General features: G+C 45.4%; 1 protein-coding gene across 2 annotated transcripts; it reads left to right on the top strand.

Moving 5' to 3' along the window:
- The first annotated feature begins 12,245 nt into the window (after positions 1-12,245).
- LOC115391807 (pleckstrin homology domain-containing family A member 7-like) lies at positions 12,246-95,097 on the top strand. Of its 2 annotated transcripts, XM_030096161.1 has the most exons (27): positions 12,246-12,438; positions 39,307-39,390; positions 53,000-53,117; positions 57,615-57,719; positions 59,299-59,371; positions 63,824-63,924; positions 71,597-71,781; positions 73,752-74,270; positions 75,315-75,870; positions 77,734-77,817; positions 78,457-78,693; positions 80,791-80,844; positions 81,113-81,196; positions 82,139-82,204; positions 83,717-83,797; positions 84,092-84,241; positions 84,319-84,420; positions 85,574-85,685; positions 85,983-86,116; positions 86,213-86,407; positions 86,728-86,830; positions 87,369-87,451; positions 88,027-88,278; positions 91,414-91,593; positions 93,265-93,398; positions 94,452-94,585; positions 94,668-95,097. In XM_030096161.1, exons 1-27 carry the CDS (start codon positions 12,368-12,370, stop codon positions 94,688-94,690), a joined length of 4,020 nt encoding a protein of 1,339 aa, XP_029952021.1. In that variant the 5' UTR covers positions 12,246-12,367; the 3' UTR covers positions 94,691-95,097. The 2 variants fall into 2 exon arrangements, with proteins under 2 accessions (XP_029952021.1, XP_029952022.1); XM_030096162.1 differs by lacking the exon at positions 78,457-78,693 and having other exon boundaries at positions 12,248-12,438.
- Positions 95,098-116,502: the final 21,405 nt, after the last annotated feature.

The following is a 116,502-nucleotide window of genomic DNA, read 5'->3' as shown; positions in this document are numbered from 1 at the left end:
GATGGGACTGAATCAGGTTTCCTGTTAAGAAAAAAAAAAAAAAAAAAAGACCACACACAAAAAGCCCCCAGTCCATTAGGAGAGAGGTTGCTTTTGTTCTGTCTCCTGTGGTATTGTAAGGAAAAGCACACTGTAACAAAAGGAAAAACTCACTCATCCTCTCTCTCTCTCTGCTGGATTCACCACAGAACCAGCCGTCACTCTCTTCCTCATGAGGGAAACTATTTCCAGCAGTAATGAGTGTTAAAAAACTTGTGCGTCTGGTGTTTTTGTTCCTTCGGCCCGAGCCGTCCTCACCCAGCATCTCTTCCCCCCCCCCTGCTTTTTGTGTTTTTCCTGGATGTAATGGATGTGACGTGATGTTGTTATGAAGTGTCGCACTGAATCTGAAAGTGTGCGAGTCTATATTTGTCCGGATCGGGCCGAGGCGTGACTCAGAGAACAGCGGCGAAGCAGCAGCTAATAGCTATCCTGAGCGCCGTGTCGCAGCTGCAGCCTCCGCTCTCTCTCCCCGGACGTCGCTGACCTCTGACCCCGCCCTCAGGAGGCACGCCGCACCGGTCTGAAATCCACAGACCGCAACAACACACTTAGCAACATTTAGCAAGGTTTTTTTTTTTGGAGGAGTGGTGATCCTTCCCAGCTGTGGGTGACCTCCAAAAACCAAAGAGCAACGGGAGGAATCGTCCATGAGGTCTCAGAAAAACATCCAACGAAAAACAGTCGTCTCTCACCCCCAGAAAGGTCAAGGTTCATCAGTGTCTGGGAGAAAACGGCGTGCAGGAGAAGCAGCGGAGCAAAACCAGAAGGGTTTCCTACGTCACACCGCGACGACCCCCAGACTGAGGGTGAAGGTGGAGGTCCAGGGAGACTCTGGCTGTGATATTGTTGTGACTTTATCTCAACTGTGAAAATCTGCAGTTCCCAGTGTTGTTTTTAACACTTCAAGTGAAAACGTATCATTTCGTGTTTAAGTTTGCTTTGTTTTCTCCCTTCAATATATTTTAATATTTTTACAACAGATCATTAAAGCAGTGAATAAGTCACGATTAAATTAATAAACTCAGAAAGGAAAAGTTTTGAATTTACTAAGTAAATGATTACAATCATATTGTCAAAATGGAACAGATGAAATAAAACTTGATCGAAGTACATGAAACTAAATACAGTGTCTGTTACACAGAAAGACATTTTAAGATATTTTCCTAGAAACCTTTCTTTTTTTAGAATAGAATAGACTTTATTAACCTCACAGCGGATACATTTACAGGTGCAAGAGGCTCGTAGTACACAGGGGGTGCAAAGGTGCAAATAAAGACTAATTAGTAGTGCAAATCATAGTCAGGATAATAACAGAAAACTGAAAAAAGGAAGATCTAAGTGTATATACAACATAAATCTTAAAATATAACAGGAACTATAATATGTACAAATACGTTTTTAGTGCTGCAGAGTAAATTATATTTTCATAAACAATGAAATAATGACCTTTTTTTTTCATTTAAACATTTAAACCAGGTAACTAATATATGATGGACTCTCATACTAGAGTAGGTTTTTAATTTATTGTTTTTCTGTGTTTTTAAATGAGCTTCATTCCTCATCTGTATCTTCCTGCATGTCTATTCTTCAGGTGTTTAGCTGATCGATTGGAGTCCAAGACATTTTCACTGCAACCAGGAAGCTTTGGGCCCACATGTGGCGTTTAAAGAAAAACACAGATGTCTTTCTCTGTGCGCTCCTGGTCTTCATTGGAGACATTTAGAGCAACGAACCACAACCTCTCCGCTCTCCGATTTAATTTCCCTGCCATTAAAAGTCAACTTTTGACCTTCATTGTGTGCTCATGTGACATTTCCAAACCATGACTGAAAATGAAGGGCTTAGCTTTGCTAAATGCTTCTTAACACACCCTTTATCCTTTACTGCCCAATAATTCTTTTCCAGCGTTCCGTTTTTGAATGCCTCATTGCGACGGCCAGCAAAGCAGTGACTGGAGCTACAGCTGGAGCTGCTTTTAATTATGTTGTTTAAGCTTTTTATTCACTTTTCATGGTCTTCATTTCATGTAGTGCAGCAGTATATATTAAGACATCTATAATAATATATGTTCATGTAAGAAGATCCCATTTGGAAAGGTAATGACTTAAAATTCACTTTTCCCTGATTTAAGGTGCAGTGAATAACTTTAGCCACAACAAATGTAATATTCATGATAGAAACCTCGTCTTGGACTTAAATTGAAGCGCATAACCTTGATAGATTTTCATATGCAAATGGGACAGTGACATGTTCGATGAAGTGCTTGAAAAGAATCACTTTTCATGAGAACCTGTCAGGCGGACAGAGACTTTTTGAGTTTTTTTTTTTTTTTTGTAGGTGTTCAGGGTGATATTTGAAAATTAAAAATCAGCAAGTCCAAAAATCTTATTTTTCTAGTTTACACTGTGTGACAGGCTACTTCATGCAAAACTTGTACCTGTATCTGTACAGTTGCACTATCGTAATATTTGAATTCATATCATTTTGGCAGAAATCTTTGGCAAAATGAGGGTTCTATGGCCAGTTGTTAGTATCGTCTTGTAATGGTTTAAGTATAGGAGACGTAATAGTGATAAAAAGGTAGAAAAAACCACCCTGAACCTGGCTCCCAGCCTAAAAGTTGTAGCTTTTGTTTCACCGCCGTGCCAGAGCCGCCTCCATACATCAGCCGGGCTCTGACCTCTTCACTGACGTCTTTTCACACTTTAGCAGAAACACTAAAGCGTAACCTTGAATTTCCTTTGGCGTCGCCGGTGATGGAGTGACAGCCAGCGCTTCCTCTCCTCCTGGCGGAAACTGTCGAGGCTTTGAAGGCGAACTGAAAAGGGTCACTTTCAGGTGGCGGCGTTATCGCCCTGAGACGGAGGAGGGGGGGCAGAAGACGGGTCATTACCATCACAATCAGAAGTCCAACTGGGTCCAGTTCACAAGCCGTCACGCAGGAGATGCAGACGGTATAACGCTGCGCGGTGTGCGACCTTTCGCTTCAGTTTAAAATGATCTTATCTGAAACAGATCACAAACACTGCGGGGCATCATTTTCACTTTCAGCCGCAGAGTCAATAAGCATCCAGAGAGCAAATGAATCTTTCTGTTCTTTTCCCTTCATCAGCCTGCCGAGACAATACCCAGGATGTAATCAATGTTTCCAGGAGCCACAGCAGTGTTACTAATTTACAAATCTTTATTCAAATGTCTGCCTCTCATTACTGGTAATAAAAAGAAAAGTCACTTTTTAGAGGCAATTCACTTCAGTTTAATATAAGTCCTATCACCGGAATTAGAAGTTGTAGACCTGGATTGCCCCAGCGGTGTGACTGGAATTATTATGCGAGCCTGATGTTTGAAAAATAATTTGCAGAATATAGCCTCTGTGATACTGTGTGTGGTGCGACGGGTTTCTCCCTTCGGGGTAAGATCAAATTAGAGGTAATAGAGGAGTGAAATGAGAGGAATCAAATGACTGAGGCAGCAGTGGATGATGTGAGATGCTCCAGAAAGTGACTGAACCGTGTTGGCTGATAGAAAGCCAGGCTGTTGGAAAGTAGAGTCCAAAGAATACTGTAGTGGTGTAGGATTGTTGGGGGTTTATGTCATGATGGGCTGCTGATCTGCCACTGAAAAGATCCAAAACCCTAATAAAGACCTCAAAATTTATGTTTGGGTTTTTTCTTTCTATAAACCATATGATTAAATGAAACAGTTGGGGTGTCTCAGGTTTTTTGCAAACCATCTTGAGTAAACTTATTTATAGTGTGTGTGTGTGTGTGTGTGTAGGATTCGAGGATGTCAGACTCTGGCACATGCCGGTGGTGATACTTGGCAGACGAGCCAGCCCTGCAAGGAGGGATGAGCTGTTCCCGTTTTATTCAAACATTTGGCGTCTGACTGGAAAGTGATGCATGCAGAAACGGAGTCTCGGGGCGGAGGGGCGCTGCCGTTGGTTTCTGCTGTGTCACCGTCCCAGAAAACGCTGCGTACGGGGACACGAGCGTGTGTGGCACTGTCAGTGCTCTCCTTTCTGCTGCTGTGAGTGTGACTGGATGGTGGGTGGAGTATTTTCGCTGCAGGCCTTCTCCCACAGAGCCCAGAGCTTTGTGCTGCCCAGGTTGTGACCTGAGCTCTCAAACTCTGAGAGGCAGGCAGGTCTCAGCTGATTCCGGTTCAAGGCATTTAATAAACTCGCTGTCTTTTTATACCCTGTAGTACTCAAGAGTATTCAAACAAACCCCAAAAGCAAATCTTTTTTTTTTTTTTATTGGCCCTCAGCCTCTGCACAGAGCAGGAATACGCTTTGGTTCATAGAGAAGTCTGCTTCTGTCCTTTGTCATGAATCCTCAATGAATAAATAGAAGTGGGATTTTTTTTTTTATGTGAAACACTGTATTTTTTGTAGAAATGGATAAATACGATGCGCTTTAGCCTGCCCATTGTGCTGCCAGCTTATGATGCTCCTTCCCTAATTAACACTGTTTCAAGTGGCGGCGCACACATTCCTACATTTGTCATGGCCGTAGCACAATACCCGCTGTATCCAGTCAGGATGATATGCCTCTGTTTGTATTCTGTTTCGCTTTTGTGTCTCATTACCGTCTGCCGCTGCCACGGCCCCGTCTTCTTGACTGGATCATTACGGTTTCATTGTGCTTTTTGTGGGTTATGCATGCCGTGAATACCAACATGTGTGTTTGAGAGGAGAGCCTGCAGTTCAGTCCGCCATTCGTAATTTACATGGCCCCCAGATTGGGCTGATGGGTGTAATCAAGCTCAACATCTGATGATGGGGCAGTTTTGTCTCCATCTGGTGTCGTCCGTAGGTCCTCTGTCTGTTTCTGTCCGTCGGCACAAGTTGATCCAAACATCTTAAGGAATTTGTTCAAACTGGAACCCTGATATGAGAGTCAAATGATAAAGCGTTTAGAGGGCAAAGGTCAAAGTCACTGAACTCCGACATTCTTGTGAATGTTTGAACGTTTTGATTAAGCTGAAGACCTCGGATTATGGTTACATGTTTGCTCAGTGATGACCTTTGTGAGGATAGCAACAAACTACACACTGGAAAGAAAAAAGCATTTTGGTCTTTTTTAAGAGAAAGATTACACTGAAAGTACACAGAGAGTAAATGACTCCAACACAATGGAGACTTCTTAAATGATGATTATGACAATAATAAAACCCTAATAAGGATATTTATTAAGGTGCATACCCCCAAAAAATATAGAATGCAATGGACATAATCAGCATTTTCAAACGAAAATGGAAAACTTTCAGTGTGTTTTGTGGGTCTGTTTACTGTGAACTGTGAGCCTGTGTGAACTGTGAACCAGGGTTTCTCCTCCCACGTCACCATCTCACCCTCAAGTCCATGTGAGGAGGGGGTAATTCCAGCAACGTAGTGTATTTTATCTGTATGCTGTATATCTGCTTTTTTATTCTTAATAATCTTTTAATGACTGTAGAGTAAAAGGATGTTGGCGTGTGATGATAGTGATATTGCTTTAGAAATCATAAATCTTGACACTTCTGTCTGTACTTTCCACTCACTTTAGTCTCGTAAATGACATTTTGTATTCGCAACAGTTCTCTCATTTATCTTTAATATTGTTCAACTCTGTGATTTAATTCTGCAAAGACATGCCTCCGGTCCTCAGAGTCTCTGTTTGACTGCTGTTGTTCAGCACAGAAAGCCTGCCACACTAATCAGATACACACAGGAGGATAAATCCCCGTAAATCCAATTCTTTGAAGAAGCTCTCACTGTTTTTATTCTTTTTTTTTTTTTTTTTTGCCTTAACTCTGGATCATATCCAGCATATAGAAGATTTCTCCTAATTGTGGCGTCAGATTCGGGCTCCCGAGGCGTGATGAGAGGGAAGTGTATTAAAAGTAGGACTGTGTGGCTAAAGATTGAAGAATCTGGATCAAAAGATCCCCAGGGAGATTGACTCACACACACACACACACACACACACACACACACACACACACACACACACACACACACGCATACATTATTACGTCATCTAAGCTGCTAAAGCTCGTCCCCAGGCAGTTGAGCACGTTCTTGATTTATATGAACCAGATAATAGTATATCCACAAACAGATTATGCAGTGAGCAGCGTACATCGCCGTAAGATTCCCCTCCCCCTCTGTTTGGTCGCCCCCTGAAAAAGTTTTCTTCACACGTTTCTATCTGGAGACGAGAGAGAGCTTCCAGTTGAAGATCGACTGTATGATTGATCAGTTCTTTCTGAGCAGACTAATACGGAGCCCCACGAGATAGCGAGGTGGAGGAAATGAGAAAAAGAATAAGATGTATTGCGAATTCAGCATGATGGGATGTTTGTGTTTGGGAGCAAAAAAAAAAAAAAAAGAAGCTACAACAAAGTTGCATTCTGCCAGTTTTTTAAAGTGACAGAGAGACTAATTGTGCATTTTTTTTTACAAATATGATGATAAAGGAGATGACGTGGAAAGATGCAGGGGTTGCTTTGACACTCGAGGTGTAAGTAGTCAGTACTGTGATTCCCAGCATTTTTTTGATTTCAGTAATCATAAAACAAGCTGCTACAGAATCCACTCTGGATTTAAATTATTAAAAGCTTTTTGCATTGTTGTTGCTCTTCTCTTATTTTTATTCTTTGACGGGGGAAGTTTATCGCTTTCTATCCACAATTGCCATAGTTTATTCTGTCCATCCTTTATTTGATATGTCATTTAATTCAGATTATACGTATATGTACCACATGTTGAAGTTCAATAAAATTTGAATATTTATTTTCCACATCCAGTACTTTCAGTTGTACAGTAATAAAGTTCAATTTAACTGCAGCAGAAAGGATTTTTGGGTATTTCATCCCTCTCTTTAATGCTGCTTGCAATAGCCTTGTCTCCATTTTTGCTTGTAAATATGTTTATTTTGCTGATTTAGTGAGTTTTATGCTCAAAGTGTCAGATTTGAAGTCAGATCACAAGTGTCCTACATCGCATGTTCAGGTTCGTGTTAAAGTAATCCGGTAAGCCGAGTAAACTCAGATCCCATTTTCACAAAAAAACAGAAAACATCCCGTTACATGACATCGGTGCTCAATCCAACAATGCCAGGTTGTCGCCTGGCATGCTAACGTTTTTTTTCCTGTCTGCCACTTCCATTGAAATCAGCATCGTTTTCAAAGCGTTGGCGTGTCATTGCAAAACCTTTCTGAAATGAAAATGCAAAATCAATGCTTTTTCATGTGAAACACTGATTAAACATTAATTCATTAAGCTCTCAGTGGAGAAGCCGATCAGCTGAGCTTCACCCTTCCGGAGGAGCAACGTCAGCAGAGGGATTCTTCAACATGTACGCTGATAAAACTACGTAGAAACTGTTCACTAGTTTTTGATCTTACTGTGTAACTATTGAAGTTATAAAACCATGGCTATATGGCTTTTCCATTTTCAGCGGTCGTGGAGCATTTCCCAAAACAAAAAGGTTTTGCCAGACACCTTCACCTCTGATTTACACCATTTGTAGACACTCCTCTTCGCTCGATGTTTTCCAACCAAAGCAGCTGTCTGCTTTTGATCACACCAGACAGAAACAACACAGTAGGTTCGTTAATTTGACACGTCGTGCTTCATTTCATTATGGTGGCATCATGTTGTAGGTCAAAGGGACAACAGCAAAGTTTCACTGTGGTTATATTTTAGTCGACACAGTGAATGTTCGTGTCGGTAACAACACAAAGTTCTGCGTTCTTGTATTGACCTGATACAGTACTCTTATCAGTATCTGAGTATTGGTACTTGTTCTATTGAAAAGTGGAATCTCTACTGAAAAGAGTGATCTTTAAACCAGAAATCTCAGGTTTTTCCAAAAAATCTGTGGTATTGATCAATAACTCTTATTGTGTTTGTGCCGTTGGGCAGTTTGTGCTGTGAAGGAGATAAAACGAATACAGTAAAGTGTTGCTGTGTGTGTGTGTGTGTTTTTTTTAAGGATTTCTGGAAATATGGGCTCAGCTGTGACCTTGACAGGAGTGAGGATGAGGAGGCGGAGGTGTGTGCAGAGATTGTGTGTTTTCTTTAAAGCGAGTGGTGGCAGAGCGGTTTCAGCTGGAAACGCCAGATAAGCCAAACCGCGGGCCCAATCTCGCTGCTGCCATCTCACCCACTGACATAATGATTCAACACAGCTGTCAAACGCCAGCGTCCCGGGTGTGTGTGTGTGTGTATGTGTGCTCCCGTGCGAATGTGCCACGCTGTGCGTGCGTTTATGTGCACATGCATATTTGCATGAATATGTAAACTGACATGTTTATAGCCTCCCCATCTGTGCACGAGCGAGGCCGTGCAGCACCTCGGCTGGTTCGTGGAGGAAGGTGGAGTCGATCCACCTGCTTCTTCAAACGCAGAGCGTGAAAATGGAGTCGGAGGGACGAGAACAGGAAGCAGCGGAGTCCCCTGTGATTTCCTACCCTGATTCGATCGTGCTGGAATTAAATTTTACAACAAAAAACAAAGAGCAGGAGCAAAACAAAAGACGGGCAGCGCACGCCTCCCCCCTCCCTCCCCCTCTGCTGCTCCTCCCTTTACTCTCTCTTGTCTCCTCCTTTTTCCTCCCTGTGTGCAAACAGACATGATGTAACTCGCCAATTACGCCACAAATGACGACGTTCCCTCGGGCCATGTGAATCAATTTAAGCACGAATGTAGCAGAGGTCATATGGTGGAGATATTCGGCTCTTTGCAACTTATTTTTAGCTCTTTCACATTCACCTGAATTATATATCCACAGCAAGTATCTACCGTATACCGCCATGTGATGTGAGACGATTAGCACTGTGGTCTTAAATTTTGATGGTCAAAAAAGCTTTGTTAAACTCACAGCAAATGCAGCAAAAGCAACAAGTGATGAGCTGAAGGGAAATTGAGTAATTGTTTGAGTGAGATCTCCTGAGAACAGGCTGTTTCTGTGTCTGGACCTTTAAATGATAATAACCTTTGTCCGTCCACGCCTGCTTCACACACACGCCCCTCTCAGGAAGAGGATGCAGCTTCAGCATGTTGATGCAGCGAACAGCAGAGTAACTGCTGTTGGCTTTGCTAATGCATTAGCTGTTCTGTTTTCCAGTACTGTTGCGAAGACACAAACATGGCTTCCACTTGTATCTCTAGAGGGCAGAGCTCTTCTACCTGTGCAAAGGGAGTATCCACTACCAGAGGGAGTGGCTATTTCCCTGCATGACAGTATGAAGGCAAACTTTCTGATTCACCTGTTTGAGAAAAAATTCACTAAAAAGTGGAGCCAGCAGGGAAATGACGGACTTTCTTCACTTCTGGGACCTCACACACAGACTATGGACACATATATTTCTGTTAGAAAACCATTATAAAGTGAAGATTGCTTAATATGAGACTTTTAAAGTTTAAAGTTGAAGATTATTACAGCACTATTTTACCATTCTGGTCCAGTCGGGATGAAATTGGGCTGGTTATGCCCTCTGAACTAAAATGTCTTTGACACTCCAGAACTATGTCTATAGAGTGCTATTTTTTTTAATCTTTGCACTGACTGAAACATGAAAACCTCTTAAAATTTGCTGTGAAAAGGCTTTGACATTGGTTACATGAGTCATAAAAACACTAATAAAAACATGATGAGACTGGGATTAGTGGTACAGACGAACACATTTCTTTTGTGCTAATGACGTTTTGACTCGGATGACTGGTGACGTTAAGAAGGACATGAACATGTCACTGTTCCCTCTGGTGCTTCTGCTTGATTTCACTTCCTGTGAAATATCTCGAGCAAAACGCTCCAAATGCATCATGAGTCAATCTGTTTTTATTGGTTGGAATGAGATGAGTTGGTGCCGGGAAGCTTGTCAGGCGTTTGATAGCGGGGAGAATGTCTTTAGCGTTCCAACGCAGGCGTTCTGACACATTCTGCCTGCAAACGTGACTCTGAAAGGAGCCATTAGGCCGAGGGATTTCCACTCCACACAGGACAGTGATGCAAGGCGATAGTAAGAGTGTCAACGCAGGGTGAAAGATTAGAGGAGTGAATGAGCTTGCGTGCAGTAAAGGGAAAACAACTCGTCATCTGAAGTGAGAACTCCTCCAGTGAAGTTTCGAGTCAATCCGGTGTCACGTTTCAAACCGCCTCGTGTTTTTTTTTCTTGGTCTCAGATTACACAGGTGGACTTCGACCCAGAGCTGTCACTTCGCCGGCTCCGTCGCCGGCTTTTCCCCAGGTGCAGCCGAGCCGTCCTTGCGGGCAGGGTCACGCCGGCGCTCTGTTTAGTAGGGCACTGGAGTAGTCCAGCTCTCCGGGGAGACGGCACATCTCTGTTTAGCTCCACAGCGGTGACCTCTCACCTGCAGGCCTCATGTGCTGACGGCGAGGTCTGAGCCCAGGCTACGAGCTGCCGTGAATAAGCCGCTGCAGGCTAAAAACAGACCGTCTGCATCCGCTTTTAGCTCTCTCCCTGACTCTCTCTCTCTCTCTCTCTCTCTGCCTCCTTTCACTTCTACTCTCAGCTTTTTCTCTCTGCGTTTGCATGCAACTGAGACTTTGCCTTAATAATTGAACAACATAATTATTTCCCGCATATATATTCTTAGCATGTGGCAAATAGTGATTATCTTGCTTATAAAAAATGCACAGAATTTTCCCCACAGTTGCAAGTATCCATGCTGGATTTACAGTCATCACACATCCACCAATAGGATGTAATTTCCATCCGGAGTGCATTATTTAGGATTATGAAGGATGAATTGGAGCGTCTTCAGGGACTGTTGAGTTTGTGGTTCTCGATTGGTCTTCTGGTTAAAGCTTTTTTCTCCAGCGAAGTGTTCCTCCACCTATTTTTTATGCGCATCTGTTTAGTCGTTCCACCTCTACTTGCAGAGAAGCAGTGTAAGGGACCATCGCGCTCAATCATTTCACATTTTCTGACAGTTACACAGCCATGAAATCACGGAGGAGAGAGATGGGGGGGGTTTCACAGAAAAATGCCAGCACTTATGGCTTGAAATTCAGCTTATCTGCATTTCAAGACACTGTCTCCTCACACTCTTTGCTGTTTTTGGTGAGCGGCGTGGGTTCATTATAAACACAGCTCTCTGGCGAAGGCACAGCCAGGTGTTTACATGGGTGTGTGCAGGTTTCCATTCGCTTCTTAAATTACATGGGAAATTGCACTGATTGTGTGCATGTAAACAGAGTCGCGGTTGCTCTCACTTCCTCTCAGCGGCGTCTGTCCTGCCAGATGAGAGTGAGGCGGGAAAAGGAATGCCGCTCCGCTCTGTTTACCTCTTCCTCGTTTTCTCTCGCTTTCGCTCCTGATTTACACTCCACTCTCTCTCTCTCTCTCTCTCTCTCTCTCCCGCTCGCTCGCTCTCTCTCACTGCCGTCCACATCCCGCCTCTCTCTCCCTCTCTCTCAGTATGCTCAGTCATTCAGCTCCGTGCACTGCTGTTGTTTCGTGAAGCTGGAAAACCGGTGGGGAGCCTGTGATTGGGGTGGAATCAGCACTTGTGTCTGCGCCTGCCACCTCAGAGGGCGAACTGGCTCCGGTGTGGAGGAGACGGGGGGACTGTGGATTTTTATAGTCCTCCGCTATCAGGAAGAGATGGATTTGTGGCAGCTGTGAACTTTGGAGAGGCTGCTCTACACATGCAGGCGACTCACGCTGCTCGTATTTACATCGGATGCTGCCGGAAAAATGGAGATCTCATAAATCTGCTGCCTGTCTTGAGCGCTGTCTGATGTGGATCTGCACCCCGGGGGTCGGAAACTCCTCGCGGTGCGCGCCAAATGATGGAGGTGTGAGGTTGTGACACATGATTTTGCAAGTGAGAGATACAGCTCAGCGAGGTTATAGCGTCAAAGACATCTGTTACACCTGATTACACACACCTGAGACACCGGGGGGAGACGGCCGGCTCTCGGCAGGATTAAAGGCGCGACCTGCGATGGTAGACTTTCCTGGGGCTCTGGGCTCTCACTGGATCAGACTGCCATTCCAGGTGTGTGAGCCACGCCAGACCTGACTCACCTGACCATCATTCTGTCTCTGCGTTGCACTGAAACGCCCCCCCCCCCCTTCCGACGTCTGGGTTACCTCAGCTCCCAGACCCCCCACCACAACAAGAGCTGCTCCCGTCCCTCCGACACCCCCCGATGGAGACGCCCAGAAGACGAGCGGAAAGAGACACTGATTAATGTGGCTCCCAGCAGCTGGAGTCTGACTCCAAGGCACCAGAAATAGAAGGCGGGAGGGGAAACAGCCGCAGCGGCACTTGCAAAGTATCTTCAAGTGGACGAAGAGACGCACCATGTGGAACCAGTCGGGATACTGCAATCACATTCCTCACCCTGGATATCCCTTCTACCATGCGCCCTGCAGGTACGGTATCACCACCCTCCTCCGCTCTTACATTGCTGTGGAATGAAAACCAGGCTAGAGTTTCACTGTTTCTGCCTTCAGAGAAAATTGAGTGTTTACCACACTCGGCGTCCCTCAGGGATCGTACCTGGGACCGCTGTTTCATTCCTTTATCGCCATCAGGAGGAGTTGTTGTGATTGGAATTGCTTCATTCATCACTGTTTGTTGAGCGTAGATCTTAAGTGTTTTTTTTTTGTGAGTGTGTGTGTGTGTTGTCCAAAGCCATTCGTAGCTGTACCGGTTTCTCTGGAATGCTTCACCTGAGACACAAAGCTGGTTTTTCAGCTGCACCATCACTGCAGGGAGAGTGGCGAGGTCGGAGTTCACAGCCGTACGCTGAGGTCAACGTTCTGAGGTTATTGGGACAAACGACTGTTACGGTTTAGGCGTCTTTATTTGGGAGAGACTGATTGCATAAGATTTCACACTCCTCTGCCTTTCACAGCTGGGGTGGCATCATTACATTTATCTCTGGCTTTCAGATGCGACCGACTCTCAAATGAACACCATCAATCCTCGTTCCCTGAGGGGAGAGCAGACCCCTGCCTACACCTCTTCTTTTTTTCCTGCCGGATACAGTAATAGTCTGTAACCTCTAAAAGCTGTTGAAGCACAACCACCAGAATACTGATTCACTCTTGGGTTATTTATAAAAATCCCTGTGTGGATGAGCGTAATGAGACCATGCATTAAAACTGAATACAGTGACAAATTAGCGCTATAAATGTAACATGAATTGTTCATGCTTTCTACAGTGTTGCATGTTTTGCTCTGTTCATGCATTATGCTAAATAATGCATATCTGCTTGTCCTCATGCGGACTTGTTTTTGCAGAGAATTGATGTGGGTTTGCTGGTGTTGTAACAGCAGCAGGAGTGATCGGGGTGGTCTGCAGCGGGGAGGGGGGGTTACTGATGAGTGAGTCATACCTCAGACCACTGGGCAGGTCAATGACCTGTCAGATCATCCTGCTCATGGCAACAGAAAAAAGAGGAGGGAGGGGGGAGGTAGTGGGAGGGGGGGCACAGGAATCCAGGAAATGGCCCTGAGCGTCAAAAAAACAAACCAACCATCGGTTGTTCACTCCCACTCGAGTCCGCTGTGGTCAAGTACTCTGATTCACACTGCGAGTTTTCCACCTGTGGCGTTATCGCCTCGCGGATTAAAGTTAAATTTGACATTGCGCTGAACAGATGCATTGCGTGGGATGATTTACAGTGAGGTGGGTCACTGCAGGAGATTAACGGCTCTCACTTTTCATTGCCAATTTTGGAAAACAAGTTAGGATCTTTTTTTTGTTATTTTTAAATGTTGTTTTTATTTAGTCCACTGGGGGATTTGAGGTTTGTTTGAAGTCCAGTTAACGTGACAGTGTTCAGACGTGAAAAATGAAAACTTTTGTTGCAGAGGTCCATTTACACTTGCTTGGGAGCCTCTGAAAATGCAACTTTTTGAAAACACTCAGACTCGATGTCCATGGAGAATGCAACATTTCGGAACACTGTCGCCACACATATGCACTGCGGCTGCAGGAAACACTTCTTCTGCACATGCTCAGTAGATGGACAATAACAACAATGATGAAAAGTTACCAGTGATAACATGAGGCTGGTGTCAAATTACAAGCAGGCACTTCAGTAAAATGAACTCAGTGATTACATGACCCAACGCTGAATATGCCTGAAACCGCATCCCCATCAACGGAGCCACATCACGTCCCATTTGAAGTTCGGAACGAGCAGTTAATATTCCGTTCTCTCCAGAGTGACACACCTCCGCTCACACGCTCCACATTTTGATTCATAATTGCCGAACGCGTCGCATTAATATCACATGAGTCGAGTGGAAGCACTGGCGTCTCCCTAAAGTTTGCTCCATGAAGTAAAAGTTGAGCAACCTCCCGCTGAGGCCGCTCTAGTTAATCATTCCCTCAGCTGTCAACAGCAGCGTCACTGACGCCGCCGGTCTCCGCCCGCTCCGCTCCGTTGCTTAATCCACTGTGTTTACATTCAAACGATGAGACGTTCGCTCGCTGTTTGACAAAGTCCTTAACCGGACTCCGCTGTTAGGTTTGTTAATCCATCGTAAGCCCGCAGCGCCGCTCTGCCATGGCGGCTTGAGGTGAGTGTGAAAGCTTAATGAGGTCCCTTGTGTTTGTGTCCGTCTGAGTGCGTTAACGCGGCGCATTGATTCATGTTTTGTGTTTTTTCGAGTGGGTCGATCTGCGGCGTTTGACCTACCGATGACGGGCGTCAATAGGCTGGCATTTTCCGCACAGATTTGAACAGTGTGTGTGAGAGGCGGAAAAGTTGGAGGGGGACTGTTTTGGGGAAACGTTTCTGTAGAGAAAGGATCGGCGCGTCGAGGCAGACGAGCTGGGTGTGACGGGTAACAAAGGTCGTGACACATCTTAACCAGGCGCAGGACGTTTGAACTTGTGTTGGCGCCTCACGTGTGTGTGTGCGCGCCTCACAACGGCTCAGACATAAATGGATTTGGACTGCCGGCCCAGCAGGGGGTGAATGGAGCAGATTGTCTGGAAGCCGCAGTCCTACTCGCTTTACGCTCGTCCCCGTCCTCGCCGTCTTGCTTGCTCCTACACCTGTACGTCCTCGTTCTGGCATTTCATAAAACAACTCGTAATTGACTCGGGTTTAATCTAGCAGTGACCCTTGACCTCTTTCAAATATTCAACGGGCTGAGTGTGCGCGGCTCGTCTCCAGACGTGGAATGAATAATGTGTGTCACAAATGAAGCCCGGCAAGGAGGCAATTTATTCCAGCACTGCCCCTTTCATTTTCACTTTAGCTCGCTAAATATTTTTGTGTAAAAAGGATTTTTCGCTGATGAAGGAATAAGAATGAGCTCCCGGTAATAATATTCAAAAGAGCAACAGTGTGTGAGGAGAGTGTGATAAGTAAAGGGAGAGTACACCGTAATCGTCTGCAAGGTTGTAAGGTGGCCGGCTATTGAAAGCTGTGTAGATAAGGAAACAGGAAAAAAGTACAAAAATGGCCTTGACAATGAATAAAATATCTTTCTAAAAATTAAATTAATGCGCCTGACATTTGGGTTTTCAGCCTCCTTTGTGTTTTTGGTCCATCGAACACCAGACATAATAAAGCTCTCTCTAACAGGACTAGAGAGATGATATAATGTAATGTACATTAAAGTAACACGTATTGTAACACAGAAGGAACTTCATGACCCACTTTTTTTTCTTTTAAAAAAAGTCCCACCACGCTTTGCAGATCCGATCGTGAACCAAGAATCTCATTAACGGTGCCCAGATGCTGGACAACGGAGCACTTCTCGTGTATTTTCCTGTAACTTTGAAGAAAATGGCGGAGCAAGCTCGTGACAGTCCAGCAGGATGTGTCAGTCGCTCTGCTCCGCCCTCGCCTCCCGAGTCCTGACATGCTGCCGCAGCACCGGTGACACTCTGTGACATGAGGCTGACGGAGACTTGTGGGGGAATTCATTTTGTCAGAGTGTTGACAGTGTCTCAGCGGTCCACTCATGGGATAGAGGGCCGTCAGCCGTCTGCGGTCCGGTCCGTCCACACTTCAGTGCTGTGGCAGGAATCATATAGAAATCCTACATCACAAGTTAGCCAACAAAGTATAGGACAATAATCCACATTTCTAATGTGTGATGGGAGCAAATCTCGCTTGAGAATTTAACAGGTTGAGATAAAACATGTCTTCTGTTTTTAGTTTTTCTATCTGCATCTTGAGGATAAGAACCTACTGCCTTTAGAAAACATACCAGCTGCTGTTCTGCTGAAGTTATGTATCAATTTATTACTTCTTGACTTCCTGACTTTACTCATGGCACTTAAGCATATATTTCATATAGAAAATTAAATATCAAGCTATCTAAAACAGTACATATTCCAGTTAAGTGTGTTTCGCCATGTTATGAATTCAGTGGTGAGCTGTTCATCTGCTTTAGTGCAACAATAAGATTATCGTTTTACTGCATTTTTCCCAATTATGAGCAGCAGCTGAAATAGTCACAGAGGCTTGAGATCAAAACAGGCTGTACTGCACCAACTTTTTTTTTTATCTCTACACACTGTGGCTTCACATAGATAGGATTTAATTAATTCACATTAATTTAAGCCATAATATTATGAGTTCATATTGTATACAAGCACATGTTTGTTCTCCATTTATAACAAACTGATACAGTGTTCTGAAATTGATCAAAATTAACAAAAGTCTCACATGAGACATGATCCGATCCCTGACTCACTGCTTCACCGTAACTTCAACCACCACGAGAATTTTAGTGATACTCTCACTCCAACACGGTTATCTCTGATCAAACTTACAGAAATCTTGACACTTTGTGCTTCTAACACAGGACAAAACATTCCCCTGTTGTTCAGTAGACCAGGTAACAGGGGTCATGATGACGAGATAGTCAGTTGTCCTCTTTACCTCTCAGTGCTCATGACAGGATTAATTGGTGGCGTGCAATTCCCTTTAGAACAAAACTAAGATGTTCTAAGATGATAACTAATCAGTTACGTTAAATTATTGAGCAAACTGAGCTCCCAAAAGGAACAATCACTAAAATGGAAAAAAAAAACCTAGAAACCAGTAGAAATAGGAAAATGGCTAAAACAGCTTGAACAAATGGAAAATGACAATAAATGAAGCTTAAAAATGAAGAAAAAAAAGTTGTTTTCAAAATGTTGACATGTGAATGCAAAACCTTTCTGAAAAGAAAAGATGCATTTTTACTTGAGCCATCGCATACAGAGGGCCTCATAGCCCCCCTCCCTCTCCCACCTGCAGAAAATCTCCATTCTGACTGAACGGAGTTAAATGACCTGTTTGATTTCTGCAGAGAACTGACACTTCATATTCCAAAGACCTTTTCTCTCATTTATTCTTTCAGTGTACAGAAAGTGATCGCTCCTTGTCTAATGAAGACGCACTTCACACTGAGATGAGGCCATGTGTGTGTGTGTGCATGTGCGTGTGCACGTGCGTGTGCGTCAGACACTTTAATGAAAGAGCGGCTGAATTACCCGGTCGGCTGTGAGCGTCAGTGTTTTTGACAGGATGCAGTTTGGGCTGACTCGGATGACTCAGACACGTGGAGACGGAGAGAGGGCTTGGTTCCAGCTGTTCGCTGGAGATTGAAGTGTGACAGACGGCCTTGAAGATTTCACGTTGTCTGGCGGCGTCATTTACTGAACGCCGCTGTTTTGATCGCAACGGGTTTCTAAAGATATCAAAACCGAATCTGTGCGTCCATCAGTCCTGACAAACGTGTTGATTTGAGCTTCGTGGTCAGTCCAAACCCGACAGATCTGTCTGCTGCAAACCCCAAATCCAGATTCAATTAGTAATCGCATAGCTGTAATTTCCCTGCTGTCAGCTCATTATCCGCGTTAGCTCAGTTTACCTGCAGTGTTTCAGCGACGACCGCAGGAGGAGGAAGAAATTAGCGTGATGCTCAAACCTGCAGCCTAATTTCATCGTCTCAGACCGGTCGCTGTTTTCAAATGTCAGCCTCCCTTTAATAATTACCCAGTGTCCTTGTTTTAACCTCTCTTATTCATGAGAGGCGAAAGTAAATTAAAGCAGGCAAAGTAGTTTTTGTTATGTAGCGGGAGCACAAAGGGTTCACCGAAGGTTCGGTGGCTCAGTCTGTCGCAGAAAGCTGCTGCCGGTGACAGTAATCTGGGTTTTTGGACACTGGATCCTTTCAGACTTCCAAAAAAAAAATCAGTGACTGAGGCAGGAGAGAAAAGAATCAGGGTTGAGAGGATAAACAGCAGCATGAGAGATGAAGACATTCCCCGCTATCCAACGAAATTGCACCTGAAATCTGGGCGAATGATCATTAGAGTGGACTGGTAGTGTGCTGATGGGTGGACTGTAGCCTGGAGCACCTCTCACAGGCCTCGCACTTCAAAGGCTGCTCCTGCCTGAACCGGAGCCCGGATGCCGGGGACTTGTTCCGGGAAGAAAGACTTTCTGTTGGGGTCTTGGCCTAAAATGAGAGAGACTGAAAGCCAGGGATGTTACATCGAGCAGCGCTGCAGTTTGTTTGGATGGAGATGTTCAGTATGTGGTGCATCGCTTTGTGAGGATAAAGCGCTCGTTTCCACAGCGATTTCAGATGAAAACACGACTCGGTAGTTTTAGAGTTGGCAGTCACCATAATAAAAATCCAGCTTGGTGTTCTGTCCATACCAATGTCCACGTTCTCCCATTGATAAAGTCTGAGTCTATAATTACACCATTAGATGTCCTGAGTGACATGGAGTCAGAATGACCGCTGTTTTTTTCTGGGTTAAATTGTAAAAAACCTCTGACACATCCACTCAGTTTAATTCATACATGTACTCAGCAGGTTGTCAGTGTTGTGGTTTTTAACTGACACTGAAGTATAGCTTATGATTCAGCTTTTTCAGAACAGCTGTTGTGCAAAAGGCCTCAGATTTGACTTTTCTTGACATTACGTTGACTCGATGTGTTTCCTGCTCTGAAGTTGTCAAAATTAGATTTGCACATGTCAAAGAAAACACGAATAAGACAGTTTCTGTAATCTAGAGCAGACCTGGGAATTTGGCTCCACCGTTTGCTGTGTGTTGTTATGCATGTTCCATATGTTTAGTTAGGTAATAAACCATAAATAGCTGTGTCAAACAGCCATCTACAGGTTTCCAGTAGCAGTTTTTATCAGCCGTATGGGCTGAGAGTGAGAAGCAGCCTTCTTTTTACAGCCTGAATGTGTAGGATCGTGATAACCAACCTGCTTGGCGCTCTCCATCTGTGTGCCGCTGAAACCCTTTTGAGCTCGCCAGTCTCTCAGGTCTCACATTACGTCCCAGCTGGCTGTGTCCATGTGGGCAGCAGCGCTCTAATCCCCCCGTCTAATCTGAGACGGCTTTGTATGTAATCAAAGAATCCACTGTACAGGCATGAAGCGGCAGAGCCGTGCATGGAGGAACATGCTAACAGGTTTACAGGCTGGATGGAGCCCACTGAAACACAACCAGCCCGAGCTGCTGCTGGTATTTATAGTTTACCTTCACATGAATTCAGCTTTTATAATACCAGCTTCACTCTCACCACTACAGGCTTGTAAAGAGAAGAACTGCTTTTCATATCTCTTTGTATTCATGCATGCATAATCTTTTAATCACAATAAATACAAGCAATATAGAATTTCTTAGAATGATGCTACATGACTGTGCGAGTAGTTATTTTAAATATATATGTATATATATATATATATATATATAATATGTAGCTAAATATATCCAAACTCAAAATGTGTCCTCATCCATGCTATAGATTGCCGTCTGTGTATAAACTTTGTGCTAACCTTAAGTTATCTTTATTTCAACCGCTGAGGGTTATCACTTCCTTTTGACCCTTGTAAATAAGTCTTCGATCAAGATGAACCTTGACTCCCTCTGATTAGATAAAAACAATAAAAACTCAAAGCTATAATCCAAGTACACGCTTCATGTTTACAGGTTTAAAGATGCGTAAAGTTTATTTATATTTCAGCCTCAGAGGATTATTCCGTCTTTCTTTAATTCACTGGTAAACAACCATCTTACCTCAAGGTGACCTTTTGCTTTCTTGTGAAATTATGAGAAAGGAATGTTCATACATAGAAGTGATCAGTTAATAATAACCTAAAATCCGGTTTGCCAAACACATTTCAGTTCAGGGGCCAGTCTCATCCTGAGCGGGTCGGACTGGTTAAATAGTGTCATGATGACCTTCAACGTTAAACTGTAAAATTTATATTTGTTGTGACACAAAGTATTCACGTTGAAAAGGTAATCAATTAACTACTACCAAAAAATGACCACAGCCTCAGCATAAAGTAAATTTTAATGAAACCTTCTGGTGCAAAATACAGTGAAATGTCCAAAAAAACCTTCCATAGCTGTTGCATTATGGGTGTTTTTACAAAACTCCCCCTGACAGCGTGGCTTTGAGGCTAATGCTAGTCAGCTAGCTTTCATGGCTCAGCTGTGGTCTTGTTGTTTCTACTACTTTGAAGAAAGTTGTTTGAAAAAAAAAACAATATAAACTATTTTCTTGATATTGTTTCTTGTACATTAATGTTATTTTCCTCTTAAATATGCTCGATCTGCATGGTTCCCAAATAATTACATTTTAACTCCACTGTTCCCCAGCTCCCCTTTTATTTCGGTGTACTTTCTTTTTTATTTTTTGGCATCTGGAAACCTAATTATGTGTAAACTGCTTGCCTGGAGACACAGGCGACTGACTTTTATCACCTTTGTCCCGGTCCTCATTTCTTTTGGTCTTGATGGTGTTGAACGCTGAGAGGTTTTTGAGTGCAGTGGAGGAAAAGTTAAGTAGGACAAATCCGACATCTCCCACCACATTTCACTTCCCACACTGGCAAATCCAAACAAGAAGAAAGTGTGTCTGGCGACAGTCTCAGCGGACTCGGTGGAGGAAGCGTGGGCGGCCGGCAGCAGAGCTGGAGTGATTCTCGCCATTGTCAGTGGGTACACTAGATTCTGCTCTGCGCCTCCTAATGAGGCGTAAAGTGCGGTTGTATACCTGTGTTCGCTCTCACACTGGTGATATTTCGAGGGCTGCGAGATTCAGGCTGAGGATGGACATCCTTTTTATCGCTTGAATTTCAGTCACATCTGCTTCATTGGTATTAATAAAAGTTGCAGCACTTTTTTTTTTTTAGCACTTATTTTTTTGCGGTCAGGTTGCAGTGAAGTGATAAAGTGAGCAACCGCTGCAAATGCACATTCAGCACAGAGGAATGTACGACTGTCGCTGCGGTTCGTGTCTAACTTTGCTTTTGGGTTGTTGCTCAAGCTGCAGGTCCGAAGCAGCTGAAGCAGCAGAAATTTGTCCCGTTTGCGAGGTTGAAACGAGGCTAAGCCCGTGTAGCGTCTGCCTGGTTCCAGCTGCTGGAGCAGGAGCCCGGGCGCCTCCTCCAGCCTCTGATTGTAAAGTCTCTTAAAGGGATTGGGATTTATTATCATTGCTCTGCTGTGAGGAGCGGCTGCCTCCGAGCACACTCATTATCTCCGTCCACCTGACGGTTCTCTCTCGGTGTTGGAGTGATACACTGAAACACTCAGCTGGAGCTCCGCCGGCTCGGTAAATGCACAGTGTTGTTTGATGAGTTCCTGCTCCGGGATGAGGGGTTACCGCTTGTAATCACCTGGATTAACACAGTGTATCAGCTAAATTAAACAGCGGTTTGAGTCGGTCCTGCTAAATGTCAGCCGGCCCGGCGGTGTGGGATCAGGGAGCAGTTAGGTATTACTGCCTGGCATTTAGAGCCACTCATTCCTCCGCACCAATAAAAATTTGCCAGTCGGCCCGGAGCGCCTCCGTCTGCGCCGGGGTGTTTTCATCCCGCTTCTCCGTCACTCACTATCAGAGTACGTGATGCTGTGCAATCAAGGCGTCGCTCTGTTGGGCAGCTGCTTGTCTGATGCTTCACAGGGAATCAGGTGAAACTGAATCCAACACGGTCTCTGATGAGTCTGTCTCCACTCAGACTCACTGTGATTACAGCCCGAAGGCATGTTGGAGGTTCTGGATAAATAGTTTTACCACTGTTTCCATGAGTTTTGAGTTTTGGTTTTCTTGAATGTTGTTCTTCCACGCCCTGTTTTGGTTCGGCAGTGATAACGCTGTAGAGGCCGCCATGTTTGTTATTGTCCGTCCACTCGCACATGAGCAGAAGAAGTATTTGCAAAAGGATCCCAAGCTTTCGTGAAAGGTTCCACCTTTGAGAGTTTTCAAAAAGTTGCGTTTTCAATTCCTCTGAGCACCACTATCGTGCAAACAGACCATCAAAATGCAAGCGAAGTTTTGTGCCGTCTCTTGAACTCAGTGTGTTTTCCATTTCTCATGTTCAGCTTAAAGTTCACTCTGTCATTAAAGGGTAATCTAATAGTTTGTAGATGACTGAACGGACCCGAAAATCAATAAACACAGAGACACTTTTATATTCTCTGCTTTAACAGCTGTTCTTTGTGAGGACATGATCTTTTCCCCCCAAAGAGAATTTTTAAAATCGTACACAGTAGTATAGTTTTTTCAGATTAAAGCTTATATTTTTTCTTCTTTGAGTAAAAAGTGGGGAAATATATTTCAGTTTTATGAGTTAAGTATATTTTATATTTCCTATAAAGTCGATCTGCTTATAATTATCAGAATTGCTCAGCCCGACCTGTTTATCTGTTTATTAGACATTAGAGTTTTATAAACTGACTCTGCAGTATGTTAAACCAGCAGGGGATAAAAAAATGTCCTGAACAAAAAAAAAAAAAAAAAAAAAAAGTATAAATAAAAACTGAGCTGAAAGAATTTTGAAAGGGAAATGAACTCAGAGGAGTGAAAACATCCTGGCTGTCTCAGCTGGGCTGTTGTGTAAACCTCAGCATTTTTTCTCAATATTCTCATAACTGTGTCTGTTTCTACAGTCAGTCTTTTCCTCTTGCCTCATATTTACAGCATTTCATGTCTTCAATTAAGGAGTTGATTATTTAAATCGTTGTTTTTTTTCCTTCCGTCTGGTTCTGATTCAGTCCCCTCGTGATTATCTCACACACACACACACACACACACACACACACACACACACACACACACACCCTTCCTCTCCGCGACGGGCCCGCCAGGAAGCTGTGAAGTGTTTTGAATGTGAATGCAGTGCAGACTTTCCATCCATTAGCATGCCAGGCTGTCAGTCTCCATGTCGACTCGCTCTCTGTCCAGCTAAAAACTGCTCTCCTGCATCCACACACACACGCACAATATCAGTGGAGGTGTTTCCTTGCTAACAAACACTCTAATCTCCCTGTTTTGCAAAATCCCACTGCTATTTGGCGATATTTATTGCGGTGGACGAGAGCGGGGGGCTTATTTAAAGCCAAATGTGGCTTCGTCTCGGGGTTGCCATAGCAACTAAATGTCCCGAATCAGTCTCCTGAGTGCCGGGGGGGGGCGGGTGGGTGGGCGGTTGCCTTTGCCTTTGCCTTGTGGCATCGCCAGTAGCAACAGAGGTGGACGCCGCTCCGCCGGCCTGCGTCTGATTGGCTGTGATGGATGTCTCCATTACGCTGCCCTCCACCATCCCCGGCGCCTAAGTGCAGCCACAATCAGGATGAAACGGCTCATCAGACCTGAAGAATCCCGGCCCCGATACTTGATGGTCGCAATTAACTGTCAGGGTCGTTTTAAAAGCCGCGCGTCGGTTGCGATGTGACATGAGCCGAGTCGAGTGGAAATCCAGCCAAGGTGAAACGAGGGGCATCGCTTTGGTCAACATGCATTTTTAAAACCTTTTATGATTCGAGCAGAAAGAGGCTTGGTTAGATGAGGCACAAAGTTAGATTTGAATTGTGAGAGGTCAGAGACTTGTGTAGCGCGGCCGGCCGTGCCAACCGCTCGCTCTATAAATAGTGGCTCGCATGTACGTTGAGGGGCACAAAGGTTAATTTTCAGAGAATCGATGAAAATATGATCGCCTCGCAGTGAAGGGCGGCAGCAGGACTCACGTTTGGCACCGGATATTGAATTAATGCAGTTATAGTGGAAACCGTCCTTGCGCCGTCGATCAGACCCGGAACCATCTGAACTCCACGAGTTTCAGACGTTTCATCTGCAGTATGAAGGGATTGCAAAAATGTAAAAAATGACATGAAATCTGATCCCACGGTTGAAGCTGATTTTGAAATAAGTCTTACGGGCCTTTTGCAGGAGGGCGGTGCGTCTTCACTGCTTCACTGACAGACAAGAAGTGTATTTACAACAGTAAATACTGAAATGACAATCAGTACAGCCCAGTGCACTTCATTAGAGAAAATATTTAAAATTGTATCAGAAATGTCTAGACATTTAAACTGTGAACTATGGATGCATCAATGCCACTTTATTTTATCTTAAAGGAAGCTGGAGTCTAATTCCTCCTAATTAAGTATATTGTGTTTTGGAGAAGGACAGGTGAATTCATTTATGCAACTGTTTTTTGTCATTTTTAAAGATTTTTTTTTTAATACTGGGATTGAGAACTGAAAATCCAAAGTTTGAAGTTGTGGTTTAGCTGTAGTGCTGTGAAAATCCTTACTGCAGACACGCAGCTGTATTATCTTCGGGCTCATTCGTTACACCCTCAGCAGCGCATGTTTCTGGCACACTGGGGGAGTTTTCTCACTGACGTGAGTCGTTTGTTCGTTTCTGTGAGTTATAAGTTCCAAAAATTCTTCTCATTTATTGTATTAAATGCAAATTAAAAAAATGAATATTTCATATGTTTACCAGTTTGCCAAAGTGGCAGTCCTAGTTTATCTACAAGTGTTTTATTTCTTGGTTAAATTATTGATACATTTGCTGTTAATTCTTCTTGGTCTTTGGATTGTTACCCAGCTCTCTGAAGCAGGCGCTGCTTTTTCCATTCATCAGACTCCGTCAGTCTGTGTTTTTCACATTTCAAGTTTCCGATGCGCGCACGCTGTTTGGACACGAGAAGAGATGCTGTCGAGCATCTGCTCCCCGCCACTCCACTGATGGCCCCTCTGCTCTTTAATGAGTGATCAGTCATCGAAAATCACTCTTCACTTTCACTTCTTCTCTGTGCCAGAAATCAGAATTCTCCTCTAAAGGGATTCTAGTTTTAGCGTCCATGTTGGTAGTGATTCGCTGCATTCAGTCACGTCCCACATGTTTTTAACCCTCCTCACAAGCGGCAGCTCCTCTTTCTCCACCCCGTCTCGATGCTGATCTGCTCCCAAAACGCTGAAGAGACAGCAATTTGATGCGTTTCCATGCTGATTATGCAAACTTGAGCTGTTAATGCTCCTTTCCAATCCTCTCCCACTGATGACTGTATTGTCCCACAGAACGGCTCGTGCAGGAGTTTAATTTGTCATATAAATTCCATAACAAGAGTTTTGTGTCAAATTTTGTGCCCCATTACTAACCCTCCTAAATCCTCTCTCAAGCAGCGTCACGGTGCCCCTTATTTGCTGTCCAGCACAAAACTGCACGGCTAAAGGCTAATTTGTAGTTTGTGTAGGCACTTTCGTAATGAGCCGAAGCATTGTTCTCCCAAATGGCACGGCTCCATTCCACTGCCATTCCCGTTTATGCTAATGCAAGAAATATTTTCATTATCTGTGCAGTAAGACATTTAATAGGCACTCTGCCGTTCGGCGCAGTGAGGAGTGGCTATAATTAGAGCCGGTCGGAGCGAGTCGGGAGGGGGAGCCAGGATGTTACAGCTGATTTGAATGTGGACAAGTGTCCGCTGAGCAGAGATCTGATTTGCCTGGAGCTGAAAGTAAACGCTTCTCCAAGAGACTCGGGGAAATTATACCAGGCTCAAAGTGGAATGAATGTAGAGGATTGAGCCGTCTTGACCGTGGCGCATGCAGACCAGCAGCATGATGAGAGATGCATCGAATTGCCAAACTCCACCTTGGGACGGAATGAAGAGCATCTTTTATGCAGCAGGTGTGCAAAAGCAACACCGGCTTCCTCAGTATTAACACCGTGTCCTTGAGAGGCTGCATTTCCAGGATGCTGTGTCAGCCCTTCCTGTGGGAAGCGTTTGATTTCAGAAGCATCAAGGACCTTGGGAAACAAAGACACCAATGAGCCTCTCATTCAGAGAAACTCCAGTGATGCATCAGGTGTATCCGCAGCATCCTGGAAGCACCTCACGTCCTCACAACGCAGTAATTGTTTTACAACAAACTAAACATTTCATTGCTTTGATCGCAAATTGCTCAAATCTGATCTGTTTCCTTTAACCAGTCGTCTCTTTGAACCTAATCCTCACTCCTATGGTTCATGCCAATAGAGGTGTTTTTTTTTCTCACATGGAAACAAACCACATTTGAAAATCATACATGTTTCACTTGCGGGCCACGAGGCGGCGTCTCGCTAAAAAGAGGCTTTCCTTCAACACAGAGCAAGAGTCTTTCTCATGTATTTGTGATACCAGCAGTATCTCTCCAGGCTGCATTCTTCTTCACTCTACGTCTATAATTAGCCAGAAGCATTATATAAAACCAGGCGAGCTGTAATCAGTTTCTCTTCCATAGAGAACAACTCCTGTTGACCTTTGTTCTTCAGCTCTCCAGCCGGCACCTGATTGGACAAACGTGTCGACTTGAGGGCCGTCTGCTCCAGGAGTTCACACCGGACCAACATGATGGCTCGGTCACAAACCTTCTATTTTATCCATGAAAAAGTTCAGTGAACTGATCCTGATCTGCTTTGATTGAACCTGTGCTTGGCTGGAAACTAATCCTGGGAATGAGAAAATCTAGAATCACATACGAAGATGTGCACACTCAGTTTTTTTTTTTTTTTTCCCTCGATGGTAGGAAAGAATGTTTTCCTTATGTTTTAGGAAACTGTCTTGGATGGATCCAGTCTTATTGTACAATGACTGCTCGAGCAACACCGGAGTTAATAAGATTCATCCTCCTGAACCCTGAATCGGGTACTAAATGTCAGTCTGCTGAGATATTCCAGTCTGCACCAGTGCTTTGGCTGAACCAGCGTTCACTGCCTTCACACTGACAGAAAGACAATGATTTAGTGCAGAGACACACAGGAAGCCGCATCTGTTAGGCTAGAAAATCTGCATGATTAAATACAGTTTGAGGAATAGGATTCAGTGGGAGCAAAAAGTCACATTTATGCAGAAAGTGAACCTAGACGTTAACAGATGTTGGGAACAGAGAGTTGCAGTAAATAAACCAAATGACAAGCAATGGAAGAATAACAAAAATCTGATTGTTTTTCTTTTAATTGCACGTTGATGTGGTTAAAATTTGAAGCGTTTTATTAGCATTTGTCATTGAAATAAATCTTTGTCACAGGTTGGATTGTTTTCCATTGTAAATGTTGATAATGTCGGAGATTTAGAAGAAACTGAATCATTTGGCAATTTGCTGTTTTAGTACTGAGGATGCAAAAATTTGTAAACTTGTAAAAAGTGTACAGTTTCTGTTTTTTAGTGTCATTATTGTTCAGATTTTGGGGAGACTTCTTGGCTTTGGCCGCTCAAAATCTGGTTTATTTTGGCTGCATGAGCACCAGTAAAGCCTGACAGTGGATGATTTGTTGTTGTTGTGCTACTTGATGAGAGGTCCAGCAAGATTTATAGCGACGCTGTGAAGATTTTAGCATATGTGGGCAGAAATTGACGCGTTGGCAAACGGCTCCGTGCTCTGAGAAGTGCTACGGCTGCACCGTGGGTGAGAGCCGCTCGGTGCAGGATGAGTGGTTTTCCGTCACTTTCTGCCAAGTTCGAACGGCGCGGGGAGAAGTAATGATTTCTGACAGCATTGTGTTATCACTGTGTGAAGGAATGCCATCATCTAACATTGAGCGTAAGATTGAGCTCTTCCAGCTGAACTCATGATCATGTATAATCTGTTTCGGGCAGCAGCTTCCTCAAATAGCATCGTGTCACTGTGTGACAATATATGGAATTGAACTAATGGCTTCGATGTGATTAGATGCACATGATGCAGTTTGTACTACATGCGGTTAAATGGATTTAGTATCAGTCTTTACACTCAATGTTTTAGTGGAAATATCCTTGCTTCTTACTAATAGAGGCCTCTGGAGTCTGTAGTGAATTAATTTAGTCCAAATTAAATGAGCGCAGTTAAACAGTTAAGTCTTCTGATATGGCGTTAATCCCGTCCTCATATTATCAGCGCAGAAGGTCGTGTTGAAGGCGTAGTGGGCATGTGGAGTTTATGTCTCGTCTGGACGGTGCCAGCAGGTCGTCGGTGCCAGTAATGCCTCCGATGCCACCGATGCTCGTGTCGGCCTCAGTTATTACTGGCACCGGGATGGCTTCCGTCTGCCAGCGCTGCCGAGCGTCTCCCCTCGTCCCGACGCGTCCCCTCCGCGCCGCCGGGGATGCTCCCTCTTTTACTGGGTCACGCTGAAACCAGAGACGGGGCCGTGCTGTTGGCGGGGGGAGGCGGGAGGAGAGGGAGAGGCTGCCCGGCAACATGAAAGCGCTCTGATGCAGCGAGCAGAACGATTCTCGGTGCATCAGCTGCCGGGGTCTGGAGGTCGCACGCCGGCTTCTGGCAGCCTGCCTGTCCTCTCTGTCTGAAGAATAAGCAGCGAGTGTGGCGGAGAGGGCTCGGTGAAAGGGAACGAGGTGAGGGCTGAGTCAGAGGTGAACTGCGGGAGAAACTACACCGTGCAAGCTCAGATTCAGCTCCCATCCAATAGAAACGCGGAAACGTCTCTGTACAGAGGAGAAAAATAAAATCCAATTCGACCTGTCGCAGTTTCCAGTTCCAGCAACCTTCCAGCCTCAAAGCAATCCAGCATCTGTTCAACATTTCTCCACCACAGCAGCAGAGCTTCAGATGTGTTTTTAATACGTCTTGTTCATCAGCCGGACGAGCTGACATGAAATAAGTGATGTTTGATAACCCTCATTACGGCCATTTTCATGTCAGCAGGCACGCTGGGAGCTCTCGGCTCGCACTATTACTCCACAGTCATGTCTGGTTCCACTGCTCCGTCTAACAAGCCTCCGCGGACTTACATTTACCTTCATTTAATCAAACAAGGGGGATAATTCTGGATGCTTTTCGGCCTGAGTGGGCGTGAGGAATGGAGTGTAAGGGGAAAGAGAGAGAGACGGATGGTGAGAAAATCAAATGAAAGGCTGTTTGTGTGGGTGTGTGGGTGGGTGGGTAGGTGGTAGTGGATGGTTGTGAAACCTGAACGGGGGTGGGGGGGTGGGGGTGGGCTGCGCGGTAGCAGCATGAAACCGAACCCAAATGTGTCAATGCCTCCCGCTCACCAGGGCCGAGGAAGGAATTCACTTGGCAGCAGCGATGGCCTGCTAAGAATTCAGAGAGTGTGTCTGTGTGTGTTTGTGTGTCTGCGGCGGCCAGATTGTGTTCCGTCTCCTTGCCCCCTCGCTGGCACGCCCTCCTCCGCCTTGTTCCACACGGGAACCGTGTGCGGCGCATGCAGCAGCCCCATACGTGGCTCCGAGGGGGACAAAAAGTAATGACGCCCAAGCAGTGACCTCCTGGAAAAAACAAAAACGGAGAGAAGAAAAGCAGTGTGAGTGCTTTTATTTGCTCTTCATTGTGCTGAGGGAGCGTCCTGCATCTTTTCATAGTTCAGATTTTTTGCAGTGCCAGCAGTGGGGCAAGGTGGACGTGGGCTCTGATGTTACAGCGGCGGCGGCGGGCGGCTGGCAGGGCGGCTCGGTCTGTGCTGCCAGCCGCCCGCAGCGCCGCAAAAAGCGTCTGGCAGATGTTGCCCGGGCTGTTTTCAGAAGGCGTCGGTTGGTCCTGGTGAACGAGCGAGTGGTTCCTTTGCCTCGTTAGGGTGCGTTCAAGTGAAAACAGTCCACATTTCAGTCTTGAAGATTTCTCTCGTCTGTGAAACAAAAAGTTTTGAACACGGATTATGAGTCGAGTCGCCCACTTTGTGTGTGCCTGTCCAGGTGATGCCAGTTGAAGCGGTGGAATCCTCTCTGTGCTCCGCCGGCTCGGTGTTTCTCAGCTTCCCAGCTTTGCGTGGCAGTGCCTGCGGTTCTTCCACACACCAGGATGCATTGAGCTGAAGTTTCGGATGCCTCCTGCTGCATTCGTTCAGCTGGGAACCAGTTGTTGGTTGTGTTTCTTGGGGCCCGTTTAAATGGCCTCAATCTGTTATTGTCACATGAACAAACAGGCAGCATGGCCGCCTCCAGTAATCTGGCTTTATTGATGCTGCCAGAGTCCTGAAAAGAGACAAACTTGCTCATAATTACAAACCGGCAAACTACATGCATTCTTCATTCCTGCAGCCTTCACACTCTGTGTCTGTTTTTATTCTGTGTGCACATCTGCTTTATTTTCAGCCATAAACATATCTTATGAAGCTATATAGTCACAAATGGAAGGTTTATGTCTCTAAAGTGGCGAGAGGGAGTGCTGTAATTTATTCATAACAAAAATTACATGAAAACCCTGATTTGTGCTCCGATGGAGGGCATTTCTGGGGTGAGACCATCCTCTGTTTCCGAGAGCTCTCTGAAACCTGCGCTTCCCCCACTGAGGGTAACCTCACCAGCCTCCCAGTTACACATTGTTCCTGAACTCCGCGCTCACCTTCCTTTTTATAGCAACTACTTGAAAACCTAAAGCATCCATAGATCAACTGGCAGGTGCAGCGGCGGATATCAGAGCACGTACTGCTGTAGCTGCTGAAAACATTCAGAAAGAAGGGACTCTCTCAGTTTTCCCTTTCGTCTGTTCAAAACGAATTAATAGACTGTACTGACAATGTTTTATTCCCTTTCTGCTGTCAGCCATGTTGACAGATACACACTGAGGGGCACGGAGCTGTCGCGCACGGTGCTCGCCCTCCACCACCTGAGCCACAGCTGTCACACTTCATCTTCACTATATGCGGCAGACGTCTGTCCGAGAGAATGGAAACCTCTGCTCATCGTCACGCACATGCAACAAGCCACTTACATGACAAAGACATTGCATCCATCTCTTCACATTCAGACAGAAATCCAGTTATAGAGCATCATCAGTACTATAATCACCTGACCAATAAGGAGAAACTTTGGGCTGAAATCAAAGTCACAGATTCCTGAAAGAAAAAATGCATACATTTTGCGTAATATACTTCATGTGTAAAGAGTTAAGCTTCTGCACACTCCCTGTCAACAAGTCAAGCCGTGTGCTTTTGGGTCCCTGTCTTGCTGAAAGGCCCATGAGCTTGGCTTGAACATTTTCTTACAAATTTAGTTCTAAAATCTCTTGATGATTCTCTGGTTTCATGACTCCTGTGTGTCAGCTCCTCCAGTACCAGATGCTTCAAAGCAGCCCCACATCATGATGCTACCTCCACCGTGCTCTTCTTTTCCCCGCAGTCTTCGTTGGACCTTCTGTAAACAAACTGTTGGTGTGCATTATCAAAAAGCTCTTTTTTTGTTTCATCTGTCTACAAAACATTTTCCCTGAAGGACTGCAGCTTGTCCAGGTACAGAGATCAGTCATTCCTTTGTATGTCTTTTTGTTTTCCTCGGCTTCTGCTGAGCTCTGGGCTGTCAGGACTGTGTGTGCTCGACAAGGATGGTGAGGATGGAGCTGGAAAGAGGGTATTAGAAGAAGATGATCTGCTGAAAGGTCAATATTAAAATGTCACCATTCCAAAACTCCATAGCAGCCTGTGTTTAGACGTTATTGAGTGGATTTGTTCGTCTTTATCTTCACTGTGATGTTATGTTCAGGGATTAGACTGGGGGCCTGCAGCCTTTCTCAGGGTCAGTCTTAAGGGAAAAAAAACAGAGCCGTAGAACATTTAAGGACAATAATTCGGTACTTTGAATTTAATCAGGACTCAATGAAGTCAAGGCTAATCAGACAGACGTGGTTTACTTTCTAAGAGCTGCAATATTTCCCTTAGAATAGCTTAATGTGTGCACCAAGTGTTGAATAGCTTGATTAATTCTGCACTGAACTGGGGAGAAAAAAACAAACAATTTCACGTATTTGGAGCTGTAATTTACCAACATATTATGCTGAAAAATGATTTCAATCATCAAAAGTGCCGTTGATGGTTTTTTTCTCTCTTTTGTTAACAAATCAGTTAATGGATCCAATTTTTGCTTTGTGAGTCTCTCACTTGTTTCGGTAAACTAATTTCCACCTCAGTCTGGTTGGTGGGAGCGGGACCACCGTTATGTGTGTGTGTGCGTGTGTGTGGACCCTTCACTTGTTTTCACATAACCCTGAGCAGTGGTGCCAGCGACCCACTCCGAAAAATCAATGCTGATAACTTTTTAACCGACTTCTGCACTGTAGCCAAATTGGGAGCCGTGTGCAGCTGCAGCGTTGTGCAACTCAATTATGTGCAGTTTATTCAGACATTAGGCCACAGACCAAAGTGTCATTTAGTGCCTGGCAGCACCTCTGGGTGTGAATGTTTTCAACTTAGTGGAAGGAAGAGAGTGGCATTAGTCTTTCAGATAGATGGACTTAGACGGATTGGAAAACAAATTCCTTCCACAGAGCTTATTCTCTGCCTGCTGGCTTCCGGCCCGTCGGAGTGCAGTCTGCTCAGTATTCTACAAATCCAGAGTTTTAATGCAGAGATTGGGTCAATTAGTCATAAAGGGGATCGTAATTTTTACTTTACAGAAAACTGTAATCTTGCTGTTGTTCTTTGATCCAGGAAAAGGAAAAAGGTCACGCAGACACACTCTTCTTAAGCAAAAGAAAGGGAACGTGCTCTCTGAGTGGATTATAGATGAGCTGATTAAACCCTGTTATGTTTTTGAGCTTTGCGCGGTTATGAAGACCATAATTGCTAATACACATACACACACACACACGTTGCTTTGGGATCTTATGTAACACACACACACACCTTCACCCACACAATGCCTGTAGATGTGTTGTGGCGTTCTCTGGTACAATGGAGCGTGCACGGTGGCTCTGGATGGGACTGACCTTGCTGTGTTTCCCCCACTCGGCACCGGCAGCGCTCCTCCCAAGCCTCCCTCGCTCGCCGCACTTCAAACACATTTCATCTGGAAAATCCCTTTAAATAGACGTGACCTTTGACTGCCAGAACGCCCACTCGCCACATCTCCTCTCTGAAACGCTCGTCTGCAGCACATCTGTTAAAACCGCGGTGCCGCCGGTTGATAGGTGCTGTTTGTCGCAGATACGAGGCGGCAGCTCTGGGTTTCTGAATATTGGGTTGAAATGTGGCTGACTGGTGATGGGACACGTTGGTGAAGCTCTCCTCACCTCTCACACAGCTCATGCACCAATGTTAATAAGTTCATGCATTTTGTTTCACTTCGTGTCAAGATGACTCTCTTTGGAAGCGGGGGAAAACGCAGCTTTTCTGGAACTGTGCCTGCACGAGGCAGTTCTGTATCCCCACAGCCCCTGTCAGCTGACGGCTGAGGCTCCACTTGAAAGCTATTCTGGAGCTGTCAGTCGACCGCATGCTGGGCTGCGTCGTGTTTCGGCCACAAGGGTGAGCCGGAGCAGGGCGAGAGGCATTTCTGAGGGTCGGGGTGAAACACCCCCCCCTTCCGAGCCGAGCCGAGTCACAGAGCAGGTGCAGCGCGACTCGGACAGTGAAGGAGATCATGTGTGTTTGCACAACGCCGCACACCCCTCACGCGATGAAGCCGATGTTTGCGTAACCTCCGGAGGTTTACCAGCCGTCCTCCCTCAAAGCCATGTGGACTCCCCAGAGGGGCGAAAGAGTCAAAGACGGCGGCGTCGCAGTTCAGTGGTTCAGATTGTCTTTTAAGATGAAGCTTTGTTTCTAATCTCTAATGTTAAGCTTCGGTTTTGCTGAGAAACGAAGCTGCAGGGGTCTGCTCTGATGATAAGTGGGGCCGTATAGAGCTTCAATTTCTTAAGTGGAAGTAATGAGCTTTTGTCTGAACAGCTTGTTTGGTCAGAAATTACATGTAGAATATCGGTTTTGTTATTTTTTTTTTTGTTATTTTTTCAATCTCTGAAACAGAACAGATGCCAGCCGGTTCATGTCAGGAAGCTCAGCGACGAGCCACTTTGTGTAAATTGTCTGTCTGGTTCTGTCACTCTGCATTTTCCCCTCCAACACGACCTCGAGTCTGAGAAACAGGAGATCCTTTTTTTTTTTTCTCCAGGCGGCGCACAGGATTGACGATTCTGATGGCTTCTGCTGAGATACGTGCTCCTCGCTGGGATCATTACTGTATATTTGCATTAAATGAGCTTGACGGATCACGTTCTTGGTTGTTTGTAAGACAAACGGTGCAGGAGCAGATATGAGAAACTTAACTTTGCTCCAGCTCCTGTACCCTACACGTCGCAGGCAGTTCAGGAGACATGATTAATGCCAACATGCTTCACGGCATTGATCCTGACAGCGTTTTATGAATGAGAGTCGATACATGTGCGTGCAACAACTGACAGACAGCGCTCAGAGAGAAACATGAGTAGAGGCTGCTTGTAAATCACACTCAACCTCCAAGCACTGAGTGCTGCTCTGCTCATGAGTGACTTTAGCCTGAACACGGTCACGGCTGGGATTTCAACATGTTTGTCTGAGGAAACAGGATACTCTTCTGGTCGTTTACATGGAAACGATTTCAAATGAATGGTGTTTTCTGAGGGTGTGTGTGTGTGATTTAATTACAAAACAAACAGCACACACTGGTGGCCGACATGTAAACACGGTTAAACGGACATCGTTTCCAAAATGTTCTCGCGCAAACGCAGAACCTTTCTGAGCCACACCTGTGAAAATGTGTTTCACTTGGGGTCCAACAAGCTATTGGTATTACTTACTTTATCCTTTTTTTAAGCTTAACTCTGTGTTATGGGGTGTTTTTTCTAACTGTAGCCGGCGGCGTAATGTTTTGGCATATCCATCCGTCGGTGTCGTGTTTGTCGTTGATGTGAGATCTCAGCAATGCTCTGGGGGATTGTCTGCAGATTTGGCTCAAATGTGACTCAGAGATCAACTGGTGAGGCCTCGGCCGCTAAAGGTCAATACAGCCTCAGGATTTTTTAGGTTTTTTTTCTTTCCCTTTTCGGTCAGTATGATGTCTTAGAAACGTCTATGACAACTAGCACAGATCTCACTTAGTGATTGTAATGTTTGGGTAAAGGTCGCAGAGGAATAGAGGAAAAAAGGCTTTCATTGCCAGTGTTCAGAGTATTATTGAAAGCTTTTAGCAGTGGTTTCAACCTTTCTTTTTTTTCCTTTACAGTCCAGATCAGCACTCTGAAATGAGACCATCACATCTCTTATATCATGCACTATTTTGAACCTCTCTGCAGAATTGAAGGCCGAGCCGCTGATAAACAGTCTCTGAGGACACTCACATGCCGTTCCCGTTCGTGTTCTATGAGCAATCTGACATGGCTTTACCAGTTTACCAGCGGAGGTGCCTCACATATCAGCTCCCAAATAAACAGGCCTTTGTTTGAATGCGCGCGATCAATATCCGAATTTACTGCCGGGCTCAGCGAGAGGATTTGAAGTGAGCTCAATCCCAGTGATTCATAAACACATTGTTACCCTTTAACGCTCGCCAACGAGACAGGCTTATTAAGTTTAACAGATTGCATTTCATTTTGTGCAATCGCTATGAATTCTGCAAGCAGCTATCAGATGTGACACATCTGTGCGAATGAGAGCAGCTCTCCCGGTTGTCATCGCCGCAGAGCGACTGCGCTCTGCAAGTCCTGTGTGATATGATGATTTACGACTCTGTAAAATGTTTTCTGAGAAGCATCTCCGACCCTGCCTCACTTCACACCTTCACACTCGCTAATCGGCTACTTATCCTGCTATCATAACGTACGCTGGAGATGTTCCTGGAAATTAGATTTTTCTTAAAACATATCGTTTCAGAATAGTTTGCTTTTACACGGCAACATTTTGAAAACTATGCCCGATGTCGCGCATTCCCTCCGTTTCCAGGGAGAAGGAATCGAAGCGTTTTCAAAAAGTTCCACCTTTGGAACCATCAAAAAGTTGCATTTTCAGTGATGTTTACAGTGTCATTTGTATAAAAGGGGTTTTCTCCTGCACCCACCCACCTGTTTCTGATGGATGTGGTCAAAATGTTTATTACTCAGAAGTGATTGGAGGAGGCGGTTCAGACAGAAGTCAGGACTGTTTCTGGGTGATGTCTGCATGAGCTGTGTGTACGCTCATCAAGCAGATGAGACCTTGGTCGTGGTATTTTTAGCAATTACAGCGCTGCTCAGACAATAGTGAGCTTTCAGAGGAGAGAACAGGCGGCAGAACGTTAGGACGCCATGTCTCCGACAGGAGGAACTTGAAGTGCTGTGTTGAAGGGTCAAGATGAGCATCAATCAGAAATACCTAAAAAAAATGGATGCTTTTTTGGCAGTTTGGCAGCAGGGCCAGGAGAGCGTCTCCATCACAGTCCGTGGCTCGGACGCCTCTCAGGACGATCCGATTCTCTTTTCACGCCACGGCCGATCGATTATAATTACATCCTGTGCAGATAATCACTGCTCCTCGGACCGCCTCCCCCGCTGGGTTTGGCTGCTGGTTGTTAGAGCGAATCAGGGAGAATATACCCTGGAGAAGTGGAGAGGTGCTACTGTTCGGAGCACTGGATGTTTCTGTCCCGTAAGGCAGAGTCCTCCGGCAGCGTGACGAACTCCATCTCCAGCGGTGTGCTGCCTTCCTCCTCTGTGGATTAGGAGCAAAGGGTTTTCATGCTCCTCGGCGCCCTGTTTTGCATTTCACTCTGCGGAGACTTTTTACGGCCAGCTGTCAGACATGCATGCATAAATGTCAGCGTGGTGCCGTGTCGGCCGCAGTCGCCGCTTCAGAGAGGCATGAGGAATACACTCAGTCATTTTTATTGAGTTCCCGACTCCCAGAAAGTACAGATCTCCTCCAGCTACAGCGATGGAGAAAAGCAAAATCAAATGGAAAACCATGTGGTCATAATGAACTGTGGCCCATCCTAAAAATGAATGAATTAGGATTCTTTTGACATGTTGAACTCCCGAGATTCAGAGCAGAATCTCGTCACTTGGCATACAATGAAGAAATTAATTTAATGATCAAGGCTCCAAAGTTTAAACAGAGAATAACATTCAGCAGAGAGCAGGAAAATAATTAATGCTAATAATTAGCAGGTTGGATCGGTGCTTGGTAACCAATATGTTAATTAGCTAAAGGCTAACGACTGGGGACACGAAGACAAGGAGCTGGAAAACTCCAGTGGTCGCCGGGTTGTTTTCTTATTGTCCATCTGCTGACACGTGCAGAATAACTCTTCACTGTGGCCGTGATGTTCATGTGCAGCAGCAGTGTTTGTGAAAGGCTGCCTTTCCCTTCGATTCCATGGAGATGGGGTCAGAACATTGTAAAAATGTTCCACCTCAGGAGCCTTGAAAATTAAAATCAGACTACTGTGCATGTGATCTGGTTGGGTCTCATGCCGAGAGCTAATGACGGCGTTGTGAGCCGACTGCTGCCATGTCACCCCGGCGTCCAGGGGAACTTCGCGCTCTTCTCGGATCGGATCTTCTGCCTGTTGAAGCAGGAATGTGTGCAGCATGAGTCATGTCATCTGCTGCTGAATGGGCAACAGTTACTACATATTGATCACATTCAAGGGCCAGACGGCGCTCTGAAGCCAAACATACGTGGGTTTGGTGAGCGAGTGAAATCATTCTCGCTGCTCTTAGTGACTGCTAAGCAGCTCCACTGGAGCGCGGAAACTTTTCTCAAAGTTTGTTTTGTGTCGCATTTCTTCTCAGTTGTACCGAAGGCAGACTCTGCTGTGCCTGCATGTAAATTCTAGACTCTGTAAGTTCAGGCTTTTCCGTTGCATATTTTAATAACTGCTACAACAAAACCACAGAAAGAGAAAGTAAAATGGAAAGATTTCCATACTTGCTTGCGAGATAATGTCTTCAGATTAGATATTTTATTCACAATACATAACGAGGATTATTCAACAATTATTGAAGATGCTCACAATTGAGTTCTTTTTGTTTTAAAAGAATTTGCCTGGGCAAGACACTTCACCCACCTTGCCTAAGTATGAAAGTAGTGTGAGAGTGAATGGTTGGTGGTGGTCGGAGGGGCCGATGGCGCAGACTGGCAGCCTCGCCTCCGTCAGTCTACCCCAGGGCAGCTGTGGCTACAACAGAAGCTTACCACCACCTAGTTTGGAGTGAATGAATAATGCAATGTAAAGCGTCTTTCAGTGTCCAGAAAAGCGCTATAAAACCAATGCATTATTATTATTAACAGTCACTGAATTATCAATAATCTGACTTCTGGGATAGGTACTGCCTATTTGTTCAACAGCCAGAAGACAGTGGTTCGAATGATATTCTGTCAAATATACAGATATCGGTGTTGTGAATAGATAAAGAGCTCTGTCTATCTAAGCTGCGGTTTCCCTTCATACACATCTGATCTCATGAAGGGAAGACGGAGATCTAAAAGTTTTCTTTTCTTATTGATCAAGTTTTCCTTTCTGTCTTCATCAAACTCAAGGTCATGTAAGCCCCCCCCCCCCCCCCCCCCCCCCCCCCCCCCCCCCCCCCCCGCCAGCTGGGACATTGTTTCAGTATCATTCAAAAGTCTCTCGATGCAGTGAAGTAGGCAGAAATGATCTTTTTCCCCTCTATCATATCCACACATTAGCCCTGACTTTTACCCAAATATGATTTTGTCTGAAAACCACATCTTAATCCTCAAATTCTTCTCCGTTAAGGTTTTTCGGACTGTGCACGTGCAGCACGCTCTCAGTTTGGGGCCCCATTAGGACAGATGTATGCACGCTGTGCTGCCATCCTGCCACCCTGTGTTGTTTACCCAGTCTAATGCGTCTACACTGTGTGTGAGGCTGAGTGTGTGTGTGTGTGTGTGTGTGTGTGTGTGTGTGTGTGTGTGTGTGTGTGTGTGTGTGTGTGTGTGTGTGTGTGTGTGATGGAGGCCCAGGCCTGCCCTGCCCAGTGAATTGTGCTGAGGCTGACAGTTTGGTCCTGTATGGGTGGGGGAGTGGCTGGCTGGCTGGCTGGGTGATCGGGGGTCCCGCAGTCAGCCCTCAGATTCTACACGGGGCTGGGAAAGTCAGGGACGACGGGCCTTCAGGGTGGAGAGGTCGCTCGGAGCTCCGGCGCTCCTCCAGGGAATGATCGGCTGGTGTGAACACGGCGAGGGTGAAAATCCAGAGTGATGCCTTCAGTGTTTACAGTCCGGTCCCAGTGGCTAATTCTGTCTCCTCTCTGCTTCTCCTCCCCTCAGTCATAACCAGAGGGCCACGGCGTTCTGTCATCCTGTCACCGGACAGATCTCCCCGGAGAACGTGGACTTCATCCTGCACGACCAGTGAGTGTTTCCGCTTTCCGAACACGCAGCCGCGCAAGCGTCGAAATGAGAGAAACATTATTTTATATGACATACTTTGGGAAAACATTTTCGAGTCAACACTCAAATTGGCTCGGATGTTTTTTTTTCTCCTGTTTGTAATTTCAGTGGCGGGCCGAGAGCCTCCCTGTGAGCGGCCTGCTTTATCACTTTCTTCAAAATGATGAAATGACTCTGAAAGTGAGGACAATCCAAAAGGGTTTAAAGAAAACTCCTCTTGCTTTCTTGGAGTCTAATATGTAGCTGTGTTAGTGTTCTTCACAGCTGGCTGACCTTCCGCTTGACAGTGACTTTCAAACTACCTCAGCCCAGCGTCAGACTCTTCAGGTGTATTGTTTTTTTATTTTTTGAGTTAAGCAGGGTATACTTTTCGAGTGGGTAGGTGGCAAAGACGGCATTATTTTTGTCTTCGTTCTAGCTGTTTGTTTCATTTCACTGGGGAGTTTTTTTTTTTTTCAAGTAAAGGAATGAAAGAGAGAAAGCGGTAGCGTGTGCGTCAAGGACGTACGTAGCTTTAGGAGTGTTCTCTCTGTCTGCTGCTGATATTGCAGGAATTATTATTTATCATGATTACTGCTCTCAGGTGGAGTTTTTCAGGCTTTTTCTTTTTCTTTGTTTTTGAAATATAGACAATGTCTCATGTCTTAACTCTACTAAGAACTAAGGTTTAATGAAATTAGTGTGAATGTCGTTTGTGTTAATCGGTCATTATTGCTGTTGCAATAAGCACCTCTGTCTGTGTTTCCACTAAGATAATCACCTCTAAATACCCGTATTCCACTGCTCAGGACACCGATGTTTACTTTTATTCGACTCTCAGCGATGCTCCATCACTCTAATAGACCTGATGAGTGCAGGTCTCCCAGGAATAAACAAGACAAAGTGCTTACTCACAGCTCTTTAGGAAGCAGCCTGCATTGCTCTCTTAAGTGCTTCGTTTGGGCAAACTTTCCCTGCCGGCGACTCAACCCGACACCCAACTTTCCCCACGGCGGAGGAAACCCGCCTCGTCTCGGTTACAACACACAGGATGTGCTTTCATTCTGTCCCCGTTTGTAATGTGGGACAATTAGACACGTGAAATCAGGACGAACACACGCTCTGCCTTGAAGTGATCCAAACTCACTGCTCTGCTCTCTGAAGGAGAGAAGCGTGGAGCAGTGTGTTGCTTCACTTGGAGAGCCTTCAGGGAAATCGAGCTCATACCTTCATCAGTCCGGGGAGAGATTCAACTCCATATCTTGCTCCTGGCAATTTTCTCTGAACCAAGTTGGGTTTCAGTGAAATACAACTCCGACCGTACATTTGTTAGACAGTGTTCCCATGCCTTCTTCTTCTTCTTCTTCTTCTTTTTTTTTTTTCTATTTCAGTCCACTGCCAGGCAGCAGCTCTGTGCGCTTTGCTTCGTCCTCTGTTGCTCTCAGCTGCTCGCATCCACCTTCACCACACACCCCTGGGAGGCGGAGCTTCAGTTTAAATGCCAGCTCGCAGGAAACGCATCGTGAAAGAATTCAAATAAAGCTTACGTCTGAAATAATTGTTACTATTCAGTTTGTGAATGTCATCAGGAATGAGCGGGGGTCAGAAACAGATGGCAGAGTGTCTCAGTCCAAGGCTGGAAAGCTTACCCATCACCATGAAAATCCTTTCACAGTGACTTTTTAAACCGATGCGTCTTCGGTAGACACCAGCCTGTCGCTGATGTCTTCAAGTCACACACAAACACTGGATAATTAGCTCCACAGGGACTGCTTTTGGGACCCCTAATATTCATGTCCGTTTTTATTGGACTCTACCAAGTTTTTATGAGCTTCCAGGCAGAATGCCTAAGTAATTAAAAACAAAATGCTTTTTTTATGTGCAAAGTTTCCTGCTTCAAATTCTCTTTTCTTGGATTATTCAGCCTTCACTCAAGTTTTCTGCCTCCAACAGACAAAGCATGTGCAGCTCTGCGATGCCGCTAACTGCACACTTCCTTTGAGGTGACTTTGTGAATGATACACGCTACAGACTGACATCTATGTCACAAAGACCATATTCCTTATTCAAAGGTTGATTTTCCTTCAAAGCTTTCATTAGATGCAGCTGAGGATTATTTTCCTTCAGACCATCATCCACTGAAGAGCAAATAATCAAGCTGTTGTGTCTCATGGAGGAGCACATTGTAATGGAACGATGGTTCACTGCAAAGGCACAATTTCAATTAATCTTTCATTTCTCTCCCCGTTTCCCCTGTTTTGTCACCATATCTCCTGTACTTTCAGTTCCTGTCTGGATCATTCAATCACTTTCTGACACGTTTCTTTCTCACCGTTCTTTAGTTTTCTGCCGCGGCTCTTTCATACTCTCCTTTCTTTCTCCTTCCATCTTTTCAATACAATTGTGAAGCCTTGAAGTTGTCAGACCATTAAAATGCTGTTTTAATTAAGGTATCTGTGGTTCATTATGTAATATTCACGCAACAAAAGATTGGTTTTCTTGGCAACTTTCTTTCCAGTGCTGTGCTGGAGCTTGTGACTTGTCAGATTCAACAAAAACCCTGAAGATAACTGAATAAATGCATGTTCTTGGACTGTGAGAGGAAACCACAGCAGAGGGATTAAACCTGTACACACTCACACGAAAACTCCTCAAGCGAGAGCGCTAACCACTGGGTCTCCGTGACCAAATGTAAACCGAGTCAGTTTGCGACATGATGCAGCAGCATCAGAAACACAGTGGATGAAATGTCAGCGGCGTGAGATGACTTCCATGTGGAAAGTTCAAAAATGAAAGTCGAGTAACATTCAAAGTACGTGACAACAGACGCGATGATTTAAAGCAAGAAGCGAGCGCTGTGCAGACTCCTGGAGCTCCGAGGCGGGCCTCATGTCACTGCTCCGCCGCGCTGGATCTAAGGAAAGATTAGATAAAGTGTTTCCTCTCCTGCACAATGCAAAAGTGTGTTTAAAATGCTCTCATGGTGTTTCTAGACATCCCGTTAGTTTGTTATCCTGAATGCAGTCGTACCCATCATTCCCTCTAAGTAACGGTGAAGGAGTGTGGCCGGTGGTGGGGATCTGGCCACACACACTCTCCTCCTCGCTTCAGCGTCGTTCTCCTCCCTAATGTGCTTTTTTTTCTGTCTCATTAGTTTTCCTTCCACCCCTGTTCTGTACCTCTGCGTGGCTTTGTTTCCTCCTCACCTCTCCTTCCCCTTCTCTTTCACACATTCACGCTCGCCATCTCTTTCTGCATCTCTTTTGCTTTTCTGTTCCCCGCGCCGGGTGACAAAGACCCAGGTAACACGTTTCCCCGCTCTGTTCTGATGCTTCAGTCTTATTAGCAGCTGCGTGGGCGTGAAGCGGACCACACACACGCACACACACACACACACACAGATGCGCACACACTGTCAAAATCAATGATCCATTTTACACAGATTTCTGACAGAAAGTGAAAGTGAATGTCCACTTAAGCAGAGAGTCGTTTAGGTGGTTTTTGTTTTTTTTTTTGCGGTTGTGTGCCTTATTCTGTCCATGTAATGATGTTTTCACTGTGAATGTGTGAGGTAAAGTTGAGTGCCATCAACTGAAGGACCACTCTCATGACGACTATAATGAAAGTCCTTGAAGGTCACACATGAATGCTGTCTGAGGAGGTTTCCTTAAGGCACACGGAGAATCGCCCGATTGTCAAAGATCTCCATTTATCACAGTCAATCTGCTTACTGATCGTTTCTCCGGCTTGGGTTTAAAAGCAGAAGGTGATAAATGAGGATGATGCAGGTCAACAACCGAGCAGCTCAGTTCACCAGTCTGAGTCAGAATTATGTTTTATCAGTGTCGTTCACGAGCTTCAGTGCGGTCAGAGAGGGGTTTTCAACAAGTTGGGTTTTCAGTGGCTTCTGAGCACCGTTGTTGTGTAAACAGACGAAACTTTTCCGTTTCCAAAGACCCGGAATCGTGTTCTTGGATTCAGGTAGTCTGTCCAACGGCCTGGGAAATCTGTGGACTCCACACAGAAAGGCTGTGGATGTTCTCACCGACAGCTGAACCAAAGTGCGGCCTGTTGATATAAAGTTCTTCTTTCAGAAGAAAAACAAACATTGGAGATTGTTTCTATTGTGTCTAGAGCTTGTTTCTGTGGAGGTTTTTCCTCAATGCATGTTTTGATAATTGGAAGATGTGAGTTGGTCGCGGACGAGGCCGCTGCAAATGTCATGGTGGCATTGTGATGAAACTATGGCAACGGGCTGCGGTGGGAGACTGGGCTCACACACTGCGAGACCTTCAGCCGGTCCGTGGCGGGGGTCTGCAGCCTGCGGCTCAGGAGACACATCTGGCTCTGTGTCCATTCAGAGCAGCTTCCTGAAGCTCTCCTCAAACCAGGTTTAGATAAAGGTTGCTTTTTTTTTTTTTTTTTTTTTTTTTTTAAGCCTGCATATCAAAAGAACTTGTATCTCCAAAACTTAAAATAACTGAAATGGCTTATATAGCTACAAACTGGAAAAAAAGGTGGGAAAGCTAATACATCTAAACAGCCAAAATGTCCAGAAGACTCAAAACGAGTTTAAGAGCTAATTCAGAAATACTAAAAATGTTTCAGAGTCAAAATGGCTTCAACAGCTGAAATAAAATCACTGAAATTCCCCAAAACTGCAAAAACAATGAAACAGATGAAGCTCAAAGGTCAAAGGCCAAAACAAAGAAATGGCAATCATGGCTCAAGTAGCTAAAAGACTAAATCCATGAAAATAACTAAAACATGGAAAAATGTTCAGAACTGTCGTTCTGAACAGTTTATAAGCTCTGTTAGCTCATATGAAAGGCTCGATAAGTTTTGCGACTCCAGATGAATTTTATTTGGTGGATCGTTGAAAACAAAACATTTGTTTTCGTCATAAAGGATGCAGATGTCTGGTCCATGGTCAAGCTGCCGCCGTTCAATTCCTAGACAGGCCCAAAGGAACTGTGTGCAGAGGAAGGGGAACTTGGTTTGTGTGTCGACGGGTCGGTCGTACACATTTGAGCTCCTCACTTAAACAGTTGGATGCGTCCTGGATATATCAGATCTTTGCTCTTTCAGCCTCTAATTGCAGCTTTTGATCAGTCCGATATGATTTTGATGTCTGAGGGCACTTCTTTCAAACACAGCATATTAATAACAATCACCGCTCAGTTCATTGACTTTTTGTTATTGGTGTCAGACTTGAGCTTATTATGTCTTTAATTGCCCCCCACACAACATAAATCTAAGTCCTCATCTCCGCACCGTTCCATTTCTTATCCTCCATAATTATGTTGGTATGTGGGTTGTTTGGTAGCAGATGCTCATGAAAGTCCTCCCGTCTAATGACGGCGTACCATTCCAAACAGGCTAATTACCATTAGAGTGTATTGGAAACAGATTATCGAGCCTACCTTCTGTTGTGTGTGAGCCCTCATTATCCTATTGTCACTTCACAACTGGAAGCGCAGCGAGAGGAGCCATTCTGACTCCCACCGCCGTCCGAGAGAGCCGCCGTGCTGACGAAAGCCACAAGCACGGCTCTGAGAATTTATTTCCATTCCAGCGAGCCTCTCCGGTCTCAGTGGAGCTAACCTTTAGGTCTCTGCCGCCCCGCCGATGCCTCACGCCGGCGCACCGGCAGCAGATTTCACCGGAGCTCGTCTTCCTCTGTACGTTCGTCACCCTCGGCTCTGCCTGCGCCGGCCAGACTCCGTCTTTCATAAACGCAGGAGTTTGATGTCAGCGTCAGCTTTGATGAAGGCATAGGCTCACAGGCCATCAAAGCAGAGCTGCAGCCCCGTCTGGGAGCGTCGGTAGCATACTGTGTGTGTGTGTGTGTGTGTGCGCAGAGGTGGGCGCCAGCAAGCCCAGGCACTGGGGGTTATCGTGGATTAAAGTGGCTAAAGTGCCAGGACTTTACAGCTTCTAGGAGTCCCTTATCAGCTCTCGATTTGGCAGCTGGAGACGGGATCAAGTCGTGGTGCTGCGGCCGTCTGGGTCTCGCTGTGTGAAGTGTGTCTCGGTCGCCTGGCTGTCTGTCTTCACGTCAGCCGCTCTGCGGGGTCGGGCCGTGTCGAAGAAATGCTCGTTTTAGTCTTTTTGCTTTTGTTTATTGTTAAAGCTCCTGTTTTGTATCGATTTCAAGGCCAGTTTCAGGTCACTGCAGACCTCTGATTTGATTTACAGCGACTTGCTTGTCGCTGAATATTAAAGCGCCTTTTAAATGCTTCTTTTATTGCACAAACAGTTTTAATGAAAGGGAGAATTGATGGCAGGCTAAACAGAAATCTTCCCCTCTGCAGATGGCGATGGACCAAATTCCTGGCTGCCACTTGGCGAGCCTTTCCATTTATCACATTTCCTTTCTGCTAACTCTTCCCCTATTATTATGTTTTCTCAGCGTCTGTCTGAGGCCTCCTGAGGCTTCTTCCTCTCCTCTCCCTCCCTCCTCATACATGAGTTCTTCTGTTGTCCACCCTCCCCCTGTGAATGGATATTGGACATGGAGACTTCAGCGAAGCCACGCCGGCCAAGTGTTGAACACACACGCCGGTGCTGCTGCGGCGTTTCAGTGTTTCCATAGCAGCAGCGATCGGTCGAAACGGGGATATAGTCAGAGATGAAATGTGATGGAAAACAGTATCTCTCCTCAGAGCTCAGCGAGGGGGCCTCTCTCCTCCCCAACACTACAGGTGCAGCTGAATATCAGAAAGAAAACGTGAAAAACTTAGTTGTATTTGATGGGACATTTAATCAAAGCGCGCGGTTTGTGTGTACCCCTGGAATTCATCATTTACGCTGCACGTCTTGATTCGCTGGCTGAATCTGATTTTTAACCATGCGGTTACACTCATATTGCCAAGTGACCCATATCTGTTTCATCTGATTACATTTGCCTACAACATCAGAAACATTGTGCGTTTTTACCGTACACAGTAAAACATACAAACTTCAGGCTGTTTCTGAACCAAGCTGTGATTGTGCCTGAGACGTTCTCCAAGCACTGCCAGGATTTTTGTTATTAAATAAGAGCAGTAATCCCTGTAAAAGTTGCATATTTACAAACGGGCTTCCTTATTTAACCACAGCGGAGTTAAATTTCTGGGGAGTGTAAATATTTCCAGTGTCAGCGTGGAGGGAAACTTGCAGATGTATTAGTTTACATATGTCAAACTTGAAAGTTAGAAATGGAAATTTGACTCATGTCGCAGCATCTGCAGTAACAGTAAATAACAATTTCAATGTGACTGCTGATCAACGTAAAGAAACCTCCCAATTTTCCTGTCCTGCAGTGTGGTAACCTTTTTTTTTAAGGGTATTTATTCCAAATAACTGCAATTGAGGTCTATATTGATTCTTCTATGGAAAGTGAAGTTGTTTGTTTTCTTGCAACTTGGCAGGAGGAAGTTACTTCATTCCAAAGGACAAGAAAGCACATCAGTAACTTTGTGATGCTGGAAATATGAACGATTCAGTCATTATAGAGGGACTGTACATCTAGAATATTTGTAGAATTCCCTTGGTTTAAATCTGGAGTTTCCTTTTTCATCCAGCTGTATTTATGGTAGCAGAGCTGAATGAGCATTAATGCATACTGATGATTGCACTGAGTCCTCTGTGGGATGTAAAATAGATGCACTGCGTTGCGATTAACATTATGACTCAAGTCTTTAAAACATTCAGTGCTAACGGCTAAATTAAGAGCAGCACAAATGAACAGACATTTCTACACTGATGTTTCTCTGGAAATATGAAAATCTACTTTAATAAATGTCCCTCTGACATGATTTTACATCAGCTGTAACGTACATAAAAAAAAAACTTTTCAAACTTTGAAAAGGTATGTGTTTAGTTTTAAACCAAGTGTAAAAAATAAAAAACAAAAGCTTGCTGTTGAGCACAAGTCAATTTATCCCCATCAGCATCAGAGGAGAAGATCCCACTGATCCGTTCAGACAGACGCGTCAGGAAATCCGCATTTAACGTGCAAGCTGGGAATCCGGTGGGCGAACGTCTCTTATCAGGAACGCCGGCTGTCCTCAAACAGGCTTGATGTTCTTTTTCCACTGTTCCTCATGTAAAACTCTTTGGGGGAATTTGGAGTTTAACGACGTAGCGGCGCTGAAATAATGATCTCTGCTGTTTGTTTGGAGAGTGAATGAGGCGGTGGCATTTTTTTTCCCCCCCTTCACACGTAATTTATTGTAACATTTCTGAGAGCTTTAGTCTCCAGAAAACCCGCTGAAGGATGGGAATCTGACTGTATTTAAATGTCAGCTGTGTGGGCTGCCGGAGCTGTTGATTTTCAACATATTTAGTTTCCTGCTGTGTGAGTGTTTTTGTGTGGCCGGCGCTGTGGGAGTGTGAAGTGCGTTAAGTGACTTTTTCCCCTCTTTTTCGTTTTCTTGTGAGCGGTGTCATTAAGATACAGGAAATGTCTCGTGCTAAAATGTCAGAATCTTTATAACAATTCTTTTTTTTTTTTTCCCCCGCTATGCAATTAAATCTACACGGCTTCTCTGTTCATTTCATTCTTTTTCTCTCAGTTTTTCTAAGTGGGGTCAAACTGCGTGTCTGATGAGCGGATAATAAAAGCCCTGCAGCCCATCGTGGAGGTTCACTGCTGACTTGTGGCTCGTATTGCAGAGTGAGATTAATATGCATCACTCCATGATATGTTGGTTCCTGGGAGAGTCTGTGAATGAGGGGTGCATGATATGAGCACATGGGTATCTGCTGATAAACTTGGGTCACTTCCTGGTTCTGGTCCATGTAACACTTGGGTACCTTCGGTGGTGTCTCCAACGTCTTAGACAAGAAGTGTGAAAACAAGCATCTCTGCTTTTTAACAGTGTGAAAGAGATGCTCATTTTCATACAGAAAAATCAGCCTCTCTTCATGGAATTGAAGGATTGTCCTTTTTTTTTTTAATCTTGGAATTCTTGAAAGGAAGTTGTACTCTGGACTCTTATTGAGTTTATTTGCCCATCATCAGCATGTCGGTCTCTGGGTCTAGCTCAACGTAACTATATCCGATATCCTGCATCTCTGTTTTGATTGTTTCCATCTCTTTTTCTGATGTTCATGATTATATCACGTGTTTCCATCAAAGCCATGAATCTGCATTCACTGGAAGATTCCCCCGAACACCGAGTGCCTGTTTGACTCATCATTAGAGATGTCTGCTAACATGTCCGAGTATTTCTTTTGATGATAGCTTTGTGAGGAGGAGCTTTACACTCTATTTTCAGGCTTTCGGCTTTTGAAGTTACTTCAAAGAATAGTTTTTGGGTTGGGTCGTTAGTTGCTGCTCCCTCGCATCCCGGCTCTGCATCTGTTTAAATATCCAGAAGTCAGGAACGCCACTGTGACTTTATCACATTGTGACCAGGACTCAGAAGATGTTTGTTTTCGAGATGGATTGAAGTGAAAACAAGAGGAGAGGCCACCTGGTGTCTATTTCCAACACAGGTCAGGATCCAAGAGCAGACGCAACACAAAGGAAGCTAATTTAAAAGATGAGATGTGAGGAGCTGACAGGAGGCTCTCAGGACAACACCGCAGTGTTTTCAGAATTATAAATCTCTCGCAGCTCCAACTTGCCGTCGTCCTCCTGAGGAGGAACACTTCAACTTGAAAGCAATGACTCCTGCTTCACTGCTCGCATTCAGTCTCCGCCAAGCAGAGGAGGCGTCCAAGCTCCCAGACTTCATTCACAGCCACTGATGTGCATGATTGCTTTATTTTTATTATGCCTTTCTCTTCTTACATCTTTAATTGTGCTGCCTTTCATTGTGCCGTCGATTCATATTCACCGTAACGACTGACACCGCACAATGTCTGATGTGCAAATTTAGTATTAATATGTGGTCCAACGTGTGTGGTTTGTTTTCATAACCTGAAGAAGCGCCTTCGATCAAAGCGCTGCGCACTGAGCGACTCTTCACTGCTTAACAGAAAGCTAATGAACTGTTGCTGGAAAAAAAAAATGCTGCTCCAGGTCTGGATCATTCTGGTGTGGGCTCAGGAAAATATAGATCCTGATTCAGATCTTTTCAGACCTAGAACTAGAAAATCCAGACCCTGATCTCAGGTTTTGCGCTGCCATAAATCAATCGTGACATGAACTCTTTCTCGTCCATTTTCTTATTAAAAGCAGTGCTTGGATCGTCTCACACAGACTCTGAACTGATTTAAAGGAGTGTGACAGAGTCTCTTCAGGTTCATCTTTTCCTCACATAGTTCAGTCAGAGAGCTGTCGTCACTACAGAAGACTCAATGATTTCCCTTCTAGTTTCTTTACTCTTTGTGGCAGGTGTTTCTCTCTCTCTCTCTCTCTCTCTCTCGTCCTTCTGTTTCGCAGCCCCTCTTTATTTTACCACCAGTCTCTCTTGTTTTCAATCCACCTTTATCTCCCCGTTGGCCGTGAAGAGGTAAACAGAATACCAGCGTGACCTCGTCTTCTCAAAAGCCTTTCAAGTGAATAAGTAGCCAGTGTGGCCCTGGACCTGCGGGAGCCGTGCCACGTATCGATTAATTCACAGAAAAGAGAGGTCGACACCTTGTCGCTGCAGGCTGAGGTTCGGTAGCGCCTCCCTCTGATCGCCGCCCTCTTCTTCTTCAAGGAAGCTGAACTCCTGCAGAACATCGGGTTGCAGACGTCGGGCAGAATTAGTTTTAGGCAGGTAGGAGAAATGCGCAGGGAAATAGTGGCCTCATTTTGCCTTTGTTGTAAATAAAAGCTTTTTTTTTCTTTTTAATCAACAAATGACAAACTCTGTTTTCTTTGTTTCATAGCTTTTTTTATTCTCTCTGCAGATCTTTGCCTCAGCAAAAGGGTCAGAAACACTCTTTTATGCCCCAGGAGGTTTTTCTTTCTGAACACTGACATATCAAAAGGCTGAATAAATTGCAAATATTTGACAAAAAGCTGCACTTAAGTCTTTGTCTTGATCAGGAAATTACAGCGTGACAAAGAAAGCCCGTTGAAAATATAAAAATTTAGCTTTTATTGCACTTGAGCCAAGTTTGTGTTCACGTTCTTATCACTGGAGAACTGAGATTATGTCCAATTTAAGCTTTCAATTAAAGAACAATGACTTCCCCCAATACCAGAGTTATTTAAAAAAAAAAAAATCACTCCGATTCAAGATTTGGAATTCATTATTTTTTACTCTCTCTTTGAAGAAAATGCATCGAACTGGCATGTTTGAGTTCTTGACCTGAAAAAGTTTGCATGAAATTCTCTTGACGGCCAAATGAGAGCTAATGTCTATCTGGCTCTTTCAAGCCTCCCACACCACAGCGAACGGATTGAAAGCAAGCATCTGCAGATGGGAGCTGCTGATGTACTGAGTGTGCCGGAGTGACGGAGGGCACAGCGGAGAGTGCCGCCATCTGAATCACAGAGGATGGAGACAAAAACTGAAGACTCACGCATCTCCGAGTTGTCTCACTAATTTTTTTTTTTCCCCGTGACGGGAAACCTCTTTGACATGCAAATGTGTGTAGAGGTTTAAAGTTTGTGGTTTATTTAGAGAGTGTGTGTCAGAGAGAAATGTGGGACTCGGTAATTATCTTGGATGAAGGGATACATTACACTCTGTGTCGGTGTCGGGCCGTCGACAGTTAAAGGGAAAAAGAAGAGTCTCATCTGTCTGGCTGATGCTGGGACGGCAGCAATAAGGGAGCCGTCTTCATGCAAAAGCGGACTCAGACTGCAGACGGCTGAGTCGCATTTCATCAAGACTCAACTTCAACTGGTCGTTTCTCGACCGGATTTCTCACATTGGAGCCTCTTGTGGGCCGTTTCCCGGCCCACGGGCCTCATGCTTGACTCCGCCCGTCTATATAAAGCGATATAAAAAGATGGATGGACGTATTGTGGTTCAGGCTGTGCCTGTTCTGAGAGGAAAACAGATTTTTTCTGGAGTTGAAATATAATCTGGGAACTCAGCAAAGGTGTCTGCAACTTTCCGTTAGTTTACCCAAAAAAAATGTATTTCGTAGTGTTTCGCACTTGCCAGAACACACTGCACCTTCGGTGATGTACAATGAAGATAGAATTACTAAAACCGTGTAGAGTTGAAGAAAACAAAAACAACAACAACAAAAAAAAAAAAACCCTTTTGGATTAACGATTGGCACTGAGCTGCGTTTGAAGCTGTGCAGCTGTATAATGAATGGAGACCTCAAGCTGTACTTGTATCCTTAGCAACTGAAAATCATCCACAACTTGCAGCCCGTCTGAAAAATAAATAAGAACATCATATCCAGTACTTTGGCTCTGTTTGAAATTTGCAGCATAACAGAGGAAAATTACCAGGGGGGCAAAAAAAAAAAAAAAAAGAAGAGCTGATGATATTTTATTAACAGCTCTTGTCTGCAGCCGTGGCTTCATGAAGTCTGGTAAATTTTACTCTGAGCTTTCTAAATAAATGAATATACCACTGGGAGAAGCTCAAGCGGCTGGAGCCTGAACTGTCTCTGCTTCTTTCATTGTTAGCGGTGTCCTTCACTCAGAGAAATGACTCATTAAACCTCTTACTGCATATTTAAAGAAGCCGAAGTCGCTTTGTGGAAACGGGCTCAAACACGGAGTCGTGCAGAAACTCGGCTGTTCGCGGTTCTTTTCTCCGTGGCCGATGCAGCTCTGTTTGTACGGCCGTGTCTGACTTCAACCTGCTTCCGGTGTCGTCTGTACGGAGACAGATTCAGCACGTTTTTAAAAAGTTTGTTTTAGACATTTGACTCCAGTCTTTACATCACATTTGGATAAAAGTTGTAAAAACATCTCGGTCTGCAGTATTCTGTGTTTTCTTTCCGGCGTGCATCTCGTCTTAGGTCTATTTTATCTGCCCCGTGCTGTGAAACTCCGTGTAAGGCAGTAGATCTTTGCCAGCCTGAGGGGACAAAAGAATAAAATAAAGGTTTTGTGGGTGCCCCGGAGCACCCGGTGGAAGGATTTTCATTCACTGCCCTTCGAGGTGTGACTGCAGGCAGAGAATTGAAGACTTCCTGTCTCGGGGTCATTCAACTCTCGGCTTCACTCAGTAAATCTGGCGTCCTCACAGCATTATATGTGTCCCCCCCCTTTGAATTAAACACAAACTCAGACACTAATAAATTGGAATACAATGTGTCAGATGTCAATAGAGCACCTCGTGTGTGTTCTACTCATTTTAAAATCACAAGTCGCTGCTTCAAACTTCAACTTCTTAAGATGTCAGACTGACATTGTGGCCGTGTGAAAGATTGGGGAAACTGGAACCAAACCAAACTTCCCTTCATTCTCCTCTGATACGTGACTTTGCTGTAAAGGTCACAGTGGCTGAAGTGAACCCCGCCCTGTGTGGTGTCGCTCTGAGCCCCACTGCTGAACAACAGCAGCAGAGAGCGGCTCTCTGAGTGAGACGTCCTGCTTCATGTCTGAGGAGCAGCAAGCAGGGAAAAGTCAAAGAAGGTCAAGACTAAACTCACTCTGCAGGATTTCCCCCCAGCTCCCAAAAAGACCAAACCTCGAAACTGCTCCTTATATTAACTCTGCTGTGTATGTGTGTGTGTTTGTGTGTGTCTGTAGGCCACAGGGCGCTCGCATGATGTCCAAACCGTTGGGTGAGCAGCTCTCCAGCACCACTGTCAGCGAAGCCTCCACTGCCATCACCTCCTCCACTGTGGACACCACTTCTGCCTCCAAGGTTGGATTTCCCTTTTTCATTAAGAGAAGTTGTCTAATTGATGTTGGAAGGTCAAAACGCAGCGAGATCAGGGGATGTCAGTAGCTTTACCTTCTCAGAATCTGTTGAAACTTTGTAGGAATGCTCTTTGGCATCTGAAAGTAACATCTGCCATTTTTTTTTTTTTTGTGAAAACATTCTTTTACTCATATTCTTATAGATTTCTTTTGTCAAAAAATGACAATTTCATTGTGCTAATTTTCATTATTGAATGTAAGTTTTAAAATGTTTTCTCTTCTTGCGCTCCACTCTGGATGCAGTCAGACCTGCAGTACCTTGACCAGCCACTAGGGGAGAATTGATAACAAAGCTTACAATGCAAATTAGCATAAAACAAACAAAACAAGACAACATAAAGAGTTAAAATGGGAGTTTTTAGGATAAAACATGAAGGAAGATTCTGTATTTTGTCAAGTTACTAAACGGTTAGTTAGAGAACTTTCTCTTACTGAACACCAGATCACCACATCAACAAACGCACTGAGGTCGTCCTCGTCGCTGGCTCTCTGTGCTGACCTTTAGGCAGGTGACCTGTACAGAGCCCTGATTGATTAGGACCCATTATGCTGCTGACGGCGGCGTGTTTATTACTGTCCCCGCTGTACGGTATTCTCAACACTCGGCTGTGGATGTGCACTATTTAAATCGTGAGGAGCGTTTTCGCATTCAAGACCTCGATGCTGAATTTCTGCAGCACATCCCACACGAATATTCATATCTGTGATAGGCGCCATAAAACAGGGCGTAATTATGCATGTTGCAGAGCCTTCACTTCTCTTTCCGCTCCCTCTGTTTGACCTTCAAGCTGTCATTGGCTCAGGCGTTTTCCTGCCAAAAGTCTGCTCGAGCAGCTCGGCACGGGAAAGCCTGATGAATTTCAATATGAGGTCCCGAATACCAATCTCCTGTCGGCTGCTCGCTGTGGTTCCAGGCAACATAAAGATGTCGCCGCTGCTTTTTTTTCCCCCTCCATATTTCTGTCTCTCTCCCACTCACTTGCACACCTGCGCGCACACTGCGCCACCGCGGCGTGAAACCCCGTCCTGCCCCATCAACAGGTGAGGCGGGGCCCAGACGGAGCGTGTGCCGTCGGGTGCGTGGCGGGGATGACAGGGTATCCATCACGACGCCTCTGCGCTCCCTCTCCCCGGCCCGCAGCCCTCCCAGGTGCCGGGGCTCATCACCTCCTGCCATCAAACAGCAGGAAAATTGCGCAGAAAGCCAACTCTGACAAGAAGAGCTCCTGACAAAAAGCAGGGCGTCTCAGAGGAAGCATGAGTCACGCGGATCCCCCGCCTCCCATACCACAACACTGTCATGAAATGAATCACATTTTCAGTGAGTAACATCCATTCTGCTTCTGACGACACATCAGAAGGAGCACCGGGACACAAATCGTCTTATTCTCCCCACGAGTCATATCATAATTCCCCGATAAGCGTCTGTGTTGTGGTGGTGCAGTGTACATTACCAGCCTACACAGCTTCTCCGGGATTTATCATGGTTTCATTGTGGAGATGCTGCTGGGTCCCAGTTTCTGCTTTTTCAATTTAGTGTGCAAGATGACAGGTTTGGTCTGCCTGAAGCGAACCCTGGTGCCGGTGGAGGCGTGAGCGCTTCAAGTCATCAAGAGTCCTTCTGAAACACAGGTCTTGGTTTGCTGCAGATGTACAATTGTAATTTAAGTGGAGTGTGATCGAAGTCTAAATGCAGCACAGAGGGGACGGACTCCCTGCAGCTGTAACTGAGGCGCATGACGGAAGAGCTCCTGCAGCTGTTTGGACATCTCCGAGTTCTCAGCAGGGAAAAACCAACATGCGTTCTGTCTCACTGAGTTCAGCTGAAGCATTGTGGGAGCCGGTTGTGTCTTTAGTAGAGTACCTCCTGAATCCAAGTCTTCATGGGCAGCTGTAGGATATGTGAAAACACACCCTTTCTTTGTTTATGTTTGAGGAAAGTGTTGCGTTTACGCACACGTTTTGAAACAGAGTCCCAGGAGAATGTGGACTGGGAGTCAAACTGCTTCTGCCTCCGTCTACATGCAGACGGAGTCGCAGGGTTTTCTGAAAGTTCCACCTTTCAGTGACGCCGAACACCATTTTTGTGTAGACGGACATACAAAACACAAACAAATACAGTTTTCCGCTGCTTGTAGCAGCTGATCAGACTCTCAGTAACAGCCTGTCTATTCGTTCTGGAGTGTTGGTGCATCTCAGCTGGCGTGAAGGAGGCTCTACTGTTGTTTAATTACCGGCCCCTGTCAGATAGATGGTGTCTGTCTTGGGATTTGAAGCTGCAGCTTCCAGGCCTGAAAAAAAAGGCTTCTCCCGTCTCTCAGGTCGTGTAATCGCCTTCCGCTCGCATAACAAAACGCTGCTTTGACTCAAAGTCACTCACCTACAAGACAGAGTGCCACTGTGCTGCTGGGACCTCGGCTCCTCTCACAAAATTACCCCCGGCCTATAAATAGACCGCCGCATCTCATCTCGCACACAAACACACGCTACATGCAGAGACGTCCACGCCGTGTGTGTTTACAGACGAGGGACTCGGTGGTGACAGTCGCTCTGCGTCTTTGCGTCACGCTTGGCCGGCCAGCTTCCTGCTAATTAGCCCGTGTGTTTGCCATTTTCCTGCTGCGGAAGCCTCCCGGGGCTCCTGCCAGTCCACACACACCCTGACGGAGCCGTCACACCACATATTTGATCATAGCAGAGAGGGAGGTGGCTGTGAGTGTGAGTGTGTGTGTGTGTGTGTGTGTGTGTGTGTATGTGTGTGTGCGCGTGCGGCGCCTCGGGGAGCAGATTTCCTTCTGCGGCTTCACAATAGAGAGCGCTGTAATGAGATTTCATGAATATGTGCGGAGTTTATAAGTGTGAATGCCGGCGCATGCGGCAGGCAGACACAAACGCAGCAGTGATACAGGGATGTCACGGTTTGTTGACATGGTGGCGCCGGCGCCCATCTCTTTCTTGTGTGTGTAATGAGCGACAAATTGACATGAGCGTCTCAGATGTATATTTATACAGTTGGCAGGATTCCAGCTCATTTGGCTGGAACATTATGAATTACTACCAAAGTGTTAAACGCTGCTCGGCCTGTCAGGATGCTTGTTTTCTTTCTGTCATCTGTCAGAGTTGCTCCCCTTTGAATCCTGTCGTGTTCAGTAATTACTCTGAAGGCTCTGGTATCAGCACAGTTTAGCATTTCGCCATACTGTAATTACTTACACTAAGATCGTTGTTCTTTCAGAAGTTGCATATGTGGCTTCAGCACTTGAGTTTTGCATGAGCAGAGAAACATTGATTGTTTCAGGAGTCAGTGTAATGCGAAGTGTTCTTTCCTCTGCTACACACTCAGACATTTTTGTTGTTATTTTATTGACCCAACTGAGATCAAATTGTGCTTTATTGTACTGAAATGAATTTGACAATGAACGGGAAGACTCGCAGATGTGGCTCCTGAGATTTTTTTGAAATGACATTTTTCTCTGTGCCTGGTTCAGGTTCTCTTAGAGCAGCTCATTTGTGTTGTTTTGATAGGTCAAGTAAAGCCAGAGTTATGAGAAATAATAAATGCATTTTTCTTTTTTTCCCTTAACGTTGTTGCATTTGGGGAGAAATATATAATTAATGAATCAATAGAAATAATTATATAATCATAGTAATTAATAAAACTAATAGAAATATATTGTACTATTTGGATTTGGATTTGGATAAGTTTTTTAATCACTGAAACCTGAACTGAAATATTGTGGCTGTATTACAGGCGATTCTCGAGGTCACCTTAAAATGAGTGAGGCTGCAGATTCAGTGTTTCCCACTTGAACCTTTCAGACTATTTTTGGACGGAGTGTTTGTCCAGCGCAGTGCATTCGGCTCCCAGGTTTAGACACGAGCGCGGCGCTGCTGACAGTGAAGCATTCGCGGAGTTACCGCCTGGCTCCCTTTGATGGCCGCCGTTCAGGTCCAGTAGCCGGTGTTTCCAGGCAGGTGTGTGTCTGGCTGACCCGGAGGTCGCGGGCCCCCTGCCACCCCACTCCAAAGACGCTTTGTCAATGGCCGACAACCGTCACAGCTGCAGAGGCCATCAGCGGCTCGGAGAGCCACTGGAAAATTGTTCTCAAATAATGGCTGTAATTATGTAACAACTGGGGCAGAAAAGGAGAGGTGCCCGAGAGGAGATAATGGGTGGGGGTGAAGGTCCGTCCGCTGGTGTTGTAAGTAAGATTGAATGGTCTGATGAAGCACAGACAACCTATTTCCAAATATAGGCTCACAAAAGAGACGCCTCGCAGTTTGTCAAAGCTGATGCAACCACAGTTTCCTTGCAGGATTAGTTTTCTCTCTCAGAAGGTAAAAGATAACCTTCAGAGCTTTGACTCAGGTTCAAACCTGTCCCACTGGTTTAATCAGCTGATTATTGATTAGTAATAACACCTTTGTTTATGTGTTGCAGGGTTCGCGCTCCAGTGGGAAGGTGCACAGCTTCGGGAAGAGGGAGCAGTCCATCAAGAGGAACCCCAACGTCCCCGTGGTGGTGCGAGGATGGCTGTACAAACAGGTCAGGAGGCTCACGCACGTTCTGCCACATCTGGCCATAAACGTCCCGGTGCTGCCGCCGCCGACAGCTCATCCAGCTCTGCTCTCCTGGAACACACCTCGCCAGTGAAGTCTGCTGCTTTACAATTCACTGTCATTACTGGATCATTTAATACAAACAGCCTCGGGCTGAACTCCAAACTAATCCGTGAAATGTTTTCAATGCAGTCACGAACACTGAGCCAGCTGAGTCACTTCCAGCCGCCCGTCGTCCTCCCTCAGCTTCAGGTTAAACCACCTGGTCTGAGTCCGGGTGTGTGCTCCTCTAAACACCGAGAGGAGAGAAAGTAAGGCCTTACTGCTGGAGGCGGAGGGATATCAAGCCTGTTCGCATCAGTACAGCCGCAGGTCTGCAGATCCAGACGCGATGTTGACTTGCTCTGCTGTGTGAGAGTGCTCACCACAGTTCACCATCAGTTATTTCAGCAGGAATGTCATGAGATGCTCTGAGTCACAGTGCAGAGTAGAAAAGACGTCTGCCTGACAACTGCTAACAAAATGTGAAAAAAGCCCGTTACTCTCTCTCTGATCTTACAGTTTCCATCTCACTCCCCCTCATACAAACATTCATGTCTATCTTCTTGGGATGTCCCAGTCCGATTTATAAAATTTATACTCTCTGATCTGTGATATTTAAAATCCTGATGTGTTTGTTGACCCATGATTAGGAGCTGGTTTGTGAGTTTTCCTCCCATCAAGTCACTGGATCCTTGAAGAAGCAGGTTCTGCAGCTTGAACTGATGAACCGTCCTGCTGCCTCGATGATTTGTTGCTCCTGTAACATTTCCTTCGGCGACCTGCTTTTATCATCTGTTGATTTATTTATCTTGGCAATAAGAAGCACCTGCTGTTAATCACAGACACACTTTTTTGTTTACGTGAAGTTGTACTTAAAATATCCCCGGTTGCTGGCGCCGTCCCATCGGAAGGCCTCTGAGCAAGACGAACAGCGAGTGACGCTTCTGCACAGCAATTACACTTTAATGGCCACCTGAAGAGGCTCACACACACACACACACACACACACACACACACACACACACACACACACACACACACACACACACACACACAGAAGTGTGCTTACAAGCTGCAGTTACATACAGGTTCATACATCTTCAGGCCAGGAGCGAGCGAGCGAGCGTGTCCCTCTGTTTGAGGTGGATTCATCTTTTCCTCTCCTCCTCTAAACGGTCGTATTTCCAGCCAGTGAGCGTGAGAAGACGGAGCGGCCGGCGAAGCGGCCGTGGCAGGCGGAGCACGTCTGACAACGAGGAAAAACGACGGCTCCTGGCCTCGCTCTCTGTTCCTGTTCAGCCTCTGTATCCGCTCCCGTCCAGCTCACTTTCCCTCTCATTTCCCCGCCGCCCCCTGCCGCCCCCACCTCGGCCTCTTCCTTCATCTTTCTCATTACCTCCCTCTCTCTTTCTATTTCAGTTCGCTCTCTCGTCCTTCTCGTTATCTCCTCCGGTTTGTGCTACTTTCCATCTCATTATTCATCTGTGCTTAACTTCAGGCCTCACACCTCTTTCTCCCTGCAGGACAGCTCTGGGATGCGTCTCTGGAAGAGGAAGTGGTTCGTCCTGGCTGATTTCTGTCTCTTCTACTACAAAGGTCAGCGTTTGTGTGATGAGATTCGGAGCTTCCATGAAGTGCAGCTTTAGTGTTTCCCTGTGTTCTTTTCATATTCAGCCAGTCAGACTGGAAGGAGAACAACAAACAGTAAAAGTCATAATGAGAACGCCGCCTTCTGTGACAGATGTTAGATTCCTACAGGTGTCTCACTGAAGTATTGACGGTCCCATTCCTCCACTTGTGTGAATATTTATACAGATGTTTCATAGCGCTGCTGCACAGTCCTCTTTCTTGAAGGCATTCCGTACATTTTCCTCTCTGCTTTTACATTTTTAAGTCTCATTTAAGCTCTGTGCGCAAACATGGATACATTTGGTAAAATTTGTTGGAAAAAAAAAAGTAAGGCATCAATAACAAGTCGTTCCATCCATTACAGTAGGCATCAGTTAGCTGACACACTATAGTCCCACACTGCCTAGCATGTAGTCTTATAGGCTAACTTAACTGCTGAGCTTATTTCACTGGGAAAGAAGAAAAAGGACACACACACACACACACACACACACACACTCCACAAGTCGAACAAGAAGAGAGCCTGAACGTTTGTATGAGCACACAACTAGAGCTGCTTCACTGCTGCCCTCTGAATGTCTTCATCTCCGATCTCTAAACCTGTTGGGACGCTCGACTCGTCGCTCACCTCCACACCAGGGTGAAATCAGTTCCGTCTCTCATTTGTTTTCTTCCTTCGCTTCGACTTTGCTCCTCTGAGCAGCTGATCCACTACAGCAACGTGTATCTCCTCCCTTCATCTTTTATTATTACAAACAGCCAAACGTTTTTTTTTTTTTTTCTGACATTATGACTTTATTAGTCTGAGTTTCTGTCGGGCCTGCAGAGCTTGTTTCTTTACAAATGAAAATGTGATCATATGGCAGCGATATTGTTGTCAGCAGGCGAGACTGACTTGAACAATCAGACACAGGTCTGATTAATCTGTGAGTTGATTCACAGAAAATCAATCAGCAGCATTTGGTTTCATCATCTTTCAAACAAAACAATCTCTACAATGGCTTATCAAATGATAAAGAGTGATTTTCCGTGTCGATCAGCAGCCTGATGTTTACAGAAAACGAGATGGTACATCCAGATTATCATCCACTGATTAGCGAGAATGAAAACGAAGCAACTGAATCTCTGGAATAACCTGAAGTTAAACTGATTAGATCCCCCGGCATCATTTATTAAGAACATGGGAGGAAGAATCTCTAAATTTGTGCATAAAAACTGGCAGCGCCCAGAAGAAAACTGTTATTTGTTATGTGAACACAGGCACAGCTGTGCGACACAACAGCCATTCCCTAATTCCATTTAAACCAACCGCGCAGTTATCTGGAAACTCTTTGCTCTGCGAACATCACTTATTTTCATTTTGAGAGCGTGGGGCAGCTGTTTGGACAACCCCGTGTCTGCCGGTAGCTGGGAACGGGGTTTGAGACGTATTTATACCGCCGGCCTTTCCTCGTAATGACTGTAAACAAGTCGTGGCCCCGCCGAGCTAATTAAAGCTGTGCCCGAACAGACAGCGCAGCCCCAAAACAGTTCAGGAAAGTGGAAAAGCACCTCGTCATCGCCCATTTAAACCAACACGGAGAGGAAATGAGGCTGCAAATGTCACATTCGGCGCACTGCATGTTTATTTATTTATTTATTTATTTATTTATTTATTTTTAAGCGCGGCTGAACATGTAGGTGATATTCAGGAGCATGTTTGCTCTTGTCGGCTCCGACTTGATGAAAACAAGCTCCGGTCCCGCTGATCCCCTTCAGATATGGAGGTTTAAAAACTGTTGCGTCGACACATTCGAGCAGCAGACGGAGACGGACTGAAACGCCGGTCTGAACTAGTTTCATGATCTGAACGCAGCCACAGACCGCTGCATCGTGGGAAACCAGTGGGTTCCGGCCCAGATCGGGCCTTTGTTTCCTTTCTTTTAAGTCCACAAAACTATTTCAGATTCTGAAATAAATTTGGTTTCACAGCTGATGAGTTGAGGAAAGTCATTTTACTCATTTTGACCCATGTGGCATTCATGATTACAAATATTACAGAAAAAATATAGATTGCACTTGTATTAAAGAGAGAGACGAGGTAGGGTCTTCTTATTAGTCTCATACAATTCTACCATTTGAGTGGTGAAGATCTGTCTGTAGACTTGATCTGAAATAAACCCGGCCTCTATATTAATCCCACAGGTGTCAAATTCCCTTCACCCTTCCTCACAGCATCGCTGTGGAGGTTATATTGCATCTTCCATCATAGCAGCTGTGCGGCATCCACTATGTCTGCGGTAAATTAAGCCTTTAACTGTTTTGAACTCCAGCGTAAATCTCAGTTTGAAGGATTTTAGGCGAGCAGTCAGCCAGACGCTGCGCTTACTCGGCCCGGCGGAGCAGGAAACAAGGAGCGGTGCGCCGGGGGGGTCCAACAGTCGCTCCACAAACAATCCACTAATGTCTTTAATCTCTCTCTCAAAGGGGTAAAAAGTCGAGCCGTTGATGTATATTGAAATTCAAAGCAGAGCTAACAGCTCTCGTGTATGGCAAGGTGAACTTGGTTGATGATGGAATTCCTAAATAATTTTAAAATCCAGCATTTTGATGTTAACGTGCAAATATATATTACCTTTTACACTTGTGACTGTTGACTTTATATTATTTTATAATGCAATTTTGTCCAAAAAAAAGTTCTGTAAAACAATCAGAATTAATCAGAATGATTAACAATCATTCGTTTGTCGTCTTTTTAACATGAGAAAACAGACTTAAGAAGAGAATATATATGCGCTCAATTCATGAATTAATGAATAACTAAACATTCATCCACATTAATGTCACCCTGCTGAGCTACACAGCTGCTGAGATAGACTAACTTGTTAACGGTGTTCATGTGGTATTTTAAGCTGGAAGTGCTTCAGTGAAAAGAGATCTACTTGGACAAACTGCCTGAAACGTGTTGCCAGAGACATTTCAGGGCTTTTCAGTCATTCCGCGCAGCAGATGGGTTAATTGCATTAAAGTTTTTAATCATGTTAATCATGATGATGATTAATCTATGTTAAAGCATCAGTTTTGACAGCCCGAATAAAAATGTGCATTTTAATTAAATTAAATTGATTAAATTCATAGTTTTTTTATCTTGATTTTTAGTGAAATATGACACGGGGGAGGGGAAATAAGTAGATACACACAACCACTGCACCTCTCTTAAAGCAAGTAGAGGCAGAATTTGTCACATATAAAACAAACAAATGACTGAAATTAGTTTAATCCAGAGGGGTAAAACAATGAGCGTCATTATGAAATGCAAACTCTCATGCAGATGCACGAACACAACCACGTCGAGACACTTCAAACCTTTCTGGGATCTCAAAACTTCACACACTCGGTGTGGGAAGTTGGCTTGCTGTTGATCTGCTTTCTCAAAGTCAGAAGTTCACTCCACTGTGTCCCTCATGAGTTCACTTTCTGCTCCTAGAAGTTTCCTGACTTTTTTCTTCCCACCACTATACGACGCAGTTTAAACACAGACCTGGCTGATAGATGGAGCTTCTCTCTCCCCAAACCCCAAACTAAATGCTATTAGGTGGGGAAAAAATAGAGCTTGTCCCGTTGTTGTGCTGTTTGTGTGTGATTTCAGTCCATTTGTCACACTCCGCTGCACTCGCTGTGTGTGTGTGTGTGTGTGTGTGTGAGTGATAAAACAGACCTCTCTGCTGTCTCGCCCACCATTTAGGGAATGTCTCCTCCAAAGGTCCTTGAATTATTTTTAACCAATTACCCCCGTAATCCACTACACCGCCTTATCACCTCTCTGCACATGCAAAAACACGCAGGCAGGTGCTGCACGCCAGCGTTTCCCTCCCATTACTGAGCTTTATGATGTGGTAATTGTTGAACACACACACACACACACACATACTACATACCATGCAAGCACTCGGCAAGTCTGTTTTTGGAATGAGATCCTGGACCCCGTGTCTGGTCGTCAGGTTAAAGAAGTAGTTCTGTCTACAAATAAGTCTGCAGGAAATTAATGTCAGTGGATGAAAAGCTGCCCGAGGGCAGAAAAACACCGACTACATCCGCAAGTGTGTGTGTGCTGGAGTGTGTGTTCAGTCTGATGGCAGCATGTGAGCGACACTGAGGGAAGGTGGCAGGCTGCCAGCTGTGTGTGTGTGTGTGTGTAATGATACCAGTGGCAGGCATTGATGAAATTAGTGGGTGATGAGTGATATTTATTCCCCCGCTCCGTCCTTACCTCCATATCTTATCTCACCCCATCCTCACTCAAACTTCTTTCTCTCTCTCTCTCTCTCTCTCTCTCTCTCTCTCTCTCTCTCTCTCTCTCTCTCTCTCTCTCTCTCTCTCTCGCTCTTGTCTTTCTCCCTGCGTCATCTCACTCTCCCGTCTCCCTCTCCCCCCCCCCAGACAGCAGAGAGGAAGCGGTCCTCGGCAGTATTCCGCTGCCCAGCTATGTCATTTCACTCGTGGGAGCCGAGGATCACATCAGCCGCAAGTATGCCTTCAAGGTACGCTGCTCTTCATTTACATCTTGTTTTAATGTCTCTGCTAATGTCATTAGGATTCTTCTTTTTAAATGATTTCCTTTTTGGAGACTGCAGCCAGCCACCTGTTACACCTGCTTTTAGGTTTGTACCTGAAATAAATGAAAAAAACAACTCAGATTTTTTTTCCCTCAATCTTTATACTTGAGTACAGCCGTCACTCTCAAGTTCATGTCATTCACTCAAATCAAACAAAGAGGTTAAACATATAAGTTGAAATTCAAGCTGTTAGTACTGGGTTAATGTTCCCCTGACTGAATGAAGTATGCCTCGTGTTTGAAATATCTGAACTGCGGCAGACAGATAATGGACTTTATTCCCGCCGGGACCACTTGAGATAAAATGTATACACCTCCTGCTATTTTAAGCTGGGTAAGTTTCCATCGTTGCCGACTTTGGGAATAAGCTTTGCGGCGCTGTCGTACCTGAAAAAGCTGCTGTACTGCAGCAGATCCCTGCAGCACCTGTCAGATGTCAACCAGCAGGTTTGCTAGCATGCAACACATTCCCAAGATGATTTATTTATGGCTTAAACGCTCACAAATGTGGTTTCGCCTCTTCGACACGAAAAGTCTGTTTTCACTTTCTGTGAAATTACTGTTATGGCCAATCAGATTTGCTATAACTGAAGGTTAAAATTGACCAGGCTGCACCTGTTGCAGACATGTTTCCCGCTGGGCGTCCGTCAGCCTCTGTATTGAGCCATACATCGCCTCTGGAATGGCACGAAGCTCCTCCGCTCCCGGAGGCAACAGCTTGTTTTAAAGTTTGAGCCTGACGTGTGTGAAGTTAAGAGGTGGGCTTAATGTAAGCGCGAGTCCCTGAACTCTAGGCTTCGACTTGTTTTCAAAAAGGTTTTGTTGTTTAATTAGACATGTTGGTGAGTAAACTCTACGATTGTTCTTTTAAATCCAAAGTTTCAGAAGTTTTCGTTCACCTTTTTGATTTTTTTTCCCTCCTCGGGGTCCCAGAAAGAGTCTCGCCTTTAAAAGACAGATTCAGCTCTGCAGGATTTAGATTCGCTTTAGTTTTTTTTTCTTCTTTTTTTTTATCAGAGCTGAGGGCAAACAACATCTGCCGGTGACCGACATTTTCCCTCCTGCCGTTTCAGAAAAACATGACTGCTTCTTTCTGATACAGGATTTACGCTTTGTTTCCACTCGCAGCAGCCCCTGGTTTTTGATAGCAAGCAGAGTCACTTTTCATGAGTAACAAGATGGTTTGTTTTTCCTTTTCTCCGATTCAACACGCCTCACAGCCTTGCAGTGGTGATCATTTTAATCCTCTTGTTCATCAAAGCTTTAGACAAAATGACAGTTTCTGTCACAATCATGCTCTTTTTAAATTAACCAAATATTTATTTAAGCAACAAACTTTACACCAAAATATCGATGAAAACCTTTTTTTTTCATTTCATTTGAGAAACAAAGTGATTGATGCACAACTGAATTATTAATAGCCGTGACATGAACACTTTAGCTGTTGTACTACAAATTTAGCATGACTAATACAATTTAAACCTGATCAGTTTTCTAAATTTAATGTAGGAGATGCCTGAATTTTTTTTGGGTGAAATTAAGAAAACATTGGAATTCCCCCTGTTGCAGTACGCAGTAAACTCCAATATAAACTGATATTCAGATTTATTTCTATCGTGTCGAATACAGTACAGTCAATTGAAGACACTGTTATTGTGAGAAATCAAGCTATTCGTCTTGAGCAGGAGTGTAAGACTGATTTTAGTTCAGGAGCTACAAAAAGCACAATTTGACATGTCTTTGTTTTCGTGCAGCAAAATGTTAATTTATCATCAAAAACTTTGCATTTGATAAACAATCCTTTTACAACACATGACAAACCTAAAATTTGAATGAAAGAACTATAGCTTAACAATATCTTGCCTCAGTTCACCGTGTGCTTTATAACTTACAGATCGGAGTGGATTTTTATTAAACTGTTCAAAGGCTTTAAAGAATAGATCGCATGCAGCTGGACCTCAAATATATAGTGGGCTCGCTCAAATTATGGTGAGAATAACATTTCAAATTCTAGAAATTAACTTTAATTTTGACACATTTCTACATCAGTGTAGAAGCAACAGAAAGAAACCTGCAAAGCCTCAGGGGAGGATCAGCTGGTCTTCTGTGTGGAGGATGAGTCTTGAACCCTGCTCAGCTAATGTTACAGTCAAACCGACTGCAGTGGATTTGTAACATCAGCCCAGCTATAGCGGACGGCGGGAGTTTGAACACTGTACCAAATCGGCCCCCGCGCAGCGTCCCGCCCCTATTCACCAGATCCTCTTCCCTCTCTTGTTCCCATTGGCCGGCCGAATGACCGGGACCTCCCTCCCTCCCTGTGAGTGTGTGGCGCCGTCCAGCGCCAACCCTCCCATAAATAGGTACTCTCGCTTTGCCACATGTCCACCTCCTTTATCCTCCTCGTCTGCCGTCGGTGTGGCTTTTTGGTTCCAGCGTGAGCGAATATACAGCAGCCTTGTATATTCTTTTTGGTTTTTTGATGCATGTCATGAGAATAACTTTTGGCTGAAGTGGTTGTGTTGTTTTCTCTGTCAGTGTTCCCTCTCCTGTTTTTTTTGTTTTCTTCTTTTTTTTAATTTTCCCTTTCCCTTCCTTATTGCATTATGAATCTTTGTATTTGCATTATCTGGTTTTGGGCTTATCGTTCATCTATGTGCCCCCCCCTTTGCCGTCTCCCTCCTGCTGTCATATCCACTGTTCCAGCATGCCGTTTTCTTTTTCTTTCTTTTCATTTGATGGTGTCTAGGAAAACCTTGAAGTTTGGAAGATTGCATTTCTGTTTTCAGGAATCCCTACTGTCTCCGAATGTTGATATTCTGTGCAACACGATTTTCATTCAACAGAGTAGAGACACTCCATTTTCCCTTTAAAGGTTGAAAACTGAGACACAGGCATGTGTGGCCTCCATTTGGATGTTTGTCAACGTAAATTGAATTTGTACAGTGGGGAGTTTGGAAGAACGCACCTTATCTGGAGTGTTTTGGTGCTCTGGCTGCCGAGGCTTATCTTTATGAGCACAATGACTCCCTAAAATAGCGCCGGGGCAAAGAGAGAGCCTGTTTGTAAGGATCCGTCCACTGCGCCCATTGTGAGCTCCCGTGAATGCGAGCAGCCAGTATTTTCAGGGTGAAGCAGAGGGAACGCAGGAGAGGAAGGAAGTGATTCAGACTGGAAAATAAAGGGCCGATAAAGAGAGGAAGGGACGGGAGGAGAGATGGAGAGGGAGGAAGCCATGGCAGCCAGTCGCTGACAGAACGAGGGGGTTTTCTTTATTTTTCATATTGGCTGAGCATCAGAATGGAGGAAACAAATAATAAAAAAAAAATAGATAAAAAAAACAGCCTTTTTTTTTTTTTTTTAAAAGGCCACCGACTCCCACACAGACACAAACAACAGAGAGGGAAAAAGAGGCTTGGCTGTGCACGGATGCAGTGTGTGGGAGTGTCGGTCACGCTCTCAGAGCTGAATGAGCCACTCAGCATTCCTGTTGAACAGAAGCGCAGACTGGCCGGGTTGTGTTTTGCTGCTGTGGGCTTCATGTGTGGAGCTGTGTGACTGAAAGTGACCGGAGTCGCTCGTTTTTCACTCGTTCCTCACTGCGCCATGACGGTGGGCTGGTGGATCAGGTTTAGGCCAGGTGACCTGACACCTGCAGCTCCGGAGCAACATGTGGCTCCACAGCTCCTCTGTAGCGGCGCCACCAAGCTTTCAGAAGATATCATGGAAATTAACGTTTGTTTTCTTGCTTGTTTAATTTGGGTTGTGTGAGCGGGGACTGTCCAGGCGTGTGTCGGTGTGTGTGGACTCCAGTTCCGGTTCATGTGCCGGAGCATCGGACGGGCAGCGGAGCGCTCTGTCTCTCGTCAAGCGGTCCATCCGTCAGCGAGCGAGCAGGCGTGTTGGAACAGCTGCTTCCTGACAACGCTGCCTCACTTTCAGCAGATATTCACAGTGTTTGGACTCGTCTAGCTTTCACTGTTAAACATCAGTAGTTCCTAACTAGAGTTCGTGTCCAGGTTTTAACAGACTTTCACAGACAGCCTTCCCGGTGAAGAGATTACAATTAAACCTCTTCTGAATGACTTATAAAAGCCTCTGCTATGGCTGCTGAACTAATGTTTTATGTAGTGTTTTGCTTTGGCTTGGAGCTTCTATAGACCAGTTTTCCAGATATAATTTCATCAACATCATGAAAGAAAGATTTTTTTTTTTTTTCATTTAGGGTGAAACAGCCGTTTCTGAATATGGATGATCATGTGAACAATGTTGCTGAGTCAGTCTTGAAAAAGGAAATTAACAGACACATTGAAGAGCTCCAGCAGAGAAAAAAGGATTAAAAAACTGCAATATGGTCGACCATGTGTACGGAAACACAGCAAAAGCAACAGAAGGAATTAAGACAAAGTTGGCAAGACTTTAGAAAAAGAAAAAAAAACTACTGAGAAAATGTCTTATAAAAAAACAAGCTCCGACAAATAAAACTGGTGGGAGGCGGTTTAAAAAATACATCTCAGCTTACTAACATCATGTCTGCTGAAAGCCGAGCAGATCTGAAGCCTCCTTTCACTCCATCAAAACGCCGTTACTCTGATGAAAGTCGCAAACAATCCACATTTATATAAAACCTTTCTAACAATAAAGTGACTGATAAAACCTGAAGGAAAAAAAAGAGTTAATAGATATCCACAGCCATCGAGTTAAAGAGGAAGACAGTACCAACATAAACAACTTAGTTCGATGAAAAAAAAAAAAAAAAAAGTCCGATGAAAGAAACAAAACGTCCAATCACAAGGTCCTGCTGATCAATATTTAGTCGTCCCCTCGGTGTCATGATATCAAAACGTGAACAGCGTGATGAGGAAGACTGTTTAAATAGCAGATCTGACTGAACCAGGACATTTATTGGTCTCTTAATGGATCAAACACCTGCTGCTGTGCTAAAAGTTAATGAAAAATTGAAGAGTTGGACTTTCTCAAGTTTAGAAAAGGTCACATAAGTTCACCTGCTAAAGGTCAGAAAGCATTTTGGGTTCATCCTGAAAGTTTTACCAGAAAACCAAATATCCTGAACCTATGAGTGTGTAGTAAGAACTGGAAAAACATCAACAAATATCAAGCAAAGCAAAAGAGCAGAGCCCAAGAGAAGCAAAATATACCACTGAACATTAATTGAAATGTGGGAGGAAGGTCTCCAGAGTAAGACTGGATCATATAGACACTTAGACAGACAATATAAAGATAATTAAAACTTCCTCCATGGAGTTCAGCTTTATGTTTAAAGATGTTGATATTCTCAGCTTGTCTCAGATCTCCTTGAAGGTTGTTTTAGTTTCTTGTATATTTTAGATAATCTCTGACCGTTTACTCCTCCCGGTAGTTTGAACGTTCTGCTAGAAACACCCATCGATGCATATTTATTCATGGAAATGTGGATGATGATTTTCTCATCTGTCAGAACAAATTATTAGATCAGCTCCCACGTGTGTGTGCGTGTGTGTAATATCTTCAAATTTAGTAAATCATTGAGGGTTTCCTCTGAGCAGTTCTATCTTGATCATCTCGCTGAATCAGAGTCTGAGAAAGTTGAAGATTAGATTCTGGCTTGTTGTCCCAGATGGCTCCGTAATGTTCCGGCGTCCGGGTCGTGCAGCTGGTTCTCTGTCAGGAAATGAAGTTCTCAGTCAGATCGTCAGCGGCTGAGCGATTGACAGGAGCTCGACAGGAGTGCGCCTGCGTCTGAGTGTGTATCATAAAGTTTACGGTCACAGGCGGCGAGCAGCAGGGGAGACGGTCTGTTTAATTCATGAGTGTGTTTGGTGTGTGTGTTAAACTCGCCTGAGTGGGTGGCATGTTGTGTTCCCGACTGACACCCGGGGGGGGGGGGGGGGGGTGGGGGGTGGGGGGGGGGGGGGGGGGGAGACGACGGGCTGTTGACGAGTCGCATTCATCTCGTCTCATCACCGAACCAAGAAGAGAAATCAGCCGCCACCGCCGCCGCCACGACGCTCCACGCACACTCACTACGCCGCATTCATTATTAGATGAGAGGAGATTTAGTGTCTAATTACTTTTCAGTTACACACATTTGTTGCTGAGTGGATGCTGTCATCTGTCTTCCAGTCGTGACTCCTGGAGCAGTGGAGGGAGGGAGGAAGGAGACGTGAAGCGTAGGACATGCATCGAGCCTTGAACGGCCCTCTGATGACCCTCCCACACACCCACAACAACTTTATTAGGGAGACGAACCACTGGGACGCTATTAGGTTCATATAAAAGCTGTTCCTCCGACGTCAGGCCGGTTGACAGTCTGCCAAATCCCGCTCCTCTGACACCAAACGGAACAATCTGTTATGAAACTCGTCAGTATGAATCTGTGGAGGTTTCCCTCTGGACTCCACGACGTTTGAGGCTCTGATCTGTGCGAGGAGAAGCAGAGATCAGGTCTTCCTCTGTGTTCGCTGCAGTCTGCAGTGGGCCAGACACTGAACAGCTGAAAACACGTTGAAACTCCTCTCCAGCAGTTCGTAAATTTAATACGGTCTCCTCTAACAGCTACTTTTTAAATGCTGCTCATCCTCGTATATTCCCTGAGATGCAGAGGAGAACTCCGGAAAATGTCTGTACAGGGTGAAAAAAAGTCGTATTGAGCTGCATTAAAATACTTTGTGGTGCTGTGGAAGAAGCTTTTAACACGACTCTGTGGGACTTTCCCACTTTGCTGTTTGGCTTTTGAGACCAAATCTACACTTCAAGTCTCACATTTGCTGCCTAAATCCCAGTTTCAGACCCTGCAGTTACACACATTTTTATCAGATGACCCATATCTGATGGTTACGCTTGCCTACAACATCTGAAACATCGTTCATGTGTACTTGTAGTGTTTACAGACTTCAGGGTAGTGAAGGTAACGTGGCCAACATTACACTGACAGTGTAAATGTGGCCTAAAAATCTGCTCTTCTGTTGATGAACATTATTTCTCTTTGCGGTCCTGCAAAGAAGTAAAGGTGCATTAATGGTACATTCTGCAAAATCTGTTAAGAACAAAGTGAAGTGTTCTATGAACTATAAGGGGAGGGGACTAAAATCCAGGCTGCATGATGTCTGCTGCCTTCAACCTCATCTGAGGCAAATCGATAAGTGTACTAAATAAAGATTCAGGTGGCATATTGTCACCATGCATTGAGAGAAATATGCAGTTTGACATCATGTAACTGAAGAGGTTCTCATCAATGTGCCACTGTGGTTCAGTTTGTCCAGAAGGAGGAGACTCTCCTCCGGACTTCACTGTTCTGTGTTGGTGAACTGTTTCCCTGGCGCAGAAGGAAGCATGTTTGTGAGGAAAGTGTGTGTCGGGGCTTCTTCTTCCTATTTTCCATCACACCAAGTTTCCCGGTCGTGGCTGTGTGGGTCGTACCTGGCTGGTGGTGTTGTGTGTCCGCCCTCTCTGTACCGGTCGGTGCTTCGTGTGGCCGTCAGTGTCGTTTCTCTCGTCGGACAGCATGACGCCTTCTAAACCGGCTCATCTAACACCCATCTTTTAGTGCCTCGTCTGAGAAGAGCCTGACCCCTGTGCCCCTCTCTGTCCTCCTCCAGGCCAGCCACACGGGTATGCGCTCGTACATTTACAAGCAGAGCTCTGTGATTGGCTCGCAGGCGGAGCACACTGGGATGCGAACCTACTACTTCAGCGCCGACACTCAGGAGGACATGAACACGTGGCTGAAGGCCATGAGCCAGGCCACCCTGATGCAGAACCACAGTGACGCCACGATGCTCAGGTGGGACCGCACACACATGCACACACACACACACACACGCACACACACACGCACACGCACACACGTTGCCTTGTCCGTCTCATCTTTGCGGTTAGTTTGGAGGTGAATGTCGTGATTTTTGGTGTTTTTGAACCAGCCTGCATGTGTTATCATTCAAACACGCCCCGTCGTGTTTGGCGGCAGTGTGGGAGCCCCCGCCGCTCGCACCACTTTATGCTCATTATTGTGGGTTTGGAGGCATAAATCTCACCAGCATACGCAAACTCTCTGTAAAAGACGGGGAGAAAACAGCTGAACACAGCTTCCTGAAATCTCTCTCATACAGGTTTTCTTGTGGGTTTTCTCTGTCTTGAGAAGCTGGAATGTTTCCTCTGTTGATGTGTGTGACCACTTGCACTGTTCTTAGTGTGTAGCATTTATTTTTAGTGCAATTTGCTTGAATTTTCTGAACTCAAGCACATTTAACTAGCAAAGCGTATGATTTAAAGAATTCTTTTGAATAAATTCAGTATCTTTCATACTGATTCATTTGAGTTTTTTTCCTGATAGATATGTTGAAAGTTGAGAAGAATTGAGTTTTCACACCATTATAATTTCATGAACCTTCTCATTGTCTGATTCCTTATTTTAGAAAAGATACAAACCCATCACAGCCACTTCTTCTTGCTACTCTCTGAACATATTCTTACTCAAGTTAAGGTCTCATTCTACCAACCCAGAGACCTCCACCTGGCCTCCCACTGAGCTCTGAGCTGAAACATGTCGCGTATCGTCATAATTTATTGCTTTTTTAAGTCCATAGATTCTGAAAATGTCAGTGAAGGTGACAATTTCTTATTTTGTTTGAAACAAAGTTCATGATAAGCACTTACTCATATTCATTTGACTGTTTGTTTACATCAGAAACTTTCCTATGCATTGAAAAATTTCCCACTGATGTTTTTTTTTTTTTTAATTAAATAACAAAGCATAACACTGCTGCTGTAATCTTCCCATGTACTAACACACATGCTGTTTTTTGCCCCTTTGCCTTAGAAATGCAAATTTTAACACACTCAAACACAATCACGGCTCCTATAAAACGAGCCACGATTGGGAGACACGTTTATCAATCTGTCACATGATCACACTGTGGGACAAATGAAATCAATGTGTCAACAGGATTGAGGAATACATTTAAACTCATTTCAGAGCTGTGTACCATAAAATATAAGCAATTTACTGAGTTTTGCACATTTCTTCACAGATTTAGGAGTAATAGAAGATATTGCAGTTTTAATCTTTCATATTTGTGGCATAAAATAAACCAGCTTTATAAATGTGTAGTTTTTTTTATTATTTATGTATTTTAGTGAGTGCACTCATTATTCAAACTATTTTTGACACATTGATCTAACTGCTGTGTATCTCAGGTTCACAGAGAGCTGACACTTTTCCCAGATCCCAGATCAGCTCCACATATAATATGCATAGATAGACTGTATTTAACCTGGCTTCCCGTCTGAAACAGAGACTCGCGCTCATTACTATGGACAGCCGCTTATCCTCAAATGAATGCCTTTGGACTACGAGAGGAGACCAGATTCCCAGTGGCGTCGCCGTGCTTTTTCACACAATCAAATGGAAAGAATGAGAAGTATTGAGATTTTTTTCCATGGGAGTAAACCTGAGTTGGTGTTTCCTCCAGGCTGTCAGTGCTGAATATTCAGCGGCTCGTCACTCATCGTGCTTTGCAGTTTGCTCTGCGGTGTCTTCAGCGCTGCCCTCACAGAGCGACATGAAAATTATGATGTAGTTCAAATTCAGTTCAGCACAGCTGAACCGGCTAAGACCCCAAAAAATGACGGCGCGCAGCGTCCATGGGAAATCAGTGATCAGATGAACCGAGCTGAAGCTGAAATCCTCAGAGGAGTCAGAGAGTCGAAGGCCGACGCTCATCCAGGGTTTGGATTTTCATCTGCTCTCCACAGACCAGCTGATAATTTAGAGAAGCTGTTGCAGCAGGCCGTCCCGCAGACCAACCACGTGAACCAGCACCGGGCCAAGGCCCCGGACGCCGACGCCTCGCGGCCCGTCGTCCACGAGGTGCTGCTGGAGCCCGTCCACCGCGACGCCGACGAGCGCTGCAGCTTCCACAAAGACTCCCCCGCCTCCATCATGCTGGAGATGGACACGCACACCTCCCTCCCGGCCAACCCGGCCCCCTCGGCGCTGCCGCCGCCCGACCACGTGTCGGCCTCGGCGCCCGTGTCCAGGGTGCCGTCCCGCGCGCCGTCCCGCGCCGCCTCCACCCTGCCCTCCAGCGTCTGCACCCGGAACGGCCTGGTCTCCACGCCCAGCCCCATCCTGGAGCCCAACGGCATCGCGGCGGGGACGTACCAGCGCGCCCCGGAGCCCGCCGCCGCCGACGGACACAAGCAGATTCAGAGGAGGAGCACGCTGGAGCAGGTGGAGCAGTGGGTCAAGGTTCAGAAGACGGAGCACAAAGGGTAGGCTGCTGCCGCGTACGGGACCAGATCCTGACCCAGTGACTGTGTTTTATCTTCAACTGTCACAACATTGTGTTCACAGTGCATTTCCCCAAATCCAGCCTTGGTCCTGATTTCCTCTCTACTCTCATCATGTCAGCATATTAACAAATAACCACAAAATTAACCCGATAACCCAGTGGAGCCATTAGAGTCTCCATATTCTGTTGCTTTTTCTCCTCATACATTCGCTAAACAAATGCATTAAGTTGTAAATAGAATCAAGTTTAAGATTTGCATGAGTTTAATGACTGTTTGCGTTTCATCTGATGCCTTATAACTAGAAGATGCCTTTTTAAATTATTATATAGGATGTCGCCCTCTAGTTTAAGGTTTAATGCTCCATTAAGAACAGATGAGAGTTCTTTTAAGATGTGAGTTGGAGCAATATATATCCGCGATCTCTTTTCCAAACCAAGTAAAAACACAGTTGGCGTCACCGATATGACAGTGATACTTAATAGGAAAATCTACCGTAACAGTTTGTAGAATTAATTGAATGCGTTTTAATTAAAATCATCGCTATTGCAAGGACACAAAGCTTCAAACAGAGCTTCAAAGCTCAATGTGAAACACTAAGAAAAACCACTGAGAGAAATGTGAGAGGCCTGAAAGAGACGAGCTGTTTTCATTCATTCAGAGGAGAAACCTCTGCCTGAATCCTGAAGGATCAGGACCAGATAGGCTGGCGCTCCGTTTACGCTACACCGTCTCAAGTGAAAACACTTTGTTTTTACATTTTCATTTCAGAAAAGTCTCATGTTTACACTGCAGCGTGCTGAAAACTATTCTGAAAATCACCTAGTTAGAGATGCAGAGAGCAATATGTCGTAAACATCAGCAATGGCGGGAATGTTGACTTTCACATGAACACAAGGAGAATCTGGACTTGGAGTCATGCCTCTCTGGAGGAAATGTTATCGTAAATCTGCTGCTCATGTGCAGAAGAGCGATCAAGTTCTTGTGTTTTGAAATAAATGCGTTTTGGTGTTTCTGGTTCCGCAGCCCCCCATCCAGGGAGAACACCCTCCCCCGCCGCACGCCGCCGTCTCAGCACAAGTTTTCCACCCTGGACGCCTATCAGACGCTGCCAAAAACGCCTCGCCAGAGCACGCCGCCAGGCAGGCTGGGCGAGTACAAGTACGCCCAGGACCGCCTGAGCCACTTCCGCCTGACCCCTGACCCCGGGGGCCCGGGCGCCAACACCGTGTGGCAGCTGTACGAGTGGCAGCAGCGCCACCAGTTCCGCCACGGCAGCCCCACGGCGCCGCTCTACACCCCGGCTCCGGACTATCCCTTCGGCTCCCGCCCGCCGTCCACCGTGCCCCCGTCCTCGGCGGCGCCCAAGGCGGAGGGGGCCGCCCGCTGCGTGTCGGTGCCGCCGTCGGCGGCGGACATCCCCCCGCCGGGGCCTCCCCCCGGCTCCAGCCGCACCCTGTCGCCCACGCGCAGGCCGCACACGCCGGCCGAGCGGGTGACGGTCAGGCCGGCGGGCGACATGTCGCTGATGGATCTCCCGTTCACCGTCTCCCCCCGCAGGACCAAGTCTCAGATGTTCAAGGTAAAGTGGCGTGAAGCAGGTTCGCCCTCAACACTGCTCCATGAAGGGAGCAATGCAGGGATCATGGAATTAGCGGCGTTGTATGGGCAGCCCACACACGTGGCCGCACACGCATGTCCACGCCCTTTGAGGAAAGTGGCGACAAATGTCACGTTGGCGCAATCAACGGTCGTAAATCTCTCTACGACATTCCTACATACCGTGACGACCGTGCTAGTGCTTTCAGGTGTTCTCTGGAGTGTCCTTAGATGGCGCACATTTTGTCACCACAGGGGTCAATTTCCCATTTTATGAAATTTTAAACCAGTCATGATGTTGGGGCCAGTTTTGGTGACATTTTGAGCTGCTTTAGTGTCAACTTTGGGTTTAAAATCATCCAAGTCCCATTTTTTTCATGCAGAACTCTTATCTTCTGGGTCAAGTTGCAGCCTAACTGTTGGATTTCGGTCCAGGGGTATCGATTTTTAGGCCTTGATGAGACGAACGAGTCAGTGTTGGTTTGATCTCTCTACAACACTCTGACGCACCTTGAGGCCCGTTTTAGTCCATTTTTGGGGGTGTAGGTGGCGCTGGAGAGCTCATTTTGACAGTTAAGAGGTTAATTTTTTCATTTTATAAAATTTTACGCCGGTCATGATGTGCATGTCAAATTTGGTGAGGTCTGGTTGTGGTTTAGGGGGTCAAATTTGGGTTTATTTGGCCGTCAGTTAAAAAAAAAGATTCTGAATAATAAAAAAACACTACGAATACAATAGGGGCCTTTCGCTCGGTTCCTAATAACGAAGCCAATAACAGGATAACTTACCAATACAGTAGGAAAATATTTCATCCATTATTGTAATGCTTTATTACAGCATTGAAGCAGCTTTATGTCTTAAATTAGTAATTTGTTTTTTTTATCTGTGAAAAGTGCTTTAATAAAAATAAAATTCATTTATTTAAATAAATAAAAAAAAACCTTTCTAACTGCAGCCAGTTGTGTCATAAAACATAAATACGGCTGCATTTATTGGAAACAAATAATTTTTTCAGTGCAGTTTTCTAATCAAAAATGATGCGATAGATCATTGAGGATACATAAAACACGCTCTCCATCATGGCTGGAAGAATTTTCTCACTTATTGTTTGTTACATGAAGGAAACAGTTACATTAATAGAAACAGCACTGTGTCTTTGTGACTAGAGTCTTCACTCTAACCCCAAGACAAACATCGGCATGTATCAGATGTAAAATTGATTTCTCCAGTCATCACAGTGTTTTATTGTATAGATAATCTGAAATTGATTCAATATGACTTCTTGTTTTTGTGACTTTTTTCTTTTTCTCGCCCTGCCATTAAATGCCAGACGTCAAACAGAAGAGTTTCTCATCCAGAACGTCGCTCGTCAGTCAGACGGCGAGGTGTGGACGTTTGTAACAGTGCTTCAGTGAACAGAATAATTGTTTTAGTGCCTCGGGGTGGGACGGCGGCCACATCCTTCATATATCTGCCCAGTTAAATTACCTCAGCCACAGACCAAACTGAAAATGTATATAGACGCCGTATTGAGTTAATTACAGCCGCTGAGTGGAAAATCTATATCTGTGTAAATGCTTTTGTCACATTTATGTATGTGAAAGAAACATTATGCTAATTCACGCCCACGCTGGCATACAGGCGGTTTAATTCTGCCCTCAGATAACAGAGCGGCGTTTTGTTATCAAGGTCAGGTAAATATTTCATCTTTTAAAGCCACATTTGTCAGCTTCAGTTATTTGGGACATACTGTTCCATCGTACAATGCCAGGCCATATTAACTGTTATTATGATGATGTGTGTCTTTGTGTGTGTGTGTGTGTGTGTGTGTGTGTGTGTGTCGCAGGCTGCTACTATTGAGAGACGCTCCATGCCTTCATCGGGCTACATCACCCACACCGTCAGTGCTCCCAGCCTTCACGGGAAAACGGTACGTTCTGACGCTCTGATCGCGTTTGACAAACAATCATCCTAACTTCAGCTGGGAATGTGAGCAGAAAGCAGGGAATGTTCACATTTTCACAAAGTTCCAGGATCTTAAAAAAATAGCGCTAACGAGCAGATGTGGTTGCATCCTCTGCTTTTAGCACAGTGTTAGTGTTTATTGACCAAACCGTGTGTGTGTGTTTGTGTGTGAACACTAACTCGTCCGTCATTGTGTAAAAGTGGATACTCGCTAGACTGCGTGCCTTTTGATTTGTTTCAGTTCTGTTAAACCTTCTCGATCAATCTGCCCCTCTGCTTGTTTAAAGTAGCGTTCCGACGAGTCGGTGACATTTTGTAACGTTGGTCCAGATATCAGACGACCCCTTCACAAGGCTGGAAACCTTGTTTCTGTGAAAAATCATACAAACTCGTTCTTTTCACATTTTAAAATACCATTACCATGATGCACACACAGATTGTTCCATATTGTTTGATATGCAGTGCATCCGCCCCCCACATCCCTTTCCACCTCCAGCAGGTTGACAGGAAGCTCTGCAGAACACCTGTAGCTAGGCCTGTGTTGAACTTGTGCTGGTCAGTGCTGGAATGTGTCAGATTGAATGTTCTGTGGTGCCCGTGACAGCCCGAGGAGCTCACTCTGCTCCTTATTCAGCTGCGCCGGCACCAGGCCAAGATGGCCTCCGTCCGTCAGCAAACGTTAGCCCAGCTGCAGCGGCTCAACGGTCCCAAAGAGGCCCTCCACCACGGCCGCCTCTTCGCCGCCGCTAGCACCAGTCCCCTCCTCAGCGCCGGCCCCTCCCCCGTGTCCCCGCTGGGGCGCGTGGGCCTCGCCGCCACGCTCGGCCCCTGCAGCTCACAGGTGGGGGCACGCCTGCCTGTCGGCCCCTCATCATCCAGACGCTCGTAGAGGTCGTCACTAAACATGGAGCAAGGGCTGCGTCAGAGGGAAAGAGAAGCTTCTAGATTATTCATGCTCCTTAAACCATGCTTAATTACTTTAACATTATTCTACATATTGATTTTCTTTGAACAACTTTAGTAGATTTAAAATAAATATGAACTTATCTTAGTCTTGGAATTATTGATAATTATTGTTCCATTATTTCAAAGAGTAGCCTCCACTGTCAGGTCTGCTTATTAAATTTAACAGCTGTTTAAAGAAATATAGCAATTTCTACATCACTGAAAGTAATGTTTTTTGGTGAAGACAGTTCTAATCCTTGAACACGTTGGTTAAATAACAGTTTTTGTGTCATGTCGAGTCAAACTTATGAGATATCACATTAAAATCAGTCGCACCTTTTTCCTTTTATTACCAAATTGGATTAAAATCTGATTTGACATCCCGCCTTACACAGTGGGTAATTATATCAAAATTCTAGTTATAAAAAGTAAAAAGATCTATTTCCATCTCAGTTTTTATGTGAAAAAAAATCTCCCTCCCAATTCTCGGAACGCGTCAGGCAGTTATAAGATGAGTTTGCGCTTTTCAAAGGTAAGAGCTGGAAACTCAGAAAATGTGAAGAAATCTTTCAATAAAACATAAACCCACATTGTCAAAGTTTAACGCAGATTACTCAAAATACAAAAATATTTGAATGATAATTTGTTTTGTGATTTTGTGACATTTTGTGATCGCAATAATGCGAAAAATTAAGAGAAAAAACTCCTTTGCCATAAATGCACTGATTAAAGTCATAACTGGTTGCCTGGATTGTACAAAGAAGCAATTTCCATATCGGTATACTGGTGTATTACCACCTGGGACCAGTAGATGTCACTGTATGACAGCAGAATGCAGCTACACTGCTGCTAGTCATACAATTTTGTTTTGTTTCTTTCTCCTTGTGAAGCATTTTGAATTACTGTCTACGGATGTGTTTCTACAAAAGAAATGCCTCCAGAAAAATGTCCGTCAGTACAGTATTTCACTGAGCGAACAGACAAGATTTTAACTAAAAATGATAAAATATCGGCCCATACCAAGTTCAACGTCGATATACCCAACATCACAAAATGTTTTGGCAGCTAAACTGGAACGTGGAGCATTTAAGTTTGAAGTTGATGAATTGGCTTCATGTTGTAAACATTAAGTTTGTCCCAAATTGTGTAACTGAAAAAAACCCAAAAACAAATACTTGTTAATTACAGTGACGTGCGTTTCAACTCCTCAGTTTGATCACAGTTTCCCTAAATGTAAAATATCTCACCAAAACACAACAAAAGAGTTGAAAACATGGAGATTCAACATTATCTTTCAACAAATACTGTTTCTTCAGACCTTTTTCTTGTCTCGCCTGATTGATTTTTAAATACGTGAATCACATCCAGGCTACAGTAGGCGTTATTGTAAATAGATGAGACGTGTTTGTGGTAGAGGCAGGTCAATCCTTCAAGCTCCAGCAGCAGCGGGAGTTTCAGCATGTTAGTGGCGACCTCTACTCCACGGCTCCCTTGTTTCAGTGTCAGTGAGCGCCGTCCTGCTGCCGAGACCCATCCGCCCGCCTCTCCTCCATGTGCAGTCTCCATACCGTGCTTCTACTGACACCGTCTGCAGCATGTTGTGTTGGCCGTGGTCCGGGCGCCGTCCCGAAGCCACGCCGGGCTTCGGCCGTTCGGCCCCTCCGACGCGTCACTCTCTCTCTCTCTTCCTGTCAGTCGTATTACAGTTTTGTCTGAGTGACGTGAGCTGAATTTGACACTGAATTCAGCGATCTGTCGGGATCCGGCGCCCTCAGCGGGTCTGATCCGCGGATCGGCTCCACGAATCGAGGGAATGAGTCTCTCCCGTGCGTTTAAGTGTGTTGTTGTGATGCATGTGGGCGCAGACGCATAACAGCAGTTCACACGCCATACTAGACACATGACTCCCACCACATCCTGCTTTTTAATGCTCCACATCACCTGACAGCCGCTGGTTCTGTTGAAACATATGAGGATATGTGTCCCTTTGCAGGCCGATGACACTTACATGCAGCTGAAGAAGGACTTGGAGTATCTGGATCTGAAGGTGAGAAAGACTCTTTCATTTCCTTTTGACAGCTGAACTAATCTGAGTGTTGCTTTTTGCGTATTTCCAATCTGAGCTAACACACACCTCAAGTGTTTCCAACTGCACCACTTCAAACTGTGGTAGCTCCAGAAGGAGATGTTAGTCCACGGCGGTTCTATTGTGTTGCAGTGATCTTCTAACTTGAGCGGTTTTAGAAGCATCCCACAGAAAGCAGGCACCACTTTGTGACTGCGGCTCTGTGTCTTTTGTGGTTTTTAACTCCCAGATCAGAGCTCTAGAGCCCCTGATCCTCGCAGTTCACAGTTTACTGCTCCACTGCACTGCTGGGCCTCTCAGGCCTCTAATGAACGTAAGCTCTATGTGTATGTGCGTACGTATGCCTGTCTGTATCTGCGGCGTATTCCAAAGCTGTAAGTCGTGTGTAGTCGTGGTGTGTGCGTGCATATTGCTTGTGCATGCTCGTAGCGGGGCCGCACGATGTGCTTAGGGTGCGTAAGTGTGTGTGTGTGTGTGTGTGTGTTGTAGAAAGACCATCCCACTGCTTCCAGCACTGCATCCACGGCTCGACCGGCATCTGGTGTGTGTTCCCGTCCCCGTGGCCCGTGTGCTGCCTGGCGTGTGGCGGTGTTGCGTGGCGGGCATGGGATGGCTCGGCAGTGCATGTGTTGTGGCTGTGGCCCGGTGGTTGAAAAGCCAGCTGCTTCTACCATCGTCTCTGAAACGCTGCACTCCCTCTCTCTTTAGTATCTGTGTTTTTTGAGAATAACGCAGGGCTCTGCTGTGTCCTCTCTCTCTCCCCCCTCGTAAGAGAGAGCACACGTTCTCCTAAACTAATCTCAAAGCGCAGGAGAGAGCTGTTTCAGAGGATTTCGCTGACCTTTTTATTTGTAAATTTGCACATTTGCTGTATTGCAGTGTAGAACTGACAACAAAACCAGCCAAACACCTCTCCATAATGTCTTCCGATCAATTTTCCTCCCACAATCAATTTCCTCCAACCTTTTTGTGCGGAGGAGGAGGAGGCCATCTTGTGTGGTTGATTGATCAGAAATCACTGGTGCAGGGCTTCAAAGTCTCCATAGCCATCCTGTTGTTCATGGTAAGAGCTAAATCTGTGTGTCGAAGCTCACTCTTATGAGAATGTGTCAGATACCCCTCCCCAGTGGTTCGGTAGTTTGTAACTGAGCTCTGTGTTGTGTATCTCCTTCATTTCAGCCCCGATGCACCGTGGAGCCCAAAGCCCCCTTTTATTTATTCACGTGAAATAAGTGATGTAAACGTTTGTTTTCAGGTGGCTGGAAGTCAAACTCTGAAGGAGTCAGGGAAACCTGTCAAGGTCGCTGAGAGTGATGTGGATGTGAGTACAGGCTGAAACACGTGTTGGCGGCTAACTTTCTCATAATAATAATCCAAAAACTCATCAGCAGTGTGATTTTTCTGCACTTTGAAGCAGGTTGTAACTTTAACTGAGCTGGAGAAACAGCGACCCCTGTGGCCACAAGTGGAAATAACAGAAACGTGCTGAGAATTAAGCTAAATTACTAAAAGAGATGCACAAGTTGGATCACTCTGATACAAATTATTAATTACCAAGTTGGAAGTAAATGCAGACTTTCTATTCTGATGCAGTCTGCCTTTGCTTCTTGTTTTATCTTAATTCAAGTTAAATCACTTGTTCATTCAGTCTGTGTTTCCTTCCGTTTCCTCAGTAAATGTCCTGATTGGAGTCTCCACCCCTCAGTGCTGACTAATAAATTATTACAAATTACATTTTTATCATCAGCATGCATATCTGCCTGCAGACATTCGACCGATCAGAGGGCGCTCCGGCTCGCTGTCAGCTGCACTCACATTAATTGGTGTCAGATTTTACAGCGGCTGAGAGGTTAGTTTATAAGATGAAGGCTCTGTGGGTGAAAAGATCAGCAGATCCAGGCTATTACTAATACACCCAATTCACTATTTGCTTTTTTTCTTTAAATAATAAAGCAGTTCAATACTGAATAATGCTGTTGTTTGTAGAATGTTAATGCTGTGCAGTCCTGGTGAAATGGAAAGAAAGCAGATCCTGAAGGTAAACTGCACAGCAAGGCAACTTTTTCATTTGAGTAAGAAAAATAAAAATTGAGCATCATTGAGCATTTTCCATCTTCTGTCTGACTCCAACAGTAAAGGTGATCTATTGATCCCACATAGGAGCACACCAGTTTTTTTGTTTTTTTTAAGTTTAATTTGTGCTCGTCATCTGGAAACGATTCACAAGTTCCCTTCAGTCTTTCACTAATCCAACAACACCCTGCAGCCTTTTCAGAGAAGTGCTTTTTCCCGTATGATGGATTTTCTCCGTGTTCACAACTGTTTAAACTATTTATGAGTGCTTTGTCTGCAGTGAATATTTGATCAAGTGTAACAACAACAGCACTGCAGAGACCACAAGTGGATGAATAATTTATTCAAACCAGTGTTGGGAGTAGAAATGTAAATGGAGAACATGCTCTGTGCTGTTGTGATAAAGTGATCCCACCTTCGCCTCGAGTTTAATCTGGGATTGATTAACAAGGCTACGGGTGTTGCTGACACTGTAATTAAAGGCGTCAGGTGGGTCGCGCCCACTTTGCTTAATGGGCTCCCTCACAGCAACAGTAATTACACCAGGCATGACCAGGAGAGCTGCGAGGCTCGGGGAATCGAGTGCAGAATACCTGCATGGTGCACATGCGAAGAAAATAAAAAGTTAGGATTTCATCTCTGTTATTGCAAACACACACATCTGTGCACATTCCTCTTTATCTGCAGGGGCGATGAGAGGAAGTTGTCATTTCTTAAGCGCTTCTTTCAGTGAGCCTCTTCCCTCTCTCCGAACCCGCAGGTGAAGTTGAGTCGGTTATGTGAACAAGACAAGATCCTCAAGGACCTGGAGGCAAAGATCAGCTCGCTGAAGGACGACAAGGTAAACAGAGCCGGCGCTGAAGACGCCCCATTAATCACGCCGCCCGGTGCGGCTGGCTGACCTCCGTCCAGGCCACCAGTCAGGGGAGAAAAATGAGTGGAAGTGTTACAGGACGGTGCCACATTCAATATCCTCCCACTTGTAACCCGTGAGGTTCGATAATGGAGTCATTCAGGTATCGACCTGAGCTGGTCTGGCTCAGGGCGGACCGTGTCGGCATGCTGCCCTCTGCAGGAGGACGTCGGTATTTCTGCGGCGCTCACTTTGCCTGCTCTCTCCACGCTCCTGCTGCAGGACAAGCTGGAGAGCGTGCTGGACGTGTCCCACCAGCAGATGGAGCAGTACCAGGAGCAGCCGGCCCACGCTCACAAGATCGCCTACCAGCAGAGGCTGCTGCAGGAGGACCTGGTCACCATCAGGGCCCAGATATCCCGCCTGTCCACGGTATCCGTCCAGACGGCCGATATATCGCACCCCCACCCACACAGTGTGTGTAAACTCCTCCTGTGTGTGTGATACAGGAGATGGAGCGAGCCTGGGAGGAGTACAGCAGGCTGGAGAAGTCCGTAGACCAGCTGAGGACGGCGCTGCAAGTCCACATGAACCACAGCGCCACCCCTCAGGTGAGACGTGCTACTGCAAGTCACTGGATGCTCCCGCTCTAAAATCTGCATCTGGACTTCATTCAGAACTCTGAAGTCAAACTGGGGAAACGTACGGTCCAGTCTGATCCCAGATGGGTCTGAGAGGGGAAATTACTTCCTAATAACCGATAAATACCGCCACCTGTCATCATATATAACTAAAAAGCTAAGCTCCAAAGCCTATCACAAAAATGTGAAATTTCATTACTCAGTCACTCATCAAACAATCCTGTTTCCACTCCTGCTTCCATTATTGTGCGCGTTGACAGAAACTGCCTAACGTAATGATTCAATTATGATGATGGGTATTTTATCTATAGAATGTCCAAAGTTTTGTACGTTTGGTCCTAAAACTGCTGAGCAAAACCTGGAGTACACAATGTTAAAACACAAACAGTTTGAGTCTGAGTCAGCTAGAGTCAGCTACAGTTAGAGTCAATGAACTGTGATGTCTGATCTGTGAATAGTACGACCCCCAGTGGCCAGTGTAGGAATGGCAGATACTTTTATTATTGAATTATTGAAGTTTTGGTGCCAAATGTTTGACGCCTCTTATTTGATTTAAAGCATGTATTAGTGTAGAAATCCATATGTTACCTCTGACCTTCGCCACTATCTATCCAGCTAAAACAAACAAACAAAAAAAAAATCTGTAGGAAAAAAAAAAAAAATCCCAAAAAGTGCTAAACCCACTGATTTTTAAACGTTTATTTATTTCATTCATTTGGGAATAGACTGATACTTTTTAACAAATTAAACCAACAGATAAGCTCATCAGTTGTTTGACACATTTTCTCCTTTTCTGTATTTTAAAGATGCAGTTACAAAATAAAATGAAAATAAATTAACATCAAATCAAATAATCAAACAAATCAAATAAACTGTGCATATATGTGGAAATCTATATTTCAATTAAATGTTAAATTTCAATTCAGTTGTAAGTTCAAAGTTCCATTTTACTTTTAAAATAAAAGTCAGTTCATGTCTTCACAAAGTCATAGTGAGAATTTCATCTCAAACTACTCTCAAGAGTTTCCCTGAAAAAAACAAACGAACCCTGGAACCTAAGAAGTTAGCGTCTCACAGTTTGTCGCTTGCTTATAGACGAGTGACGGTGTGTGTTGAAATCCAGCAGGAGAAGGCGGAGATGAAGCGCGAGCTGTGGAGGATCGAGGACGTGATGGCCGGACTGAGCTCCAGCAAAACCAACTACAAGATCACCATCGACTCCGTGCAGAACCCAGGTGGGCGGAGCTTAGGGACCGGTCGGCTTCTTATCAATGATGAGACTGGCAGCGGCTCCGGAGGCCGACATCCAGTGACCCTGATCCATTCACATTGATCCTAAACACCTTCTACACAGCTGAAGAGGCATGAAAGGAACTGTAATTCATATTCTGTACATCAGAAAGCAGATTTACGGTGTTTATCAGAAAGCTGCACCTCAACATTGAAATGACAGATTTTTAGCCTTGAAAACTGTTCTTTTTCTTTTTCTGACTCTGATTTCCTCTGCGTTCTCACGCCGCCGCCGCCGCCAGAGAGGAAATTAGTGCCTTCAGTGTCAGAGCCAGCAGTGCCTTCTTCTTCCAGCTCGGAGGTCCAGCCTCCTCCTCGCAGCTCCGTCCCCGCCGTCTTCTCCCACACTCTGCCTCACAGCACCGTGCCAAAGTGGGTGAGTGTCGCCTCCACAGCGCACGTTTACCCCGGCGTTTCTCCACGGTCCGGAAACACGCGTGTGAGGTGAACCGTCCTCTGGACGTCTTTCCAGGCAGAGGACGGCGCCCCGCCCAGGCCTCCGCTGCCTCGCCTCTACGACTACGAGGAGACTCCCCCCGTGGTGCCGCCGCTCCCCAAAGAGGCCTCGGTCATCCGCCACACGTCGGTCCGAGGGCTGAAACGCCAGTCCGACGAGAGGAAGAGGGACCGGGAGAGCGGCCAGTGTGTGCTCAACGGGGACTGTAAGGTGAGCCGACAGGAGGAGGAGGAGGAGGAGGTCTGCATGGGACATCTGCAACCGAAAAGGACTTTTCTGTCCTTCCCTCTGATTGCCTCATCTCTTATTACATGATGGATTAACTACTTCTTACCAGACGTAGTTTCCAAATACAGGATGTTCTCTTTTCACACAAGTTCAAGTATACAGTTCGATTTCAGAGATGTCTCATCGTTAGATACGTTAAAACCTACCTGCAGCTCATATTTCCTCTGAGAAGATGGTTTTATGCAAATGTACAGTAACTGACGGAGTGTTTCATTCCGCTGAGGACCCGTGTGTGTTTTCAGACGGACTTGCGGTCGTACCTGAGTGAACCGGAACTGCCTGGAATCAGCCACCACAGCGCGGGGCCGCACGTCGAATACCAGTATTTTCAGAGTAAAGCTGAAGGTGACAAACGTTTTCCTGTTAACTTCAAAGCTTTTGTCTTTTACAGTGATTCCTCTGCTTCATTCAAACAGAACCGCTGATTTAACCTTTCATGATGGATACAATACAAGACTTGGCATGGTTTTGGGCATGTCGTTAAGCGTCTTTGCTGTGTTGGAAGATCACAGGTTCAGTCTTATCACACAAAATATGCAAAGAAAAACAAGAAATTTTAATAAGCAGTTGTTCATTCAATCCTATTTATTTCAATCAGACCTGATCAGAAAGAATGACTCGGCCTGATCGATTCTGTTGCAAAAGTTGTTTTAAATTTTTTCATGTCCTGAATTTGCTTCTGTTAACAGTTCAATGTTAGAAGTCAGTTTAGAAGTGAAGTGTGTTTGTGTTTGGCAATATTTCACTTCTCTTACAAAAAGGTGAGCAGACCGACTAGTTTCAGTTGTTTAAGTATGTTTTCTTTAAGTTTGTTTCGTATTTCATTCAATCCAGTATTTCTTCAAGTAAGCTGAACTGTCTTGTCTCACTAAATGTCTGTTAGGCTCGTCCTCTCTACTGAACCAATCCAGCTCCATTTCATCATACGTCACCCTGAGGAGAGGCCCGGGGAGCTCTGCAGCAAAGGTGTGTGTGTGTGTGTGTGTGTGTGTGTGTGTGGGTGTGTGTGTGTGTGTGTGTGTGTGTGTGTGTGTGTGTGTGTGTGTGTGTGTGTGTGTGTGTGGGTGTGTGTGTGGGTGTGGGTGTGGGTGTGGGTGTGGGTGTGGTGTGTGTGTGTGTGTGTGTGTGTGTGTGGGGGGGGGGGGGGGGGGGTTTCTTTCACACATTGTATCTGGTTACTTTAATAAGTTGATGCTTCAGCACCATGGACAGCTCCATGTTTATTCTCTATGCAAATATGTAAGTAGTTCTGTGTTCCTGTGTGTTTGTGTGCCATATTGGGGTTTTGTCATCACTTTTTTAAGTCTTTAAATCTCTTTCTGATGTTTTTATCTAGTAAGAATCCATGACATGAGCCCCAAAATATCCTTTATCTCGCTTAATGTTTCTGCTCAGTCTTTATTACTGTGATCAGTCATCAGTCACAGTAATGAACTGAAGTCTCAGGTTTGAAATAATTTCTACTGATAAATATGCTGAAATATGCTGTCAGTGCCCCTCCCCCCTCCGTCCCCCTGTCTTCACTCCGTCTGTCTCCACAGGAGAGACCCAAGAGTGCCTTCGAGCGCCTGTCGTCGCCCACCGAGGGCGTCCCCGGCGGCCAGCAGCCTCGGGGCCGGATGACGGCGGAGGAGCAGCTGGAGCGCATGAAGCGCCACCAGAAGGCGCTGGTCCGCGAGCGCAAGAGGAACCTGAGCCAGGGCGAGCGCTCGTCCGCCTCCACCTCCGCCTCCACGCAGCGCTCGTCCTCCTCCTGCAGGCCGCCCTCCGGCACGTCGGACGCAACCTCCTCCGTACGTTACCCCCTGCATGGCGGCGGCGGCGGCGGCAGACACAGGGAGCACCACGTTCACCACCAGTGCTGCTTCGACCCCCTGCAGCCCCCCGCCTCATAGTAACACTGTGGAGCACTAACAAGCTAAACAGCAGGACTGACCAGCTAGCTTTGGTTAACGCTTTACCAACCAGTGGGAGACAGACTGGGGGGGGGGGGGGGGGGGAAGAAAAGCCACTCCATCTTTATTTGATTCAGTTTTTTTTAAAAGGTCAAGGGGTCAACGTGACCCTGAGCACCGCTGCCCTCTGGTGGGACCTCACTGACACAATTCTGAATGTAAACCCATTAAGAAGAGGAGCTGAAGGCGCCGCCCCGCCTTCCTCTCTCTGTTTTATTCACCAGAAAATAGAGGAGAAAAAAAGACAAAGTTCATTTATGTACATTTACATACCGTGTACTTGTACACTTTTATTTATTTACTAAGTGATATTTTCAGTATACAGCTGTACAGTTCTATTTTGTAGAGATTTGGTATATAGAGCCTATAGAGGAGAGGGAAGGAGAAATACTGGGAGAAACAAAGACAAATATCCGAGTTCAGGTTGACGAGATGAAGAAAGAGGCGAAGCGAGTGGCACAAATCATAATCACACCTCCCTGCTTTCTTTCCTTCTGATCAGATTCAAGTGCCTTGTTTCGTTGACGTTGATCTTTTGCCTCTGTCCCCGGTTTACCTCCTCGATATCCATATTATTATATTTCACCCTCGCTCATTTCGAACCGAATCCCAGACACGACGCGCGAGGCGAGGGTGACGGGAGCTGCAGGGACCGCTGCTGGTTTTAACCCCCGAAAGGAACGCTTTGACATTTAACACACACACACACACACTAAACCCCGCTCACGGCTCGGTGTGTGGCGCTGCCGGCGCTAACTCCTGAACTCCAGGCTGAAAATGTCAAAGTCTTCCTGCGAAACAGCTCGGGAATGCTACCAGACCACAAACTAACACACTCGCTTAACAGGAATGCTGTGAGAACCGTCTGTAATTGGATTATTATCTATAAACCCTTTAAATGAGATTTTCCCGTAACAGCGAGCAATACATACTTTATCATCTCCTGCTGCTTCTTGGTAATAATAACACCGGAGTGTGTTTGTATTTTCTTTACTCCACCAGCCTCCAATGTGTTTACGCTCTTGGAAGTGGAGGCCTCGTCCTCACCGGGTGCTTTTCTTCACCTGATCATTTTCACGGAAGCCGTTAAAGAGGCCGGGTGCGTCACACGTGGCTGAAGCTGTGCCAGGAGTCTGCAACCTTCATCACTTTTCAAGAGGCGTCTTCACCGTTTTACAACAAATTAGATTTTTGCAGAGCTTCAAAATATGCTAATTATATGAAATGAAGAGAACAGAAGATCACTACACGTGTAGTGAAATGTACATATAGATGTATTTTATTACACTTTTAGATGATGCGGCCATTTTTAGAGGTTTTAATTTTTTCTTTTTTTCCGAGTCTTTCTATTTTTTTCTTCTTTTTGCTTTGCTTTGTGTCTTTTTTCCACTTTTTTTCTTCTTTCCCTTAAGCTATGGCTGACTTACCTGTTTTACCTTATCGATTGGAGTTTGGCCATTTTTTTAAAAATCAGGGTGGAATGCAAAGTGTCTAGAGTTTAGCGAGCGCTGCGCTGCAGAGCAGCCGGACGGCCTCGTGCGGCTGCAGACTCCTGAGCCCTGCTGTGTCACGTGCATCATAACTGCTGAAGGCAGGTCTGAGCAGCTGGACTTAAATGCAATAAAAATAAGTGAGTGTGAACGAAGTGAGAGATCTGACTGGACAGTCAGAAAGTCCTGTGGCAATATTTCGACTGTGTTAGCTCATTGTCAGTATTGTCTCCAACACTAGATAGAAAAAAAAAAAGAGAAGAAAATAAAACTCATCAAATTATCTGATCAGACAAATCAAGTACGTGTGGACGATGCTTCTGGAAATCAACGTGTTTGTCCTGCTTGAGTTTTCTCCGCTACAAACAGAGGAGTAGTTCCAGGAGGCGGACCAGTAGAAATACCTTAGAGAAATCTAGAAGTGAACCGCTAACCGCCACCTAATTCTGTGTAACCGAGAAGCAAACACACAACTCTCCTCCCGTTTCCTTTTCTATCATGTGGAGATTTGCACTCGACAATAAAGAGTTTCTTGCTTCTGAACCTCCTCTTGGCTGTGTTCTTCCTAATCCGGTGGGGCTTCGATGAACCTGTGTCTGCATGGTTCTCTCTCTGTCTCTCTCTCTCTCTCTTTCTCTCTCTCTGTCTTTCTGTGTGTGATCAATTCATCAATTCTCCCGAGCACAACGAGGCATGATGGGATGCGAGTGTTTTCTCAGAGCATGTGAACACCGACAGATCAGACTGCGCTGCCAGTGGGAGTCAGGAGGAGGCATGCATGGCTTTGATGCTCTCTGGATGATTGTCCACAAGTAACACACACACACACACACACACACACACACACACACACACACACACACACTGAAAGAATGACTGACCCCTGGAGATTATAGAGGCATGGCCTCAATGTTTACTGTTCATTTTCAATAAGACAGTAAAAGACTGACTTCTTTTTTACAGATTAGAAGTGTTTTCATATTCCTTCACTTGTTAATATCCCAGATTACAAATTATTGTGATATTAAAAACTGCAGATTTCCATATTTTTATTTTTTAAAAAAAGCTTTTCAGCGTGTTCTTTTAGGAGTAATCAGTATGCTTATCAAACTAAAAAAAAAAAAAAAAAAACATGCTAAATATTTCCATTTTTGTGCTTTGAATTTGCATTTTAATGATTTGATAATCAAATATCAGTCAATGAATAATGAACTAATTCCAAAGCTTCAGCTTCTTCTGCCTCTGCTTGGTCTGGATCAGGAGTCGGCAGCCTTTAAAGTCTTTGATGAAATGGGATTATCTGAAAGCTCTGCTGCAGAGGAGCCGAAGGCTGCCGACCCCTGATCCAGTAGATCTCACCTGGTGGCTTGAAGCTTTCCGTTGTAGGATCTAATGTGTAGTTCTGGTGGAATCAAACCCTCTGACAGTGAAGAGGAAGCTGCAGACGCTCTCCTGTGTGACGCAGACTCCTGTGGCTCTGCAGGTGTTCGACTGGCAGGAGGAGCGACCCGGGGCCGAGGGTCAGAGCGACGAGGGCCGGGACCAGGTCAAGGAGCGGCTCAGGATCCACTCGGACGGCTGGGTCACGGCCACCGCCACGGCTCTGCGGGTGCAGGAGGTGGACGTGGAGCCTTTGGACTTTGACCTGGACATCAGCCGAGAGGTTAATGACATACTGTCTCTGACACCAGTCTCAGAAAATCCTTGTTTTAATCTTGCAATACAAGTTTTTACCTCTAGATGGTGTATTGGTCCCCGAGGTGGACTCGTCCATCACCCAAGCTGAAGTCACCGAGGTGGTCGGTCAGATCCTCGATGGCAAGGCACCGGGGGTGGACGAGATTCGCCCTGAGTACCTTAAGTCTCTGGATGTGCAGGAACTGTCTTGGTTGACACGTCTGTGTAACATCGCGTGGCGGTCGGGGACGGTGCCTCTGGATTGGCAGACTGGGATGGTGGCCCTGTTTAAAAAGGGGACCGGAGGGTGTGCTCCAACTACAGAGGAATCACAATCCTCAGCCTCCCCGGAAAGTCTATCCAGGGTACTGGAGAGGAAGGATCCGACCGACAGTCGAACCTCGGATTCAGGAGGAACAATGCGGTTTTCGTCCTGGTCGTGGAACAGTGGACCAGCTCTATACCCTCCATAGGGTGCTCGAGGGCTCATGGGAGTTTGCCCAGCCATTCCACATGTGTTTTGTGGATTTGGAGAAGGCGTTCGACCGCGTCCCTTGTGGTGTCTTGTGGGGGGTGTTCCGGGAATACGGACTCCGGGGCCCCTTGTTAACGGCCGTCCGGTCTCTATATGACCGGAGTAGGAGTCTGGTCCGCATTGCCGGCAGTAAGTCGGACCTGTTCCCTGTGCATGTTGGACTCCGGCAGGGCTGCCCTTTGTCACCGGTTCTGTTCATAATCTTTATGGACAGAATTTCTAGGTGCAGCCAGGGGCCGGAGGGGGTCTGGTTTGGGAACCACAGGATTTCATCTCTGCTTTTTGCAGATGATGTTGTCCTGTTGGCTCCGTCGAACCTGAACCTGCAGCATGCACTGGGGCGGTTCGCAGCCGAGTGTGAAGTGACAGGGATGAGGATCAGCACCTCCGAATCCGAGGCCATGGTCCTCGACCGGAAGAAGGTGGCCTGCCCTCTCCAGGTCGGTGGAGAGACTCTGGTTCAAGTGGAGGAGTTTAAGTATCTTGGGGTCTTGTTCACGAGTGAGGGACGGATGGACGTGAGATTGACAGGCGGATCGGTGCAGCAGCTGCAGTGATGCAGTTGTTCTATCAGTCTGTTGTGGTGAAGAGGGAGCTGAGCCTAAAGGCGAAACTCTCGATTTACCTGTCAATCTATGTTCCCACCCTCATCTATGGTCTTTGGGTCATGACCGAAAGGACAAGATCCCGGATACAAGCGGACTGAAATGAGCTTCCTCCATAGGGTGGCTGGGCGCTCACTTAGAGACAGGGTGAGGAGCTCAGTCACCAGGGAGGAGCTCGGAGTAGAGCCGCTATTCCTCCACATCGAGAGGAGCCAGCTGAGGTGGCTCTATCATCTGATCAGGATGCCTCCTGGACGCCTCCCTAGGCAGGTGTTCTGGGCATGTCCCACCGGGAGGAGACCCCGGGGAAGACCCAGGATATGCTGGAGAGACTATGTCTCGTGCTGGCCTGGGAATGCCTTGGGATCCTCCCCGAGGAGCTGGAGGAAGTGTCTGGGGACAGGGAAGTCTGGGCCTCCTGAGACTGCTGCCCCTGCGACCCGGCCCCGGATAAGCGGTAGAAAATAGATGGATGGATGGTGTATTGAGACAGTGTATCCCTCGCCCCTTCCTCCAGTTGGCCACACCGGAGAAGATTTCCATTGCGGAGCGCTACGTGGAGTCGGAGCCCGAGGAGCCGCTCAGTCCGGAGGAGCAGGAGGAGCGATCCCGCCGGACGCAGCGCATAAAGAGTCTGCTGGCCAGGTCCAGGTACGAAACCCGCCACAGAACGGCAGCACAGGGGGGACACGGAGAATTCTGTTTATTACTGTTCTAAATAGGAACTGCTCTGGTTCAGAGGTTTGGTGGTTTAATTGTTTCTCACTGTGGTTACATCAGGAATGAAAAATGAAAACAGTCGGCTCCACACAGTGTGGCGCCGCGGGCAACACTATTTACAGTTTATAAGAGAACATGTCAGCCAATTTATGTGCTTAACAAATGATCAAGAAATACTAAACAAGCCTTAAAAATACTATGAAAACTCCACAAAATACAAATCCTCCAGAGAAGTGAATAAATATCAATGGTTTATAAATACCACGATCAACTGATTTTAAAAACCTCACAATTTCAAAAATAAGTATTTATAAGCTACATTTACAGAAAACTACACAAAAACTGAATTAAGTAGCGACAGAAGGTTTTATCATTTGGAGAAATTTTAATTTTCATAGCTTCACATTTGAGTCCATGTTGACTTTTCCATTTTAAGAGTACGTAAAATATAAAATTAATCCATATAAAAAATAGTTTTATATGGAAGGTGAATCTGGCGCCCCCTGCAGGCTACGGCACCCCTGGCAGGATTACATTTTTCTCCATTGGTTTGACTTACAATTTTCCTTTTTATTGTTTTTATTTTTTGTTGTTGTTTATTTGTGTTTATTTTACAGTGTATTGAACTCTGATGGATGGAAGTTACTTAGTGTGTGAATAAAAATGACAGCAGTTTTCTTGGAAGTATGAGAGCAATCTGAATCAAAACTTGGAGGTTCTTCTTCCTGTAAAATGCTTTTTTTCTTAATTTCTTGTACCATATGTGTTCTGTTAGCTGAACAACCTAAAAAAGAAAAAGAAAACTGTCACAGGAACCATTGTGACTGAAGGACTGGGCTCAGACTGAAAGGTAGACGAGGAATATTTCAATGGTCCTCTGCCTTAATGACAAAACATCGAAACATCTGTTGTGCTGAATTGTAAGACCGTTTTGACAAATGATCCTAAAGTTTTGAAAATGTAATTTCTGTGTGTGTGGAGCAGCGTTCAGAACCTGCAGCCGGCGGCGCCGCTGGACTTCAGCGAACTGGACTCGGCTCTGCAGCAGCAGGAGCGAATCATCAACGTGTCTCAGGCTCTGGCCTCAGAAGCTTCACAGAAGAGCAAGCTGGTGGCAGGTCGGCGGCCGCAGAGCGCGACACACGCCCGCTGTTTAGACCAAAACACGCCGACTAACGCCTCCGTTTCCCTCCCTTCCAGCCCAAGCTTCCTCCAAGATCTGAGGAACAGCGACGCTCAGCGGCGGAGTTCGATTCCCAGGCTAACTGGAACTCATCGTTTCTCAAAGCCACCAAATAACCGCCCCACTAACGCCAAATCTTTTTTATAATCAAGGAGCAGAAACACGTTTTTGATCCGCTGACAGTGAAGTATTAATAATTTATACCACAAGCGCCTTCTCTTGTCTCGTGTTGCAGTGAGCTGGTCCGCGTTTGGGAGGATTTTACAGGAGAACCAGCGTTGTTAGTGTGCTCAGATCGCTCGCTGCCAGAATCAGTTATTTATTATGTTTTTTTTTTTGGCTTATAAATGCTTCTAATGTGTATTTTGTGATCACAGTCCTGTCAATCAACTCAGACACATTCAACAGTGTATCTAACAATTCAAAGAGTAAAGTTCTTTACACACAATAAACACTAATATGATAAACAAATGTCTCTTTCTGATGTTTGACTTTAATTTCTTGGGTAAATGAAAACGTTTCAGAGGGTTTGAATTATTGGTTAATGTGGAAAAGAAACTTCTAACTTCTAGTTGAGGGGAGTTTGGACTTCAACCTGCTGAGGACATTAAATCTGCATGAGGATTGGAAGGAGAGGAAGACAGACAGCTGTCACGTGAGCTTAGTGAGCTTCAGAAGGTCCTGGAGCGCCCTCTGCTGCCTGAATCCGGTACTGCAGCCCTTCCAGCAGCTCAACAGGATCACAAACAGCAACAGCAATAAATCACAGCAGTCTACATCTCAAATAGGGTAAAGACTGAATTATTGGATTGATTTAGTTGCTTATGAGGAAAATAAATAGGTTTAAAATCAAATGATTAGGTTTCATTCAGCTTTTCTCTGTTTTTCCGATTTACCAGCGGAACAATGTGAAATGTAGTCGGTTCATTTTCAGAAGTGCTTTGATCTTTTTGTTAAATATACTACATTGTTTTATCAATCTGTAGTATTTAAAATAACTGCAAAATTCCCCGGTGTGTTTCTTTTTAAGGACGGTGTGTCGTCATGGTGACAGTCAACAGTTTTCACTCAGATCACCGACAAACTTTTTCTGTTTCTCTGAAAACTTGCCTGAGGTCATGTAAGACCGATTCCTTCTCTCTGGTCTCATTTGTTAGATTGTAACTGGCGACGCACTGATGCCACGGGGCTCTTTTCCCAGAATGAGCAGTCAGAGCAGTATTGAACCGATACTGGTGTCGATATCGGTGCGTATGTGACTCATACATGGATCAGCCTATAGGAGAATATCCACAGTCATGGGGGAAAGCCTGTTTTTCTGAGGGAGCCTTTTTTATTATGTCAAATATAGTGAACAAATGCACAAAAAAAAAAAAAAAAACTCGGACCCCCCCCCCCCCCCCCCCCTTCCTGAGGCTTCTTCCTCACATCGATAAACCAAATGATTTCATCCTGCTCCGTCTCTGTTTCCCGATCAGCCTGGATCTCCACCTCCAAGGGAGAGTCAGGTCTCAGATTTAGACGTTTGCTCACTGCTGCTTAAAAATTCCCATGAATAGTTAATAAAGCGAGGTTAAAGGGTACTGCAGCAGTTTTTGTGTGTGGCCCAGGTTCAGAAACACGGTCTAAGGCAGACATGAACCGATCAATGACGAAGTTCAAAGTCCACAGCTGCAGGTCCAAAAAACAAGATGAAGCCAGCGTCTCGGTAACTGAAGCCAGACGTCAGGCCGACGGGGTCAGCGGGCCCGGGATCATGTGACCGTCTCCAGCATGAGGAAATGGGCCCAGTGGAGCTGCTGGGACTCGGAGCATCGACAGGGAGGAGGAGGAGGAGGAGGAGGAGGAGGAGGAGGAGGCCACACCCGTCTGCTCACTCAGAGCAGCTCATCCTCAGTATGAAGGGTTTTTCTTCTCAGGTTTTCAAGGTGTCGTCTTCATCTGTTCTTTCGCTCCCATTCTGGATTCACTGATGAGAAGCTTCATGTTTGCAATTCCAGAAAATGGGTCAAAATCTCACAAACCCTTTCTGATTTTTATTTCATTTTTCACTGATTTTTCTTTTCATGTTTAGCTGAAGAGTTTCAGACTCATTGTTTTGACCTGCGATGGGTCAAATCAGTGTGTTAAATGATTTAAAATATTTACTGCTGTCAATGTTAATCACGTCAATCGTGATTAATTAATGGAGGGCTGTCACTGATTTTTTTTTTTTCAAATTGTGATTAATCGCAGAATTAGCGTTAGAAATGGGCTCAAATAAAAGAAATAAGAGAAAAAACTCTTTTTTATTGTCGTTGACATTGACATGAGACATTGTTTTTTCACCTTTGTCCAGTTCAGGTGAATTATGAGGATTAGATTCTTCATTTGAAGCTTGAAAATGTTACAAATATCCTCCTGTGGCATCGATGTTCTGGACTGTTCAACACCAGAAGAGAAAATTGGACTGGCCTTCCCTCGAGCATCTACACTGTGTAGATGCTCGAGTGATGTTGGATGGTTCAAATCCCACGTTTCTGAGTGTTTTCTGACGTGAAGCTGCTCCTCCTCAGTTGACAGATTTAGATAAAGACATTTTGCGCATTAAATCGATGATTTTGTGTGCTGATTACAAATTCACAAATGATGTGATTAATGGTGGTCAGAGTTGCAATTAATTAGTTGCATTTTTTTAATCGATCGACAGCACTAAAATTTCTGAAATAGTGCGACTCCCATTGGAAAGATAAGGAACAAAAGTTACTTTTTCACTGAAACATCACAGTTTCTGCTGTTTTTATTATTCGGTTGGTCTCATTTGGGACGTGAGCCTCCTCTGCTATCCCGACTGAACACCTTTCTAATATTTAAAAAACTGTTTGACACATTAAAAGGACTGAGCTGACTTTATTAAGCCTCAAATAAAAACATCGGCATGTCGTTTTATTTAATTTACCCAAAGTTCGCTGCGGTCTCCTCTTCAGATCAGGGATCTGGTGTTGAAACAGGATCGATGAAACCCAGAGCGGCTCGACAGATGATGGAGGTCAAAGGCTGAGGGTTCCCATGTGAAAGAGCCAGTGGTCCCGACACACCCCCAGTGTGTGTGGAGGCAGATGTCGGGACTCGTGATCTGATATGTTCCCTCCCCTGAAGCTGCTGGCAGACTTCACACACACCCCAAAACACTGCCTGTATCTGCTGACATTTGATTATTTTATTTAATTCTGTAACTAGTTTCTGCTTTGATTTTTTTTTTTTTAAATTAATTTATTAGGTTTAAAACTCAAGGAGGATCTGAGTGTTGTTTATGAAGAGAACGTTGATCATGAACAATCAGAGCAGATGATCTGAACAGTCTGATCTCCTGCAGGTCGACAGATAAATGTAAATGGGACTCAGTCCGCTCTCTGTTCCTGCGGCTCCTGGCTGGAGCCTCTAGAGCAGAGCAGAGCAGATGGTCTCGGCCACCTGTCCGTCCACATGGCGACTCCAGCTGACAGAGAAACTGAACACACAAACCATCCAGGAGGGGCTCGGGTCTCTCTGGGGGTCTCGGGGTCCTGCCTGTAGCTCAGCCCGGGACCCTTGGATCTCTTCTTCTGTCCTGGTGTGTGTGTGTGTGTGTGTGTGTGTGTGTGTGTGTGTATGTGGGGGTGGGGGGGTGGGGGGGTGGGGTGGGGGGGGGGGGGTCTCTGTCCTGAGTTCGCTCTCCGGGGCCTGCTGTCAGCTGGGAGGTCTCAGGTGGTCTGGGCCCCCCCGGCTCTGGTGTGGTCAGTCAGCGTGGCATCAAAACAATGAGAGAAATCCAAAATCTACCGTCTGTAAAGGATTTCTGTCCTTTTATGTGAAATCAATGGAAGGACTCTCATGTTAAAGTACTGTCTGTGACAGTTAACGATTAACGATACAAACCGTGTCCTTTAGAAAGGGAAGTGGCGTCCAGGACAGAGGGAGGAGAAAGAATCCTGAGAGCAGGTGACAGAAAACATGCATCCATGAGGGGGGGGGGTAACTTTTATCAGCCTTTAAAAATCTGCGGGGGCTCACGGGGTGCCACAGCATGAAACATGAAACAGGAGCTGATGACATGAAACACTCAGTATATCTGACTCATTCCAGCAGGACCAGGACCAGGACCAGGATAAGGATCGGGATCGGGATCAGGATCAGTATCAGGATCAGGATCAGGATCAGGATCCTTCCTTCCCCTGGAAGTCAAGCAGGATGCTCTTCCTTGTAGATCGTAATTTCACAATCAAACCCTCCATCTGTGTTTTTACTGTTTGATTATTAATTCTGACTCTGTTCGGAGGAACCGGATCAAGAATTTCTTCTGAGATCATTAAAGTGGTTCTGACTCTGAATGTAGAACCTGAACAGAACTAACACACTAACATGGTTAATATAAGGTGTTTCAGATGTCAAAAAAAGAAGAGAACAAGATGACACACACATACACACACGCTCTCTCAGATCTGATTTGTGCTGCGGAGACGGTGGCTTTTAGCGTCATAATTTATCTGGGATCTCTCTCTGTGGCACCTCGGGCACTCCGGCCTCCATTATCCCTCCGCTTCCTTTTCCTGTGTCTCTGCGTCTCTATTTTTGATTTCTTAATCACGTTTCTCAGGATCTGCGGCTGCAGAATCCTGCCGTCAGTGTTTCTGAGACGTTACCGTCACACAGCCTGACGTCACGTCGAACAGGCAAAACGATGGGAAAACCCCCGAGTCGGGCATTTTCACATCAGGATGGGACGATGGACGAGAAACTCTGACCTGTGATAAAAGCGTTAAAGGACTGTCAGGTTTTCAATACGTCACTGTTTCTGTTCTGATATTCTGACATAATGAGCCAAATTCTGCAAAAAGCATGAAATCATTCGACACAAAGCGGAGCGTCTTGAGCCCAGACCGGGTTTGAAATCTGTAGGTTATGAGGCCAGGCAGCAAATGCTCTTTCCAAACACTGTCCAACACGGTTTTAAATTATTTTTTTACATTTTTAACACTTCAACAAAGAAACAAAACATGAACAGAGAGGTTAATGGTTTGTTTGTGAGCTTCTGTAACACATTTTTCATGTTTTCAACCTTTCTAGTGGCAACTTTAACACCAGTCGTCTGTATATTTCTGAGATTGCTCTTCTTTTTGAAGTGTTTTTCTGACTTTCGAAGGATTCTTCGCTGTCCTGTAGCTCACCAACATTCTTGTTGGACTGTTGCTTTGAAATATCCTTTACTGTTAAACAATGAGACAATAAATTTGGAATGAGTGAATATTAAAGCGAACATCAGATGGCCAGATGTTATTCTTCAGGATTTCTAATAGCAGACGACACTTCCAGCAGGTTTTACTGTCTTTATTAATGGAATAATAGTTTTAAACACTCACCCATTAAGGGGTATTTTTTAGTTTTTGGTGAAAAGTGAAATCCCCCTGACGCCACGGAGGCACTGCTTTCAGCTGGCTCCTATTGGTGGAAGTCACTTCATGTGCGGTGGTCACCGGCCTCTGGATCTATTGCTCACCAACATTATATGCAGTGCATTATGGGAGTCTCCAGAGAGCAGTGGAGAGCCCGGCGGAGACCAAGTACATCCTCTGCTGGGTTTTCTTGACCATAAATGTGGCCTCAGCAGTCCGGTCCAGGAGACGTGGACCCCGGGTATTTACAGCTGGCGGTCCTCTCCTCTCCTCGGCCCTTCAGCTCAGGTTCAACATCAGACTGTTCACAAACCAGCTGAGGCTGTGCCTTGTTGTTGAAATCAGTCGAAATCTCCAAAAAGCGAAACGTCTGACGTGGGACGGATCTGTTAACCTGTAATAAAACTGATTCTGTAGTGAGATTGGAGAAAAGGAGCAGCTGATATGAGGCCAAACCAGTTTTTCAGAGCATTTGGAAGTAATGGGTGGCAGACGAAGTGCTCTGCGCTGGCGTCCGGGCCCCGGGGTGATGCTTGCTGGAACAATGGCTGGAGATATCTTCCAATATCTCTGCCAGCTGGTGAACACAGACCTCCAGGAGTCTGAAAACAGCCAAGATGAAGAATGCTGCAGCTGATTCTAACGTCTTAAAATATATGAAAAATCAGAAGAATATTAGAGATTTCCGTTTGTTTTCTGAACTAATGACTTTCAAGTATTTGTTGTTGATGTTAAATGAGAGTTTATAAGTCATAGAGTAGATTTTAATAAGACTAACCATCCAAACTTTTCAATGGTCACAAAGAATCTTAGCAGCAACAATAATGCAAACTGAATAATCGTCGTTGAAAGAGAGTCATGGTGTTGATATCTGGCTAGAAGCCTTTCCAGGTATGACTAATCCTGCCTTTTTGCCAGAATCAGGAGTGCTGCCTGCAGTGAGTCACTTCATAGAGGAGGATCGATATCTGGGAACATAACATGCAGACGGTGATTTTTAATTTATGTCGGAATTGCCTCTTTAGATTCCAATTTGTTTTTATTGAAGCTTTCAGGAGGAAAAAAAGAAAAGGAAAGAAAAGAAGGAAACGTGAGGGAGTTAAAGCGAGCTCCCGAGATGGTGCGCAGCGGGTTTTTACGGCGTAATCTGGTAACATTGTGACCGGTACATTAGCGGCGGTTTGCCGAGAGAACGATGCGGTGAGACTTAGAGTCTTACAGGGTGACTCTGGAATGCTACTTTGGTGCCATGAAGCCAGAACGACCCAGCCGAAGGAGTGTCTAATGCCACTTAACGGGCCGCCACGTGAGCAGGCCCCGCCCGGCGGCTGCTGACTCGTGGGCTTTTGTGGTGAAGGAGCATTAGTAAATTGAGTGGAAGCATTAGCGAACAGTGGGAACTTAACAGCGGGATTTAAAACAGTGCTGCACCCATTAATGTGGCTGAATGGGGAAACAGGATAAAGATGGTTTGGGCTGTTTGTGTATATGTGCACTGTGAGACATTAAAACCTATGAAAATTTGCATCAGTGTGTCAGTTTTTCATCGAAAGGCCTGGAAGGCATCAATACACCATTATAACTGTTGATGCAACCAGGAACGGCCTCATATTGATGACTTAAAACATTGAGTGGCTTCGGATAATCAGGTTGTTTGGGATTGGTTTACACCTCCATCTGCACTTTGGGCAGTTCCGGCAAAAACAAAAACAAAGGGAAAAGATCAATCTAAGCAAGGAAAAAGTGCCAGGTAACATATTCTGAAATGTGAGAGAAACACAATACAGTAATGGGTTCAGATTAGAAAGACGTTTTCCGTAAGACGAGAGAGGAATCCATTAGAAGAACCAAGTTTGGCTGACAGCATCAGCTTTGAGGAAATGAGGAGATGCTGATTGTGGAAACACTTTGCAGAGACTTGTGTTAGAGTACGGATGATGATGATGATGATGATGAGGATGAGGATGAGGATGGTTGTTGTTGATATTATTATCTTGACATGTTAATAAATGTTAAAACTATGTCAGTAAACATATGTTGAAGTGAATGTTGAAGGTTTTTAAGACAATGAGAATTCTGTCCTCGTCCTTTGGTCCAGAAAATGTCAAACCGTCTGCTCCATGCTGAACATGATGTAAGAATGAGTGACGCTCTCGTTACCGGAGGGCTGAACACACAGCGAGCTCGGTCCCTCGGTCTCCACACTGCTCACTGTGAGGTGATCCTGCACATCCTCATCGGCCTTGGCCTCTCGCCCGAAGAAGGGGCTGGAGAGGGTCACCCTGAACCACCTCAGACCCCTGGTGAATTCCGTCCTGGAGACCCCTCTTCAGACCATCCGGGGCCGGTGGTGAGAGGAGGATCATGGTAAAGCTAGAGTTGATCATAGATCAAGGAGCTTTAACCTGCTCCTCCAGATTGAGGAGCTTGAGTTGCAAAAACCTGCAATTTGAGAGAGTTTTAAACCAGGTGAGGAGGAAGAAGCTGAAACTGCAAAGAGAGAGAGAGAGAGAGAGAGAGAGAGAGAGAGAGAGAGAGAGAGAGAGAGAGAGAGACGGTCATGTCAGGGAAGAGCTTACAACACCGTGAGTGTTTTACACCGTAGCCTCCTGCACATCAGAACGGCGGCACATTAAGGTGGTTTTAGATGCATGTGGTTTCTGGTCACGCCCTAATGTGTTTAGCTTTTTAGCTTTTTAGCAGGCCGCAGTCCATCTGCAGCGACCACAGAGAACCCCGAGGACACGCGAGAGGCCCCAGACAGGCACGGAGCACATGTTTTACAGCTCCTTTAAAAGGAAATAAACTCCCATTAAAACAGAAAAAAAAACACAGCTTCTGCTTCTGTATGTGTGTGTGTGTGTGTGTGTGTGTGTGTGTGTGTGTGTGTGTGTGTGTGTGTGTGTGTGTGTGTCCATCTTCTGTACTATTTCCTCTAATTCAAAGGCGCTGGAGCCGATCTAACAGTGAAGAAAGGCACGGTGCAACATGAGCAGGTCTGTCTTGTTCAGTGCTCCTGCACCTTCTTTCCTCCTGAAACCCTGCATGAGCAGGTTTTCATAGAAGTGTCAGCTTCACTCTCAGGATCAACCGCCAAAGAAACATGGCTGTCACTGATGAACAAACTTTTCTCCAAGGAGTCTTTAGTGAAATACCGTCTGAGCCTGAGATGCGAGTGGTGGTGTTTGTCCAGAGAGCCCGCTGGACGTCTGCGTGAAGATTTGTTGTTTTTCTGGACTCAGAACAACAAGCGTGACTGAAACACTCGGTCTCTTCTCCTCCTGCGTGTCCTCGCTCTGTAAATATCAGCCGTTCTCTTTCTGCCAGTGCCGATATCAAAAGACATCAGAGGTTTTTTTCTTAGACCTGACCGACCACCTGGAACACACATTAGGAAGGTTCTCACACACGCTCTCTCACACACTCTCCAACCCGGCCGCGCAGGCGGTGAAGTGAAGATGAAGTAAATGAGGGATTTCTCTCGGTGAAGCGACGGCACTTTATCCTCGCCCTGGAGGGCCTGTCACTATTCATTGAATATCTTTTCCTGCTGGAGGCTGTTGCGTTCAAGTGTTTCACTGACTTCTGAAATATAAATTAGCTGATGTGTCCCGCTGCTGGATTCAGCTGCTTCAGGCGTTCGCACTGCAGAGCATTGTCTGCCACTGCATTACTGTACACTGCAGCTCAAGAAACTCCAGGACAAAACACACATTTTAATTTTTGGTCCCAAGGCTTCGAGAGAGAGAAGAGCGTTTACGTTGCATAACGAACGGCACCTTTACCGCCGTGTCCCAGCTGTAGTTATTCGCCTTTGTTCTCACAGAGCGCTTCAACTTCCCTTTTGTCTTTCTGTTAATAAAAACAACTCTGTTATTTTGTCCAACTTCTCCAGTGATGACAGGGGGAGCGTTTGGTTTGTCAGCTCCTGCCTCCTCTCTAATAGAGTGTCTTGTTCCAGGCACATGTCAGTCTGCCGTGACGAGCTGTCAGCGGCGCTGCTCAGCCTCATTGTCTTTCACACAGATCCTCATGGGTTTAAGGTGGCTTCAGCTAAATCATTCAGTCTCTCACTTTTTTTTTTTTTTTTGCGTGTAACTTCCATCATGTCTCTATCCTCTGTTGTCATGGCAACCTAATCACTACGAAGAGCTGACTTTGTCGACAGCCAGCATCCTAATTCACAATTGACATTGTTAACACTGTCTGTCTAATGGCCGGTCTTTTCTCCGGTCGTCACTGTCAAGCTGCCAGATGCTGTCAACATATACAAACACACTTACGAGGAGCGTCTCAGAGCAAAGTTTTATCGTTCTCGCACCTTTTCTCATGGCGTGTGGATGATTGTGACAGAGCCTGGGGGACTCATCCACGTGTTTCATTCAGCCGCACCGTGAACATCTAATGTAATACTGAATAAAAGCGCCACTGTTTTTCACAAAGCGCCACCTGAATGTGAGGTGGCGGGGGTTGTGGGAGGTGTGATGAGGAGAATAAAGGGGGCTGGAGTGGGTGATGCACAGAACAAAGGAAAGCATGGAGAGCATTGTTTCCCTGACGCTGGGAGATGCTCGCTTCGGCACATTTTACTGGCTTCTCCAAGCAGAGTAAAACTGCGGCTTGTTAGTGTAAAGCTTATCAGTTAAAAAAACTAGGCAGCAACACGCGGGACTTTGGTGTATTGACCAGTTTAGGGTTGAAATGTCTCGGTGCCAAACAGGCAAACAGGCTCTTTCAGCGCTTCTATCCACTGCATGAAACACTGGCAGAGCGAAATGTACGCCATGAAAAATTCAAATTAGCCAAAGTCAAAGTCAGTGATGAAAGATGAAGGGACCGCTGAGAGGAATTTGGAGGCTTTCTTTCACCACCGCTTGTTATTTGATTAATCATGAAGGAACTCTGCAGGAGTGCCTCCTTTAAAATGTGTCGTCCCACTAAAATCAGAAACATAACGAGGCTGAGAAATTCACCCACGCTTTTGCATCTTCTAGATTCATCTTCTTCTGAGTAAAATGCTGAAGGGAAAAGCCAGATTTTAGATTCTCCTGTTGCAGGATTGTCTCTATATTAATGGTAAGTATGAGATAACTACGCTGTGATTCACACGATACAAATAAAACCAAAATAAATGAACACAAAACAGAGCAAAGCAATGCCCTCATCCCTGTTTCTGCATGCACGTGCCAGTCAGTCAACAGTATAGGAAACAGACTGGGAACGGATGATTTGTTTCCCGTTGCTGCTTAATTCAAAGACCAGTCTGCTGCCAGCGATGCTTTTTATCTTTTATGTTCTATGTCTTCCTTTTTTTTAATTTTTTGCTTCTTGAGTAAATTCCTTCATCCCTTCATCTCTTTGGTCAATAGGCCGAGACCCAAAAATTCATGTAATGGTACGATGTGAGGTGGAAAAGTCTAGTAATGAATCTTCTGGTCCTAAATGTGTGTGGGACATGTTCTGATATGAGATTAGCTGTACTTCTCATGACTGTTATACTCAGACGACGACAGGCCACAAAAGTATCTAGACCAAAGCATGCATAAAGAATCTGACAGTGGGGCTATCAAGTGGTTGTCAAGGTATAATAATAATAATAAGTTTTATTTACACAACACTTTACATTTGAAATCAAATCTCAAAGTGCTATAATGGGCACAGGGTTAAAAACAGCAAGAATACATTACAATACAGCGTACTGTAAAAGCAGCATTAGGGTTGGCATGCCTTTCTAAAAAGGAAGGTCTTCAGTCCTTTTTTAAAAGCTTCCACCGTCTGAGGGGCCCTGAGGTGGTCTGGGAGAGCGTTCCACAGACGGGGAGCTGCGGCTTCAAAGCCCCTGTCACCCATGGTTTTGAGCCGTGTCCCGGGCTGAACCAGACGGTGCAGCTGGCCCGACTGGGTCCGGGCAGGGGTGTGTGGTGTGAGCAGTTCAGTGAGGTATGTGAGGGCCGCACCGTGCAGAACGTGATGGGTGTGCAGGAGAATCTTGTACTCTATACGGGACTGAATGGGAAGCCGGTGCAAAGTGTGAAGGATGGGAGTGATGTACTCATGTTTCCACACCCTCATCACCACTAATTTCCTGCAAAACCAGAATTAATAATTATTAATTTCACTGCAAAAGAAGCAGCCGGCAACAATCAATCCAATAGCACAAATAATGACAGCTGAAAATTATTCTGAACTCATCTTAACCAACTCATTCTAATCATTTTAACTGAGTTCAGAGTTGATCCTCCAGATACCCACACTGAACAGATTAAACTCATGCAGAGCCACCAGTACCTGCTGCTAAATGATCTTCAGCATTCAAGTTAGAAAACAATGAAAAGCTAAAAGCGCGGCTCTATTCCAAACTTAACTAAGTCACTGAAACTTAAAGCAACGATATGTAGAAGATACATGCCCAAGCGAAAAAAACATCCATTCGTTAGCTGTTCAATATCTTCCTTAGTGGTAAAGTTGTCACAACGTGATATTTGTAGCTATAATTTCAACATCTATTATTGCAATAGGTGAAACATTTTCTAGAAGAGCGAAAGAGCTTCATATTTGGTTAAAGGTTTTCATATACTGTTTCATTTCTGTTGGTGTAACAGATGCAATCGCACCATTCCATTCAAATGAAAAAAGACACACACACTCACATTGAATTGTTGTCCCGGAGCTTTGGTCCAGTCCAATAATTAATGAAGACATCCCACCCATGTTTGAGGCACTAAAATGCACTAACATGTGAAAATGTTGACACTCATTTCAGAGTTAGGATGTAATCTGAAGAAAAATGTTTCAGCTGTGTTGTTAGGATGCAGTTTGTGTTTTTGATGATCAACTTTTCAGTATTGAAGTTAGGAAAAGAACAAAAAGAAGGCAACGTGTCACTGAGTTAGGTTGGTAGGTCGCACGTGTGCATGTGTGTGTGTGTGTGTGTGTGTGTGTGTGTGTGTGTGTGTGTGTGTGTGTGTGTGTTGGGGGCATAAGTGATAGAGTAAAAAGAAAGAGACAAAGCGAGGTTGGTGTCTATCCATCCATCATGAAACCACAGCCTGGTCAAATGCAGTACATTAACCAGCCATTAAGAATCAATGGTTCATCCATAATGCATTATGGTCATAGGTACATTAAAAAGTCATGACATTAACATCTGACTGATGTGATCTGAATGGGTGCGACCAAACCCTTTTAGCTCTGTGGCATAAATATAGCTGCAGCGGCACTGATTTACAGGAAGGGGAAAAGGAGGAAAACAGGAGCGGTGCCGTCCCACAAAGCACATTATTGGAAATACAGACACAAAAAAACTGCAAGGTACTTTTTTTCCCCCATTCTTTAGTCTTTCTATGATTACAGGGTTCAAATGTATAAAACAATAGAGCCACGACTTAAAGATCATCCATAAAAATAGTCATCTTCAAACACATACTGTAGATAGGTGTTTTTTTTTTTTTTTTTTGGTTTTGTTTTCAATGCTCTGTAAAATCTTCCAGACGTCAACAGATCAAACAAGGGAAGGCCGAGGAGTGAGCGGTCTATTATATATAGCCAAACAAGCTGATCCAACATTTTCACAACAGTCAAGAACCATTCAAAGAAAAAGGAAAGTGAACTGTTGGTTTGATTTCTCCAAAAAAAAAAAAAAAAAAAGAGGCAAACTTGGAGTTCAGTCCGCAAAATAAAAATAAACATTGTCCATTGATGTGCAGATGAAAATGACAGCAGCTCGAGAGGGTATTAAAAAAAAACTGTATTCAGAGATGAGCGATTGACAAACCAGCTGCATGGTACAGAAAGTCAAGTCTGAAAGAATGAAAACAAATCAAGGTACATCTGAATCAACGGTCGGTGTGATGCTCGGATGAGTCAGTTGTATCATGTGAATATATTCTGAAGGAAGAGTAAAATGAACCCAAACCAGAAGTAAATAAATCTACCTCAAAATGAAATGTAGCAACTTACGAGGTAAGACACTTTGAAGTGTTGTAGCACATCAGGCTTTGAGTCACTCAATTTAATCAGTTCTCAAACTGAAACACAAGCACAGAAACTTTAAATTTAACGTTAAAACATCCGTAGGCACATCTGACCTGACACAAGCATCTGAATGTAGCAAAGCCAAAAGCATACGTCAATACAAACTCTCCTGAGAAGAAATGATGCCTCTACATTTTAAAGTTCTGACAGTTTGGACACCAAATTGATATTTTCTTGATACTCAGTTTCCTTTGTAGTTGCTGGTGGATTGAAATATTGCAGAGCATGAAACTGGGCCTGAACCGGCTGAGCTTTGCCTTGGTGACAGTGAGCTTAGAAAACTCAAATTTGCTTCTAAAAACTAATCAAAAAGAGCAGCTGTGTAGTGGATTTGTTCTCCCTGCATTCATTCTTCTGCACTTATTCAAGTAGATGGAAAATATTAGGTAGAAAATTAGAACAATGGTGGACTCCGGAGTGGTTTGATAGTTGAAACTCACCTGTAATATCAAACCAGCTTGGTGTTCTGTCCAAATGAATGTTCACACATTTACTGTTGATGATGTTTGAAAAATGTGACACTTCTCTGAGACGAAAATGCCAAAACGATGCCTTTTCACTTGAAATGTTGGCGTGTAAACAGGACACTTGAGGAGGACAGAAAAGCCAGGCTTGGTGCAACTGTTCATGTTTTATTCAATCTAGCAACTTTTTGACAAAGAGGCATATTTAGGACCAATCAGGTAAAAAAAATAACAATTCAGTTCTATTCTACTACCTCTTCTTCCTCACAGACCTAGAGAATGGCTTTGTTCTAATGACATGACTGCTCTGAATGACAGTGATGCTGAGCGCAGGTCTTTGGTGTCGTCTTATTGGTCAGATGTCTCAGTAAAGTCAGTGTTCTGACAGAAAACTGACCATCGTCACAGGCAGCCGGCCTCAGCTTCACCAGCCCCTCACAATATCATCATGTTTCACCGGGGTTAAAGACCTCAAAGTTTTCATGAAAAGTCCACAAAAAAGCAAGTGAACAGGATCTGAAACACTCTGAGCTGTGTGATGGCAGTGTCTCCTGAGCTGTTTGAGCACATTACTGAACAGACATGAAGTTCTGCCCCTGGTCAGACTGCAGCTCCTTATGAACTGGGCCAATGCTTTGACTTGATAAGAGACTTTAATTCAATATTCTGCGCTGCAGTGAGGAACTACCAGGCTGAAATTATTCATAAATTTCATTTCTCGGTGCGTCAATGGCCAGAAAGTCCACATGCTCCAGTTGATCCTGTGGACTAAACCACTTTAGTGTGAAGGTGACCACTTCGACAGATCCGGTGTCTGGGTTTGGATCTAGTCTCAGATTTAGTGCAGCAGTCGATCAATCGCACCAAACCAATCAGGTAATCACCAAGAAATTTCCTGTTTCATATTAGGTGACAGTGAAAGCATCAGCAGAGTGTATTTTCATTTCCAGGTCCAACAGTCCCCCGAACAGTAGAAAACTGGCCGAGAAAACAAACAGAAAATCCCAAGAAGAACGTCAGTAAAAAAAAGAAAGAGCTCATGTTCGGAGTGTTTATTAGATGCTGAGATTGAGAATTGGATGGTTTGCAGGTGTGAACCTCAGCAGGGTGTGTCCAAGCTGAAAACAGAGGGGGAGAAAAACAGCTCTCCTCCTCAGAGAGTCCGTCCACCCAACACGTGAGAGAAACTCTGAAATGAAATCAGCTCGATGAGGCCTGCGGATCAAGATCCTCCCTGCTGATCCACAAACTGGGTTTGTTGTTCAAGAGAAAGACAATCTGAACCGTTTCCAAGACAGGAATCACATCAGATGAAGGACTCTCTGGGTAGAACTGGTCGAAATGACTGGAGGAGTCACATCTTCAGTGGATTTTCATGTTGATGAACTTCGTCTTTTTTTGGTAAGTCCTTTACATGCTGTTGACACACTCACGACGCTCCTTCCTCCTTCTAGACTTTGCAAACTTTTTGGAAGATTGTGCTTTTGCAAAGTTGAATAATTCAAACCTTTTTGAACATGAAAATTTAGGCAGTAGATAATTGAAAGCAACGTAATTTGGGCCTTTTTTATTTAGCTGTTGCTTTCCTGTTTACTCACCTGGTGCCTCAGTTTGCTCTTTTTTGTAACGCTTCCTGAGATCTGCTTTTCACTTCTGAACTGCTTTTTGAATAAAACATTCTGAATATTAATGGTGCCTCGGCTACTGTGTGTTTGTGTCACGTTTTCCAATCCTAGATCCAGCTTTGTGCACGCGCCTGTCAACAATTTATTGTAGTTTATAAAGGAAAATGCACACATGTATGATCGTTACGGTGGCCGATCGGTCTCAGTTAGAGAAAACAGCTTCCAGTGTTAACTGAAGATAGCAAATGAAAGCATGGCTTATTTGTTCATGACAGTAAGAAATGATCTGAAATGTGTTAAAATTGTACATTTTCTGTCACATACATGCTGTGTATGTGTTACTGTTTCTTCTAGCCTACCTGCCCTCCGATACAACTTTCTTACTATTCATCTTCTTGGAGCTAAGAATAAAATCAGATGATCAGAAATTTATACCTAATAGAAGCATTTTATTTACTGCTTCCTTTCCTGAGCATCCCTGATTAAATGAATTTACCAGCATTCCACATACTTGTCATTCGTTTGGTCAGGTCTTCTATATGTAATGTATTACAGTTGTCTAATATATATCACATTGTTATACACGTCGTTAACTCAATTCACTTCTCTTTTGAGTGAATACATACATGTGTTACACTGTTGAGCAAAGAAAGACATTAATCATAAACAGGTGTCTAACAAAGAAAGTCAGAAGTTAACAGAAACTTTATTTAACAAACTTCAACCCTACCTTCAAGAGGAAAAGCAAAACGAAATTATGAACATTTAAACTATGACATGTTTTCAAAAATTTTACAGTTCTTTCTACAACAACATGTAGGGGTCATTGATCAGGTGTCTGTCTCAGCCTCTTTTCTTTTCTGGAGGTGATGTGACTCCAGTCTTCAGGGTTTTGTTGAGGTGAATTCACACCAAACTGTAGATGTGGGCATTCCACACTTTAAATCAGTATTGAGGAAACAGAGTGGTATAGAGCTCCGGGTTCTGATCCGAGTCTCTTCATGAAACCAACCGTCCAGCAAGCTGAACAGAAAAGAGCAGAGTGTCTGATCTGTGCCTGTGTGTGTTTATTCCCCACCGCTCGCAGGCGGTTTCATAACTCTTCTTTCAGATGCTGGGCGCCTCCCGTCCATGTGGAGCCTGGTACGTCAGCCGTTGTTTACTTGGTTGCCAGCACAGTCTCTCCTATTTTGCACATTCCTCATCTGGTTTTGGGCCTGGAAACATCCTCCCTTCCCATCTCACAAGCTGTTACACAAGATCACACACAAACATCATTATTCCACAACATTTGAAAAGATATGACTGATTCCCCAAACTTTTTAATTAAAATCTTGTCTGAGCTGCCAAGCACTCCTATCTGTATCTTTGTTCTTCCTTTCATCTGTACAGAGTGAGAAACCTTCTCCCCTGGAATTTGTTACCTTTAACCGTACATTGACACACCACTCATTCAATGAGCACATTTTCTATTGCTTAAACGCTCTAATCTAAACTAGCATGAATATCGATACAGCCTCCCACAGTTTCCAGGGAGAACATCCTCACATTGGCGCAAATGCTGCTCCAGGAAAAAGCCCCTGGATGGAGTCATGAGTCAGTGCTGCTCAGGATTTCCTGGCTTGCCTGTGGCCCCTCCTATTGTGTGATGGCGGACATCCTTTGAATGTTACAGGCAACAGTCTGCTGGACCGTCCACAGTATTGTGGATGAGCTGATGAACATCATCACAGCGTGGTCCACTTCCTCAGACAGGAGCAGGTGGAGCAACCTGGAGCTTTGCTCTCCTGGACATCGGGCATTTCTCCATCCTTCTGGAGTCACTGACGGAGCCACATCAGAATTCTTCCTCCTGACTCCTGACTAGAAACATCTGTTACCTAAACAGAAAACTTCTCTCCTCACTCATAATCCAGGGTGTTTTTTGATGCCAAAGGGAAATTTAGTGACAACCTGGGATCTGTGCATGAGGCCCTGTTCACATCCCCCATGAAGCAGCTGGTCCTGTATCCACCAGCAGGGTGGAGGTGGACACTCTGACCTGCAGCACCCACTTGCAGTAATAAACATAAACATCAAGGATCGACATTTAATTCTTACTGTGAGCCTTCAGATCATGTACATTTTTGGGGATTGTTTGGCCGTCACATCCAACCTTAATTGATCACAAAGTCTGCCTGTTGGCCACCATAAGATCATTGTGTTGCATTGATGGATTAGCGCAGTTATTGTGTCACTCGAAAGGTTAATTAAATCTTTAACTTTGACTGAAAATACATCAAATAGTTGTGCACCCACATAGTGAGTTTCGGTGAGTTAGAGTTCATCGGCTATTATTAGAGTTGGTTCTTTGGCCTGCAGCACTCCCAGGGGGACACACACCGGTTTATGAACGGATGACAACAAGGAGCAGCAACAAGAATACGGCTGAGATCAACTATAAGATTCAGATGCTCAAAAAGGGAGAGGCTAATGCCAGTCACAAGACGCTGCCCAGAGAGAGACAGCAGCTCTGTATTTGTTTTCATTTGAAAGGCTCATGGAAACTTCAGAAATGGTGTTTTTTTACGTGTACTCGATTAAGGGAAATTCTTTTATTCATCCTAAATGTTGGGTTGTAATGGCACAGGGGCCCCCAGGAGGTGCTGTTGGTTAAAGGCTTTTGCTCAGGGACCCACAGTAGTGGTCTGTGGAAATCAAACCTGCAACCAGCAACCAATATTGTGTGCATGATAAATAGAACTTCAGTGTAATTTCAATATTTTTTGTAATAAAAATTGGTAAATTTGCATATTTCCTGTTCAGTGAGTAGGGAGATGATGGGCTGAGCCACACCTCACTGCACTGTTTGGTACCAAAGTAATGTGTAGAATAAGGTCTTCTCTACACTGCCGGCATAATGTGGCACAATTTTGATTTTGTGTTCTCATGTTTCACAGATCAGATCTGCTTTTGGGCAACTTAAGCAGTAAAAAGACTGATACATTCAAATATATTAAGATCAGATACAGAAGTAGTTTAAACTGACAAACCCAATAACTAAGGAGGTGGAGGGTGCAGGGAGACAGCTCCTTGCAGAACAGAGAGGTGTGAGACGGGTAGAGATGGGTCTGCAGAGCCAGATGCTGGAGAGGAAGCTAGAAAATCTGAATTCCTGGCTCAAGGGCGAGGAAACCCGGCTCCGTGACCTGGAGCTCCATCTCTTCCCTGTTGGCTCCCACCTCATTAGACGGTGAATACAGCTGAAAGCCTCCTCTCACTCTCAGTTACTTATAGCTTCATATATGTGTGAACAAAAGGTCCAAACACATTTAAATATCATGATTGTTGCAGTGTGTAAATTACAGTTACTAGACGTAACTACAGTTCTACGAGTGTGTGTGTGCCCACCTACGGGTTTCGCTATTGGTACCCTCCTTTGGCGCCAGTCAGACACTTAGACAGACATAGAGTTGCCGCACCAATCATGCCCTCGCATTGGCGCACGCCCTGCCCCGCTCCAAGAGGATATAATCTGGCGGTCCCATCAGCTCTTCCTTCTTCAGATCAACCTAGGAGAACACGGAAGCAGTCCAGCTGGGCTACCAGGTAGGTGGGCACGCACACACTCGTAGAACTTTAGTTACATCTAGTAACTTTAATTTCTACTTCGTGTGGTGCTTAGCCCACCTACGGGCTTCGCTATTGGTATCCTACCAAGGCGGAGGCCAGCTGGACCGGCTGACAAGATTGGTGCGGAAGAGGGAGCAGGCAGGCCGTACGCCCAGTACAACCACGCCAAAACCCCCAAGACACTGCTGTCAAGCACCCTTGCACACGTGTCAAACAAGAACTGTGACACACCGTCAATGGAGCATGCACACACCAGTCAGAACTCCCAAAGTCACATCGGCAGGCGGGCAAGACCCTCGCCACAGTCTGAAGTCCCCCAGGGAAAACAGCAGCCGGCCAGGTCAAAAAACCAGTCCACTTAAACGACAGGACCGTTGTCCCCGCTTAAGACCGACATGGCCACAGAATCTTCGCAGAATCTGCCGCAGATGCGGCAACACCACGTGTGGAATGGGCACGAACCACCGCCGTCAGCGGGTGGTGGCGTGCCTCATAAGCAGCCGTAATAGCTCCACCAACCCAGTGGGCAAGGTGCTGGGAGGACAGCAGGACTCCACGCCCCCTGGCTCCGAATCCCACAAACAGCTGGTCCATCGTGCGGAAGTTAGCTGTATGCTCAACGTAACAACGCAAAGCCCTGAATGGACACAGCAACCACAGCCTCGGATCGTTCACTGATGAACCAGATGAGGCGGATCACTCTCGAGTGAAAATCCGAAGTGATAACCTTGGTATGAAAGGCCGGGTTAGGCCAGAGATGAACCAGTCCACCATCCTGGCTGAAGGACATGCAGGAGGGGTGGACTGACAGGGTGCAGAGATCCCCGACCCTTTTGGCAGAAGCCAGAGCCAAAAGGAGGGCAGCCTTTGAAGGAGAGAAAACGGAAGTCTGCCTGCTCCAAAGGCTTGAAGGGGGCCCCCCCCAGACCATCCACCATGATGTGGAGGTCCCATGGGGGAACGACATGTCTAGGGGGAGGCCTAAGCCTACACGGTCTTCACAGAAACCGATTCACCAGTGGGTGGCTGCGTGCGGAGAAGCGCCCTAAGCCATCGTGGCCCATCATGATGGCCGATGCAAACACCCCGAGGGTGGAAGCAGAGTGACCGCTATCCAGCAGAACCTTAATAAACTACAGAACCCCACCGACGGCGCAGGAGTCGGGATTCAAACCCCTCTCTGAGCACCACAAAAAAGGCGCCACCGAGACCTGTAGGCCCGGACAGTAGAGGGGGCCCTGGCACTCTGGATAGTGGACACCACGGCCGGGGGGAGATCTAGCCCTGCTAGTCTCACCCTCTCAGCATCCAGACCAGGAGTCTCCTGCCCAAGACAGGGCGGGACCACAGGGCGCCTCCCGCTTGGAGTAGGAGGGCATCGGGTTCGTCGGGGATCGGCCAGGGATCCCTGACCACCAACTGAACCAGGTCCGGGAACCACTTGGTGCTCGGATTGTCCGGGGCTACCACAAGAATGTGAAGGCCCTGCAACCGCACTCGGCACAGTAAAGGGGTCAAGAGGCCGGTCAGAGGGAAGGCGTACTCCCAAAGGCCAGACCCCGTGAGCCAAGGCGTCTACCCTGAGAGGGGGTTAGTCTGACGAAATGAGGGAGAACCAAAGTGGGCACTGTGCATTCTCTGCACTTGCGAAAAGGTCAGCCACAGGGTGACCGAACCTGTGCCAGATCTGTGTTACTATTAGGGACGACAGGCACCACTCTTCGGAAAGTGGGCCTCCCCGAGACATTCTGTCTGCACCGACATTGAGTGCGCCTGGCACATGTCGCACTCTCGGAGAGAACAGGTGGCAATCTGCCCACAGCAGAATTTCTGCCGCCTTGCGATGCAGGGGAGGGGATCTGGTCCCCCCCCTGTCTGGTCAGGTAGGCCACCACCGTGGTGTTGTCTGACCTGACCAACACATGTTTGCCCTGCAGCCTGGGCTGGAAATGAAGTAACACCTGCGGCACCACAGTCATTTCCAACACATTGGTGTGAGTGGGCGTGGAGTCCCAGACACCACCCACTACAGAGTGGCCTACAGTGCCTCGCCAACCTGCGAGCGACGCATCCGTGAACACCTCGACATGATGTGAGACGCAGCCCATGGGATCTCCTTGTTGGAGGCAAACTGGGTCCAGCCAGAACACGAGGTCCTCGTGCGCCTGCGGTGGACTCGAGACCTTCCTGTGCCTGTCCCGCACCAAAGATAGGCGGAGGTGACTAAACCACCGCTGGAGCCTATGCATATGAAGGAGGCCCAGGCGCACCATGGGGTGGGCCGCGGCCATCATTCCCAGGACAGTCCTCGCCTGGTGAACCCGAATCACGGATGACGCAACCAGGGGCAATAGAAGGGACAGGAGCGAGCTCCGCCTCTCCTATGAGAGTCGAGCCATCATGGACACCACATCAAGTTCCTGGCCCAGATACATCTTCTGCTGGGCCGGAAGAAGTGCACTCTTGTCCTCGTTCACCACAAACCTAAGGCATTTGATCTGATGGAGAACCTGGGACATGTACTTCACGGTCTTCTGACGAAAGGACGCCAGTACTAGCCAATTGTCCATGTAGGTAAAAATCCTCAGAACCTGACGACGGAGCGGCTCCAGCGCAGCCTCGACGCATTTGGCGAAGGTGCGCGGATGGAGGGAGTAGCCAAAAGAGAGGTGGTCGTACTGAAAACACTGGTCTCCAATGGCAAAA

The sequence above is a fragment of the Salarias fasciatus genome, chromosome 7, assembly GCF_902148845.1.
Source record: "Salarias fasciatus chromosome 7, fSalaFa1.1, whole genome shotgun sequence".
Classification (NCBI taxonomy): Eukaryota; Metazoa; Chordata; class Actinopteri; order Blenniiformes; family Blenniidae; genus Salarias; species Salarias fasciatus.
The sequence above is the reverse complement of the archived record's forward strand: the minus strand, read 5'-3'. Positions and strand labels throughout refer to the sequence as shown.

Bases quoted from the DNA above. Each gene is read 5' to 3' on its own strand.
- LOC115391807 (XM_030096161.1), top strand. From the start codon at position 12,368: ATGTGGAACCAGTCGGGATACTGCAATCACATTCCTCACCCTGGATAT. The intron at 71,782-73,751 runs GTGGGACCGCAC...TGCTCTCCACAG, and splicing joins AGTGACGCCACGATGCTCAG to ACCAGCTGATAATTTAGAGA. The intron at 91,594-93,264 runs GTTAATGACATA...CCCTTCCTCCAG, and splicing joins ACCTGGACATCAGCCGAGAG to TTGGCCACACCGGAGAAGAT.